The sequence below is a fragment of the Scyliorhinus torazame genome, chromosome 13 (assembly GCF_047496885.1).
Source record: "Scyliorhinus torazame isolate Kashiwa2021f chromosome 13, sScyTor2.1, whole genome shotgun sequence".
In the NCBI taxonomy this organism is placed as follows: domain Eukaryota; kingdom Metazoa; phylum Chordata; class Chondrichthyes; order Carcharhiniformes; family Scyliorhinidae; genus Scyliorhinus; species Scyliorhinus torazame.
This window is the reverse complement of record NC_092719.1, coordinates 154371272-154515450: the sequence shown is the minus strand read 5'-3', so window position 1 is coordinate 154515450 and position 144179 is coordinate 154371272. Positions and strand designations below refer to the sequence as shown.

The 144179-nt window shown below is 48.9% G+C and overlaps 1 long non-coding RNA gene across 1 annotated transcript; it reads right to left on the bottom strand.

The window, feature by feature from the left end:
- Positions 1-28104: 28104 nt before the first annotated feature.
- Positions 28105-142632, bottom strand: LOC140387739 (uncharacterized). Its single transcript, XR_011933990.1, has 3 exons — positions 142535-142632; positions 29406-29485; positions 28105-28216 (listed from the first exon to the last, which is right to left on the bottom strand). It is a non-coding gene; the product is annotated as an uncharacterized lncRNA (long non-coding RNA).
- Between the last annotated feature and the right edge of the window lie 1547 nt (positions 142633-144179).

Below are 144179 nucleotides of genomic sequence, written 5' to 3'. Positions count from 1 at the left end.
ATATTTTGTCCTTCAGAACTTGTGTTCGGTGTTCGATGTCTAGCAAGGAATCCACAAAACAGCTTGTGACTTGTCCAAACCAGGATTTTATTAATACACACATGGTAAGGTAACGATCAGATACAGAGAAAGTTGTCATGTAGTTTTTTTATACTCCCCTGGAACTACCCCTATGCACGACTGTCCTCACATACATCTTATAACCATCTCTGAGGATCCGGTACCGGATCTGCACTGACATATCTGAGTGTCTTGTTGCATGACCACTGTCTTGAGACCGCATGGTGGATCTGTACTGCTACCTGCTGGTTGGAGATCACACCACCAACCACCTACAATATTGTTTGCAGACATATCACCACAGAACTGACATCTTTCATTTTCATAAGTAGGACCCCCACCCACTTACACTAAAATATTGCTTAAGTTTTCATGGTGTCCCTGGATTGAAAGGATTCAGGATCTCTAGGTTTCTATCCGTCTGTCAATTCTACATTTGTCTACATCTACAGAATATTGTTGCTGCTGCAGTACACTAATCTGGAACAAAAGAATTTTCAGCAATCATTGGCACAATGATTCTTTGGGTACCCTAACCTCTACTTTGGAAGTTAGCACGAGAGATCGAGCAAGCGTGTGTAGTGGCATGCTGGTGCAAATACTTGCAGAGGGTTTATCGCGCACACATACTTAGACCACATTGATTTAGAGAACACAGGGCTTTAACTTGAACTTCAATGTCTGCTTTTCAGGACAACTAAGATACCTAGGGCCCGAACTAACCAAAAAAAAAATCAGAGTCTGTTCTTTAAAATTATTAAATGGCGTCCTGATCTCTCGATACCCTGACTCGAATCCCGGACCTCCCCCCCAACACCCCACCTCACCTATAAGGGGGTCCTTGCAACCCCCCCTCCCCCGGTCCCCCATTCCCCGCCCACACCCCACCTCACAGGGGCAGGGCATTCTTGGGTCCAATCCCTGGCTCGGGCAAAATGCCACCCTGACACCATGCCAGCTTGGCACCCTGGCTGTGCCCCTGTCAGCCTGACAGTGCAACCTGGGCACCCTTGCAGTGCCAGGCTGGAACCCAGGTGGCACTTAACTCTGCGAGAGCTCACGAGGCGTAGCGACTGTCGGGAGTCCCAGGAGAGGCCTCTGCCAGGATATACCGGCCGTGTCTTGCCTCAATTCCGGCAGGACATAGCCAGTAAATTACGCCCTTACTTCTTCATTTCATTTCCTGCCTGCTTGAAACATTTCATCTGAATTAATTAATCATTTTGAACTATAATTTTGCCACATGCCAGCAGAATATCAACTTTATGCTTTCCTTTATTTTGTCATTTGATGTTTTTGCCAAACAGGGATTCAAAAAGTAACTCGTGGGTTGGAGTTCTTCCTGCCCATCTGCAATGCAGAGCACAAATTAACTCACTGCAACAAAGAGAATTACTACAAAGGGTGTCATTTTTAGTGGTGGGACATTTCAAGATCACAGCTGAGGCACCTAGCTTCAGAAATAGCATAGAAAATGCATTCTACTGCATTAACAGAAAAGAAACGTGCTAACAGTTATAGAGCTAGGGAGCAAAGGCCACTTATCTGATGTTTGCCTATAGGAAGGTCTTCCTTTCTGTGATAGGAAATGTAAGCTCTTGATCCTTAGAGAGTGAAGTAGAGAAGAGACTGTACCTGTATGTACTTAATCATTTAATCAGAATCTGCCCTCAAGGCAATTGACGAGGGCCATTCAATTTTCCTCACAGCCGGAGTATTCATTCACAGCAGTCTAGCTATTTCTGACTGTGCAACACTGTGAAAGTTAGAAGGTACAATGAATTGAAGACAGAACACTTTCCAGAGCATGATGAATACTAGCAAACCTGTAAAGGAATAGAGGACATGAAGCTTGGAAATGTTGTGAGCTCTTTATATGGGTGAAGCCTCATATTAAGATTAAACCGTCATCAGTTCATATTTGGTGGCTATGACCCTTCCTTGATAGTTTCATTTGTTACTGGCTGGATTCTGCCTGCAGTGAACAATTAAGGTCACCACATCCCAAGCTGCTGGATGTTGAAGGCTAAGTTCCTATGAATCATAGAATTTACAGTGCAGAAGGAGGCCATTCGGCCGGCTCTTAGAAAAAGCACCCTACTTAAGCCCAGGCTTCCACCCTATCCCCATAACCCAGTAATCCAACCTAACTACAGGATAATTTCGCATGGCCAATCCACCTAACCTGCACATATTTGGAGTGTGGAAGGAAACCGGAGCACCCAAAGGAAACCCACGCCGACACGGGGAGAAAGTGCAAACTCCACACAGACAGTCACCCGAGGCCGGAATTGAACTTGGGATCTTGCAGCTCTGATTAATGGTCCTACTATTATTGCTGTGAAATATCTTGTGGGACCATTAAAAAAAGCTTGTAACAAGTCTGAAAGTTAACGTCAACAGAAGATGTTAGTTACAGACAAACTTCACAATGACAGGCCTCCCCAGAGAAACACCGGAACATTTCCCATGGTCTTGACATTAACTCAAACCACAAAAATGTAACTCACACGCTCACACGCTATCAGAGACCTTCCTTCTAATGGGAAAGCTTTAAATTTTTAATCAAAGTGAAGTTCTATTATAAGCCTTTACATTAATAACATCTGACTACACACTTTTGTCTGCACTCTGAAATCTTCCCTACAGTAAAATATGCGGCCTGGATCTGCGACTTGACAATTCCACTGACAGATGGATGCGGGCAGAGGACATCCACCATCGGGATGCTACCCCACAACACCCACCCCCACGACAGATTCTCCAGTCTGGAACTCAGTGACTAATTTTAGCCAGGAGGAGTCCGCAGTGGTGGTGGTTGGGGGAGGGTGGAGGGATATTTACAGATGCCCATTATTCACAAACCACAGGAAATCCATAAATGGAAGGAAGAACAGACAGCAATGACTTGCATTCAGTGACTCCTTAAATGAATTAGAATGTCTCAAGGTTCTTCACAACAGCTTCGCCAAACAAAATTAGAGACCCAGTCACATTAGGCAGTATCAGGGCCTAAAGCTTAGGAAAGTTACAGGTTTTAAGGAGGAGAGAAGGAGGCGGAGAGGCCTAAGGGGGAAGTTTAAGACCTTAGGACTCAGGTAGCTGAACCCACAGCATTAAGATAGGACATGCAAAGGAGGTTAGAATTTGAGGAACACAGACATAATGGAGGATTGTAGGTTAGAGATAATTGCAGAAGGTTATTTTGTCCAGATGGCCAACAATGGATAGCGAATGGGAGAATGGGACACCAGGGGCGCGATTCTCCGACCCCCCACCGGGTCGGAGAATCGCCGGGGGCCGGCGTGAATCCCGCCCCCGCCGTGTCGCGAATTCTCCTCCACTGGAGATTTGGCGGGGGCGGGAATCGTGCCGGTCAGCGGGAATCCCCCGGCGATTCTCCGGCCCGCGATGGGCCGAAGTCCCGCCGCTGTCAACCCACGGCAGCCGGCGTGGATTGAACCACCTTTGGGACGGTGGGTCACGGCGGCGCGGGCGGGCTCCGGGGTCCTGGGGGGGGGCGCGGGGCGATCTGGCCCCGGGGGGTGCCCCCACAGTGGCCTGGCCCGCGATTGGGCCCACCGATCTGCGGGCGGGCCTGTGCCATGGGGGCACTCTTTTCCTGCCGCCTTCACCATGGTCTTCACCATGGCAGAGGCAGAAAAGACCCCCTCCACTGCGCATGCGTGGGGATGCCGTGAGCAGCCGCTGACACTCCCGCGCATGCGCCGCCCGGCAAAGTCATTTCCGCGCCAGCTGGCGGGGCACCAAAGGCCTTTCCCGCCAGCCGGCGTGGCGGAAATCAGTCCGCGCGGGCCTAGCCCCTCAAGGTGAGGGCTCGGCCCCATAAGATGCGGAGACTTCCGCACCTTTGGGGCGGCGCGATGCCGGACTGATTCGCGCCGTTTTTGGCGCCGGTCGGCGGACAGCGCGCCGAAATCGGAGATTCCCGCCCCAGAAAACTCTCCCTCCTGCCATCATTTGCATGCAGAATAACAGGTAAGTGGCAAGCATTGCAGTCCAACACACCTCACCTCCTGACCCTGTATGGGCAGAGGAAAATTGACCCAACAGTTCATGAAGTGAAGATTCAATGATAAGCTTCTCCGTTCCATTTCTCTTAAATGGCCGCAACCTGCTCATAAATGGATTATTGACCTGAGGAAAGGCCAGACCTTAATGTGCTCACACATTAATTTCTTCGGGTTAAATTAGATAACATTTGAGGAACACTCAGAAGAATAACATTCAGCATCAGAATGCCAATTTTGCCAACTATCACTGAATATAATGCATAAAACAATATAATGCAGCTTTATCTTCCCATTTTCTGCCTTGAGGGGCCAATTTTATGTGAAGGGGAACAGACAGCTGATTTGAGTAACCATGCTTCATAGAATATATCTGGCAATTTAATCATGGGCGGAGCAGGGTGTGTATTGAGGGGGGGGGGGGGGCATCGCCACTGAGCTCGATCCTGTTCCCAGCTGACATCCACAAATATATTTTCCAGTAATAGGCATAAGAAACAAACCTGGTTGGTTATTCCACTCCATAGCCTGAAGCAAAATTCCAGCTGCCCCAGCTGAGATCAGCTAACTAATGGGGAGATGGTGGGTGGCATGGTGGTAATGTCGCTGGCCTAGCAAGCCCAAAGGTAGCTGGTGGAATTTAAATTTAATTAATTAGTCTGGAATGAAAAGCTATTCTCCTCATTGAAACTATCATTGCTTGTTGTATATCATGGGCGGGATTCTCCGCGAACCGGCAGGGTGGGCCACTCCGGCACCGAGGAATGGCGTGAACCACTCCGGCATCGGGCCGCCCCAAAGATGCGGAATCCTCCGCACCTTCAGGGGCTTGACTGGCGCTGGAGTGTTTGGCGCCGCGCCAGCCGGTGCGGAAGGGCTTGACACCACACCAACTGGCGCGGAAGGGCCTCCGTCGGCCAGCGTGAGTTGGCGCATGCGCGGGAGCACCAACGTGTGCTGCCGTCATCCCAACGCATGCGCAGGAGGGTTCTTATCCGCACCGGCCATGGCGGAGGTTGACAGCGGGCGGTGCGGAGGGAAAGAGTTCCCCCACGGCACAGGCCCGCCCGCAGATCGGTGGGCCCGATCGCAGGCCAGACCACCGTGGGGGCACCCCCCCGGGCCAGGTCCCCCTGCGCCCCCCCCGAGGACTCTGCAGGCCGCCCGTGGAGCCAGGTCCCGCTGCTAAGGACCTGTTGTGATTTATGCCGGCGGGACTTGACGAAAATGGGCGGCCACTTGGCCCATCACGGGCCGGAGAATCGACGGGGGGGGCCGCTGCCGGCAGCCACTGATCGACGCACCACGATTCCCGCCCCCGCCAAAACCCCGGCGCCGGAGAATTCGGCAGCTGGCGGGGGCGGGATCGACGCCGCCCCTGGCGATTCTCCGACCCAGCGGGGAGTCAGAGAATCCCGCCCCTCGTTCAAGAATTCCTTTGGGGAAGGAAATCTGCTGGCCTACATGTGACTTCAGACCCACAGCAATATGACTGATGCTTAACTGCTTTAAAAATAGCCGAGCAAGCCACTCAGTTTGAGGGCAATTAGGGATAGGCAACAAACCCTGGTCTTGCCAGCGATGCCCACATCTGAGGAATAAAGAACACTGAGCACAATCTCAAACTGAATCTGGTACCGCCAGACCTCTACAAACTAACACTGATGCTCCCACTTACCAAGACATCAAAGGATTGTAACTGAAATTAGACAAATGTTTATTCTTCACCCATGTTTGCTTTGAAAACATTCCTCCTATTTTTTGTTAGCAAAGAGGCTGCAATTCTAGTATAAATAGCATTTGCTGATGAACTTACTGAATTAGAATGGGCTGATATGAAATCATTCACACTGAAACAAGCATAAGGCAACAGTATTCAGAGTAATAATTCACTCTAGAGGTCACGGTCAATAGGTTTGTGAGCAATACAGATGGGGTGACCTGATTTATATTACCAGCTCCATGTTGCTCAAGGACATTGGAGCTGATAAATGTTTACATCATTAGTAAAGAGAGGCAGTTACATTTTATGGTTAACAGCAAAATGTTTAGCTCAATGGTTGCTGAAGCAATTCATACTAATCCAATGGTCTGTCAATTAACCTCTGAAAAGTGGGTTAAGCCCAGGTTCCTTGATGCCTGAAAAAGACCAATTTGTGGAGCCTACCTTTCAGATGTGGTCCTGGTTTGTCCATCTGCACTCAAGTCATTTCACACTTGGAATAAGCTACATGGAGCAGAATTTTATGTTCAGGTAACTAATGGGGAGCGGTCTGGTGGAAAGGTTCGCATAAAATTCAATGTGATGTCATGGGCACCATTTCAGATACACATCCACCCACTCTGAACCCAATTTTGGAGTCATTGGGTGGCTCACCTGCCCTTGGGCCAATTGAAGCCATTCAGTTGCTAATTAATGATCACTGAAGTGACACTTTCCATCCAATGCAATTTTTCACACAGTAGGGTGGGGGAAGGAGTCAGCTTTTAAGCCCCCCAGGTCTCAGTCCTTGAGCTATTGGTGGAAAATGTAGGGTACCTCTTTTTAAGCACTCTGGAAACCACTGAATGTTCCCTCCCAGATTTAGATTCCCACTGCCCCATCATGGTCCCACTCTCTAGGGCCTTCTATCCTGACCTTTCTGAAAACACCCCCAACTTACCTCTCCACCTGGATGCAACAGCAATCTTCGCTGAGGTCTGGATGCAATCACAGAGTGGCCACCGTCCACAGTGGCACTTCCGGGACCAGAGGGCTGATTGGGATCTAATTGTCCAGCGGCTCTCGTAGACGACATTTCCTTTCCTGATTTTGGGAGGGGGGGAGGGTGTCAGAAGTCTCACCCTGAGCTAGTTAAAATGCTCCTCCAAGGGCAGCACGGTGGCACAGTGGTTAGCATTGCTGCCTCACGGCGTCGAGGCCCCAGGTTCGAATCCCAGCCCTGGGTCACTGTCCGCGTGGAGTTTGCACATTCTCCCCGTGTTGGCGTGAGTTTTGCCCCCACAACCCAAAGATGTGCACGGTAGGTGGATTGGCCACGCTAAATTGCCCCTTAATAGGAAAAAATGAATTGGGTGCTCTAAATTTATAAATTTTAAAAAATGCTCCGCGAGGCTTTAAATGGCAGTCGGGCAGCTCGCCGTCGACATTTTCATGGGGTTGTGGGGTAGGAAATGGTCAGGAACCATGAAGACAAGAAGATCCTGTCTAAAGTTTCTTGTTGGGAGCTGAAGTCAGATTTTCATTTAAACTCTGCTGTACAACTGACATATTCAATCTTCCTTCGAACTTCCTAAAAAGGGACTTTCTTATGGCACTATCCACTTTAATTCCCTTTGTTACTCCCAACTGTAGCCCTCTCCCCATGAAGGCAAAATGTTTTTGAACAGTCTTCTTTAGCCACATGATAGGACAAACCTAGGAATATACTTCACTTGTCAATTGCACCTTAAGTCAGTCAACCGAAAGCTAGTGGTAATAGAGAGTGATAGATGGCCATCCGTGTCTTTTATCGCTCGTATGTTGTGCGTCTGGGTGATCGTTCTGTTGTGCGACGAAACAGACGGGAACTGCGCAAAGTTGCCTGCCCGCAACCACATTCTTCTCCGTTTCCTTCTGTTGTTTTGCCACCTCCTGATACCTCGACTCACGAGGCCACCAGTCAGGCTTCAATACCATCCATCAAGGCGCTGTCGTCCCCATCACCTCCTCTCTGGCGGTCCACCAGGATCAGATGCAAGCCACAGAGACTGGACTTATGAACATTTGTTCAGTTGGTTATGTTCTGTGTTCTCGCATTAGACAGCTGTTTTCACATGTACATATGTTCACATCCACTGCCTGTATATATGTTAATATTGGCCTATTCTTGTAAATAACCACACATATGTCATCCAAACATAAAAAAAGGGGAGATGTCATGATATGCAGGCACACACACATAATGATATACAGACAAGCAGCTAATGGACACAGGGAGCAGGACATGACCAACAGGACACTCAGGGGTGGGATCTGACTATAAAAGACACGAGGCACTCACACTCCGCCTCTTTCCACGGATGAACATCGAGAGAGTCAGTCAAGGGTGTTGTTACGATCTCACACCCCCACCACGTGGCTAAGAGCTAGTTTGGTTCAGTCAGACAGAGTAACCATACTTAAGTTAGCAGAGAGTCGAACACACAGAGAACTGTGCTAGCTGTGCTATTAGTTCAATAAACTTGATTGAACTAACTTCAAGGTCTGGAGTATCTTTCTGATCTAAACTGCATCCAGTTGCAGCCAGTGTACCTAACACGACACTCCCAAGGGTGCAAACCTGCTGCAGGCAGAAGGTTGTGTTGAGTCTGACACTATATTTTCGATGTGCCTTGTTGATATCTGGGGCGAAATTCTCCGGTATCGGCGCGATGTCCGCCGACTGGCCCCTAAAACGGCACAAATCAGTCGGGCATCGCGTCGCCCCAAAGGTGCGGAATGCTCTGCATCATTGGGGGCCGAGCCCCAACCTTCAGGGGCTAGGCCCGCGTGGAAAAGGCCTTTGGTGCCCCGCCAGCTGGTGCGGAAATGACATCTTCAGGCGGTGCATGCGCGGGAGCGTTAGCGGCCGCTGACGGCATGCGCAGTGGAGGGAGTCTCTTCCGCCTCCGCCATGGTGGAGACCGTGGCGAAGGCGGAAGGGAAAGAGTGCACCGACGGCACATGCCCGCCCGCGGATTGGTGGGCCCCGATCGCGGGCCAGGCCACCGTGGGGGCACCTCCCGGGGCTAGATCGCCCCACGAGCCCCCCAGGACCCCGGAGCCCGCTCGCACCGCCTTGTCCCGCCGGTAAGGTAGGAAGGTAGGTGGTTTAATCTACGCCGGCGGGACAGGCATTTTAGCGACGGGACTTCAGCCCATCCGGGCCAGAGAATCGCGGGGGGGTGGGGGGGTGCCGCCAACCGGCGCGATTCCCGTCCCCGCCAAATCTCCGATGCCGGCGAATTCGGAAACCGGCGGGGGCGGGATTCACGCCTGCCCCCGGCGATTCTCCGACCCGGCCGGGGGGGGCGGAGAATCTCGCCCCTGGTCACCAAACGTAACTTCGGCCAGCATCGTCATGTTTTACTGATGAGGATGGCGACTATGTAATTCTTGGAGAAGAGGCTGCTGCCCTGGGGATGGCACCTTGCAACCTAACAGAATGACCCCGTCCTCACAAGTGATCATGTCCCTATGTGGCAAATAGGGACGAATCTATTCTGACGTCTCAAAATGCCAGTCCGTGAGCACCATTTCTTAACTCTTGACCACATAGAGGGCGGGATTCTCCGACCCCGCGCCGGGTCAGAGAATCGCCGGGGGGCCGCGCAAATCGAGCCACGCCGCCGCGGTGCCGGCACGCGATTCTCCGCAGAGCAGACAATCGGCGCCATTGGGGCCAGCGTGGTTGGCGCACCGCCGGTAGGGGCCGTTCTGCGCGGCCCCCCTGCGATTATCCGGCCCGGATGGGCCAAGCGGCCGTAAAGAAATAAAACAATCCCGCCGGGGCCGTTCTAACCTGCTCTGAGCCGGCGGGACCTCGGCGTTGAAGGGTCTGGGGGCGGCCTGTGGGGCGGGAGGGGGTTCCGACCCTGAGGGGGCCTCCGATGTGGCCTGGCCCGCGATCGGAACCCACCAATCGGCGGGCCGGCCTCGCTGTCTCCCGGCCTCCTCTCTTCCACGCCGGTGCCTGTACTCCTGCGCCATGCTGGGTCGGGGCCGGCGCGGACAAGGGAGACACCGCACATGCGCGGAAATCGTGCCAGTGGGACTGGGCATGCGCAGGTTCGCGCCGGACCCCCTGCGCATGCGCACATCCCCTGCCACCCATTCCACGGCTGGATCAGCAGCTGGAGCGGCGTGAACTGCTCCAGCGCCCTCCTGGCCCTCTGTAGGGACCAGAATTGCTGATCCTGGGGCTGTGTTGATGCCGTCGGGAAAGACGATGGCGTTTCCGTCGGCATCAACACAGCCCCAGAATCACAGAATCCCACCCAGGGTCTCTGTTGGTCCATGTCTTAATGTGGTTGGATGAAATAGGTCGAGTGTTTAGAACATTTCGAGCCAGGATGATCTCTTGCGGATTGGGAGACCCAGAAATTGTTTGTGGCAGTAGAAACCTGCTCAAAGCATCCGCATTTGATATCTGGGTACCTGGCCTAAGCTGAAAGATTTATAGATATGCAGCCAAGGGCAGTGCCCATATTTTCATTTGAGCTGAAGCTACAGGTAAGACGGACATGGGCGGCACTTTAGCACAGTGGTTAGCACTGTTACTTCACAGCACCAGGGACCCGGGTTCGATTCCTGGCTTGGGTCACTATCTGTGTGGAGTCTGTACGTTCTCCCCGTGCATGCGTGGGTTTCCTCCGGGTATCTGGTTTCCTCCCACAAGTCCCAAAGAAGACGTGCTCGTTAGACATTCGGAATTCTCCTCAGTGTACCCGAACAGGCGACAGAGTGTGGCGACTAGGGGATTTTCACAGTAACTTCATTGCAGTGTTAATGGAAGCCTACTTATGACAATAATAAAGATTATTATTATTAGTAGTAGTATTGGTATGGATGCCGTCCCCAATATCTTCGATGCTTTGACAAAGAGTCATCCAGACTCGAAACGTAAACATTTGCTCACCCACCATTTTGGGAACCATCCCTGTATCGACCTCCATTTTAAACAGACAGTCTTTGACCTCAAGGACAATCTCAATCGGGGGTGTTTTACTTCACCTCAGCATGTTAAGCTCGTATACTTCAGATTTTTCTTCAGTGTCTTCCTCACCCTTGTCCATTGGAGTCGCCGGAGTTTATTTTGGCAACTTGTAGTCGACTACCTGACACTGCATCTGGCTTGTGGATGGTCTTTCTTATTATATCTGAAACAGATGAATTCCTTACACAGTGTCTGTCTTGAGAATGCTCTACTCCACAACGTTAACAAGTCTCTAACTCTTGACTACCTGCCTCTTTTCTTGTTCTCTGGCTCTGCTGCTCCCTCACTTCGGGAACCTCGAATGGCCGCCTCTTCCCACCGTAATTAGTTTGCCTCACCTTGCACACATTGTAATTCAAAAGTGCTTTGTTCAGTGCTTACAGTGGCTTGAGCCAACTCAACCACTTTGTTCAAGGCTTTCTTAGTTTCTGACAGTTATTGATCCCACAGACCAACCGGCCCTACAGCAGGTCACTGAGAGAAGTACTAAATTCACAATGTTCCGGCATTTGTTAAAGACTGACTACAAAAGCCGATAGCATTTCTCCAGGACCTCAAATGACTGTATGAAATTTATAGCACTGCATAATTATGGAAGGGCAGGGATTGTAATTGTCCCTCACTAGTTGCACCAATTGATCAAAGGACCTGTGTGTCCGGCACCTCCGGAGATGTTAAGCTTCAGACGAGGTTATACGTTTGTGGGCCGCAAACTGTAAGTAATATCACTTTCTGTTTTTCTTCAGCTGTGATTTCATTGGCATCGAAGCCTTTCAACATATTGGTGCCAACTTTCAACCTCCGGATCAAACGGATCAATTTTCCTGAATAGTGGCATCACTTTTCAACTACTTTATTTTTCTACTCCTCTGACAGACTCTTCACCTTTTCCAATTTTCAATGAGTCTCCTTCGGCTGAATTGAATGATTCTCATTGCCAGTGTTGTATTGCGAGGCAAGCGACGAGGCAGTGTTAAATCACAACAATGATTTATTCAACTAAGAAAAACTTTATATACACAGAACTGTAGAACCACTACATAGGTCTGGTCCACTTGACTCCCAAGCTAACTCTGACCAAACCCCAACAGCCAAGTCTACGCCTAAACACCTGTAAGGCTAACATTCGTACGCTCCATCCCATTGGCTCCAGGCCAGTCACTCCTTAAAGCGGTCACGCTACCTCAAGTACACACTGGAACCCATGACTAGGGAAGAATTGAGGATGGTGTTCAAATGAGTTTGGTGCTTGATTATAAATTACACTTACCCCTATTAGCTGTGATTTTCTTGGTGACTGACTATGAAGCTGCATTGATGGTAAATTCAGGAGTAATCCTGATATCACATGAGATACAAATTAGGCTGGGTGTGCACATCTGTCCCAAGGCAGATTACCCCCAGTGCAGTGATGTCCTGGAGTCCCAGCAGTGGTGTAACATCATGGTCGACTACGTGGAACTGGAACTTGTCCTGCGCGCAGTACAGGATGACAATGCCTTCTGTGCATGTGGTTTGTCCACCATATGCAACAGGTTTACTTTGTTGGTGGGATCTAGAACAGCACAGCACTCGATTTCCCACAGAAGAGGCTTTGACAATACATTGCATTTTGCCCTGGTGTCTATTTTGACTTTAAATTTGCCATTGCTTTGAGCAAGAATTAACATTGTGAATATTTCATCTTTACCCATGGTAGAGTCGACACTTTTGCTGTAGAATGGTTCAAGGAGTTTGATGCTCTGGTTGTTTTGATTTACTTCCAGCTCATTCACTTTGTTCATGTTCCGAACCTTGGAGAGGTAGTCAGCTGCAGTGTGATTTGTGTTAGTGGTGGGTTGCTGTGGCTTTGGCCTGCAACACTTGACAAAGTGACTCCATTTGCCACAGTTTTGTGGGTGCTGGCCGTTGCATTTTGGACAGGCTTTATTCCACACTGAGAAAACTTCCACTTCTCTCCTTAATTCCTTCTTGCTCCTCTCAGTCTGTTCATTTAGCATGCAGATACTGATGGATTCCATCACAACTATCTGTTCACACTGCCTTCTCAGAGTTTGTCTGGAGGAACTCCTGACCTCATTTGGACAGAGGACCTCACTCCTTTGCCAATTTCTTGAGCATCAGCGAATATTGGAGCCCCTCCTGTGCCATGTTATACCAGGAGAAGGGGTGGCACAGTGGCACAGTGGTTAGCCTCACAGCACCAAGGACCCGGGTTCAATCCTGGTCACTGTCCATGTGGAGTTTGTACATTCTCCCTGTGTCTGCGTGGGTCTCACCCCCACAGCACAAAGATGTGCAGGGTAGGTGGATTGGCCACGCTAAATTGTCCCTTAATTGGGGAAAAAAAAGAATTTGGATACTCTAAATTCATTTTTTTTAATCTTTCCCAGGGGAAAGCCACTCATGCAATGAATTCCAGTATGTCTTCCAATCAAAATGCAGTTCCCCTTTTAAGTGTATTGTGTAGACTAGTCCATTTGAACTTATGAACATTTGACTGATTGATTCATAACTAATGCACAATGTGCGGTGCGGCCATCTAAAATGGCCACCTGCAAAGGATAAAGGGAATTGTGTTCAAGCCAGGACACAGACAGTACACAGCCCCTGTGTATTGAGCAAAGGAAAACCAGACTGAATTGAAACTTGCACCTGTTAAAGGTCAATCACCAATTTTGCCAGGACAATAGACTCAAATTAAGAAATAGCAACAGTAGCAGACCCCCGGCGCCACCTCCCCTTATTTGGAAAGGCCTATGCACTTGGAACAATAACAACTAGGACTCGCCCAGCCATCAAGGTACCTGCTCCTAAATGACAAGTATCGATCAGAGCAATCGAGATCCTTTCGATCCATTGGAACCTGAGTTAACTCCGCCCAAAAGGGCATGAAAGAGGAGAAGGATAAGAAGCCCTGCGCACTAGGGATTGGTCTCTTTTGAACCGGCCTGTGCCCACTCCAATTGCAGCATAACGACCAGCCAAGTTCAAGACCCGCAATCGCTACCTGAGAGAGACGAGCCGCAGCCGAGGCGAACCTGATGACTTCCAGCCGAAACACGTGGGGACTCAGATAAAGGCCTTTTCTACCCGCACAGAGCCGGTCATCCAGAAGTTAAGTAAAGGTCATCTTAGTTGATAGGTGTAGTTTAATACATAGCCGCATGTATCATTGCACAGAGAGATAAGTCTTGTGTTTAATAACAAACTGTCTTTTGAACTAACATACTGGTTGTGTGGTCATTTGGTCAATACAAGAAATGTTCTCGCTGCTTGTGGTTCGATAGTAAAGTGGCAACAAATGCATGACAGAATACTTCATTTCTTATGTACAATTTTTAAAATCATATATATAGAAAAATGTAACACAAAAAAGAGGATGTAGTGACCTCTGTATATGTTAATACATGATTAGTTAATGTGCAGTCAGTACAGTCAGATGATCACTAGATGTCAACACTAACAGGAGCTATATAAAGAGTTTCTCGCTCTTTCTTAGTGTTAATGTGTGTTTATTACATCTACAGTATAAAAGTGATCAGCTCAGAGTGTAGTGCATTATATTAATTGTGAGTTTAATCTAATCTCAGTTAATTCTATTACTAGTCAAAGTATTAAAGTAAAAGAACTCAAAAGTATATTATTTTGTTGGTCAGTAAATAATTTGCCATCAACTGCAAGACTTTGACTGTTTATCATCACGTTAAATACAACTCGGCAAGCCAAATGAGTAATATATATTCATCTCTGTAATATAACAGTGAGGACAAGGACAAAAGGAAAATGAGCACTATGGTGGAAGATAGGAGAGATTGAAAGAAAAGAAGAGTAAGTCTAACGGGCCAAAGGGAAGGCGATGGGGCAAAAAATGAGAGGCCTGATCTGACTGGCAAAAATTAACCCCCATCCCGGAAGAGAGTTTGGAGGTGGGGGAGACATTTAATTGGGTGGGAAGGTGACAGGTAGGTTCCTCACCACCTTACATTTGATTAAGCCTGGGGCAGAAAGCTTGTGGATGACCTTCCCGCCCAGATGGCAGTTGAAGCTAAGGACCTCATATGCTGAAACTGGTATTCAATCAGGAGTGGGGTGGGATGGGGGGGGGGGGGGGGGCTGCAGAATCACCACTCAGGTAGCCAAAAAAGCAAATCCGACTGGCTCCTGTTGGAATCCCTCATTCAAAAACACCCAGTGTCTTGATTCAGAGACCCAACATTGGCAAGGGAGGCAGCTGAAAGCCAGTGCCCTTGCCTCTTCTCCTGTGATCCTCCATCCCACGAACCCCACCCTGCCATTATTCACTTTTGGCCTGGAGTTGCTCGTTGATCCTGGGCCCCTTGGAGCTGGCAGCAATGGAGATCAGCCAGCCTATAACTGGTTGGCAGGCAGATCTCAATTGGGATTTCTGCCCCAGGGTCCACTAACCATTTAATTCTGACAGGCCTTCACCAAATAGGCGATGCAGGGGTCCCATCAGCTTTCCAGCCGGTGGGCAAGATCCCCATTGCAAACATTAAATTCCATTCGGAGATTGTAATTTAAAAAAATAAATTTGGGTAGAGCAGATTTACTCCAATTTTATCCTGACACATCACCTGACAGGAATATTCTTGAACGTTTGTCATTCACTTACATAGCTATGCTTTGCAATATAAATGACAAGCTCACGTAAGTTTCCTAACTTGATGTGTAAATACGCTGGCATAGATTTACAGCCCAAAATTTAGGTCATGCACTGAGATTTTACAAGCTTGCTAGTAATTTATGTTCGCTGTTCTGGCCTTGTCCCAGGCTCTATTCAGCCAAAACACTGCCAATCTCATTGCAGCCAAATATTTTGAACCTTCCCCCCTGCCCCAATACACCCTCCATCCATTACCACTCCTTCCCCCGACCACCCCATTATGCAGCAAGACTAACGGCGCAATCTACTAGCCTTCCCGACGGCTGTTCGCCTCGCGAGATCTAACATCAATGGGCAGGATCCAGTCTCGCAGGGTGAAGTCAGATTATACATTAATTTAAGGCACTTACATGAGCTTATCATTTATATTGCAAAGCATAGCTATGTAAGTGAATGACAAACATTCAAGAATATTCCTGTCAGGTGATGTGTCAGGATAAAATTGGAGTAAATTAGCTCTGCCTTCGCCAGATCGAACAGCAACCTGGCATCTACTGGCCTCACCAAAGAGATCCCAGTCAGGCGTCGTTTAGTACTGGTCCCCACAAACTGGGACCAGGCGGAACAGTACCTGGGGTGTCTCCCAGAAAATCGAAGACCCCCGGGTGGTCGGCCTGTGGACAGGGTGGCACCTGGCACTCCTGGTTCTACCCAGGCACCTTGGTACGGCCAACTGGGTACCCTGACAGGGCCACCTGGGCACCTTGGCAGTGCCACCTGTGTGCCAGCCTGGCACTGCCAGGGTGGCCAGGTGGCACTGCCAGGATGCCAGACAGTGCAGGGATCGGGTCCAGGGTTGCCCTTCCCCTATGTGGTAGGGTGGGGGGTGGGGGTGCAGAGTACCCCCCGATCGGTGCATTGGGATGTGGCGAGATCTGTGGGTTGTATCAGGGGGGGGGGTCGTGAGATTGGGGCACCATCCCGAACCCTTCCTACACTGAGGAGCTCCACTCGCTGGATCGCCCAGTGTAGGAAATGTGGCCTTGGCACACGCAAACAAGACAGAGTGTCATTAGATAGTAGGGTCATTCCAGTGCTACAAGCACTGGGAACGACCCCGCTAATCCCACCCAGAACGGCACTGTTTTATTTTGGTTAGATATTAGCTGGAATAGTCTTGCAAATGGACAGATCTAAGAAATTAGAAACAAAGAAATGGAACATTTACACCACAAAAGGAGACCATTCATCCCATCTTGCTTAGGTGGCTGAAAAAGCAATCTAATCTGCTCCCAATTTCTTGTCTTATGGTTCATTTCCCTCTAGGGAACACGTAAGTGAAAATCCAAGTATGTTTTACACATAATGAAGGTTTCTGCCTCTACCACCCTTTCAGGCAGTGAATTTCAGAACTCCATCACGCTCTGGGTGGAAAAAAACGATCCTCAACTTATCTCCTATCATTCTACCAATTATTTTAAATCTGTTTCCTGGTTTTCGACCTCTATATAGGCATATGTCATGTACAGTGATAGAAGAGGAAGAAAAGCAGCAAAGCTTCTAAGAGTGAGGCACTATGGCAGAGGAGAGCAGGTCACTTGTTCTAACAGGAGAATTCAGGTGGAACATCTTTTCCCAGAGTGGTCAGAATCTGGAATTTGTTTTTGCAAATGGCCTAGGTGCATCTAAAGGAAAGCTTGATAAACACATGAGGGAATAAGGGATTGAGGATTAAGGGGCTAGCTGAAGAGGAGTGAGAGGAGGTTCACTTGGAGTATAAACACAAACATGGACTTGGGCCGGTTGAGCTCACTTGGCTAGACAGCTGGTTTGTGATGCAGAGCAAGGCCAGCAGTGTGGGTTTAGTTCCTTTACCAGCTGAGGTTATTTATGAAGACCCTGCTTTCTCAACCTTACCCCTTGCCTCAGGTTAAATCAGCACCAGTCAGCTCTCCCCCTCAAAGGGAGAAGCAGCATCTGAGACTATGACGACTTTACTTTGCCTTTATTGGATCTATTGCATTGAGTGGCCTGTTTCTGTAATTCTTTGCATGATTATGTAGTGGCGACAAAGGATGTATTTGCTTTCTGTTGCGTTTTACAATGTGAAGTCGCAAAATGAGCTGTGCAGGAAATTTGGGTGCATGTTTGCATTGGTAAAATTGGCACAGAAACCAGTACAGGTGCAGTCCAGGGGACTCCAACCTACCATCCTGTAATCTCCTGGGACAGGTGGAAAATCACATTAAAAAAAGCCCTTTGCCAAATCAGAAAATAAAAGTCGAAGAAACTAATCTCTGCTCCCTGTGGGCAATCAAACCAAGTTCCAAAAGGCCACCGTGACAGTGAAGTAGCATGTGCAACATTCCATTTATCTTTTGAAATTTGGTGATATGAACCAGAGCAACAGAACTGAACTAACACCTTTTTGAACTGCTGCAGTTCATGTGCACAATCCACCGTTTCCCCTAACCTGTCTTCTACGTGTAAAGCTAGATTGTGTCATATTTTATTTTGCCTACACTACAGTGAAATCCAACAAGAAAACATATATTTTTTTAAAAACTAATTTGTTTTAACAGAATCAGTTGAACAGTTAGAAACCATTCACAGCCTCCTTTCCTTCCCCTTGAAATGTCCCATAAGTAATTGGGGCCATGGTTTTAAAGTGGCAATTAATTAATGCCACTTAAATCTTTTCTTTGCAATCTTGTCAGTAGGCTTTCTTTCTTTCCTATCTTCCATTGCATCTTAAATGGACCAATATAGTAGCTATTATTCATGAAGCCATTGCATCAGTATTGTAATATTCAAACCGTATTATTAGTTTGCTGCTGGAAGCAGTTTTCTTACCTTTTGCTACTTAGCTTAAACATAGTAAACTTCAGTTTAAGATGATACTGTCCAAAGGAGCAGCCACTAAAATTGTCTGCTTGTCTGTCTTGATGCTATTGGTTCATTTATTCCCTGTCCTGCCCAGTAACAATCTATTCCAGTCAGCATAAGCATCAGCATTTGTACAGGAGCCTAGGATACGTTATATTCTCCTTGCTACCAGGTGGTTACAGAGCTTAAGGAGTGGTGTGAGGGGAATAAAATGGAAAATAAAGAAATAACATTTGAGGTGCGATGGGTATAAGGGAAGGGGAGAACCTCTCACAGTCGGATTCACTGCACTCTTCGGAGTGGATCATGCGATATTGCTCCTCACCTTCACTCTGGCTTCTAGTAGCTGTTAACATGTGACAGCAGTCACACCTTTGTAAATCATTTTAACTGGCATCTCACACCAAGTAGCCATTGGGTCTCCTATCCTCAGTGACTTGGGTGTTTGTTTACCCTGGCATATGAAGACTGCTGCAATATAATAAAGCTGAAGCATCTTAGACATATTGTACAGCAACCATCCTCTGCACTCAGTGATGCTCTGAGTTGCTATCTAAGTTTAGATATACTTTACAATGGTTTTACAATTAAAGTGTGACACCAGACACCGTCACAGGCACACTTTCCAGGAAGAATCACTGGCTAGATTTCTGTGCTCCACAGTTAAGAAACATTGGAGCCAAGTCCCTACTGATGTCAGCTGAGACCTAAGTAACTCATTACAGCCTAGTGTGCTGGTTTGTATGGCTGAGTGCCACCTGGGGAGTGCAGTTACCCATCCAGGTACTGATTAGCTCAATTTATTTCTTCAAATCTAAGTTTGAATCTATTGGCCATAAGTTTCTTAATTTCTCACAAAATATTCACCTCCAGACAATGCAGCACTCAATAAAACCTTAGAAATATTTGGCTGAAATCACTGGCTTCTTAACGTTTTCAAGAAACTACCCACTCTGCCCTCAATTGTTCCATTTAAAACACATAATTGTGAAGTACGTTAGATAAGCTGTAGAAGAATGATGCCATCTTGCCAGAATAGATGGGCAGAATTTTAATATAGACAATTAGTGCAAATTAGCTCTATTTTTCTATATTGTCACATACTCTGGTGATTAATAGTTTTAATTTGTTTAAACTGTCTGGGTAGAATCTTTTGGAGGCAGACACTGCTAAAATTCCTTTAATTAGAGTTAATAATGCCAAATTTGCATGTACTAACTAGGGTCCAATTTTAATTATATTTTTCATGCAGAACAGTACAAAGGGCATTGCTGTAAGTTTGAGGACTTTTGACACTTCCTCAGGGACTTATTATGTTGACAAATAGCACATGATAAACACAAAAATGCAAACAAGTTTTCCTATCCATTTATATATGCAGCAAACCCATGACAACAGGGCAGAGTCAGGCTAGTACATCATTAATAGTAGCAGAATTGTGCATTATAATAGCAAATTATTTGCTATACAGCACTGGCGTACTTTGACTCTGTTATTCACATTGAAATGATTTCTGTCATTATTTTAGTCCAGCTCTGTGTGCCTGTCTCTGTCAATCATATCTAAATCCACAAGGACTAAAAGCTTTGGAAACACTTGCACTGTGAAATTGTTATTTAAACTGCACCAATTATTAGTTTCTAAAGCAGTGGCCTATAAATAAATGAAGCAATTTGTAGTTGTATTAGGTAAAGTTACATTCTAAATGAACTTAATTTATACTGATATGTAGGATTAAACTTCAAAATCTCCAGAGTTTCTATAAATATTCTAAATGTAATAATTTGTAGGCTTTGGGTCATATGTGAAATTGGGTTAAAATAAATGCTGAGAAATAAACCTACTCGTGTCATTTTCAGTTCACCCTCTTGTATCTTTTTCACGATTGTTTCAATGATAAAAAAACTATATTGGTGGTAAAAATTAACAACAATAGCCAGAAATAGTTACACCATTTTCATGCACCTAAAGTCTCCAATACCATAATCACCTTTGCAAGAATTTATTTGAAGTGAAATGATTTAGAAACTTCAATCATTTTTAACTCCCACAACAATCCAAGCAGCTCTTATCAGAAATGGCTCTTCCAACACTTCTCTTACACTCCAGGACAGGATTTTCCCTTTGATCGTCAAGTCACATCTTGATTTTAAAATTCTCGCGCATTTTCAAATCCCTCCATAGCCTCGCCTCTTCCTATCTCTGTAATCTCCTCCAAAGGTTCAAACCCACAGCCCTCCAAGATATCTGTGCTCCCCTAACTCTGGTCTCTTTTGTATTCCCAATTATAATTGCTCCACCCATGGTGGTTGTGCCTTCAGGCACTTAGGTCCCAAGCTCTGGACTCCCTTCCCTACAGTTCTCTACCTCCCAATCTTGCTTTCCACATTTAGGACTCTTCTTAAAACCTACCCGTTTGTCTAGGCCTTTGGTTATCTGACTTAATATCTCCTTATGTGACATACTTTGTTACAAAATACGCCTGCACAGCACTTAGGCCAGTTCATTAAGTTAAAGACACTATATAAGTTGTAGATTCTCCGACGCCCCGCCGGGTCGGAGAATCGCCGGGGGCTGGCGTGAATCCCGCCCCCGCTGGTTGCCGAATTCTCCACCACCGGAGATTCGGCGGGGGCGGGAATCGCGCCGCGCCGGTTGGCAGGCCCCCCCCCGCGATTCTCCGGCCCGGATGGGCCGAAGTCCCGCCGCTAAAATGCCTGTCCCGCCGGTGCAGATTAAACCACCTACCTTACCGGCGGGACAAGGCGGCGCGGCCGTCTCCGGGGTCCTGGGGCGATCTGGCCCCGGGGGGTGTCATTTCTGCGCCAGCTGGCGGGGCACCAAAGGCCTTTTCCGCCAGCTGGCGGGGCGGAAATTCGTCCAGCGCGGGCCTAGCCCCTTAAGGTTGGGGCTCGGCCCCCAAAGATGCGGAGCATTCTGCACCTTTGGGGCGGCGCGATGCCCGACTGATTTGCGCCGTTTTGGGCGCCAGTCGGCAGACATAGCGCCGTTTCCGGAGAATTTCACTGACTACAGATATTGCATCTCTGACATGCTCTCATTAATTCCTCCCAAGCTGCAAACACACCATCCTGCCCAATTTTCGCTCTCTCCACATTCATCCCTCATTGATATTCAAAGTTCATCGAGCCGTCTCGGACTCTAATTCATTGTTTCTCAGGATCGCAACATTATGGAGCTCCTTATACTCTTCAAACATTATTTAGGCTTTTCAAGATTGGTGTCAGAGTATCGTTACTTCCAGATTTACTTTGAAGTTTCCTTCATTTCTTTCACGATTGGTGGTCTGCAATGTGCATGGGACCAGTCTGATGTGATTCACACATTTTCTTACAGGAATGGGAGAGTAACTTTGATAGGGAGCTGGAAATGGGCTTGTCCATGCTTTTGGGGCTGAATGGTCTATTGAGGTGACTCAAGGAATATTTTAATTTATATTTTCATTACAAAATACTTGCATTTTACATCATTGGAGGCAAATGACATAAACAAGAAAAATATATTCTAAAATACATCTCAGGCCAGGTCCTGACAATAACTTCAAAAAGTATGTTTGGAAGAATTACAAAAAGTGAAATGCATGTAACAGATATTAATAGGAATCATTTGAAAAAGGACTTAATATAACATAAAATCTGAAAGAAATATCACCACCGTCCTTGTAAAGAATGCCCAGAAATCAGGTAGAAAATATGAAATTAAGCCAAAACTAAAAATATTGACAAAACCTATAATAATAAAACCTTGAAATTAATTTCCTTAAGATTGCCAAAATGCATTGTATAATCACGAACAATATCCATCTCCAAATACAAGAGCTGTGTTCACCAGACTAAGTTATACTTCTGGCGTTGCTATGCAACAGCACGAATTGCACTGTTCTACAAATAGGATTCTTTGAAAAATGAACAGTTGTACCTTGGGGTATTTGTCTGAAAATGGAAATACTGGTGCAGGGAACAGCACCAACATGCTTTCCGGAGTATTTTAATGTTTGACAGTACACCTAGATTGGCCATGCTCAGGCAAAAAAATTATTTTATCTTCGAACACTAGGGCTTTGAATACATTTTTAAAAAATGAAATAGTTTACTTGCATGCATTTTCAATGACTTTGACTTCACAATATTCAATGCCCTGAAACACATCCCACTGACTTACTAATGAACTATTTGTCACTGGCTTCATAGTCTTCTGAAAGTCATTTAAATTGGTTTGTTTCCCATCACTTACAAATATGGAAAATAGTGACCATTTTAGGGGAGATATATATGAGATAAGATGGGTGAGATTAAAAAAAACTGCAAATACTGAAAATCTGAAGCCAAGTCCTTCTGAAAGAGTTGAGTTGGATTGTTTCCTTTCTTTCTCAGAATGGGATTATTCAGGTTGCAGATTAAATCTTTGGTGCCGTTCAGGAAGTGTTCCATCAATTGGGACTCCAACATCTCATTCTGATGGAGACGGAATGTGAAAGGTAGCTTTAACTTTTATATACTAACTGGCCTATGTGGCTCCAGTATTTCTGTTTTAATTATAGGATGGTGCATAAAGGTGCCACGTCACCACGTTTCTCTAATATCTTTCATATCTGCTGTGGTGATTCCTGTCCTCAAAAACAAACCTTGACCCTTTGTTCTTACAGACTATCCTATCTCCAAATTCCCTGTCCTCTCCGAAGTTCTTGAACCTGTCATCATCTCCAAAATTTGTTTTATCTTTCCTAGGACTCCAATATTTCAATCCCTCCAATCAGGTTTCTATCCCTGCCACAGTACCAAAATGTCAAATTAAAAATGGTATAGGTGAATGCAGCGGTGGACTTACAATGAAGCACATCAAGTCTGGGTTCAGAGCCCCTGCCAATGGAAGCCCCATGATGGTGAATGGCTTTGGGGGCCGCCAGTCAGAGACTGAAAGCTCTGAATATCCTGATAGGTTCAAGAAATGCAAATGAGCAGGCAATGTAAAGCAACATCGGGCTCTGATTGGCGAGTCCCCTCAGAGTGGGTAAACACTGTCCAAGATCTTTTACAGGTGATGATTTTTTAAAAATATAAATTTAGTTGACCCAATTCATTTTTTTCCAATTAAGGGGCAATTTAACAGGGCCAATCCACCTACCCTGCACATCTTTGGGTTGTGGAGGCGAAACCCTTGCAAACACGGGGAGAATGTGCAAACTCCACATGGATAGTGACCCAAAGCCAGGATCGAACCTGGGACCTCGGCGCCGTGAGGCAGCAGTGCTATTCACTGTGCCACCGTGCTGCCCTTTTACAGGTAATGATGACTTGGAGGGAGAGAGAGCAGCAATGAGGATCTAAGAAAAACATATTTTTTAAAAGCAGCAGCCAGGGCTGAGGAGACCAGATAGCCAGGCAGGCAGCCTGAACTAACAGCAAAGTAATCGAGCTTGCCTCGGTGGTGCGGGCCTGCGAGGGCCAAGCTAGGAGGCAGGTGCTGGCCGGCACTCACTGAGAGGAGCAGCGGGAGACTCTTGACCTCAGGCCAGGGCTGAGGAGGGTGGTTGGGCAATCTAAAAGTACAACAAAAGCAGCAGCAATTTTCCACCAAAGGCCAGGGGGCTGAGGAGGCCAAAAAGCCGGGCAGGCAGCTGGTGAGCCAGCACAACTCAGTCCAAAGATGTGTGGGTTAGGTAGATTGGTCACGATAAATTGCCCCTTAGTGTCCAGAGATGTGCAGGTTAGGTTGTGGGTTTATAATAATAATCTTTATTAGTGTCACAGGTAGGCTTACATTAACACTGCAGTGAAGTTACTGTGAAAATCCCCGAGTCGCCACACTCTGGCGTCTGTTCAGGTACACCGAGGGAGAATTCAGAATGTCCAATTTACCTAACAAGCACGTCTTTCGGGACTTGTGGGAGGAAACTGGAGCACCCGGAGGAAACCCATGCAGACATGGGGAGAATGAGCAGACTCCGCACAGACAGTGACCTAAGCCGGGAATCGAACCCAGGTCCTTGACGGTGTGGGGATAAGGCAGAGTAGACATGGGTAACCCTTTTGATAGGTCAATGCCGACTCGATGGGCCGAATAGCTTCCTTCTGCTCTATAGGGATTATTTGATGGTATAGTTCTATGAACTCCCAAGGTCATTGTCAAGCAGAGCTCAAGGTGAGGTGCAAGGGCTGAAGAGGCTCCACTGGCCATCGAAGTCAGCAGCACAGCAGGGCGACTTGACCTGGCCTGCAGGGCTAAAGAGCGCTGAGCAATACACCAAAGGAAAAGTGAGGAGGCTAGATAGCCAGATAGGCAGCCTGAACCAGCAGTAATTCGAGCCAAGGTCGTCATAGTCGAGGAGAGCAGCAGCAGGGGTGACTTAATTCTGCACTATCTGCTCATTTTGAAAAGGAGAGTTCCTACTGGAGGAAACGCTGAGGTTTGTTACCACAGTCAATCTGCTGTCTTCTTCACGACTATCTCTAGGAGGATATGATGAGACATCATTGTCAACTCAAAGAGGTAATTTGTTAACCTACATTGAATATTTCAGTGAATTTGATTAGCTTCTCAAAGAACATTTGAAAAGTTATCATTATTGTGGCTCAGGGAAGAGCAACGTTTTAATGCACAGAACCTACTATAATAGCAGAGTGACTACTGAAGTCAAAGATGTCAAATACTATTCCATAATAGTTGATTCAACACCAGATGTGAGTCATGTGGACCGATTAACATTAATTTCAAGGTACGTGACCAGTGATGGTGAAGTTGTAGAGTGATTTCTCTCTTTTGTCCAGCTACAATCACAAATTTATGAGTGACTGGAGACAATGGTTTTGGAAATTATTGCAAATTTAGGTTTGGACATCAAAAAGTGTCGCAGGCAGAGCTGCGATAATGCCGCAAATACGGCAGGAAAATATTCAGGTCTATAAGCAAGGCTGAACAATGTAAACCCCTGTGCATTATGCATCCCATGTTCCAGTCACTTCTTGAATTTAATCTGCAATGCTGCAGCTGAATCCTGTGAGGCAGCTGTACATTTTTTGACTTTGTTCAAAACTTGTGTGTCTTTTTCCATGTTTTCACTCACTGGTGGAATATGTTGCAATCATCCTTGGAGAAGGAAAACATTTGATGGTCAAAAGAATTTATGACACCAGGTGGTCCACTTGTGCAAATGCGGTTTTGGCTTTGAAATTGCACTTTGTTGATATAAAGGCAACCTTATCAGACATAACCGTATAAACTTTAAAAAACTATATGTGAAAGCTAAAGCAAAATCCTTAGCAGAGAAGTTTGAAAAATATTATGGGCTCGATTCTGACGATAGCGTGGGAAAGGTGACATTTTACGACTGAAGAAACGGCATAAAGCAGCTACTGATCCTCGGTCTGGTGGGGGGCTAGCAGGCACGCAGCACAGACCACCCAGCTCTAGCTCCGGATACGGCCAGAGAATTGCCGGGTCGATGGCCGCGCATACGCATGGCAGCGGCATCCCCGCAGATCGGCTCCCCCCCCCGGCTGCGGCGCCGCTGAACTTAATCCGCAGCCGCCACGCCGAGTTCCCCCCCCCCAAAAAAATCTCATGCGACCGACGCCACCTGGAACTCGGCCCATCCAGAATGGAGCACTGGGGGCAGGACCCTAGGTAACGTCCTGAGGCCATCCTGACGGCATGCAGAGTACCCTGTTTTTGAGGGGGCGGAGCATCGCAAAAGCAGCACCACTCCTGATATCGGCGCCAACAGAGATTCTCTGGCCGATCACCAAACGCGATTTCGGCGTCCGAGACTGGAGAATCCCGCCCAAGATCATTGTTTTTAGAGTTTGTGGAACCGTTTACTGCAAAGAATTAATGCCATCAGCAAATCGTTGCAAAATGTTGATACAAATTTATTGCACACTGCGCAATTGTTAGCAAAATTTAAAAGTTTTGTTGTGGAAGTTCAGAAATGACTCTAGCTTCATAGGATCATGGAACTTACAGTGCAGAATGAGGACATTCGGCCCATCAAGTCTGCACCAGCCTTTGGAAAGAGCACCCTACTTAAGCCCAAGCGTCCACTCTATCCCCGTAACCCAGTAACCCCATTTAACCTTTTTGGATAGTAAGGGCAATTTAGCATGGCCAATCCACCTAACCTGCACATCTTTGGACTGTGGGAGGAAGTCGGAGCACCCGGAGGAAACTCACGCAGACACGGGGAGAAAGTGCAAACTCCACACAAGCAGTCACTGAGGTTGGAATTGAACCCAGGTCCCTGGAGCTGTGAGGCAGCAGTGCTAACCACTGAGCCACCGTGCCACCTCCTTCTGCACTGGTGGAAGCAGGGGCATGAACAAAAAACATAGGTCCTGTAAATGATGAGAAGCAGGGAGAGAGGGAGGAACTGAGATGAGGAGGAAGGGAAGGTTCAGACATATCAGTTTTGAATCAGCTGGGAAGACAGGCGTACTAGCATTAGTGTCCTTCAAGGAGTCAATAGCACCAATATCGAGGCCATGATCAGATAAAACAAACTCTGCTGGGTCACCCATATGGTTTGGATGTCAGAGTCCTGACTGACAAAGCAAATCTTCTTCACCCAGCTCAGGGAAGGATCCCAAAGAAGAGGAGGACAAAGGAAGCTCTTTAAAGACACTCTGAAGGCTTACCTCAAGAAGTGGAATGTAGAAGTCAATGCCTGGGAGACCCTTGTTCAGACGAGACCTACTTGGAAGCAGCTCTTAATTGAAGGGACACAATTCTTCAAGCAGACAACAAGAGGAGGCCGAGGAAAAGAGCTTGAGAAAGGAATACCAGTGGCCTGGAGTCCAAGGATCGATCCCACCTTTTGGAAACTCCTGCCAAGTGAGTGATTGAAAATGCGACTCTATGATCGAGCTCATCAGCCACGCAAAGACCCAAAGAACCCATAACCAGTATTAGAGTACCATAGGTGGACAATCATAATCCTTAGCGAGTGATCGCCGAAGATTACATACACTCCAAACCCAATCTATCCATTATAGTTTCTTTAATGGAATAACATCCTCATTACAAATCAAAGATTTTAAAAAATCTTTCTTTAATTTTGTGATTACAAAATTCACTTTGCACAGTAAAGTTTCATTTTAGTGAAATTAACAGCCTCAAAAACAGTTTCAAAAAAAGAAAATCTTCCTTTCACTTTATTTGCATTTTAAACACATTTATAAATGCTAAACACTAATATTATAAAACATTAACCTACCAAACAAATGGCTCCCGATGTCTCCTGCCTCCGCTTGATGATGCTGGACCCAGAACTAAAAGTGCAAATAAAAAGGTGTAAAAACTTACCTAATATCAGAGCAAGTCAACCAAGTTCGCCCTGTCCTTTTAATTTGCATTCAACAGGCCTAGTGCAACATTTCACCTAATCTGTCGAAAGAATGTGAGCTAGGGGTTTTAATGCCACATGCTTCAAGAGTGCATGTCCATGCGTCCACACTTTTGGGTTGTTGCGCTGCGCATGCGGCTCAGTGACTTAAGTCAGGGTTCCGAAAGGAAGTTGCGGGCCATTATGTTGGCTGGAAATGCCTTTGGGAAGTCCTGCTTCCATCTTTCTCAAATAAATCCTTACAAGCATAATTTGGAATATGTTTTACAAAAAGCCAGGTGATCACAAGAAACTGATGCGCAGATCTTATTAATTCATTCCAAAGCTCATGCCTTGTAATAATCAAGTCTCTAATATGATACTCCGTTCAAAACTCTTCTTGATTTGTTCCTACCTGTTTGGGATATTAAAATGTATGCAAACGTCAATGGGAGGTTTTGGATGGTTGGAAGATGCAGGATAAGAAGGTGGCTTGGATGGATTTCCAGTTTCAGGTTTCAAGACTGGTGTAAAGATTCTAATGAAAAATAAATGGAAAATTAATTACTTCACATTCAGTAATTAGAAACAAAATAATATGAATGTTTCCAAGATATAGTGATGTTATGGCAATCAACAACAAGCATTTAATGTAAGAAAATGCCTCAGGGCACTTCATAGGAGTGTTATCAAACAAGATTTGACACTGAACCAGGAAAGGAACACAGAGGACAGGTGAGCAAAGGTTTGGTAGAAATGTTAGGTTTTGAGGAACATCTTATTGGAGGAGAGTGAAATAGTAAAGCAGAGGGTTAGTGAGAGAATATCACACCAAACATCCCAGGCAGCTGAAGGTATGGTTGTTAGTAGAGGAACTCAAAGTTATTCGGCAGGAGGTGGTTACAGGGAGGGGAAGGGGTGAGGATATGGAGGGGTTTGAAAAGAAGATGAGCATTTAAAAATGGAGACATTGCCAGGCTGGAAGCCAAATATCAGCAAGAACAGGGGTGATGGATCTTCACTCTCTGCACTTCTAGCTCAAGCAACCAATAAGAGGCTGCGTGCACAACCAATGTGGAGACAAAGACACCAGGAAAACAAATGAAATACTAGCTGTGGAAGTGAAACATGTTTGGGCAGTAACATAAATGACCTAGGGCAAATTGGCAGCTAGTCCATTTTACATTTTGACTTGTAATCTTTTCCATGCTCTGTTCACTTCGTCTTTGCTGTCCTCCCAGTGGCAATTCTCTTAAGGAGCACATATTTGACACGGAGTAAAATGCACAATTTTCAGGCAATGTAGCTGCAGAATTCTGCACTGGCTTGTCAATAAGCATATTTAACAGGATGGTAACAGGCTCAAAAAAAACACTTATTGTGGATGTCTATTCATCTACTTTTAGAAGATTACAATCTGAGCAACAGTAACCATAGAAAAGTCAATCCTTTAGAACTACTCCTGATGTTACACTCATGCTTAATTTTTCATAAATTATCAAATAAGAAAATTTGTAAGTTATGTTTACAGTGTTTAAAGCACGCATGAAAATGTCTTAACTCACAATATAGGCTTCATAGATATCAATTTGGGGTTAAGTATTGCCTGAGCTGCACTAAAAATTATTGTACGTAATATGGAAGAAAGGCATCATTTGTTCAGTGAGTCACATACAATTCTATAGTCATTCATCTAAAACCCTTTCGGATTCATCCATACGACTAACCGGGATTACGATTTCCATTGTGAAGTATTTCAAATGGCAGCATCATTTTCCCCAGGGAGTTCACAGATCCGTAGTTCAATCTATAAAAGGTTTAAATTATTTTAGCTCCATCCAACATCAAGTAATTATTCCATGCCAATAATTTTCTTTTCCTATTCAAAGTTATTTGAATTTTACCTCAGCAAGCCACATACTGAGGGTCTTACATGCAGCGTGTATCGGCCTGGATAAATAGAAATCATTGGGCGTTGATCTTAAATTCACAGAGGTGATGAGACAGTGACAGCTAGGTGATTGGAAAACAGATACGGCAGCTTTCAAGTTGTTTGAAGTTTAATTTGGAAAGATATAGCACCTGCCAACTTTGTTGACATTTCATTTTGATTCGAACAGCCAAGGTTCGACAGCCCCAATAGCTCAGTGGATGAGTACATTGCCCAGTGTGGCGCGGAACGAAATCAAGCAAGCCTAAAATTTGATTCTGGCCTATGCTTAGTTAGTTTGTCTCACCCAAGGTGGGAATATGACTGCGACTATCAGTCTCCAAACCTTTAGATCGATGAGGCAAACGTGTTCAGGGTCCTATCCTTAACTGTTACGCTGCAACTGTTGTTTGAATATGGTGTGATGTTGAGGAAAAGTCCGATCCCACTAAGCTGTAATGTTGTCCTTGGTCAAAGATTCTACCAGCAGGTTAATAGCATAACCCAACATGAGTCACCACGGTTGGGGGAAAAACACAAAGAAAATTGGAGGGTTGGGGTGGGGGGGATGTGGGAATATGAGATTGCAAGGACTTTAAAAACAAATCAAAACCAAAAAGGTTAAACAAAGAGATATCTGAATAGCTAATGATATTTGGAATGGTCACATTTCTCTCCTCGTGCACCTTGAGCTGGGGTGTGCTCAGTCTCAAAGAACCGATCATGCGTATTAACAGATATTTCTCAATTGAGCAGACAAGCAACAATTGAGCAGACAAGCTTTGAGACACAGACTCCGGCAACAGTGGCCCAACAGAAAATTGTTTCATAGGTGGAGTACGTTTTTAATTGGTGTTGATTATATTTATGCTCTGTCATTTCAAAATAACAACTTATAAAAATCGAACAAAGGTGCTGGTGTCGCTCCTTCATGGAATGACCTCTAAATGGCACCTATAAATTCCAAACATTTCTGTGCTCATGCGTCCACAGCCAGACAAAAACATTCCCCACACCAACATTTTTCTCAAGTTAGCATTCAACTCCAAAAGAGTTCAGCTGAAAGTGTGCTTCTTTTGTGATTAAGCTTCCAAAGCATTAACTGAGTTTTGTCCAGCAACACCAGATCTACACGACACTGCTGCACTCTGGCAGGACTGGCTGAACAACTGGCACAGTAATTAGTGGAAAAAAGTTCAGATTTGAATGGAATTATCAACTTAAGGTGAAAAAGTAGTTCCATTCTCACATCTACAGTGAACCTTCGAGTTTAGCCATTGATTGCTACTATATTGGTTCGGGGATTCAAACAATCAGAAAGTCTAATTTTAAAAAAAATAAATAAAACATTTTTTAATAAATGTTTTTTATTCAGTTTTTGAACAAAGTATATTTACCGTTATGTACACAGGATAAGAAACATATATAGAAGAGAAGGGCACACCCAAACATACCGACGAAAAGAAAATAATAAATAATAAAAAAATACAATAACAAATAAAATAGAATAACTGGTAGGGTATTGTGCATCAGCTCAACAGCAGCAACTCTGTACACCTGGCAAAATTATTTACAACACATAAGTAGGCGACTGTTTGTGGGTGGGAGGGAGGGGGTGGGGGGCTGGAGACTGGGGAGGTAAATGTACATTTGGGTGCCGGAGAAACAATTACAGTGGGCAATACTCAAATGGGTTTGGTGTTGGCGTTGTTGCTTGCTTCTCCCGGACGGATCTCGCAATGAAGACAAATTTTGAAATAATATAAAACAGGAGCGAAGTTGGAAACATAATTATATGCATTGTTTGAACTTTTCAATTTCTGTTCTTATCCCTTCTTTGCATTGTTACATTTGATTTTCTCCAAGTAGAATCCTGGAGTAATCTAGCAATCAGATTTGGGTATTTGATATTTGTTGCTCTTAACCCATAGAAACTTTCAAAACAATATTCAAAAGTATCTTGATTTATTAGTACTAGGTATTGTGTTTCTGTAGTGTTGAATCACCACTCCTCTAAATTTCTTTAAAATGCAAGAATATTAAAGACTGCCCAACCTACCAATCATGATCGATATTCCATTACAGCTCTGAATCAGGGCAGATCAATTCTTTACGGACACCGGTTTAGCTCAGTTGGCTGGACAACTGGTTTGTAATGTTGAGCAAAGCCTACAATGCAGGTTCGCTTCCCATGCCGGTTGACGTTATTCATAAAGGCCCTGCCTTCTCAACCTTTCCCCTTGCCTGAGGTGTGGTGATTCTCAGGTTAAATCATCACCAGTCAGCCTATAGTCATCTGGGGCTATCGTGACTTTACTTTATTATGCAGAATACCTGACAAGCTAATATAGAGCTGGAATAGCAGACATTAATGATTGTAACCAGGATTCGATACAGAGGAAAGTGCCATACTCTTGAGTGCGATTTAACGGATTAGTGGGGTGTTCTTCAACAGTCATATCAGTGGGATTGCGGCCCGGATTTAACGGCACTTAATGCCAAAAATGAGCCCCCATGAGCTTCTCACCATTAATGGCTGTCTCGCTGTCTGATTTGCCAGACTTGTGCTTTGACACCTCAATACTAACAAGAGGGAGCTGCTTTTAAATGCTCCCTCACTACTCACACCCAATCAATGCAGAAGTATGGCAGCGCACAGACCTGTCCTTGCTTTGGGGATGCTAACCTGGCCAAGCTTTTCAACATCGTCGATGCACGACAGGGCATCCTGTTCCCCCAAGGGGGTTGGAGGACCAGCAGCAGGGTCAGCAATGCTGCCTGGTAGGCAGTGGCAGCAGCTGTAAATTCAGGCAACATGACAAGAAGGACTATTGTCCAATGTCGGAAGAAGACCAATGACCTCCACCGAGCATCCATTCTGCAATGACTTCCATCTTGGCATCCGTTCTGCCTGCCACCCCTCAAATTCCCACACCACAAATCACTGGCTGACACGTCGCCCCTTCCCCACATCCGATCCTCCCGTTTGTTCCTCAGCACTCCTGGCACCCACCTGCACAACCACTTCATGTTCAGGTGTGGTGCCCACACATCCCACCTGCTATAGACCACCTCCCCCACCCCCCCGACACATCAAGTGTGTGGCTCACTGCACCCTCTCTTTGTCCCGCATAAGAAGATAGCCCATAATAAGTGGGAAAAGGCCAAGACGGGGGCAGAGTCCCAGGAATCCAAGTCCACACCCCTTATGAGGAACGGGCCCTGGAAATCACAGGATTGACTGAGGAGAGAGCAGTCACTGACAGCGAGGTTGGCCTGTGCCAAAGGAATGAGGATCCACTGCCCCTTCACCTGCCTCAAGTGGGTAATTCATTTCAGACAAAATGATCCTTCCCTCTCACATGTCCATTGTCTCGCAGGATCTTCATCTGATAAGGCCGGCCCATCCAGAGTTGTTTCTTCCCCTGCCATTTAACAGAACACCTCTGAGGAGAGCACCGAGGAAAACACCATCGAGGCGGCCCAGCTGTCACCCCCATCTTCCACCAGTGCAGACACACACCTCGGTGGGAGGTATTAGTGGGCAGGCTTCTGGGGAACAATCTGGTGAGCACCAAACAGTTGCTGATTCACATCAGGTGGAGGCAGGAATATCCAGGGCAGACAACAGCCAGAGGTCTGCTGGATCCCAGGACACAGCTATATCACAGTCAGATTCTAAGCAATGGACAAGGTTATCCCAGAGCTGATGCAGGTGATAGGTCACAGCAATGACATTCAGGAGGGGATGGCAGCAACATTCTAGCAATTGCATAGTCGATTGAAGGAGTCCCAAAGGCTATGGGCACAGGAGATGATGCCAACAGTGCATGGCACTGTTACCAGGGTGGCGACCGCAGTGGAAAGCCTGGAGCACGACATCCGTGTCTTGAGTGGTGGTGCCCTAGGCATTGCTCAGTCTGTGATGACTATGGCTGAGGGCCTCAACATTATCTTCCAATTGCTGAGGGACATGTCACAGATGCAGGTGGACATTACCGAAGTACTCCAAAGCATGGCCCAGTCACTGAGAACCATCTCTGAGGGTGTCAACGGTATGGTACAGCCAATGGAGAGCTGCCAGGGTTGGCAGCACCAGATGACTTAGAAGCTTCTGGAGCTCACTCAAAGAACAAAGAACAAAGAACAAAGAAACGTACAACACAGGAACAGGCCCTTCGGCCCTCCAAGCCCGTGCCGACCATGCTGCCCGACTAAACTACAATCTTCTACACTTCCTGGGTCCGTATCCCTCTATTCCCATCCTATTCATGTATTTGTCAAGATGCCCCTTAAATGTCACTATCGTCCCTGCTTCCACCACCTCCTCCGGTAGCGAGTTCCAGGCACCCACTACCCTCTGCGTAAAAAACTTGCCTCGTACATCTACTCTAAACCTTGCCCCTCTCACCTTAAACCTATGCCCCCTAGTAATTGACCCCTCTACCCTGGGGAAAAGCTTCTGACTTTCCACTCTGTCTATGCCCCTCATAATTTTGTATACCTCTATCAGGTCTCCCCTCAACCTCCTTCGTTCCAGTGAGAACAAACCGAGTTTATTCAACCGCTCCTCATAGCTAATGCCCTCCATACCAGGCAACATTCTGGTAAATCCTTCTGGTAGTGTGGTGACCAGAATTGAACACTATACTCCAAGTGTGGCCTAACTAAGATTCTATACAGCTGCAACATGACTTGCCAATTCTTATACTCAATGCCCCGGCCAATGAAGGCAAGCATGCCGTATGCCTTCTTGACTACCTTCTCCACCTGTGTTGCCCCTTTCAATGACCTGTGGACCTGTACTCCTAGATCTCTTTGGCTTTCAATATTCTTGAGGGTTCTACCATTCACTGTATATTCCCTACCTGCATTAGACCTTCCAAAATGCATTACCTCACATTTGTCCGGATTAAACTCCATCTGCCATCTCTCCGCCCAAGTCTCCAAACAATCTAAATCCTGCTGTATCCTCTGACAGTCCTCATCGCTATCCACAATTCCACCAACCTTTGTGTCGTCTGCAAACTTACTAATCAGACCAGTTACATTTTCCTCCAAATCATTTATATATACTACAAAGAGCAAAGGTCCCAGCACTGATTCCTGTGGAACACCACTGGTCACAGCCCTCCAATTAGAAAAGCATCCTTCCATTGCTACTCTCTGCCTTCTATGACCTAGCCAGTTCTGTATCCACCTTGCCAGCTCACCCTTGATCCCGTGTGACTTCACCTTTTGTAGTAGTTGTGACTTCACCTTTTGTACTAGTGTGACTTCACCTTTTGTACTAGTAGTACTCCAGCTGCCCCTCTGTCCCATGGAGACCCTCAGGGCCCCAAGGGCACCGTCAGGGAGGAGGAAGTACCGGAGGCCAAACCAGGGCCTACCCCAAGGAGATGACAGTCGTATCCAGTTCTTCCAAATTTCACCTCTTTTTTTTCATTTATATTTTTTCAAGTTTATTCTTCTCCAAATATATTTGGGTTTTGACATTTGTAAATAAATTTCAAAGTACATCATTTAAAAAAAACATATCAAGTTACAACAAGGGCATTGATATCCTACTAATGACCTTTAATAGCTACCTGCATGAATCGGTCATTTTTAAACATACAACAATCTTTCACTCTGATCTCTGCATGTAAAGTGAGAACAGAAACTTCTCCAACTTCAAGTCTATCGCAATATAAACAAACAGGAGAACTTTCTCCTCATGTGAAGCGAGAGGACTTCAGACCACAATGGAGGCTTTTGCAAGTGTGGATTTATCCTTTGAATTGAACATAGTACTGATACCAAACAGGAAAAAAAAGTGCATGTTAGCTGATACACCCATTACTGTTAAATCACCAGTGACAGATTTGTACCTTGTTGCTCTGGTCTATCAGCAGGATTGTCAAATTTGAACAAGTTGATCTGTGAGATGTTGTCCAGTCAAGTTATAACTGGACTGAATTCCCAAATCATTTCGCCCTGTACGGCTTTCAGTCTGCTGAGGCGTAGCAATTCTGCCACACACGGCTTAAACCTCCCCAGAAACAAACCATTCCAGTATAATTTACAACATGCACTTTTGTAGCTGCCTTCAACATAAAACGTACAAGAAATTCTTCAGAAAACAAAGGGAGACTGGATGTGAAACACAATGGAGGGGAAAAGGTTTGGGGTAAGCGGTAGGCCACACGGAAGCCAGGGAGTTGTCGATGCAGAGAGCTTCAGGGAGAACATTGCAAAGTAGGGCAGAGCAGCTGAAGCATCTGTTGGTGAGGGTGGAAAGGAGGGAGAGGGTGATGAAAAGGAAGCATCTCAGAAGAAAATGGAGCATTATCGAGTTGAAGTGGCAGGAAGGAGTAAAGCCATTTTGAGATTCAAATGAAGATAAAAGGATTTTGAAATTACATTGAGGGAAGCAATGAAGATGTGAAGGACAGGGGTTAGGAGATATAGGGTGAGGGTGGTAGAACTTTGGACAAGTTGTGACAGGCCAAACTTGTGCACCAACTACTGATTCCTTCCAGTGTTTTGAAAGGAAACAAGTTCATCGTGACTCACTAGAGACACAAAAAGAAAACAATAGGAAATCTGAAGTAAATGAAGCAACATGTTTTGGACTTTCACAACAGCTCAACAGCTTTCCAAATGCGCCCTCTCCCGACATCGACATATCTCAAGGGCAGTAGGCAGAACAGTTTGGCACTGTCATGTGAGAGTACGTTTAAGAAATGGGTGCTTAAGAAATGTACCTTTAAGAAATGGGTATTATCAGTGATGTCAGAGAGGGTGGAGCTGGGCTGTCTGTCAGCTTTTTACTTTCGTTTATGAGCAGGCTGCAGAGGGTGTTTTAGTTTTGTTTTCAGTGTTGGAGCTGAAGCCAGACCAAGCAGGTGTATTGCTGTTCTCTCTGCCATCAAAAGCCTATCTCTTGATCATTTGGTGAATTCAGAATTATAAATGTTTTTAATAGTGACTTCAACCCGATGTGCTTCTGTTAAAAGTTTTGTTTTTAAGTCGTACGGATGTTAAAAGGAAAGCTTAAAGGATTACTTAGTGTTGTAGTCTTTGGGGGTTGTATTTGAATTAATGGTTGCTAAGATGTTCACTGTATGTTTTAAAAAGGTTAACTTGAGTTCATAGAATATACATTGTTTTGCTTTAAAAAATTACTTTTCCATTTCTGCTGTACCACACCTGTAGAATGGGCCGTCTGCTCCCGATACCACAATCTATTAAAAGTTGTGGCTCAGGGGAACTCCATGATACACTTTGGGGTTCTCTAAACCCTGGTCCATAACAAATTGGGGGCTCATCCGGGGTAAAAGTCTATCTATTGCATTGGCTTAGTGAACTTAAAGACAGTGAGGGGTGAGCATATTGTGGTTGTTTTTCAGGTGTGGTGTTTTAGTTTTAGTGGGGAGTGGGTTGTGGACAATGGCTCTTTCAGAGGCTCAGAGGTTTTTGGGGATGGTGACGGTCACATGCAGTACCTTACGGACAGAGACTAAAAGCAGACTGTTAGATTTGGCAAGAACATTTCAGTTAACATTACCTGACAAAATGCGAAAAGATGAGGTAATTATGGCGGTGGTTAAACATTCAAAGTTGCCTGAGATAGAGTTTGACTCATTGGAAATAGCAAAAATTCCAGTTGCAAATTAAACAAATGGAACATGAGAAAGAATTAAAGCGGCTGGCATACGAGAGTGAGAGAGAGGAAAAAGAAAGAGAGAGAGAGGAAAAAGAAAGAGAAAGAGAGAGAGAGGAAAATGAAAAGGAGGGAGAAGAAAGGAGAAAAGAAAGAATAGCCCTAGCAGAACAAAAAGAAAAAGAAAGGGAGATACAGATCAGGGAAAAAGATAAAGAGAGAGAGTTTGAACTTCAGAAAATGGCCATGAAACATGACAATTAGTTAAAATTGGCAGACGTAAAGGGACACGTACAGTTGGAGGAGATGGATGAGGATAATGAGACAGACCGTCATAGTCGACGACGTGGTGAGGATCTATTTAAATATGTCCAAGCATTGCCAAGGTTTGACGAGAAGGCAGTGGAAGACTTTTTCATTTCATTTGAGAAGGTAGCTAAACAAATGAAATGGCCACAGGACATGTGGGTGTTACTGATTCAAACACAGCTGGTAGGTAGAGCTAGTGAAGTGTTTGTATCACTACCGGAGGAGGTATCTGGAACGTATGAGAAGATGAAGAAATCCATCTTAAGTGCATGTGAGCTAGTGCCTGAAGCTTACAGACAAAGGTTTAGAAATTGAAGGAAATAATTTGGTCAAACATACATGGAGTTTGAAAGGCTCAAACAGAGTAATTTTGACAGGTGGATAAGGGCTTTGAAAATAGACCAAACGTAGGAAGCTCTCAGAGAAATTATACTTTTGGAAGTGTTTAAAAATTCAATCCCTGATGTAGTGAGAACTCATGTGGAAGAACAGAGGGTTAAAACTGCGAGATTAGCAGCGGAAATGGCAGATGATTATGAATTAGATCATAAATCAAAGATTGGTTTCCAACATCAGTTTCAGCTGGTGACGCATAGAAACTGGGGACATGAAAAATACTCAAGTGGTAAAGGTAAAGGTGATCTGATGGGAGACAATAAAGAGAGTGTACCTCAGATTAAAAAAGAAATCCAGGAGGGTGGAAAAGCAATGAAAAGTTTCAAATGTTTTCACTGTAATAAACGAGGCCATGTAAAGTCACAGTGTTGGTGGTTGAAGAAAAGCACTGGGAAGGCTGATGTGATAAAACAGGATAAGACAGTGGGGTTTGTTAAAGTGGTGAAGGAAAGCCCAAGTGAAGCGAAGGAGGTGCAAAAGATTGTACAGCCTGATCAAGAGGTGATTGATAAGAAGGTGACAGATCTCTTTAAAGAATTTACTTGTGTGGGTAAAGTTTACTCATGTGTATCAGGAGGAGCAGGAAAAGAAGTAACAATTTTAAGAGATACGGCAGCTAGTCAATCTTTAATGGTAAGAGATGAGGAGTTATGTAGTCTGGGAAGAATGTTGCCAGAAAAGGTGGTGATATGTGGAATTCAGGGTGAGAGGAGTAATGTTCAATTATATAAGGTAAGGTAGGAAAGTCCAGTGAAGAGTGGTGAAGTGGTAGTAGGAGTAATAGAGAAACGACCTTGTCCAGGAATACAGTTCATCTTGGGTAATGATATAGTTGGATCGCAGGTGGGAGTGATGCCTCCAGTGATTGATAAGCCAGTGGAGAATCAGACAACTGGGGCGTCATTCTCCGACCCCCCCGCCGGGTCGGAGAATGGCCGTTGGCCGCCGTGAATCACGCCCCCGCCGAAGTCTCCGGTACCGGAGATTGGGCGGGGGCGGGAATCGGGCCGCGCCGGTTGGCGGGATCCCCCGCTCAATTCTCCAGCCCGGATGGGCCGAAGTCCCGCCCAGAAATTGCCTGTCCCGCCGGCGTAAATCAAAGCTGGTATTTACCGGCGGGACCAGGCGGCGTGGGCGGGCTCCGTGGTCCTGGGGGGGGGGGGGCACGGGGGCGATCTGACCTGGGGGGTGCCCCCACGGTGGCCTGGCCTGCGATCGGGGCCCTCCGATCCGCGGGCGGGCCTGTGCCGTGGGGGCACTCTTTCCCTTCCGCCTCCGCCACGGCCTCCACCATGGCGGAGGCGGAAGAGACTCTCCCCACTGCGCATGCGCGGGAAACTGTCGGCGGCCTCTGACGCTCCCGCGCATGCGCCGCATTTCCGCGCCAGCTGGCGGGGCAACAAACGCCATTTCCGCCAGCTGGCGGAGCGGAAATCCCTCCGGCGCTGGCCTAGCCCCTCAATGTTGGGGCTCGGCCCCCAAAGATCCGGAGCATTCCGCACCTTTGGGCCGGCGCGATGCCCGTCTGATTGGCGCCGTTTTTGGCGCCAGTCAGCGGACATCGCGCCGTTGGGGGAGAATTTCGCCCCTGAAGTGTTGAAGGACGAATATCTTGGGATATTCCCGGATTGTGTAGTAACAAGGTCGCAAAGTCACAGGTTAAGACAAGAGGAGAAATCAAAGAGTGAAGATGAAGTTGAAGTGCAATTATCAGAAACGACTTTTGATCAGATGGTTGAAAAAGAACAAGAACAGGCGGAGGATGAGGCAGATATTTTTGTTCAGGAAAATTGGCGGATTTACAACAGAAAGATGTAGAATTAAAATGGATGTATCAGAAAGCATATACGGAAGGGGAATCTGAGTGTATACCAGAGTGTTATTACCGTCAATGTAATGTCTTGATGAGAAAATGGAGACCTTTACATATGCAGGCGGATGAAAAGTGGGCAGAAGTTCATCAAGCAGTATTGCCAGTAGGGTATAGAAAGGAGGTGTTGTGAGTTGCACATGAGGTACCAGTGGGCGGTCATTTGGGAATAAGAAAAACTCAAGCTAAAATCCAAAAACATTTTTATTGACCTGGACTACATAAAGATGTAGTTAAATATTGTCAATCATGTCACACATGTTAAGTGATAGGGAAACCTCAAGCGGTGATAAAACCAGCGCGCTAAATACCCATTCCAGCATTTGAGGAACCTTTTACAAGGGTCCTAATTGATTGCGTAGGACCGCTTCCTAAAACAAAAAGTGGGAATCAATATCTTTTGACTATAATGGATGTGTCTACTAGGTTTACAGAGGCCATTCCAGTATGTAATATTACAGCTAAAAAGATTGTGGAGGAGTTACTTAAATTCTTTACTATATATGGATCACCCACAGAAATACAATCGGATCAAGGATCGAATTTTACCTCAAGGTTATTCAAGGAAGTTATGGATAGCTGAGGAATAAAACAATTTAAATCAACTGCGTACCATCCAGAATCGCAGGGAGCGTTAGAAAGGTGGCATCAGACATTAAAGACAATGTTGAGGGCTTATTGTCAAGATTATCCCGAGGATTGGGATAAAGGAATTCCATTCGTACTGTTTGCAATTGGGGATGCACCTAATGAGTCAACCAAATTCAGTCCTTTTGAACTAATTTTTGGTCATGAGGTAAGAGGACCACTTAAATTGATTAAGGAAAAATTGTTGAGTGAGAAATCGGAAATTACATTATTGGATTACGTGTCAAATTTTAGGGAATTATTAAATAGAGCAGGTGAATTGGCTAGACAACATTTAAAGGTTGCACAAAATGTGATAAAACGGGTAGCGGACAAGAAATCCAAAGTTTGTCGTTTTGCCTGTGGAGATTATGGGCGTCATTCTCCGACCCCCCCCCCCCCCCCCGCCGGGTTGGAGAATCGCCGGGGGCTGCCATGAATCCCGCCCCCGCCGGTTGCCAAAGTCTCCGGTACCGGATATTCGGCGGGGGCGGGAATCGGGCCGCGCCGGTTGGCGGGCCCCCCCGCTGGATTCTCCGGCCTGGATGGGCCGAAGTCCCGCCGATAAATTGCCTGTCCCGCCGGCGTGGATTAAACCACCTTTTGAACGACGGGACAAGGCGGCGCGGGCGGGCTCCGGGGTCCTGGGGGGGCGCGGGGCGATCTGGCCCCGGGGGGTGCCCCCACGGCGGCCTGGCCCGCGATCGGGGCCCACCGATCCGCGGGCGGGCCTGTGCCGTGGGGGCACTCTTTCCCTTCCGCCTCCGCCACGGTCTCCACCATGGCGGAGGTGGAAGAGACTCCCTCCACTGCGCATGCGTGGGAAACTGTCAGCGGCCGCTGACGCTCCCGCGCATGCGCTGCCCGGAGATGTCATTTCCGCGCCAGCTGGCGGGGCAACAAAGGCCGTTTCCGCCAGCTGGCGGGGCGGAAATTCCTCCGGCGTCGGCCTAGCCCCTCAATGTTGGGGCTCGGCCCCCAAAGATGCAGAGCATTCCGCACCTTTGGGGAGGCGCGATGACCGTCTGATTGGCGCCGTTTTGGGCGCCAGTCGGAGGACATCGCACCGTTTCGGGAGAATTTCGCCCAAAGTCTTAGTATTGTTACCAGTGGTAGGTGAACCTTTAAAAGCTAGGTTTTGTGGACCTTATCAGATTGAAAGGAAATTAAGTGAGGTGAATCATGTGGTAAAAACACCAGATAGAAGGAAGACTCACCGAGTGTGTCATGTGAATATGCTTAAAAGATACTTTAAAAGGGAAGGAGACAAAGAGGAGGAGGTTTTAATGTTTCTACCTCAAAGTGACGAACCAAATCCAGGTGGCTGTGAATTTGACATACGTCAAATTAAATTGGAAAATGAGGATTTTCTTAAAAATTGGGATAAATTGTTGAGTTATCTTCTAGAGGAAAAACGGGCTGACCTGAAAGAGTTATTGATATCACGTGCGCAAGTTTGTGGAGATAAATTGTGAAGTACTAAAATGGCTATACATGATGTAGATGTGAGAAATGCTGTTCCAATCAAACAACGTCCATCTTGACTTAACCCTTTAAAATTCGCACAGGTTAACAAAGAGATTGAGAGTATGCTTAAAAATGGCATAATTGAAGTGGGTTGCAGCCAATGGAGCTCACCCAAAGTGATGGTACCAAAACCAGATGGTACCCAACGGTTGTGTGTGGACTATCGAAAGGTGAATGCAGTTACAAGAACGGATTCTTATCCTATCCCACGTTTGGAGGATTGCATTGGGAAAGTGGGACAATCAGCTTTTATTTCCAAATTGGATTTACTTAAAGGTTACTGGCAGGTACCTTTACCTGAAAGGGCGAAGGAGATTTCAGCTTTTGTGACTCCAGATGGTATATACCAATTCAAGGTTATGCCATTTGCAATGAAAAACGCACCAGCCACATTTCATCGGTTAACTAACAAAGTTGTTTCAGGATTACCCAATTGTGCAGTATATATTGACGATCTGGTAATTTTTAGCCAGACATGGACAGAACATTTAAAACATCTGATCGAGTTATTCAACTTCAGGAGGCGGGTCTGGTGATAAATCTAGCCAAAAGTGAATTTGGAAAAGCCCAAGTCACTTTCCTTGAGGAGTTTCTGATACCCTCAAGACGAAGGGAAATAATGCGATTTCTTGGCATGAGTGGATTTGATCGAACATTTGTGGAAAAGCTTTGTAGCGTGATTGCTCCACTGATGGACTTGCTGAAGAAACATTGAATATTTCAATGAATAGCGGAGTTTCAACAGGCATTTGACTGCCTGAAACTGTGATAACCAATACTCCTGTGTTGGAGATTTACAAGGGGCTATGTGATCAGATTGAACAAAAGTATCTGACTTTAAAGAGAAATGTCGAGGCATAGAGCAATGAACGGATCGTGCAGAGACCTTCTTGTTCAAAGAGACTGTCAATCAGGATGGATTTCAGTTGGAGGAAGAAGAACAACAATGGACTATATTATTGTACCTGTTTGAGTGTGTTGTTTTTTTTTAAACAAAAAAGTATATTTACTGTGTACATTTCTTAAGAATGGTGATAAGGTGAAAAATGAAACCATCTTGAAGTTGATGGTTTATTTTTTTTCTTGGGGGCTGTGTCATGTGAGAGTGCCTTTAACAAATGGGTGTTTAAGAAATGTACCTTTAAGAAATGGGTATTTTCAGTGATGTCAGAGAGTGGGTGGAGCTGGGCTGTCTGTCAGCTTTTTATTTTCGCTTTTGAGCAGGCTGAAGGGTGTGTTTTAGTTTCATTTTCAGTGTTGGAGCTGAAGCCAGACCAAGCAGGTGTACTGCTGTTCTCTCTGCCATCAAAAGACTATCTCTTGATCCTTTGGTGAATTCAGAATTATAAATGTTTTCAATAGTGACTTTAACCTGATGTGTTTCTGTTAAAGGTTTTGTTTTTCAGTCGTATGGATGTTAAAAGGAAAGCTTAAAGGATTACTTAGTGTTGTAGTCTTTGGGGGTTGTATTTGAATTAATGGTTGCTAAGATGTTCACTGTATGTTTTAAAACGGTTAACTTAAGTTTATAGAATAAACATTGTTTTGCTTTAAAAAATACTTTTCCATTTCTGCTGTACCACACCTGTAGAGTGGGCCATGAGCTCCCCATACCACAATCTATTAAAAGTTGTGGGTCAGGGGAACTCCATGATACACTTTGGGGTTCACTAAACCCTGGCCCATAACAGGCACGGCGGCGCCTGAGACACCGGTAAGCCTGCTGGAGCCCTACGACTCCAGGCCCTCCAGACACATCTGCCAAGGGCATCAAAGGCCACATGACATGGAAAGCAGCAGGCTGCCACCACCCCTTGTCGCTCAAGAGCCAACTCATCATCTTGGTGCCACCCTCCCCCCCAGCTGCTGTTCATGAGCAGGTCCCAGGATGTAGCTGACATGCATGCTCCCTTGGTAGCGGGCACACACATGCATGATACACAGGTGGTTGTCACACACAACCTTAATATTCAGGGAGTTGAACCCCTCCCTGTTAATAAAGGGCATGCCCTGGTGCCTGGTGCATGCAAGGCGACATGCAAACCATCGATTGCCCCCTGGACCGGGGGCATCCCCGCCATGGCGGGAATCGTTTTTTAAAAAAGTATTTTTATTGAAGAGTTTCATTGATAACAGACAAACAAAATGCACAATAGCAACATGTTAAAAATGATATTTACATAGTACAGTAATAGAGGAGAAATAAAATCCAGATTCAACAGGTTTCAGGGCAACATCACAGTAACACAACGTGTAAGCAACTGTGCTATGGGTGTCGTGCAAACAATTTGGCATTTTTTCGTAGTAGTGCAGATACACCCCCCCCCCCCCCCCGCCCCCTCCGCTCTCCCTGCTGCCCCATGCTCCGCGTGGGTTTCCTCCGGGTGCTCCGGTTTACTCCTGTGGTGAGGTGCAACAATGTAAATACATGTAGGCTAGCTAGACACTAGAGAGAGCACCAGAAACATCACACACACACACTCCACCAATAGATCAGTTAGATAGGATGCGACCAATGGACATTCACGATGCACACGGAGGTCACACGACCACAGGGGGGCATTACACCAACCCATATATAAAGGACACCACACACATGATCTGCCTCTTTCCAGTGGAGACAGTCAGTGAGTACAGACACACGGTTGATTCAATATTACACCCACCACCTGGATTGCAGCAGCTGGTTAGTCAGTCTGGGTAGCTATAGTAGGATTAGCAGTAGTGTTGAACCCGAGTAATAGAAGTGTAAATAGTTTAATAAACGTGTTGAAGTTATCTCCACGTCTGAACCTTCCTTTGTCAAGTGCACAACAAGGAAGCCGTTTATGTTACACCTACAACATAACAAATCATGATACCAGGAGTAAACTGTTTCAATCCAGACAGCCATACCGCAGCGTACAGTGACAACCAGCAACGATACCCAGGCAAGATGTTCGAGATCCGGGTTCCGCAGCAGCTCCAGTGCCATGGCGATCTCTGCGAAAACTGGCAGGCATTCTGGAAAAAGTTTGAAATCTTTCTGGTGGCAGCCGAACTAGAAGAAGTGGCTGATCCTGAAAAACAGAGCTTCTCCTCACCATCGCCGGTGCCAGAGCAGAAGAAATCTTTTAAAAATTCAAGTTCTCCAAGGAGCAAAACAGGAGCGACTTCCAGGCAGTCCTGGACAAATTCGGCAAATTCGGCTCATGCGCAATCCCGAAAAAGGCCCAATGTAAAGGAACAGCAAATCACTTCCTACGCGCTATGTCACATGCGTCATGACGTCAGAGGCCCTGGACCACGCTCATTTAAAGGGGAAACGTCCCAAATCAAAGAAAACATTTTTTAAAGCTGTAAAACAACCTTCCTTCACCTGTAATGACAGCACAATGCCTCAAATTGAACCAGGAAATGAAATCAACCTCCGAAGAACCCTGCAACAAGCAGTTACCTACGCCCAAACCGATGATTCCGACCTTGAATACTTCGATACCGACCTTTACATTTTCTCTGGACCTCGCAAGCCCAATGCCAGCTCCGGCACAAACAGTGATGACATGGTCCAAGAAGACTACGACTCGGACAAAGGTTTTTTCATTAGAAATGGCGACCCCCGTACTGAATCCGACGCAGACTCGTTCTTCGGATTTGAGGATCTTCAGCCCAGCAGATGTGACATCCCGACTCGTGAGTGCAGGATGATGCTGCAGCCTGAAACCAAGAGACAGAGAGCGGTACAGGCCCACAGAGAGCGGCCTGCTGTCGCACAGAGCATGGTCCATGCACCGCTCAGTGTTCCCGACTGTACGAATGAAGACACGCAAGACTCCACACCGCAGTCCTTGCATGAACAAGAAGTGACTCCAGTGTCACAAGACTCCACAGCGAGCTCGTGGACAGACACCATGATAGAAGAAACGCAAGACTCCAGAGCACAGTCCTTGCACACACAAGATGTGACTCCAGTGTCACAAGCCTCCACAGCGAGCTCGTGGACAGCCTCCACGATAGAAGCAATGCAAGACTCCGACGCGCAGTCCTTGCAGGAACAAGACCATGAGGGTCTAGCAACCTCCTCTGACCAACTAGCGGCAGATGATGCAAGTCTGCCATGCTCAAGTAAACAGCAAGAAGACTATGACAGTCTACCATGCTCCAGTGCACAGCAGGACGACCATGACGGTCTATCATGCTACAGTGAAGAACAAAGCGACAATGACAGTCCAAGCCCAAATGAAGCACAGCAGCAAGACAATGACAGTCCACCCACATTGTTTGCGCCACCGGATGAAGATTCTGTCAATTTACCCAACCCAAGTGAACAACAAGCAGCTACTGAGGCTCTACCCACGGTATGTGAGATGAGTGACGACAGCATCCCACTTCCCATGCAAGGTGTGCAAAGTGACAGACCTCAGCTAGTGTGTACAGAGGCACTTGATGGTCACTGTGAGACCACTGGTGACTCTGGTGACACCATGATACTTCCACCCTCATTTGCTCGAACCTCTCCACAAGTCAATGCATTCCTGTATGTTCCGACTCCAGACGTGTAGCTTCAAGAAATCTCAGCTGACTCCAGTGAACCTGCTAAGACTCCGGACGGGGAGCATCAACAAACCAACACTGACTCAGTTAAAACAGACCAGACTCCAGATGGGGAGCAACCAAACGCCAACTCTGATTCACGTAAGCCGGGATTACCCCAGACAGGGAGTGCCGCAACCTCAGTGATGGCACGCTCAGGGTGACAGCAGATGCCACAACAACAGGAGATGGATCACTTAACAATTACACTGGATCAGTAATAACAAGCAGCGGCTACAGTCCAAGAGGAATACACCAATATTCACCACAGCTATATCCACACATTTTTTTCCACACCAGCAGTGCAGCCAATGACAGCTCATGCTGGACAAACCCAGTATTCAGGCATGCAGCAGCCAGCAGTCTATGCAGCATTTTCTCGAACAGGCCAGCACTACGGATTGCCCACTAATGGAATCAAGACCGAAGGAGGACTACCGCAAGCGCAATCTGCACTACAGACTGGATGCCTTAGTTACAGCCCAGGATTTGCTGCACCCCAGCCTGGCCAGACAGCATATTCCTATCAGATGCAAGGTTCTAGTTTCACACCATCACCAGGTATTTATGCAAGCAGCAATTCTGTTTCCAATTCGACAAGCTTCAACAGTTCTCACAGGATCACCCTTCCTGCACAGCATGTGGCCAGAACCAGTATGTACAGTCTTATCCAACTTCAACATATGGCACATCCATGACCTCGAATGATACTATTATTGGTACCTCTTCAACGTCAACACCTTATCAGCTACAAGATGCCATCCGACAGCACCATCACAAACATTGACAAAGAAAGGGACTCCAAATCAGACAGCGAAGTGATTTGACCACTTCTTGGTTCCTGGGGCACAGGGACGTTGATGGCGTTCATAACCAAGAGAGACATTTGACCATGATGATTGATGGTTTTTCGACTCACACGAATGATTTGGACTTATTGTTTAATCACTGTTCCCATGACTTGTATATACCTTACCTTATCTACCTGTTCCTTGTTCAATTTTCTCAAAGTGTACAGAAATTATGTAACACATATAAAAGGGGGCATATGGTGATGCGCATCAATGTAAATGCATGTAGGCTAGCTAGACACTAGAGGGAGCACCAGATACATCACACACACACACTCAACCAATAGATCAGTTAGATAGGACACAACCAATGGACATTCACAATACACACAGAGGTGACACACCCACAGGGGGGCATTACATCAACCCATATATAAAGGACACCACACATATGATCTACCTCTTTCCAGTGGAGACAGTCAGTGAGTACAGACACAGGGTTGATTCAATATTACACCCACCACCTGGATTGCAGCAACTGGTTAGTCAGTCTGAGTAGCTATAGTAGGATTAGCAGTAGTGTCGAACCCGAGTAATAGAAGTGTAAAGAGTTTAATAAACGTGTTGAAGTTATCTCCACGTCTGATCCTTCCTTGTCAAGTGCACCACAAGGAAGCCATTTATGTTACACCTACAACATAACAAATCACCTCCCACAGTCCAAAGATGCACAGGTTAGGTGGATTGGCCATGCTAAATTGCTCTGCAGTGTCCAAAAGGTTAGGTGGGGCTACTGGATTATGGGGATAGGATGGAGGGGTGGGTTTAAGTGGAGTGCTCTTTCCCAGGATTGCCGCAGACCTGATAGGCAGAATGGCCTCCTTCTGCACTGTAGGGAGTCTTTGATTCTGTGATTCTATGAAGTCAGCCCACCCCCCTTCTTGAGGAAAAGTAAGGATGGGCAATAAATGCTGGCCATCATGTGACGCCCACATCCCGTAAATGAATAAAACAAAAACTTTCATTGGACATCCTCTTCCCACCTGGCATGAGGTATATTGCCAATTTATTTTGGGATTCTGTGTTTTGTCACCCTCCTGGTGTATCATTATGTGGGCAGTCACATTAGGCGCCTCCCAATTCATTTCTATGTCTATTTTTCTTGCACATGCTCTAGTTACAGACATCCCACCCATTCCTTAGGAAACCTCAGTAATCTCCATGCAATACAGGAGAGTGTGGAGACCCAGCATTCTCATTCTTACTTCTGTTTCCTCCCATTTTTGCCCAGGTTTGGAGCTTTCCCCAAGTAAACCGTGAAGTGTTGGGTACTCTGCCACACAGATGAACCAACACGGTTGCGAATGGTACAACGCAGTTTTATTTCAAACATCTATTTACACTGGTAAACTGTTTACTGAGGTTCGATCATGACCCTTGATTCTGTGGACCTATTCCTAATTCTATCTTGTAGTGGCACTCAGCACATGGTGGATGTCTGAGTGGCCTGCAATGAGCTCTGTGCCCTGAGCCGTCTCCTGCTCGAGTGCCCAGGAAGTGTCGTGTTCCCTGTTTTGTACTGTGTATGCTCTTGCCTGTGATTGGCTGCCATGTTGTGTGTGTTGATTGGTCTGTTGATCTGTCCATCAGTATGTATGTATGTATGTGCTATGATGTTTACCTGAATATCATGACAAACCGGACAGGAAAATTATGCCTCTAATCTTTACTTTTATGGTAACATATTATGTTGGAATTACAAATGCAGTCCACATTTCTGGTTTAAAGTTCAGCCCCTCAGATTTTCCATCCCAGCATATTATTCCACTTAATACTAAACTGACTGTTCATCTTCTGATGAATTGCGTCCCTGTTCATAGTTTCATTAAAATAGAATCCTCAAAATTGATATAGAATATATGAGACCCAACTCCTACCCTCTTGATCCTAATCCTACCAAAATATGGACCAACCAGCTTTCTTTCCTCGTCAACAAACAGTTTTCTAAGCTTGTCTATTAAAGCCCTCACTTTCAAATCTGCCCTATTCATAGAAAACCCACTCTTGGACCCTTGTATTGCAAACTATCACCATCTCGTTAATGTTCTTTTCCATGGCCTTTGAAACAGGTCCTCCTCATATATAATCTATCAATTTGCTCTACTACAGCAGTATTAAAGTATTATTTTCAATTGGATTATTAACTAGTACCATAGAAGCTTGCTTAGATCAGACTTAATTAAACTAATGTTCTCCTATGTTGAGAAAAAATTTGCAACAATCAAGTTAAATTGCAATTTGCTTGATAATACGTCAGATCGCAGGGTTAGCAACCGTCAGGCCTATCACCCATTGCGCTTAAGGACTTGATACTTTTACTTGTGACTCGTGAGAATCTTCACTCATTTAATTATTACAGTTGCAGCAACTGTGGACGAGCCTTACATGAAATTTCTTATAGACCACACTCAGAGGTTATGATTCCTAATATTAAACACGAGTCATCAAAGCTGAACAAGCCAGATTCCTAAACTTTTTGATTCATAACTATTGATGTCTATTGTTGCTTCCTGAAATGTCTGTCGAAAGACTGACATAATAGATGACACACCTCTAATCTGTACTCCTCTTTGCTGGTATATTGATTGAATTAACAGCAGCTCTCAGTCAAATCAATGTGGCATTTTCAGACTTGGTGGAGACATGTAAACGAGGAAATGAAACATTAAAGCAATGATAAATGACTTATTTCCTGCCAAACTCGAGCACAAGCTTTTGAGATGGGAATGGTTTGATGTTCTGAGATGGCACCCTTCAGAAAGTTTCCAAGTAGTAGCTAAAAAGACCTACTCAAGCAATAAATTCCTGATAGTGAGCTTCTCCTCTAAGCTTTCGACCTTAGCTTAAAAAATCAATGGTAAGCCACTGGAGACTTTAGCTGACATGATAAATAATTGACTGTTTGATTATGAACAAACTTTACAATTTTTAATTGTTAATTTGTATCATATTTGTGTTAGCTACAATAAAATAGTATACTAAGGCTAAGACCAAAAGACAATAAGACATAGGAGCAGAATTAGGCCATTTGGCCCATCGAGTCTGCTGTGCCATTCAATCATGGCTGATATTTTTATCATCCCCATTCTCCTGACCTCTCCCCATAACCCCTGATCCCCTTAGTAATCAAGAACCTATCTATCTCTGTCCTAAAAATACTCAGTGATTTGGCCTCCACAGCCTCCTGCGGCAAAGAGTTCTACAGATTCACTACCCTCTGGCTGAAGAAATTCCTCCTTATCTCTGTTTTAAAGGATAGTCCCTTTAGTCTGTGGCTGCGCCCTCAGGTTCTAGTTTTTCCTACTGGTGGAAACATTCCCTCCACGTCCACTGTATCTAGACCTCTCAGTATCCTGTAAGTTTCAATACAATCCCCCCCTCATCCTTCCAAACTCCATTGAGTACAGACCCAGAGTCCTCAACCACTCCTCAACTGCTCTGCTAAGGCCTATTCTGATGAAGGCTATACATGAGCGGCACGGTAGCACAGTGGGTAACACTGTTGCTTCACAGCGCCAGGGTCCCAGGTTCGATTCCGGCTTGGGTCACTGTCTGTGCGGAGTCTGCACGTTCTCCCCATGTCTGTGTGAGTTTCCTCCTGGTGCTCCGGTTTCCTCCCACAGTCAAAAGATATGCAGGTTAGGTGGATCGGCCAAGCTTAGTGCTAGAAAATGTTAGGTGGGGTTACTGGGTTACGGGGATAGGGTGGAGGTATGGGCTTAGTTAGGGTGCACTTTCCAAGGGTTGTTGCAGACTCGATGGGCCGAATGGCCCCCTTCTGCACTATAAATTCTATGTCAGATAAATCCAACCCTCTGAAAAGGAAATAAATGATCTTTCAACAGAGTACGATTATTATAAGAACAAAGGCAATGCATTTGCACTAATTGGTCATTGATGACTGTTCCAAAGCAGTGTATAAGCATGTTAGAAGCATTGATATTGAATATGATTATGGTAACAATAACTGAAAACTGTTCATAAGCATTAGTCTGAAGACTAATGGTTTTTGGTCCCCGTTGCAAACTCTTTTCCCTAGTTACCAACTCCATCACTTTCCCTGGATTCCCCCCGCTACCTAACTACCCTCCTGAATTCCCGAGAAAACACCTAATCCCCAACCACTGCCACCCTCCTCACAGCACGACTATCCCCAGCACACAACTACCCTCACTCCCTGACTGCACCCATTCTCCAACTATCCTCCTAACCATTCCTGACCATCTGACTACACCTCACCCAGCTACCCTTCCCACCACCTGATTGCGCTCCACTTCCCCAACATCCCAACATACCCCCAACTACCCCAAACCGTTGATTACCCCCCACACCCCCCAACTACCCGTCAGACACCTCCTGACCACAAGGCTTACCCCCTACTTGGCTCCGCCAACCTTTAAATCACTCTCCCCAACTTCCAACTAACACCTTAACCCCTGACCTCATGTCTGAGACTCTCAGGCCACCTAACTACTTCCCTACCTACCTTGGCTACCCCCCCTGACCTCCCCATCTGCCCCCACCCCCAACAATTCTCCACACCCCCAACTATCCTCCCCACAACCTGCCTACCCCCCACCACCTGACAACCTTCTGACCACCCACTCCGAAAGCCTATTTGCACCCTCCCCCTCAATCACTGACCTTAAACACTTACCTTCTTGTCTAGCTCATCACAGTGGCTGGGGAACTTTCTAAAAAGTTAACAAAAGGGGAAGGTGGTGTCCCAGTGGTAGTTTCTGGGGTAACATCCTGGAAGTCCCTCCCTACTGTGGGTGTACCTACATCTCAAGGACTGCAGCGGTTCAAGAAGGCAACTCACCACCACCTGAAGGGCAACTAGGGATGGGCAAAAAATGCTGGCCTAACAAGTGAAATGCTGGCCTAACATCCTGTAAATGAATAATAAAAAAATACTAGTAGTCCAGAGGCCCAGGCTAATTCTCTGGGGGCACGGGTTCAAATCCATGGCAGCTGCTAGAACTTCAATTTAATGAATTTAAAAAGTCTGGAATTCAAACATTTTCATGGGGCAGGATTGATGGCAGGTGCAGAAACGCGATGCATGCTGGCGAGATTTCCCACTGCAATCGTCCCCGCCCCTTGTCAATTGCGCAACAGGAATCCCTTTTTGAATATATTTAAATACCATTATCAGGCCTTCATGCCTGTGGGTGGGTTTTCATCAGACTCTATGGAGTCATCAGGCTCCTTGCTTGAAGAGTGGACTGCACCTACAATTGTATCATCATCAGTTCTGTCGTTCAGCATACTGTATCGTCTACCTCCGTACAGCTTTCCATGTTTGTCTCTGCTGGAATTTCCATGCTGACCTCCTGCAGGTGAATGAAATGTGCCTCAGGCTGGTTGCCCTCAGCCTGCTGCTCCTCGTTTTTGAGACTTGTTCAGTGGTAATCTCTTTGACCCAGTGTGGTGGAAGCTGCATCATGCCGTCTTCATCATGAACTAGGCCTCTGGAACAGATGGATTGCACTCCTGCTTCTTATCAATAGTCCCATTAACCCGTGAGACCAACTGCCATTGGTGGTGGATTTTCAGGTTCCTAATCACCCCCTGAGCCATTGGCAGGAGCTCAGCCATGATATTGGAGCCAAGAGCATCACTGTTGAGACCAGTGGTATCAGGGTGTGCAGGGCAGTTGTGTGAACTCCTTGTGCCCTGGTTTCTCTGATAGGGCAACTTCCCTTTCCTGCAGGATTGGACCAAAATGGGAATGTTCTCTGCTCGGGCTGCCTTGAGAGATGCCTACTTGTTGAAATTCTGCAAGATGTTGCCTTGTGTTGCATAACGGTAGACAAACCCGATGGTGAATCTCCCACTCCTGCACCAGTCTGGTTTCAGCTTCACACCATGGTCTCCCACTTTCTTCATCAAATTCACCGGCTCTCTGATCTACAATACTTTTAATTTTCTCACAGGTTTAGCCATACTCGTGCAGGCAGATCTTGATGTCAAATGATGGCTTGCCCATGTCACAGTCAAGTTGTTAAATAAAATAAACATACATACATTTGTCAACTGGACTACGTTCTAAAATCTTTTTTTATATACTTTTTAAAATGGACAATCGCTGTGCTGACAAGATGCCTCCAGCTGGTCATATGCTGGCATCCAACAGTTTCAAAGGTAACACTTCAAACATCTGAAATGTAACACTCCAGGTCGAGCATGACCATTCCAACACAGCTAACATACTGGCCCCACAGCTCGAGCCAACTTTGAACCATTCCATTCTCCCACCAACTCCTCATATCCTTTAATTTCCTGAGAAACCAAAACTCTGTCGATCCCAGCCTCAAAAATATTCAGTGATGGAGCTTCAACAACCCTCTGGGGTAGAGAATTCCAAAGAATAAAACTCTTTGAATTATAACATTTCTCCTCAACCCAGTCATAAATGATCGGCCCCTTATCCTGAAACACCTTGGGTGAGATTCTCCAACCCCCCGCCGGGTTGGAGAATCGCCAGGGGGGGGCGGCGTGAATCCCGCCCCGCCAATCCGACGCCGGCTGCCGAATTCTCCGGCGCCGATTTTTTGGCGGGGGCGGGGATCACGTCACGCCGGTCGGGGGCCGTTGGCAGTGGCCCCCCCGGCGATTCGCCGGGCCCCGATGGGCCGAGCGGCCGCCTGGTTTCGGCCAGTCCCGCCTGCGTGAAATAGACAAGGTCCATACCGGCGGGGCCTGGCTCTGAGGACGGCCTGCGGAGTCCTCGGGGGGAGGGGGAGGGGGGGGTGCAGGGGGATTCGGCTCCAGGGGGAACACCACGGTGGCCTGGCCTGCGATCGGGGCCCACCGATCTGCGGGCGTGCCTGTGCCGTGGGGGCACTCTTTCCCTCCGCCCCAGCCTCTGTAAAGCTCTGCCATGGCCGGTGCGGAGAAGAAACCCCCTGCGCATGCGCAGGGATCACGGCAGCGGTTCTGTGCATGTGCCAGAACACGCTGGCGCTCCCGCGCATGCACCAACTCGTGCCGGACGGCGGAGGCCGTTCGGCGCCAACCACTCCAGCGCCGGCCTAGCCCCCGGAAGTGCAGAGGATTCCTCAACTTCCGGGTGGCCCAACGCCAGAGTGATTCACGCCGCTCTTTGACACCGGTACGGCTCGCCCGCCGGTTGGGGGAGAATTCCAGCCCGTGTTCTAGTTTCCCCAACGAGAGCAAACAATCTCTCAGTTCTGTGACAACCCTAGCAAGCCCCTTCACCAATGTATGTATTTCAAGGACATCATCTCTCAGTCATCGAAACTCCAGTGGATGCAGACCAAATTTATTCCCTCTCATCAGGGCTAACAAAGCATGCAGTGTATGGAATGAGAAGCAGCAGCTTCAATGCAAATCAGTGTCAGCACAGTAGGAGGTGATGTGTTGGGTTTTCTGGATCACATACAGGTCACCAACACACAAAATGGCCGCCCTCATCCAGGCTGAGGCCCTGGAGGTGCTCAATCACTTGGACCCGTTCCGCCTCATGGGGTCCTTGCCGCGCCATTTCAGCCGCTTGTATATGGTGGCATTTTAATGTAGGACACAGGTCTAGATGGCGGTCGCTAGGGTGAGTTGCTTTACTTTGAGGAGCTGCTGACGTAGGAGGTCCGACTGAACACCAAAAACAATCTGGTCGCGTATCCTGGAGTCGGAGGTGGGCCCGTAGCTGCAAGATTGCGCAAGGATGTGGAGGTGCGTTAGAAAGGATTGGAAAGGTTCGTCCTTACCCTGCAAACACTGCTGGAACATGTAGCGTTCAAAACTTTCATTCACCTCTACACTACAGTGAGTGTCAAATTTGAGGAGAACCGTCTTGAACTTCGTCTTGGCTTCGTCATCGGCAAAGGTGAGAGAGTTGAAAATGTGGATGGCATGGTTCCCAGCCGTGGAGAAGAGAAGATCAATCTTTCTGGTGTCCGAGGTGCCCTCCCTGTCCGTGGCTTCAAGGAAGAGCTGGTAGCGCTGTTTGCAAATCTTCCAGTTGGTCCCGAGGTTGCCGGCGATGCGGAGCGGCGGCGGTGGGCTGATGTTGTCCATGTTGCAGGCTGACGGAATGCTGGATGAAGAGGCAGATCACTTGCAGGTAGGTCTAAGAAGTGCTAGTAAGCAACCACACCTGGTATCATGATGTGTTGGGTGTTCTGGATCACATACAGGTCACCAACACTTGAAGTAGTGCAACACTATTTTATTAAAAGGTTAACTATTTAAACATACTTGAACTGTGGGTTAATACGATACCAGCTTTAACTAAAGACCTTTGCCTTGTCCTAACCAGTTGATGCACTCAGCACATGGTGAATGTCTGTGTTGCAGGCTGTGAGCTCTGTGCTCCTAGCTAGCTGCTACTCGAATGAGTGGGAAATCTGATGCCCCCTGTCTTTATAGTGCGTGTGCTCTCACTGGTGATTGGCTGCGGTGTTGTGTATGTTGATTGGTCCCACTGTGTGTCCATCAGTGTGTGTCTGCACCATGATATACTGGTGTATATTATGACAGGAGGTATTATGAGCTAAAGAGGGTTCAGGATGATGGGACTCTCTAATCTACTCCAGTCATGTTTCAAAGAGCACAGAAAGTAGGGTGAGGCAATAAAGGAAAGCTTATTATAGAATCCCCCAGTGCAGTAGGAGGCTATTCCGCCCATCTAGTCTGCATCAAGCCTCCGAAAGAGCATCCTCCCGAGGCCCACTCCTCCGCCCTATCCCTGTAACCCAGTAACCCCACCAAACCTGCACATATTTAGCACACTAAGGGACAGTTAGCATGGCCAATCCACTTAACTTGCACATCTTTGCACTGTAAGAGGAAACCGGAGCACCCAGATGAAGCCCACGCAGACACATGGGTAACGTGCAAACTCCACACAGTCACCCGAGGCCGCAATGTTAGATTCCAAAGCACAAGGTTTGCATGTTTTGAACACATGAGCAACTAGCAAGTTCAGCAAAGGTTTACACATTGTTCTGAAAATATTCAAATGAAGACCATAGACTTGTTTTTCCATTTATTTTTCTACTGTTTGCCAGCAAAATGGTTGGAACACAAGTTGCAATACTGAAGGACCCATATAATGAGTTCAATGTGATGCTATCTTTGCATTTTTAAAACTAAATACCTTGTGAGAGGAATGGTGAGGATAGATTCTTAATATGCATCAGATTGTGTAGCATCATAGATAGCATATAATCATTATTTGTTTGGATATCATTTGTTTAGATGGCAGCCACTTTGAAATGCATTCTTTAGCCTAAACCATTGTTAAATGTATTTATTTTTCATAGAGTCCTAACAATGCAGAAGGAGGCCTTTTGGCCCATTGTGTCTGAACTGACCCTCTGAAAGAGCACCCTACCTATCCCCTACCTGCATCACTGCCCTGCCCTATCCCCTAAGCCCGTGCGTTGATCATGGCCAATCAACCTACCCTGCACTTCCTTGGGCACTAAGGGGCAATTTAGCTTGGCCAATTCACATAACCTGCACATCCTTGGACTGTGGAAGGAAACGGAGGAAACCCACGCAGACACAGGGAGAACGTACAAACTCCACACAGACAGTCACTCAAGGCTGGAATTGAACTCGAATTCCTGGCACTGTGGGGCAGCTGTGCTAACCACTGTGCTGCCATGACCAACTCTGCTTCATAAATATTATCGGGCTTGTGGAAATCTTTGATATGCTGGCTAAGAATTATTTTGTGTTCAGTTGCAGTTGAATTGGTTGATGGGAGGAGATGTTACCTACAATCATTTTGACAAACAACAAGCAGTTAGCCTTTCCTCAAGGATTCATTATTTTCCTGGAAAGATGCTCAATAATATTCTAAACTCTACAATACAAAACGAGTAACCATAGATTGTGTGAGATGAAAGGTTAACGGTTTCTTTATCTCATCAAACTGATGCGAGGCTGAGACAAGCATGAAGTAATCTTGTTTGTATTTTGAGAAATTTCCTCCTGACATCAGGAAAACTGATTGTGATCTAAGCCCCTTGTTGGGTGGTTAATATTCAGTTACACATTTAATTTAAACCAAGGTTGAGTTTCTTACAATTCATTCTTTAAGGATGTTCCATTAATTTGAGATCATACTTATTCTGTTGTTTATAGACTCTCCCCTCCACTATGCTAAATGTGCTGTGTTAATGGCCGTTTTCTTTATTCAGATTCTCAAGTTATGTCACTTTTTTACATGCAGGGATTCTGTTGGAAGTATAAGATTTGGTAACCAAATGCAATATTTTCCGTACTGTATTTATAAGCTAATTTCTTTTTACCTGGCAGTGTCCGACTAAAAATTGGATGGGAGCCAATTTCGAAAATCAAAGTCAGGATTATGTACCAACTAATACTCATAAGAATTTGACACTGGGGCATCACCTGTGATTGGCATGTGTTGTAAATCACCTGTGTCGTATTTATATACTGAGGCATATTTTCAGGTCAGAAGATGTGGGGTAACAAAAGATTTGAAATATGTTGCCATTTGGGACAGGTATGCACAAAATCCCATTATATTTAATCCTCCTATGGCTTCACAAAAAACAATTTGTGAGCAATCCCATATGACAGGTTCACCTGTCATATGGAATTGTTACATGTGGCCATCACAGGTTGCTTTCAAATTGCTTGCCTAAGCCACCTTAACTGTCATCTACGAGGACTTGCAGAGTGCTCCAGTCACACTTTCAAGGATCAAGATGAATTTTCTCAATTTTAACTTGTTTCCAGTGAAGGTGTTGCAATTGGGATCAGACCCTCTTGCGTCCCTTTTTGTTGACTTGGCATCCATGAAATTTACAACAGGACTTGGCTGTTTGAAGATCATGAAAAATTCCAGCCTTACAAAACAAATACCCCTCCTCAGTGCTGGAGAGTATGAGATTGTTGGGATAGTAGCCCATATTGCAAAATCATGTTCATATTTTTCTTTTGTTTTTAAAAAGTAGCCTGACTTTCCTGCACTACAACAACAAAATGTGTGACAGATTTTTTTAAAATTTCATTTACAGGAGGTGGGCGTCCCTGGCTAGATCGGCATTTATTGCCCATCCCTAATTGCCCTTGTTCAAAGGGTGTTTAAGAGTCAACATTGTTGTGGGTCTGGAGTCACGTGTAGGCCAGGCCAGGTGAGGACAGCAGGTTTCCCTTCCTGAAGAACACTAATGAACCAGATGGGTTTTTACGACAATGGACTCACAGTCACCATTAGACTTTTAATTCCAGATTTCTTTTTATTCAATTCAATTAATCTGCTGTGTTGGAATTTGAACTGGATTCGCCAGTGCATTTCTCTGGATTACCAATCCAGTGTCAAATCCACAACACCACTGCCTCCTCTAATTTAATGTTTGAATGTTCATTGCAGTGTTAATGTAAGCCTACTTGTGACACTTATAAAGATTATTATTAGGATTACGATTCGTGAACTGCCCTTGCCTTGTCCCAATGCAAACATTGAGTTGCTTCCTAATCTCCATTCTTGTAGTATTCAGCTAAGCTTTACCTGTGCTTGTGGCTGGTTGAATAGAGGGCCTAGTAGTATGTGAGGTGAGCATGTCTTCCCAATAGCCCATCTGTCTCAAAGGGAGTTCATTAGATAGAACCTCTGTCAACTTCAAATGAATGGAGAAGCAGCCCCAAGAGAGGGCTCTGAAGTTCAGCAATGAGGAGTAGACCAGCCATCATTTCGGTGGTGGGGAGGGGGGGAAAGGGGGGGGGGGGGTGGTGGTGCTGGATGCAGGAGGCCTGCATGGAGTACACTGAAAATGGAATAAGAGCAAGTTGCCAGGAAATGTGACAAGAAGTTCAATGACCTTACATGGATAATGAAGGTCAGTGAATATTCTTCAAAGGACATCTCTGAGTTACTGTGCCACCAACATTTCACACTTCTCCGTGCACTGCAGCCTCACTCATCATCAACCTCTAGAAGTCAGAACTCAGGCCTAACGTCCACCTCACCCTCTCAATTTCCAACTATGTGCAACTATTCAGCTATAGCAGGCACATCCACAAGCAGTGCAACAAATTGTGACATTTTTCCCTCTCACTTATAGGACAGCGTTGTGCAGAGTAGCTAGGAGCAGAGCTGAATCTGCATGGGTCAAGGACATTTGCACCTCCTGAGCCCTGTGAAGTCTATGGTTCTTTGCCTTATGAAACCAGATGAAAGAGAGCCTGTTGCATTCATTATTATTGAGAACATGGCGAATGTTGGTATGTTTCTGCCTTGTATCCCTCCCCAACTCCCATCTTATGCTTATCCTGCGATCTGGCACGATTTGGAGACGGCTGATGGTGTGACCATAAACCTCTTATTTTCCATCCTATACCCCTTCCCTAGCTCCAATCCTTCCCTTCTGATGTTTTTGTTTTCAGGTGTGGAGGAGCTGCATAGTCCAGTCACAGCAGCCTCAGGAGGAGGAGAGAGAGCATCCAAACACCACAGATGAAGAAGTACCATCACATGCTCTGAACAGTGTCGCCATCAACTCAATTTTGGTGCAGTGCAAACTTCAGTGGGTAGTATAAAGTCTGATCTGCAGATATTGAGTCACTGGCCACGAGTGGGCTGCAGCCAGGCCAGCAAGAAAGGATAGGTCAGGTACCAGCTCTCACTGGGCAAGGTCGCAAACTTGTTTTGTTACAGCAATCTCAGATGGGGATTTTGAGGAGGAAGCCTTCAGAAGGACACTGATGAGCATGCACAGCAAGTATTCAGGACATTGCTCGGCTTTCCACAGAACCTGCTGTTATTGTCAAGGAGCATGGAGGAGTCCAGCTCTAACATGGTACATGGCACTGTGTGGAACATAGAGCCCATGGTTTCCAGTGTGGAAGTGGTGACAAACATCACGACAACACTTGTGGACCCAGCATAATGAAGTGCCTGGTGGCTGCAGTCTCAGCTTCCACTGCAGTACTGGTGGAAGATATTCAAATTTTCAGCGCTGCACTGGAAGCTCATACAGAGGCCATGATATCAGTGCTTAATGCTATGCAAGCTCAGACTGTGCCTTCATGGCTGTGAATCTCAGTGCTTAGCGGGATATGCAGGCTCCATTAAAGTTCAGCAAATGAAACTTCAACAGATCACTATGATTGCTGGGGTTGCATCCTGTCAGAGTGTCAAGCAGAGATCTACTGCCTTCGCTTGGGATGGTAACATTTGTGTTCCCATCACTGCCACTCAACCAGTGCTCATGCTGATGTCTGCCAGGCAAACAGTCCAGATGCCTGCCACCCATGCTGAGGTGGAACAGACCAAAGTTGAGGCTCAGAGCTGCTTGAGGATATCCTGAAAGGCCGTGAGCAGTGCCCCACCCCTCCCCAGTGGATGTCAGCAGCTCTCCACCAGCTCCAATTAAGTTTGTATAATTGGAGGTGATTTTGGATGAAGATGTGATGAGAATGTGGAGTTGTCTGCCTTGAAGGCCAAGGAAATACTTTGACAGGATATCACATATGGAGAGCAGAGTAAGGCAATGAGTAACAGCAGCATAGTAACATTCAGTGCTTAATTATTAAAGTATGCATATTCAGGACAAACTTGTAACACAAATCCATTTAAAAGGAAAGGTTTTCAAAGTACTTTGTAAAAATGTTATTATTTTATGTACTCACTGGGCCTAATATCCAGCAGTGCGCTTGATACTGCAAAACTGCCGATCTCCGATGGGACATCCAGGGTTGATTGATGCTGAGATTTGATGCAGGCAAATGTGCTAAATCTACCTTCGTACAAATACATGCTGACCAAAGGAACCATTACTTCCAGTGTGCATAGTGCAATGCTAGGATAGTTAGTCTTCACACTGAACCAAGATTTTGACAGAGAAACTCTGGAAAAGTTTTCCAAAAAATCGATTGCATGAAATTTCAGTAAAGTGTTCAATTTCAACTGCAGGCAAATCCATGTTGTCAGATTGACATTGAAAGGGGGTTTGGACCCAATCAAACTTTCTCACATCTGCAACTCTCCAGACAGCTGAGTTAGCCATCACATGAGTGCAACACTTTGATTTTGCTTCTGGACAGAAACCTGGAAAGTTGTAGGAGGAGTTCAACATATTACTCTTTTAAAAGACAAACCTCTTGACGATTGCTGTGATCAATCACTGAGTTGAAGAATGTTTGTGTTCTTTCTTTGGATATTTGTCTGCATTTTGTTCAGCTTCCCAAATACACCTGTGACATAGCAAGGTGGCAAATCTTGTTTTAGGCACAGAGAAAATCAACAAATTCTATTTTTTGGCAGTCCATTGCAATTGCAAGCAGCTGACCCTTCAGTTCAAATATCTTCCTCCTGATAGCAAGGGACCTTAGTATGAAACAAAAATAGATCATGATCAGATCCTTGGTCTTCACGCAGTTTTGCAAACAAGCATATACAAAGTGGATGAGGTTTAAGGTCCTTTACAATTGGTGTAGCCACTGCAATACATCATCTAGCTCATGCTGGTTGTTTCCTATGAATCATACAGTGAGTCCAAGCAGCAGACAGAGCAACTCTCTTCAAGGCGTGCAGGCCTGACTTTTAGCCTGCCACCCACCATGTAATCCCAGGGAATCCTTTTGTCCTCCATTACCCCTGTAACACATGGAATATTCTCTGCACTATTTCATGGTCAGACAGAATGTCTTCAAGAATACTACTCTTCCACGTGCAGTCCACGAATACAGTACGTGTGCATCAGGCTGCCTAATGTGTGGATCAATTTGAAGAGCAAGCAGGTGTGCATTCAGGTGTTCCAGCAGTGTGTGTAGTCTGCCATTGCCTCAATTCTTTGCTTCACATGTTGTTTGAGAGAGGTACAGCTGTAGGCTTATTTGCCTCCATGTCCCCACATATTGAGCAGCATTTTCTGGCCTCCGCTCCCACCCCGTGACATGTTTTCTGGTCGCGGAGGCGGCTTCACATCAGCCACCAGCGGATCTTCCTGTCTTGTCGAAGTCTATGGCATTTTGCGTGGCTTGTTTGCCCTGCTGTGGGACCGGAAGATACCACTGGTGGGAAGATCCACCAATTACAATTTCCCACTTCCCTGCCATTCGATTTGAGTGATGCACGTTGCCCGTGTCACCCATGCCTAAGCGCCGCCCCTAATGATGATGTTTCCCGAAAGCCCTGAGCATGCTGTGTAACAATGCAGCACACCGCTGCACAGGGATAGTCACCAATCTCAGGCTTCAGAGCTTTTACAGCCTGCTCATCCTAGCACGATCGGTCTTTCTGTGAACCCAGGTTTGTGACCTGCAGTTTGGGAACCTCTGCCCTAAGGAGACTGGAGGTTGAGTAGTTGCTCATGGATTGCCCATGCAGAGTGAACGGGTGTCCTGGTTGTTTCTGCACTGTCTCCTCCTCCTGAGGAAGCTTTATATGCCTGGTAGAAATGGCTGCCAGCTCAATTGCATGTTAATGAGTGGAACACTTCATGGTTCCTTACCTCTCCCATTGGCCTGTGGAGCCTGCAAAGCCATGTACGGGCAACTGATGGCTCCCTGCACCATTGGGAACCACCCGGTAAAGCTCTGCTCATCCACCTTCTACCAGATTAAAGAGAAAACAATGAACCATCCTCACCTATGTCACCTCGCAGATGCAGCATAGACAGTGAACTGGAATGTGTTTGTAATATTGACTACTCGTGCCTAGAGCCCTTCCTTGGTGGTCAGGACATTCTGCAGTGAGCCCTTCTCCTCCTCTCTCTCCACAGTTTCAGCTCCAATCTCCTGCCAAGGTGCAGACACAAATGCAGCTACAACCTCTATACCTGTTGCAGCCTTTGTGCGGACAAGTTACAAGACTCCTCTATCCTCCCTGTATGGATGCAGTAACACTCCCTGTTAAATCCAGCATCTCATCACAAAACCTCAAAAACATTTCACAACTTCCAATACACCGCCATGAGCAGAAGTCAAATGCACTTTGAAGTTAGATGATGGGCCCTTTAAATGGCACCAGTGAAGGTTCCCTTGTGCAGCTGAACACTCGTGGTGATTGCAAAGTGTTCATTGGGCCTGTCTGGTACAAGGTTCCAGAGCATGTCCCAAATCGGCTCAAGAATCTGTTTGATGTCATGGGCCTGGATTCTCCAATCCCGCGGCCAAGTTCCGACGTTGGCGGGAGAAGCGGCACCAATCACTCCGACGTCAACGGTACCCGATAATAAGGAATGCTCCCCTTCCTAGGGGGTCCAGCCGGCGCGCGTTCGCGCATGCGCGCTGCGGCCAGCATGATTCCACGCATACGCAGAATGACCGTCGTGATTCTGCGCATGCGCGGACGGCAGGCGTGATTCAGCGCATGTGCGTGGGTTCCCGTTTCAGCGCCGGCCCACGGGCAATATGGCGGAGCCCTACACAGGTCCGGCGTGGAGGAGCATAGGCCCCCACATAACCAGTCCGCCCGCCGATCGGAAGGTCCCGATCACGGGCCAGGCCACCGTGGAGGCCCCCCCACCGAGGTCTGATCCCCCCGCCCCCCCCCCTCCAGGATGGCTCCCGCAGACACACCTTCCAGGTCCTGCCGTGTGGAACCTGAGTAACCCATGCTGGCGGGACTTGGCTGAACCCGGCGGCCACTCGGCCCGTCAGGGCCTGGAGAATCGTCGCTTTCAACGGCCCCCGACAGGCGCGGCGGCGATCCCGCGGGTGCCTGAGAATCACTGCCGGAGAATAGGTAAGCGGTGTCGGGGCGGTGGGGCGCGATTCTCGCGTCCCCCCAGGGATTCTCCGACCTGGCACAGGGTCGGAGAATCCCAGCCATGATGTTCTGACTATGAAAGCTTCCTACCGGTAAACAGCCCATTCCCAATAGTGCCCTTCCCAGCATGGGACATCATACAGAAGCAATCAGAAATGTGTACGCACCATTTGTTCACATCAGGACTTCCATAGCTCCCACCAGCCACCTACGGAACAAGACTTTTTTCCAAGTATTTTAAGGTTTTAGTTTTTAAGTTCTCAAAATGCGGTCTTTGGTATTGAGAATTCAAGGTTGAATACACTGTTTTGGGAATTCAGCATATTTCCACTTGGCATATGTACGGGTTGGTGAACTCAGCTGGCTAGAAGGCGAGAGTATGATGCAGAATGACACCAATGGCACAGGTTCAATCCCTCTTGTGGTTCACTGAGACTTGCCTCCTCGTATTGTACCACATTTGCGAATGGTGCCCACAAGCACATTACCAGTTGTCTCTCTCTGCAATGGCGAGAGGTGCTCACTATGTGGACTATGGCTAAGTGCCTGATAGTATGCGGAATTCACAACATAGTGACAAGCCATTCAATCCAATTAGTGAATGCTCTACAACTACCTATTCCCACTCTAACATTCTATTTATTTTCTGCTTTCTGATGCGAACAAGAGGAAGTGAAACCACCGAGCTCCTTTTGATGTGGTGAGGAGCTGTCAATCATAGCAAGTATTTCTAAGCATTGTGGTTTGCATCAAAGCAGGCTAATCGAGATGTATTAAAGCGTGAAAGGAAACATAAATAAACAATCCACTAAGCACTTGCCTTTGGACTAATAAAACTGTCAATCATTGGCGAGTGAAATGTATTGTTCTGTGAAATTGAATGGGAGTTTTGCATTTTAAAGACTGCCAAGGGGTTAGAATCTCATTCAAGTGTGCTTGGCTTTTGAGGAAGAATCTGACACTTGTAACAGCTGCTGCATTAAACACTTGTGTCTGAGGCAGCAAATATTCGGGAAAGGTAAGTGAAAATGCAGCGACCTTTCAGTGTACTGCCTGGCCTGCTCTTCAGCTTTCAGTGTCTATGATGGGGGGGGGGGGGGGGGTCTCTGATGTGGGTGACTGATGGAGGGTTTTATGGAAGGGTCTGATTGTGGAGTATGATGGGAGTGTCTGATGGGGAGGTTTGATGGGAGTCTGATGATGGGGTCTGATGGGGGTAACTGATGGGAGTCTGAAGGGGGGGGGTCTGATGGGGGTGACTGATGGGGGAATCTGATGATGGGGTCTGATGAGGGTGACTGATGTAGGGCTGGGGGGGTTGGTGGGGAGGTGGTTGGGCCAGCTTCATGTGTGCCGCTGCGGGGTGCTGACCCATTATTCCCGTAGTGTGGGGGAGAAGATGCCCCTACTTGGTAACGGGGTACGGGAGTGCAGGATTTTCATTGTTGGAGCAAAGGGGGCCCGCTGCTAGACCTCGGGATCGAGTCGCCCGATCAAATTGTTGACTCGCTACCAGGATTCCGATGGAATCTGGCGAGCTTTCCCCCATGCATGAGTTTGTATGGTATGGGAGAGGCTTGCTCCCTACTCCTAGCAGCAGCGGAGTCTAGTTACGGTTCTCCGCTGGCGGGAGCACTTCGGCTTCCGAACAGAGAATCCCAGCCATTAACTTATCAGCTAATGCCTCTGTGTATATTTTTCAAACTTTGCATAATTTTCAACTTTAATGACGTGCTGTTTTATCAGCCTTGCCCCTACACTTTAGTTTCTCAATTAAATGATCGGTACACGTTGATATGGCCTGAACATACATGGGAGACAAGTCTGATTCTTTGACAGCGAGCACCATAATGATGAATACTTGTGTATAAAATGCCCTTTTTCTCTCTTTTAGTAGCAACAAATGTAAAATAATGGACAAAGGAATTTAATTCACGGGGCAGCATGGTGGTGCAGTGGTTAGCTCTGCTGCTTCACGGCGCCAAGGTCCCAGGTTCGATCCTGGCTCTGGGTCACTGTTCGTGTGGAGTCTGCACATTCTCCCCGTGTTTGCGTGGGTTTCGCCTCATAACCCCAAAATGTGCAGAGTAGGTGGATTGGCCATGCTAAAATTGCCCCTTAATTAGAAAAAATGAATTGGGTACTCTAAATTTATAAAAAAAGGCATTTAATTCAAAATATCAAAATATCCTAAGAACAAAAGAGCTGAATGTCAAAATAAGTGTCTTAGCTTAAATGGGGCAGAAGTGAAATGTTGCTGCATAATGCATTTCTGGGGCGAGATTCTCCGACCCCCCCGCCGGGTCGGAGAATCGCCGGGGGCTGGCGTGAATCCCGCCCCCTGCCGGTTGCCGAAGTCTCCGGCACCAGAGATTCGGCGGTGGCAGGAATCGCGTTGCGCCGGTTGGCGGGCCCCCCCGCGCGATTCTCCAGCCCGGATGGGCTGAAGTCCCGCCACTAAAATGCCTTTCCCGCCGGCGTAGATTAAACCACCTACCTTACCGGCGGGACAAGGCGGCGCGGGCGGGCTCTGGGGTCCTGGGGGGGCGCGGGGTGATCTGGCCCCGGGGGCTGCCCCCACGGTGGCCTGGCCCGCGATCGGGGCCCACCGATCCGCGGGCGGGCCTCTGCCATGGGGGCACTCTTTCCCTTCCGCCTCCGCCACGGTCTCCACCATGGCGGAGGCAGAAGAGACTCCCTCCACTGCGCATGCGCGGGAATGCCGTCAGCGGCCGCTGACGCTCCCGCGCATGCGCCGCCCGGAGATGTCATTTCCGCGCCAGCTGGCAGGGCACCAAAGGCCTTTTCCGCCAGCTGGCGGGGCGGAAATTCGTCCGGCGCCGACCTAGCCCCTTAAGGTTGGGGCTCGGCCCCCAAAGATGCGGAGCATTCTGCATCTTTGGGGCGGCGCGATGCCCGACTGATTTGCGCCGGTTTGGGCGCCAGTCGGCGGACATCGCGCCGTTTCCGGTGAATTTCGCCCCTGGTCTCTATCTTTATTTCTGTCTCTGTTTTTGAAAATCAATTGTGGATTAGAAACTGTGACTGCGACTTCCGGTTGCGGCGATGACCAGCTAAGCCGCACGTTTCGGCGGCTCCAGCTCGAACGAACCTTCGGGCTCTTTTAAGAAACCCGGTGTGGGGTGAGACAACAGGGAGTCCCCCCCAACGAAAAAGAAAAATATCGGCGGCGGCGGCCAGATCGCGAAGAATCCTCGAGGATAGGGGCAGAAGGAAATAGGAGCAAGATGGTGGCGGAGGGAGCCCAGGCGACATGGGGGCCGGACCAAGACGAATTTTTGAGATGGTGTGTGGAGCTGCTTAAGAAGGAGGTGCTGGCCCCGATGCTACAAGAAATTGAGGGGCTTAAGGAGACACAAAAGACCCAGGAGATGGAGCTCCGCGTGGTGGAGCAGAAGGTGACGGACAATGAGGACCTGGTCCTGGGCCTGACGGTCAAAATGCAGACGCACGAGGCGCTCCACAAAAAGTGCATTGAAAGGATTGAAGTCCTAGAAAACAGATCACGGAGAAAGAACCTTCGGATCCTGGGTCTCCCCGAGGGAGTGGAAGGAGCGGACGGCGGGGCTTACGTGAGCACGATGCTACGCTCGCTAATGGGAGCTGAGGCCCCCTCGGGCCCCTTGGAAGTGGAAGGGGCCCATCGGGTCCCTGCGAGGAGACCAAATGCGGGAGAACCACCTGGGGCGACGATCGTGCGATTTCATCGCTTCAATGACAGAGAGGTGGTTCTGAGATGGGCCAAAAAGGTACGAAGTAGATGGGAGAATGCGGTGGTACGGGTGTACCAGGATTGGAGTGCGGAGGTGGCGAGAAGGAGGGCGAGTTTTAATCGAGCCAAGCAGGTGCTACACAAGAAGAAGGTGAAGTTCGGGATGTTGCAGCCGGCGCGACTGTGGGGCACGCACCAGGAGAGGCATCACTACTTCGAAACGGCGGAAGAAGCATGGACCTTCATTAAAAACAAGAAACTGGATCAGAACTGAGGGACTGATGTTGGAGGGGAAACGACAATGCTGATGTATATAGAGATGTAAATTGGGGAGGGGGGGATACTGAGAAATGTGGGCGCCGGTGGGGGGGAAGAAGAGACATAGGCGGGGGATGGGGAATGGGAGTGGGGCGGCAGAGGGAGCTGCGCCACGAGGGGCGGGACGGCTCTAGAGAACACGGGGCTTATTGTTCTTGTTCCCGCGCCAGAAAGATGATGGCGGGAAGATAGGCTCAAGGTAGATGGGAGTTCCCCACACGGGGGGGTCAAGGAGAGAGCGGGAGAAGCCGGGGTCAGTTGAAGTCAGCTGACTTTCGGAAGCAAAATGGGGGGAGTAATCATGCTAGATGGGGATCTAGCGGGGGGAGGGGACGATAACTGGGTTGCTGCTGCAGAGATCGAAGAGGAACTGGTAAAAGAAAAGGTGGTCGGGGCGGGAATGCGCCGCCTGGGGAACGGGTGGGTGCGCGAAACCGGGATGTGGGACTGGCCCAGAGAGGGTGATGGCTAATCGACAGGGGAGGGGGGCAGGCAGCCCCCCAGTTCGGCTGATCACGTGCATCGTGAGAGGCCTAAATGGGCCGATTAAGAGGGCCCGTGTGTTCGCGCACTTGAAAGGACTGAGGGCAGACGTGGCCATGCTTCAGGAGACGCACCTGAAGGTGGCGGACCAAGTTAGGTTAAGGAAAGGATGGGTGGGACAGGTGTTCCACTCAGGGCTGGATGCAAAGAACAGAGGGGTGGCCATACTGGTGGGGAAACGGGTGTCATTCGAAGCTAGGAACATTGTAGCAGACAGCGGAGGCAGATATGTGATGGTGAGTGGCAGACTGTAGGGAATGGAGGTCGTGTTGGTCAACGTATATGCCCCGAATTGGGATGATGCGGGATTTATGAAGCGGATGCTGGGACGTATCCCGGACCTGGAGGTAGGAAACCTGATAATGGGGGGGGACTTCAACACCGTGTTGGACCCAGGGTTAGACAGATCTAGATCTAGGACCGGAAGAAGGCCGGCAGCGGCCAAGGTGCTTAGGGGGTTTATGGACCAAATGGGGGGAGTGTATCCATGGCGATTTGTTAGGCCGATGGCCAAAGAGTTCTCGTTCTTCTCCCATGTTCACAAGGTGTACTCCCGGATAGATTTCTTTGTTTTGGGAAGGTCACTGATCTCGAGGGTGGAAGGAACTGAGTACTCAGCTATAGCTGTTTCAGATCATGCCCCACACTGGGTGGACCTGGAATAAGGAGAGGAGAGGGAGCAGCGTTCACTCTGGCGACTGGATGTGGGATTACTGGTGGATAAGAGCGTCTGCGGAAGGGTGCGGGGATGTATCGAAAGGTACCTGGAGGCCAATGACGACGGGGAGGTCCGAGTGGGAGTAGTATGGGAAGCACTAAAGGCGGTGGTCAGAGGAGAGCTGATCTCCATCAGGGCCCACAAGGGGAAAATAGAGGCCAAGGAAAGGGAAAGACTACTGGGGGAGATCTTGAGGGTAGATAAAAAAATAGGCCCCGGATGAAGGGCTATACAGGGAGAGGCGACGACTCCAGACGGAGTTCGACCTGTTGACCACAAGGAGGGCGGAGGCACAGTGGAGGAAGGCACAGGGGATGAGATATGAATATGGGGAAAAGGCGAGTCGCCTGTTGGCCCATCAGCTGCGAAAGAGGACAGCGGCGAGGGAGGTAGGGGGAATTAGGAATGAAATGAGAGCCACGGTGCGGAGAGCAGGGAAGATACACAAGGTGTTTAAGACCTTCTACGAGAGACTGTATAGGTTCCAACCCCCGGAGGGAAAAGAGGGGATGCGGCAGTTTTTGGACCAATTAAGATTCCCGAGGGTGGAGGAGCAGGAGGTGGAAAGCCTGGGGGCGCCGATTGGGGTGGACGAGGTTACCAAGGGGCTGGGGAACATGCAGGCAGGGAAGGCCCCGGGACCAGATGGGTTCCCGGTGGAATTCTATAGAAAATATGTGGACTTGTTGGCCCCGCTGCTGGTAAGGACCTTTAACGAGGCCAGAGAAGGGGGGACCCTACCCCCGACAATGTCGGAGGCGACGATATCGCTAATCTTGAAGCGGGATAAAGATCCGCTGCAGTGCGGGTCCTATAAGCCTATCTCACTGCTAAATGTGGACGCCAAGTTGCTAGCAAAGGTTCTGGCAACGAGGATAGAGGATTGTGTCCCGGGGGTGGTGCACGAAGACCAGACAGGGTTCGTAAAGGGGAGACAACTAAATGTCAACGTGCGACGGCTATTAGGGGTGATAATGATGCCCCCAGCAGAGGGGGAGGCAGAGATAGTGGCGGCAATGGATGCAGAGAAAGCATTTGGTAGGGTGGAGTGGGAGTATCTATGGGAGGTGCTGAGGAGGTTCGGGTTCGGGGACGGGTTTGTCAGCTGGGTTAAACTCCTCTATGGGGCCCCAATGGCAAGTGTGGTCACAGGTCGGCAAAGGTCGGAGTATTTTCGACGACACAGGGGAATAAGACAGGGATGCCCATTGTCCCCATTACTGTTCGCGCTGGCAATTGAACCACTGGCCATAGCGCTGAGAGACTCCAGAAAATGGAGAGGGGTGATTAGAGGGGAGAGGAACACCGAGTGTCACTCTACGCGGATGACCTACTGCTGTATGTGACGGACCCAGTGGGGGGGATGACAGAGGTCATGCAGATATTGAGGGAGTTTGGAGATTTCTCGGGATATAGGCTTAACATGGGAAAGAGTGAGCTTTTTGTGATACACCCTGGGGACCAGAGTAGAGGGATAGATGACCTACCGCTAAGGAGAGTGGAAAGAAACTTCCGATACCTGGGGATTCAGATAGCCAGGAGCTGGGGAACCTTACACAGACTCAATCTGACATGGCTGGTGGAACAAATGGAAGAGGATTTTAAAAGGTGGGTCATGCAGCCGCTGTCACTGGCGGACAGAGTGCAGGCAATTAAGATGATGGTCCTCCCGAGGTTCCTATTTGTGTTCCAATGTCTCCCTATACTGATCACTAAGGCCTTCTTAAAAAAAATAGATAGGAGCATCACGAGCTTCGTGTGGGCAGGGAAGGCCGCGAGGGTAAGGAGGGGGTTCCTACAATGTAGCAGAGACAGAGGGGGACTGGCGTTGCCGAATTTGGGCGACTACTACTGGGCCGCCAACGTGGCGATGATTCGTAAATGGATGATAGAGGGAGAGGGAGCGGCGTGGAAAAGGTTGGAGATGAAGTCCTGCAAAGGGACGAGTTTAAAAGCGCTGGTGACGGCGCCACTACCGCTCTCCCCCCAAAAATTTACCACAAACCCAGTGGTGGCGGCAACATTAAGTATCTGGGGCCAATGGAGGCGACAGAGGGGTGTGCTGGGAGCCTCGGTGTGGTCCCCGATCAGGAACAACCATAGGTTTGCCCCAGGGAGGCTGGATGGAGGATTCCAGAGCTGGCACCGGGTAGGAATCAGGAGAGTGGGAGATTTATTTATAGACGGGACGTTTGCGAGCTTGGGAGCGCTTGAGGAAAAGTATGAGCTGCCCCGGGGAAATTTCTTTCGATATATGCAGGTGAGAGCGTTCACGAAACAACTGGTGAGGGAATTTCCGCTGCTCCCGACACAAGGGATCCAGGACAGGGTGCTTTCGGGGGTGTGGGTCGGGGAGGGCAAAGTGTCAGAGATATACCTGGAGATGAGAGAAGAGGGGGAGGAGCTGGTGGGCGAACTGAAGGGAAAATGGGAAGAAGAGCTCGGGGAGGAGATTGAGGAGGGTTTGTGGGCTGATGCCCTAAGCAAGGTAAATTCCTCTTCCTTGTGTGCCAGGCTTAGCCTGATCCAATTTAAGGTGCTGCATAGAGCACACATAACGGGAGCAAGGTTGAGCAGGTTCTTCGGAGTGGAGGACAAGTGTGGGAGGTGCGGGGGAAGCCCGGCGAACCACACACATATGTTTTGGTTGTGTCCGGCACTGGAGGGGTATTGGAGGGGAGAGACGGGAGTGATCTCGAAGGTGGTGAAGGTCCGGGTCAAGCCAGGCTGGGGGTTAGCTATATTTGGAGTAGCGGATGAGCCGGGAGTGCAGGAGGCGAAAGAGGCCGATGTCGTGGCCTTTGCGTCCCTAGTAGCCCGGCGTAGAATTTTACTCATGTGGAAGGAAACGAAACCCCCCGGACTGGAGGCCTGGATAAACGATATGGCGGGGTTCATAAAACTAGAGCAGATGAAGTTTGCGCTGAGAGGATCGGCTCAAGGGTTCACCAGACGGTGGCAACCGTTCCTCGACTACCTAGCGGAACGTTAGGGGGAAGATAGATGGCCAGCAGCAGCAACCCAGGGGGGGGAGGGGGGGGGGCAAATTGTTTGGGTTTTTGGAGGGGGAAAGGTGGCAGGGGGGAGTATTACTTTGTGTTATTTGGTTAGTTTACCATGTTAGTTAAACAATGTTATTTTGCAGTTATCATGTTACCTTTTTTTTTGATTTGTAAGGGAGAAAATTGTGTTTGAAAACTTTAATAAAATATATTTTTTTAAAAAAAAGAAACTGTGACTGCGATGAAAATCTAGCAAATGCTTTGCTGAGTGAGTTTGCCTCCAAACACTTTTGAGAGACGGTTGGTATCCATCTTGACAATCCCATTTGTGTGGAGTACATTAAAATTTAAAAGTCAAATCCTTGAACATTATTTAGATATTAAAATTAGCTGAAGTTTTTAATTCAGTAACCTACTTCTTTAAATCTTATTTTTATTTTCTAATCACTAAAGATTATGGGATCAAAAACTGGAATTTCACATCCCCCGAGAGCAGTGGGGAGGGGGCAGGGGGGTTTCGCAAAATCAGATGAGATGGTAGGGGTCACTTACCTGCCTCGTCTGTTATTTTACCAGAGGTGAGATGGTGGCAACATCGTCACCCTTAGGCCAATGAAGTCCCTTAAATGGACAATTAGGTGCCAATTAATCTCCTCCAGGGAATTCTTCAACGCCCCTTTCTGAATCAGAATGAAACTACGCCCAGATTGAGGTGGGCTTAGCAGTTATATTTGGTGTGAAGACATTCGACCAGTACGGTCATCGGTTTGACACAAGCCATTACTGGGCCTGTTAAGTGAAGATACGCCCATATGGCTCATCGCCTCAGTAGGGTGCAGCATTGGACACAGCTGTTGGCGGCCTACAACTATGCTTTCCAGCAGCGGCCTGGGACGCAAATTGCTGATACGCTGCATAAGATAGCTTGCCCCTACCCAAGAGCATTCCGCCACCACCATTACCCCAATAGATCATTCCAGCCCTAAATTTCCTCGACACCCTGCCAGTGTCCATGGGGCACATCCACAACTGGACCAAAAGAGACCTTATTCTTTCAAGTCAAACGAATGACACAGTCTGGCTGGCATTACGAAAAGTCTGACAGCTGTGGCCCTACTTCACTCTTCAGGATGAGTTGACATGTGACGAACATAAGAACTAGGAGCAGGAGTAGGCCACCTGGCCCCTCGAGCCTGCTCCACCATTCAATAAGATAATGGCTGATCTTTTTATGGACTCAGCTCCACTTAATCGCCCGCTCACCATAACGCTTAATCCTTTTACTGTTCAAAAGTCTATTTATCTTTGCCTTAAAACAAATTCAACGAGGTAGTCTCAACTGCTTCACTGGGCAGGGAATCCCACAGATTCACAACCCTTTGGGTGAAGAAACTCCTCCTCAACTCACTCCTAAATCTGCTCCCCCTTATTTTGAGGCTATGCCCCCTAGTTCTATTTTTACCCACCAGTGGAAACAACCTACCTGCTTCTACCTTATCTATTCCCTTCATAATTTAATATTTTCGGTAAGATCCCCCCTCATTCTTCTAAATTCCAATGAGTATAGTCCAGTCTACACAGTCTCTTCTCATAAGCCAATGAAGACGGCATGATTTTGATTGCTGACTGGATCACGAGAGGTTGTCCCGCCTAAGACAAGGGGGCCCCTCCTTCAATAGTTACACAACACCCACTCGGGGTGACAAAGATGAAAACGTTGGTACGCAGTATTGTCTGGTTGCCAGGCATAGACAAAGCCATTGAAAGTCTATACAACAGTGCCAACCTTACCAAATGCAGCAATCTTTGCCACATTCTGCCACGCTTTACCCCTGGGAATGGACAGGTTCACCGTAGACAGAGTCCACATTGATTATGTGGGCCCGTTACTGGGCAAGATGTTTTTGGTGCTGGTGCTGGTAGATGCAGTTCACGAAATGGGGACTACTACTTCGCCGGCAACAGTCGATGATTTTCGCTGAGTGTTTACCATTCACGGGATTCCCGAGCCTATTGTTTAGGGCAATGGTACCTCATTCACCGGCGATGATACCCAGTTTTTTCTGAGAGCAAATGGCATACGGCACAGGAGGATAGCGCCCTACCACCCAGCGTTGAACGGTCCAGCTGAGAGGGCCACTCAAACTTTCAAGAATGCCATGAAAAAGCAATCCAGTAAACCCCTTTGCCAGAGGTTGGCTAATTTTTTGTTGATGTGCAACTCACCCCTCATTCAACCATTGGGGTCACACCAGCTGAGCTGCTCATCTTTGAGAACCTGACTGGATGTTGTGTTTCCAAATCTGGCGGGGAGGGTGGAGGCACATTAGACCTCCCCAAAGTGTCAGCAGTCAGAACAGAGAGGGAGGTGACAGGTCATTCCGGGTGGGAGACCGAATTTTGGTCCAAGATTTCATTGTCTGTTTGCCTTGGTTAGAAGGATGGGTTGTGGTCCAATCTTATGTGGTCAATGTGAACGGGACGACCGTCAAAAAGCACGTCAACCACCTGAGGAGGCGAGGGATGGAAACCCCTGAAGTGGAGTCGGCAAGTCCAGTGAATATTGTGAGTACTCCTGTAACTCAGTCTAGCCAAGGAGAGCCAGAGATTCCTGTTTCTGTTCAACCTGCTGTGTCTGTCGAGGCGAGCCTGTCATCGAAGTGGGCCCTCCTGTGCTGGCATTGACTGTGGATCACTCAGTCACCCAAAAGAGTACTGATTGTGGCGGGGCTATGGAGGTCTGAGAGGACATGGAGATCTCTGAACCATTTGGCTTATTGATAGACTCTCTTTTCTTGGTTGTCCCTATTAACCATTGTAACGTTTGTACATAGTTTTGCGGTAGTGTGTTAAGGGATTTAAGGGAGGAAAGATGTAGTAGCATGGCCTCTTTAAGGAGGGGTGGCACTGTAACACAGTGGTTAGCATTGTTGCTTCATTGCGCCAGGGACCAAGGTTCAATTCCCGGCTTGGGTCACTGTCTGTGCGGAGTCTGCACGTTCTCCCCATATCTGCGTGGGTTTCCTCCGGGTCCTCTGGTTTCCTCCCACAAGTTCTGAAAGATGTGCTGGTTAGGTGAATTGTACATTCTGAATTCTCCTTCAGTGTAGCCGAACAGGTGCCGTAGTGTGGCGACTAGAGGATTTTCGCAGTAACGTAATTGTCATGTCAATGTCAGCCTACTTGTGACACTAATAAAGATTATTATATTATTATTATCAGGAGGACGCAAACCCCAATCAATGTTTATGCAGGGCCCTGGGAGTAGGACCCCAGACAGTGTGGACCAGGGATCTGAAGTGTAAAGACCTGTGTATAGTCTTCTGTGTCTGTTATATAACTGCCTTTGTCTTTCATCAATAAACCCCTTTTGTTTATTACTGGAAGCGTCCACCAGTGTCTGTCTTGAGTCACCACACTCGGTATCTAAATTTGAAAAAAAAACAAATGAACTGATAGCGTAAATAGAAAGTAATAAGTACGATCTGATAGCTGTTACACAGACATGGCTACAGGATGAGATAGATTGGGACTTGAATATTGAGGGGTATGTGACATTTAAGAAGGGCAGGAAGTGACAAAAAGGTGGAGGGGTGGCTCTGCTAATTATTGATGGTATTAGCACATTGGAGAGGGAAACCAGGATGTAGAAGCAGTTTGAGTTGAGATGAGGAATGATAAAGACAAGTGGCCGGATTCGCCGTTCCTGAGACTAAGTGTTGATGCCAGAGCAGGATTCATGGGTTTCTATGACAGCAAATCTGGCGCCGCACCTGGACCGATTTAGCGACCGTTGAGGGACTAGCACCGGTGCCACGTGGAACATGACCGATTCCAATGAAAAACTGATTCGCCAGGTCTGTGATTGACACTCAGGAGGCTGAAAAGCTGCAGCCGAATATACACACCATACCCCACACATGCTCATCCCAGCCAACAAGATGGCATTGGTTCCACTGGAGTCTGCCCATCACATTGATGGGTCGGCTGGGGCCAGCGTGCACCTAGGTGGGTAGCCTGGGGGGGACTACGTTTCACAGTGAGCAGTCAGTGGCATCGGCATGTGCAGCCACATGGCTGCCTTGCAGGCTGCGGCAATGGTGTTCCGTGTCCATCCACCCCGACCCCACAGCCCACCTCCTGGCTACTCGCCCCGGTCCTGGCAGAATCCCCCCAGCCAGCGGCACAACTGTCAACAGACTATGGTGATGTTGGACATTTTCCGTACCCCCTCTCTCCCTTTCAGCAGCCTTTCACAATTTGTGAAAGCACAAGTGAACTTCACCATCGGGAATTCCCCCCGGTGGAGGCGAAGAATCGCGAAGGCCCCGGGGAATACCGGGTCAGGCCTGCTAATGATATAGAAACGGTGTTTACTGTACGTGCGGAGTGGAATGCATTGACGCTGCTGTCGAGGCACCGAGGCATTGCGATTTGGCGTGAACCTGGCGCCCGCCACTTTTTCGGCGTCAAAATCGATCGCCTTTCCCGATTTTGGCGTCAGCAGATGGAAAATCCCACCCAAGAAGTTACTTGTGGGAATGGTGTACAGGCCCCCTAATTGTAACTACATGATTGGACAGATTATAAAAGAGGAGATAATGGATGCTTGTCAGAAAGGTACGGCAATAATCATGGGGATTTTAATCCATTTTAATTGGAAAAATCAGATGGACAAAGGTAGTGTAGATAGGGAGTTTTGAGATAGTTTCTTAGAACAGTATGCTCTGGAGACACCCAGCTGGCTATACTAGACCTGGTATTGTGAAATAAGATAGGCGGCGCGATTCAGCGGACTTGAATTAGAGTCCGCTGAATGATGTGTTTCTTGGTGACGGCAGTACCAAGAATCGCCCCACTATTCAACGGGAAAGCCGAGGCCACACTTAAGGGGAGGTTGTGGCATAATTGCATTGTCGCTGGACTAGTAATCCAGAAACCCAGGATTATGCTCTGAGGTCCTGGGTTTGAATCCCATCATGACAGATGGTGAAATTTGAATTCAATAAAAATTTGGTTTTAAAAGTTTAACGATGACCATGAAACCATTGCCGATTGTCGTAAAAACCCATCTGGTTCACTAATGTCCCCCAGGGAAGGAAATTTTTGTCCTTGCCAAGTCTGGCCTACATGCGACTCCAGACCCCACAGGGAGATGCGGTTGACTCTTAACTGCACCCCCCCACCCCCACCCCCAAAAGGCCTAGCAAGCCACTCAGTTCAAGGAAAATTAGGGATGGGCAACAAATACTGGCCCAGCCAGCTATACTCACATCCCAAAAACAAATTTTTTAAAATGCAGATCGGGAAGTAGTTTTGGGATATTTACCCCCTGCCCTTACAGGCCGACCCCTGACACCCAGGAATCCTGGCAGTGCCAGTCTGGCACCCTGGTCATGTCACCCAGGCACCATAGTGCTACAAGGGTGCCAGGCTGATAGTGGCAAGATGTCCAGATGCCTGAGGGAGAATGCCAGGGTGCCACCCTGCCCTGTCCATGACCACCCGGGTGTCTCCAATGGCTTGGAAGGCCTCCCCAAGCACTGTTACATTGATCCACACTTGTGTGGAACTGTACTCAACGGCACCCTGCGAGGTCTTCGAGGTGCAGCCGGTAAGTCCTGGGCGCCTAGTGAATCCGGCATCTGGGTATGACCTGGATCACACCCATCGAGGGTGAGATCCAGATCACGACGTTTCATTGAATCTCGCAAGACATTTTGAGTATCCAACGGCCTCATCTCGACACCAAGTTAGGTACAACGAGGCCCCTCAATCCCGCCCATGGTTAATTGATAACCTCATAGTGAAGCACCCCGAGGTAGCAGCTATCATAATATGATTGAATTTTACATGCAAGTTGATGGAGAAAAGATGTGTCCAAGACTAGTATTTTAAACTTAAATAAGGGCAATTAAGAGGGCATGAAAACAGAGCTAGTTAGAGTGAACTGGCAGATGTGCTTAAGGGATAGATCAAAAGAGGTTTAGTGGTGGATATTTAAAGGGATAATACAGAATACACAGAGTAGACATATTCCAATGAGAAAGAAAAATTCCAATGGGAGGGCCCATCATCCGTGGTTAAAGATAATATTAGACGTAAAATAAAAGCGGTATATGTTTGCACAAAGACAAGTAGTGGGTCAGAAGATTGGGAAGAATATAAATAACATCAAAGAAGGACAAAAAAATAATTGACAAGGAAAGAAAGACCAAAATACGAGAGAAAGCTAGAGTTTCTATAGTTATATAATGGGCAGCACGGTGGCACAGTGGGTTAGCCCTGCTGCCTCCCGGCGCCGAGGTCCTAGGTTCGATCCCGGCTCTGGGTCACTGTCCATGTGGAGTTTGCACATTCTCCCCATGTTTGTGTGGGTTCTATCTCCCTGCTCAAAATCTCTTGGTTTTGATGGCTGTTCATGGTGAGTAACTTGGTTTTGTTGTTGTCTCACTACAATGGTAGAAGTGTCAAGCGGTAAGAGCAAATTGAACTTGGTTCTCAACTTTCTTTCTAAAAATAATATTGCGGGCGAGCTTTGGGTTCTCGCATGGGCAGAGTTTCTATAGGAAATGAGGATCTTGTTTACTCTCTCAGTTAATGATCCTTTGTCCTTTGATGGCATTCTTCAATGACTTTACCAACCTTTCCGCCAATCCGTTTGTGTAAGGATGATAAGGCACAGTGTTTATATGTAATAGACCATTGTTTCTAAGGTTGTCCACAAATTCCTTTGACGTGAACTGAGTCCCGTTATCACTAACTAATTGTTCGGGTTTGCCAAACCGTGTAAATACTTCACCCAGTCAGTCGATTGTCTTTTCACTAGTTGTCGACTTCATTATCATTACTTTGGGTCATTTGGAATGTGCATCCACCAGAACAAGAAACATACATCCTTCAGTTGGTCCTGCGAAATCGATATGTACTCGCTGCCAAGGTTGCTTTGGACAATCTCAAAAGTGAAGTGATTGAAGAGGTGGAGTATTTCATATCCTAGCACAAGACTGACACTGATCTACTCTTTCTTCAATCTGAAAGCCTAGTCCCAGCCACAGGAAATAACTCCTTGCGAGCTCTTTCAAACATGCAACTCCTGAATGTCCTTTGTGGAGTTGATCCATACGACTCTGACTCCACAAGCATGGAGGAATGATCCCCCATTTAAGTACTCTGTTTAGTACCATTAATTCAAGTTTTCTTGTTTGGCACGGCTTGACTTCCAGATTCCTCCTCTTTTTACCTAGTGATATAACTTTCAAGATCATTTCCATGACCTTCCCCATTACCGGATCTGACCTTGTGTGTCTTTGCTGTAATGGATCTATTCTCAACTTGTGAAAAGTACACATAGTTGCTCACAACTTCTGCGCTGAATCTCATAATTATGCCCCGATAAGATGAGGGACCACCTCTGCAAACAACTTGCAGCTAGAAACAGTTCCATTTGTCTGGAGCAAAAATCATTGTCAAAGACCTATGCTCTGTCAACAAGGTAAAATGTCTTCCATTCATGTAATAATGAAACTGTTTGACTCCAAATGTTATACTCAAGGCTTCTTTTTTCAATTGAGCATAATTCTGTTCAGCGCTGGTCACGTTCTCGAAAGTAAAGTATTAGTCTTGCATCTCCATTTGGCATCATATGAGAGACAACTGTACCCACCCCATAGGGCAATGCATCACAAGCAAGTTGTAATTTTAACCTAGACTCAAACTGAACTAAGTTTTCCGATTGCTTCAGCACATTTTTGACTTCAATATATCCTTCTTTGCAGTCTTTTGTCCAAGCCCATTGTTGATTCACAAACAATAATGTATGAAGTGACTTTAATATGTTAGTGAGATTTGGAATAAATTTTCCATAGTAATTGATCAGTCCTAAAAAAGATCTCTGTTGTGATATATTCTGCGGTCTTGGCGCATATAAAATCATAGTCATTTTCTTAGATTTCTCGTGGAGTCCATCCTAATCAATTACATGGCCAAGATAGCTTATTGTTGATTATAAAAATTTGGATTTCTTTCTCTTGGCGTTCAGATTGTGTCTTTAAAGACATTCCAATGTGTCCTTTAAATTCTTTAGTGCTCCTGTTCAGTCCTGCCAGTAATTAAAATATCGTCCAAATACCATTGAACACTACTGAGGCCACTAAGGATTTGGTTCATGGACTTTTGGAAGAGGGCAGGTGCTGACATTATTCTGAATGGTAGGTGCTTGTACCTGAAAAGTCCTTTGTGTGTTACAGTTGTTAGAAGAGGTTGCGCCTCAGCTGTTATCTTCATCTGGAGGTACGCTTGGGACAAATCTATCTCACTGAACTGTTGTCCACCAGAAAATCCAGCAAATCGATCCTCTATTAATGGTAAGCGATACTGGTTGGCACACAACACTGGGTTGATCATCATTTCAAAGTCCTCACAGATTCTTACGAAGCCATCTGGCTTGATTACTGGAACAATTGGGGTTGCCCAATCGTTTGTTATCACGCTCTCAATCGCTCACATTTGATCAATTTTCCGACTTTTGGTTTGCGAGAATATGGCACAGTTCTTGCTTTTAAGCATTTTGGGATGCTATTGGGTTTTATCTTAAGTCAAGCCTCAACTCTGGTCATTTCCCCTAAAGTATTTTCATATATTTTCTTGTACTTTTCTCAGAGATGTATAATGTGTTCTTTCCATCAACCAATTAGTTTACAGCTTGCCAATAAGTTTGATATTGTTCAACCACACTCTTCCGACAAGTGCAAAATGTCCTTTTACCACAGAGAGTCATAGAAGTCTACAGCACAGAAAATGCCCTTCGGCCTTTCACATCTGCCCGGTCAAAAACAACCAACTAACTATTCTAATTCCATTTTCCAGAACTTGCTCCATAGCCTGTATACCATTGCCTCATGGTACCATGAAGTTGGGTGCCACTGCTTTCCCCTACACAGTCATCTCCCCCAACAGTATCCAAATCATATATCTGTTAGAAAGGAGGATGGCCACAAGGGACTTCCTCTATTCTGCCTGGTGGTCACCCACGCCCTTTCTGCCTGTTCAATCCTCACCTGCGGTGTGACCACCTCACCTGAACGTGTTATCCATTGGGGGTGCTCCACAGTGAACCAATTCTCAGCTGCAACTCCGAAATGTGGTTAGCCAGTAGCTTCAGTTGGACAAACGTCCTGCACACGTGGCCATCAGGGACAACTGAAGCTTCAATTATTTGCCACATAGCAGAGGAAGAACACATCACGGGTTCACGCTCTCCTGCCCTGACTACCCTTAAGTCCCTTATTTACTCCCTTTTTAACAAAAGATTAAGCTACATAAGAATATTATTTACTTACCTCTCTTGCACTAATTTTACTTCCCTTAACCTACTTTGTTTACTTATATAACTTTATTATAATGATACTGACTTTCACTTATTTGTGCTGTTTCTCAGTTAATCCCTTCCTCAATCGGATCCTCAGTGTGTGAGGTGGGGCCCTGCACATGGGCCTCCGCCTCGAGCCTCTGTTGTCGCCCCCTTCTCGGGTGCCTGGCCGCCCGGCCTGCCAGCAGCACCACGAGGGCAGCCTCCACGGGGGCCAAGATATCATCCATCCAGTTTAATATCCATAAGAAATTGGAGAGGGTGAGAGACTGACAACCAGCGGTGTCTTCTGATGTGTTGGGTAGGCTGGGTCGATGTGGACTGCACTTGATGCAGTGTAGCGAGAGACAGACCTCCAACACTTGATAAGATGCAACACGATTTTATTTAACATCTAAACTATTATACATGTTCAACTGTGGGTTGACACTATGCTGACTTGACTGGAGACCTGATACTAGCCTAACCAGACTTACTAGCTACCACATGGTGTTTGCATTGGCCAGCTCACTAACTCTGACTGTCTCAGAGGTTGGGTCCCAAGAGAGCAGGGAAACTGGTGCCCTCTGGCTTTATCGTGGTCGTGTCCTGTCTGGTGATTGGCTGCTCTGTTCTGTGTGCTTACTGGTCATCCTATGTGTCAATCACTGCCTGTCTGCACTCCATTGTATACATAGATGTATATTATGACATCTCCCCCCCCTTTTATTTATTTATTTTGTTCTGTATTGTGTGTGTTGAGATAATAAATATTAAGGTGCATGTGCGTGTGGATGTGTATATGTGCGTGACTATATACAGAATGTGCTAAAATGACCTTATGTACATAGGAAGGTGTCTCTAGTGCAGATATAGGGCAGACAAAATGGTAACAATGATATTTACAGAGGTCAAAACGATAAGGTAACACAGTTGTGCAAAAGTTCAGTGTATAAGTTTAGTCTCTGCGGCAGGCGACGAATTCTGGTTGATCGCCTCAAGGGTGGATCAGGGGCCGCCTGCACTTGGATAGGCGGGACCGCCGCCAATGCGGTGGTCGCAGAGGTCGGCAGGATTGCTGGTAGATCGGTGGCCTCGTGATAGGGCACGTCCAGAGGAAGCATTGTGTGAGGCGGGACATCATGGTTAGGTGGTGGGCATGGAACTCTGCGCAGCGCCCGTCTGTTGTGTCGTAGGAAGGAGCGATCAGCCATGTGGACGAGGAACGATCTTGGGGCCACTTGCTTGACCACCACAGCTGTGGCAGACCAGCCGCCGTCAGGCAACTGCACACGAACACGATCAGTTGGGACCAGCTCGGGGAGATCCGTGGCATGAGCGTCGTATGCTGATTTCTGTTGGGCCCGAGACTGCTGCATCTTTTGTATGACCATAAGGCGTTCAAGGTCTGGAACATGGATGGCTGGAACCGTGATTCGCAGAGTGCAATTCATGAGCATCTGCGCGGGAGACAACCCAGTGGACAGCGGGGATGCTCTGTATGCCAGCAGCGCCATGTTGAAGTCGGAGCCTGAGTCTGCAGCCTTGCATAGTAATCACTTGACGATATGGACCCCTTTTTCAGCCTTCCCGTTTGACTGCGGGTAGTGGTGGCTGGAGGTTACGTGACGAAAGTTGTATAGGCGGGCAAAATCAGACCATTCCTGGCTGTAAAAACAGAGACCATTGTCACTCATCACCGTGAGCGGTATCCCATGCCTGGCAAACGTTTCTTTGCAAGCTTTAATCACCGCCTTCGACGTGAGGTCGGCAGTTTCACCACTTCAGGGTAATTGGAGAAGTAGTCGAACATGAGGACATAGTCACGCCCCTTGGCGTGGAAAAGGTCAACACCGACTTTCGACCATGGGGAGATCACTATCTCATTTTGCTGCAGAGTTTCTTTGGGTTGAGCTGGATTTTGTATCGGATTGGGAGTGTGCCCATTCCGTCGAACAAGCTGTGGTACTGCGTGATGATGTCACCAATTTCAGCCTGGGTGAGGCCGTCGCCTGTGAGGGTGACATGGTGTGGACTCGCTGAACCAAGTTCAGGAGTTTGATGGCCCGAGCACCGAGCAGGGATGCTCTGTCAGGTCCCACGATCTCAAATCGCAGTGTCACTTTAAATGACTTATTGGAAACTCTGAGTTGGCATGAGCCACTGGCAGCTATGGCACTGCCATTGTAATCAAGGAGCTGGCAGGCCAGTGGAAGAATGCTTGGTCTGACGTGGATGGTGTCGAGATTGGATTTGGAGATGAGGTTCGCCAATGCACCGGTGTCCAGTTTGAACCGGATGCGAGCCTTGTTGACTGTGAGGACAGCACACCACTCGTCGTCGGGATCCACGCTGAGGATCGGGAGGTGCTTCGCTGTCTTGGAGAAAGGCAGTGCATGCTTCGTAATGATGCCCACCCGGTATGGAGATTTGAGGCACGCAGCATCAGGATCTGTTGGGCTGTCGGGGTCGGAGTCTGGCATGGCCTGCTGTATTGAGCGGACACTTCTGCGCTGTGGCTGGGATCGCTGGATGCTGGGCAATGGAGCAGATCTGCAAAGGGCTGCGTAGTGGCCAAGCTTGCCACACTGTCGACACCGTCGTGATTTTGCCGGACATTGCCGCTTTAAATGGGCGGAGCCACAATTCGGACACGTCATGATGCCAACGTCAGCGCGTTCCGTACACCATCGCGCATGCGCAGTGCGGTCGAACGATGAACGTACCTGTGCAGTCTGGTCGTCGGTCTCGCTGTCCCCTCGGTCGTGGCGCGCATGCGCAGGGGCCCGGGAAAAGCACGCGGAATGGCCACTCTCGTCGATACTTAGGCCCTGCATTTGTGCGATGGCCTGCACCCGTTCTGCCTCGTGGGAGGTTAGCTTTGCCGTTTCTGCCGCCCTGATGTGGGAGTACCGATTGTTAGCATGTTCGTGGAGAACGCACGTTTCGATGGCGTTGGTGAGGGTGAGCTGTTTGACTTTCAGGGTCTCCTGGTGAAGGGAATCGGAGTGGACCCCGAAAACGATCTGATCCCGGATCATGGAATCAGTGGTCGAGTCATAGTTACATGACTGCGTGAGGATGCGGAGATGGGTCAGAAAGGATTGAAAAGGTTCATCCTTACCCTGAAGCCTCTGCTGGAAAAAGTACCGTTCAAAGCTCTCATTCACCTCAATGTCGCAGTGGCTGTCGAACTTCAGTAGGACTGTTTTAAATTTCGTCTAGTCTTCGCCTTCAGCGAATGTAAGGGAGTTGTAGATGTGGATGGCGTGGTCCCCGGCTGAGGAGAGAAATAGTACAATCTTCCTGATGTCCGATGCGACCTCAAGGTCGGTGGCTTCTAGATAGAGTTGGAACTTTTGTTTGAAGATCTTCCAATTTGCACCGAGGTTGCCGGCGATGCGGAGCTGCGGAGGAGGGCGGACGTTTTCCATGTCGCCGGATGGCAATTTGCTGGTCAACGCTGATTCACTCAAGGTAGGTCCGTCTGTTTGCTGGTCAACGCTGATTCACTCAAGGTAGGCCCGTCAATGTTCAGCATCACTCACTGGTACTATGATGTGTTGGGTAGGCTGGGTCGATGTGGACTGCACTTGATGCAGTGTAGCGAGAGACAGACCCCCAACACTTGATAAGATGCAACACGATTTTATTTAACATCTAAACTATTATACATGTACAACTGTGGGTTGACACTATGCTGACTTGACTGGAGACCTGATACTAGCCTAACCAGACTTACTAGCTACCACATGGTGTTTGCACTGACCAGCTCACTAACTCTGACTGTCTCAGAGGTTGGGTCCCGAGAGAGAGCAGGAAAACTGGTGCCCTCTGGCTTTATAGTGGTCGTGTCCTGTCTGGTGATTGGCTGCTCTGTTCTGTGTGCTTACTGGTCATCCTGTGTGTCAATCGCTGCCTGTCTACACTCCATTATATACACAGATGTATATTATGACATCTTCCACCCCGGGACCCTCCATTTCCCCTCTGCTGCTCCCTCCATCTCCCGCACATCCCCTGCAATCCAACACACCCTCACCTGCACCGCTGGCCTCAGCGTGGCCCCCTGCTCACTGGACCCAAGGCCATGTACCCAAGACCTCTCACATTCCCTGGACCGGGCGCTGGGTCCCTCCTCGGTGCACACCCACCCTCTGGCCACGGTAATGTACCCGAGATGCTGGGGCCCAGCCCCTGGTTGGACGGATGTTGGCCGCTGCATCCGTGTTGTTTCCTGCAATGTTCAGGCATCACAGTCTGATTGGGATGCTAGGCAATAACTCCCACATGCTACCTGGCCCGCCTACGCCTGGGCATCCACTTTGGAGATGTGAAGGGCCCACTTCACTACGATTTGCAATTACTTGCTAGCAATAGCCTTCAGCTGCGTGTCCAGAGGCCTTCAAGATCAGTGGGAGTTATGGGTGGTCAGTGGACAGACAGGCGGGGGCTGGGCTTACCCCTGTTATGGGTAAACACGATGCAGGGGGTGGCATGGCAGACCTGCAGATGCTGAGATACCCACCCACCCCACACAGCCCAGGGGCAACCCCCACTGATGGTGCCCCCCCCCCCAACCAAGGCTGCTCACCTCCTCGGATCCCCACAGCAGCCATTCTGCCAGCTTCACGTTTTTAAAAAGGAATGCTAATCAACGCCTGCATGACTACTTGCTGGGGAGGCTGGTAGATCATGGGAGGCTGGTAGATAAGGGGTTGTTCCCGTTTATTGTACGGAGGTTGGCTTTTAGTGGCGATTGTTGGTTTCTGGCCACACCTCTGCGTCACCCTGGTTTCGCCAATGGGAACCGGCTGATTACATTGCAAACCGATCGACGCCTCGTGTGGTTCCCGATTTTGGCCTCTCCCGCAATTTAACGGCCGTGTCGTGCACCATACTCGCATGTCTGCCTTTCACCCCTGCAGACAAAGACTTTGGGATCCAACCAGGAACCTTCATCTCAGTCGCTGCAGCCCTGGGGAGTGCACTGTGGCTGTACGAGCTGGAGCTGCTCAGGGAGGACCGTGCAGCAGTGGAGCCTGCCTCAGAGCAACAGGAGGCAGCCGGTGAGGATGAGGAGCCGGCCGCCCAACAGGCTGAGGGAGGAGGTGGGAAGGAGGCACCGCATCAGGCCTCGGGTGGACCGGCAGCGCCTATCATTCGAGGACCTGCCGGAACGGGCATGACGTCAAAGATTCTGTCTAAGCAGGGGGACAGTGCAACATATCTGCCAGACCATGGTGCACCTGGCACAACAGGGGTATGGGGAAGGACTCCAGCTCCTGGTGACCGTCAAGGTGACAGTTGTCCTGAAGGTTTATGCCACGGGCTCTTCCAGGTGTCAAGTGGGGACCTAACTGGAACCTCTCAGACCTTGGTGCATCCGTGCTGTCACGGAGGCCCTATTTGCCATGAAGGCACAATATATCAATTTAAATACGGACCGGGGTCACCAGGATGCCCGAGCAGCTGGGTTCTCAGTCATCGCCGAAATGCCCGGGTCCAGGGGGCGATCAACGGGATACATGTCGCCCTACACGCACCTGTAGATGACAGGCCGATTTTCACAAAGTGAAAGGGGTTCCACTCGATGAATGTGCAGCTGGTGTGTGACGATTATGCACATCTGCACCCGACACCTGAGCAGTGTGCATGACGCCTTATTCCTGGCACACCCCCGGGTGAGGGATTGGCTCCTGGGCGACAGGAGTTTTCCATTGTGGTTGTGGCTGGTGACGCCTATCCGGAGGCCACAGATTGACGCAGAAACCCAGGGTGTTGTCGAGCAGTGCTTCAGCATCCTCAAGATGCGGTTCAGGTGCCTGAACAGCTTTGGAGGGGCCCTCCAGTGTAGCACTAGGGAAGTCACCCACATCGTGGTGGCCTGCTGCGTCTTCCACAACATCGCGCAGAGCAGAGAAGCCACCTGGGTGATCCCTGCATACGAGCTGGCGATTACACCACACGGTCCCCTCAAACCCATAGGGTGGAGGAGGTGGGGATGGGGGGCACAGAGTGCCCCAAGCCTTGGACACCATGAACTATGGCTGATACCTTTGCCCCCATGGCCTCTACCGCGGGCACCACCCGTGCGGTAATGGCCAGGGTGGCAAGCATGTTCAGCACTGCCTCCTGCCCCTCCAGGTGGTTGGATTCCTCCAACTGCACCTGCAGGTGATGGATGGTTACCGACAGCCCGTCATGCAGTCCCTGGCTCTGTGACTGCATCAATGGGACCTCTCTTTCCAGAAGCCTGAAGCCCACCTGGACAACAGTGATTCCCTGGGGTGGGGCCTCCCTCCAACAGTCTGTCCTCTCGGAGGTTCCTACCTCCACCTGATGTACCACAACACATGTGTGGTGTGCACCAGATAGTGCCCCAGGGACCTCTTCATAAAAGTGCCCAACTGAGGTGGGTATCTCTGGGACAGTGGAGGGTGTTGTAGACAGCTGTGTCGGGAGGTCAGTGTCGTCCCCGGGCTGGTGCTCCGGGGTGTCTCGGGCTGTCGTTTGATGGCTCCCCTCACTGTACATTTCGTCTTCCTCCCCACTATCTGTGACAATATGTGTATTGTAAGAATAAGGGTTAACAATTTGCTGTAACTACATCCAGCCACTAGATGGCAAACAAGGATCACGTGATACTCTTGATTCAGGGAGTAGGTTGTTGGAGAGATAGGGAATAGTCGTGTTATCAGCAGCTCTGCAGTTGGAATCATATTTTTAGTTAATCGGTAATCTTTTACATCTTAGCAAGCAAGTCGAATCTATTTAAGTGTAGATAAATAAATTAGCTTTGTTCAAAACATAGCTTGATATTCATTGTGAGACACTACACTTCGAAGCCATCCTCATTCAGAAAGCAAAGAACATCACACTATCCGCTTGGGGTTGGAGTTGGGATTGGGGGGGGGGGGGGGGGGGTAAACCAGAAAGGCCCTCCTCATCGCCAGGAGATCCTGCAAGACACAAGACATGAAGCATGATTGGATCATGGATTGGGGTGGTGCAAGAGGGGTGGTATGGTTGGCGGTGGTGGTGTGGGTGCTACTGGTGATGGGGACATGGCGAACTGCCCATCAACCAGGTCCAGTGACCGCTGCTCTGCTGCGTGAGGGGCTACAGTCCAGTCTTTTCTCGGCAGTTGTGGGCCTCCATCCTGAGGTGGGGAGGGGGGGGGGGGGGGGGGGGCGCAGGGGCTGCAGTGCAGGCCAGAGCTAACGCGTAGCCATTGGACCTGGGTGGGCATGGGAGTACTCAGCATGCTAACATGTCTGCCCTTAACCCCCTGCAGACAATGGATTTTGGAGTCAGGCCAGGACTGGTTGACATCTGCCTGGCCGCGATGGCTCTTGTGAAAGCACCGAGGCTGCACAAACAGGAGCTGCTTGCGGAGAACACTGCAGAACAGGAGCCTGCCCCAGAGGAACAGGGGCCAGCCGTTAACATCGGGGAGCCGGCCATCCAACAGGCCGGGGAAGAGTGCGAAGGAGGCGCCACATCAGGAATCGTGTATATCAGCACCACCTCTCATTCGAGGACTTGCCGGATAGAACCTGTTGCCGAGGACTACGGCTGAGCAAGGAGACCGTGCGACACCTCTGCTGGATGTTGGCGCACCTGGAACCGCAGGGGTTGTGGGGGAGGAAACCCGCTCCCAGTGGCCATTAAGGTGGCTGTCATATTGAACGTCTATGCCATGGTGTCCTTCCCGGCGATGAGTGGGGACCTGTCAGTGATATCGCAGACGTCCGTACACAGGTGCATCCCACGCCAACACGGATGGCTTATATGCCCAGGCGGCAAACTATATCAACTTCAATGTGGACCGAGCCCACCAGATTGCTGGCACAATGGGATTTGCTGCCATTGCAGGAATGGCCCAAGTCCAGAGGGTGGTCAATGGGACACATGTCCCCTACGAGCACCAGCGCATGAGGGAGTGCCAGTCATCAACCAGAAGGGCTTCCTCTCAATGAAAGTGCAGTTTTTGTGGTGACTACAGGCCACATATCATGCACGTCTAAGCCCTGCATCCAGGCAGCATGCATGACACATTCGTCCTGCTGCACTCATCAGTGCCCAACACCTTTGAGGTGCTCCCTCGGGTCAGCGGTTGGCTCCTGAGTGACAGGGGTTATACGCTGTGGTCATGGCTGATGATGCCTCACCGCCATCCCCAGTCTGATGCAGAGAACCACGCTAACGATGCACATGCAACAACTAGGGGATCATTGATCGGTGCATTGGCATCCTGAAGATGTGATTTCAGGTGCCCGGACTGCTCTGGTGGGGCCCTCCAGTATAGTCCTAGGAGAGTCTCCCACATAGTGTTGGGCATGCTGCGCCCTCCACAATATTGTGGAGCAGAGGAGCAACATTCTGTAGGAGGAGGATGAATGCCTGGCCTTATCCGATGAGGAAAATTCGGGGGAGGGCCAGGATGGACAGGGCATGGGGCCTGGGCATGCACAGGAGGCCACACGATGTTGGCATCTGGGCTGCCACACACGGGACAACCTCAAGGTTTGCCGACTAGGTGGCCTGGCCACTGGCAGACCAGCCATCAAGGGCATGCCACCCATCCCTGTCCTGTACCCCTCCACCCCCTTTGAGCTTCACCACAGGGTGTTGGCACTGGGTTGGCAGTATCAGCGGGTCTGGTCCATAGGATGGAGGATGATGACAGCCCTTGTGTGATAGTTTTGGTGCTCCATATCGTTTGACAGAGTCTGTCTTCTGCCCCGGTGCCATGTTCCACTGTCCGCCCTGGTGGTCCCTGCATGTGTGCTGGCCAGTCCATCACAGGCCCACAGGCCTTCAAGGGAGACGGGCATAGGGTTGGGACGGGGACAGGTGGTAGGTCCTATGGAGCGGTGATGGATCACCCACCAGGTAGGCCAGACCACATGGTGCCCCCACATCTTTGGCCCAGTCCCCTGTCGCTTCCGAAGGCGGCCCTGGGGGGTACCCCCCGACTGTCTTGGGGCACTGGCCCGTGCTATCATCCCAGCCCATTCCTCACACCATTCGGATAGAGGATCAAAGCAGTTTGGAACATTGGTGAACAGGTATTTATTGGTGACAGTGCTATGTACACTGAATGTTCCCTCGACCTAGTACTATCCTCTGTGTTGCACCTGTGCCAACTTAACTGGTCTCTACCTTTCTGGCCTGAGTATCCCACCCTGTGACCTGGGTTCCCTTGGCAGCCGTCCTCTGGAGTGACGGGCCTAGTATTCTTCCGGGTATTACCGATGGCGTGGTCCCACCCTGTTCTGCCTGTTGCCCATCGGATGTACCAGGGACAGGTGGGGGGGGGATTCAGAGGCGCTGCAGTATTCCAGCACCTCCCCTGCAGGAGTTACCGGCACAGGCCCCATCACTTCCTCCTCCCTCGGGGTACTCCTTGGAATGGGGACATGGCCGGAGCGATCTCTGTGGCCTCTGCCGTCACCTGGCACTGCCTGTCCTGGAGGCAGGTGTGCATCTTGCGCAGGGCCTGAATGCTCGCGGCCACATCCCTCTGGGACTGGCTCAGATCAGCCATCGCCAGGCCAATGCTCTTGACGCTTGCAGCAATGGCCCGTTGTGACTGGACCAGGCTGTGGAGTGCCGCAGCAATGTCTATGTGGCCCTTACATGGCTGCCTGTGATATGGCTGCCCCATCCTGTGCCTCGGCCATTGCCCGGTGTTGGCCTGGGTGGCACGAATGGCCGGCACCACCTCCTGGTGCTGCAGGCGGTTGGATGGTTGCTGACAACCCGTCATGGATTCCCCAGCTCTGTGCCTGCAACTTAAACATTGATGAGACCACTCTTCCAGAAGCGCAAGACACATCTGGACGGCAGCTAGTCTCTCAGTCAGGCTGTCCTCTGACTGTCCAACCACTCTGGGGATCCTACCTCCACCTGATGCACCTCAACATGTGTGTCGTGCACTCCATATAGTGCCCCCGGAGCCCTGAAGTGCCCAACTGAGATGAGACACTCTGGGATGGTGGAGGGTGTTGGTGCCAGCAGTGATGAGAAGTCGGTGTCATCCCCAGAGTGGTGCTCCGGGGTGTTTCAGCATTGCGGCTGGGGGCGAGGAACTCTTATCAATTTGGCCTCCTCGCCTGGTGAGTTGCTGTGGGTGGGCCCCGTCTGGTCTTCTCTCGCTCCTAGCGGTTGGAGGCTGCCTTCTCCTGGGAGGACAGATAATGCACATTGTGAGACACTCTGAAGCGGGCGGCACAGGGCGCCCTTGGCTAGCGGCCTGTGTGTGCAGGGCACCCAGCCATGGTGGGCAGTATGGGTGTTGGTATGTGATGCAGGATGGGGGTGTGTACGGACTGCCAACGGGTGGGGTTCGGCTGCCATCTAGGAGGGGCATGGATTGCGGGAGTATGGGACTGGGCGGTGCAGGGGTATGGTAGTAGTGCCTCACCCTGGCTGAGCTGGAGGGTTTCCCATCCTCACCCTGCACTGCCTACTGACCTGTCTGGTTAGGGGTGGGGGGGGGGGGGGGGGCGTAATGCTGGGTGTGGGGTTGGATTGTGTAGGTCGTGGGTGATGCCTGGGGCACCGACCTGGCGATTCACCAAGGCCGCCCTGCGGAGATCTTGCAGCTTCTTATGACATTGCTATCCAGTCCTTGTAGTGGAGCTCATGGCCTCTACCACCTTTGTCCAGGCCCGATTGACGATGGCAGTCTTTTTCCCACACCGGGGAGCAGGGTACTGCCTCACCTCCATGGCATCCAGAAATATCTGGAGCTCTGCATCTGTGAACCTTGAGCCGATCTCCGGGGTGCCATATTCTGGCTGGAATAACAGTGTTTGGGGAGAGGAGTGCTTATAGGCAGCTGCAGCTTGTTGGGCTCTCACGTGTCATTTCCTTCCCCAGCGAATCACATGCCGGCATGTTTTGGAATTGTATTGGATCCACAGGTGCGTGTGCTGGCCCATTAGCATGTCCTGAATGGCTCCGCCAGTTGCCACCCCCCGCCCCCCCCCCCCCCCCCCCCCCAGCCCCCCGCACCATCGGAACACCCCCATTCAGTCCCGGTGTCACCACTTAGTCTCTCAGACAGAGAATCCAGCCCACTGTGTCTAATTATCTGCTCCCCAAAAATCATCATAACCCATTAGGACTCTCTTTGTGAACATATACAGGTTGGAAAGCAGGATGATCTCATTCTATGATATGTTAATTGCACATTTTGCAGCCACAGTGTCGTTCAAACCAGGATTAAAACATATTACTGCAGCAGATACATATGTGCGCTAACCCAGGTTTTTAAAACCGTTACTGCACCAGATACATACAATACAAAGATATATTCCAATTTCTTACATTCGTCACACCATGCATTTGTCCACTCATTCATCTTGCCCAAATCGCACTGAAGCATCTCTGCATCCTTCACTGAGCTCGCCCTCCCACCCAGCTTTGTGCCATCTGCATATTTAGACATTACATTTAATTCCATCATCAAAATCATTAATATACATTGTGAATATCTGGGGTCCTAGCACCGATCCATGCGGTACCCACTAGTCACTGCCTGCATTTATTTCTACTCCTTTGTTTCCTGTCTGCCAACCATTGTTCTATCCATCTCAATACAGTGCCCCCAATCCCAAGCGCTTGAATCTTTTTTTCTTTTTATAAATTTAATAATCTTTATTGTCACAAGTAGGCATACATTAACACTGCAGTGAAGTTACTGTGAAAAGCCCCTCGTCGCCACATCCCGGTGCCTGTTCGGGTACACAGAGAGAGAATTCAGAATGTCCAGTTCACCTAACAGCATGTCTTTCAGGACTTGTGGGAGGAAACCGGAGCACCCGGAAGAAACCCACGCAGACACTGGGAGAACGTGCTGACCCAGCTGGGAATCGAATCTGGGACCCTGAAGCTGTGAAGCAACGGTGCAACCATTGTGCTACCATGTAGAGTACCCAATTCATTTTTTCCAATTAAGGGGCAATTTAGCGTGGCCAATCCACCTACCCTGCACATCTTTGGGTTGAAACCCAAGCAAACACAGGGAAAAAGTGCAAACTCCACATGGACAGTGACCCAGAGCCGGGATCAAACCTGAGACGTCGGCGTCGTGGGGAAACAGTGTGAACCACTGCGCCACCTTGCTGCCTCGCATGTGCTTTAATTTTTCACGCTAATCTCTTATGTGGGATTTTGTCGAAAGTCCCAATAACCCACATCCACTGGTTTCCACCCCACCTCCACTCATCAATTCTACTAGTTACACCCTCAAAGAATTCCAGTCGATTTGTAAATCCATGCTGACTTTGTCCGATCCTTCCACTGTTTTCCAAATGCTCTGCTATTAAATCTTTTATAATGGACTCCAGCATTTTCCTCATTACCGGCGTCAGGCTGACTGTTCTATAATTCCCTGTTTTCTCTCTATCTCCCTCTTTAAATAGTGGGGTTACATTAGCTACCCTCCGATCCAGGAACTGTTACAGAGTCGATAGAATCTTGGAGGATGACCACGAATACATCCACAACTTCAGTGTGTCTAAAGTGTGTCTAAAGGCTATCCTTCATGTACATATTACACCTTAAAGAAATACCAATAAATTGGATGTAGATGATCAGGCCCTGGGAATTTATCGACCTTCAAACCTATCAATTTCCCCAACACTATTTTCCTACTAAAACTGATTTCTTTCAGTTGATCCCTCTCACTAAACCCTTTGATCTCCAACATTTCTGTTTTCTTATTTGTGTCCTCCTTTGTAAAATGTAAATATAAATAAAAATGTAAATAATCTTTATTGTCACAAGTAGGCATACACTAACACTGCAGTGAAGTTACTGTGAAAAGCCCCCAGTCGCCATATTCCGGCGCCTGTTTGTGTACACAGAGGGAGAATTCAGAATTCTCAGCTGGTATGGGAATTGAACCCGTGCTGCTGACCTTGTTCTGCATCACAAATCAGCTATCTAGCCCACTGAGCTAAGCCAGCTCATGCGAAGACAGAACCAAAGTATGTATTTAGTATGCACTGTACTTAGACTTCCAGAGGGCGTTTATAAGGTGCCACATCAAAGGTTATTGCGAAAAATGAAAGCTCACATGTAAGGGGTAACATAGCGGCATGGATGCAATATTGGCTAGCTGACAGGAAACAGAGGGTAGGCATAAATGGCTCTTTTCCTGGTTGGCGAGATGTGGTGCCACAGGTATCAGTGCTGGGGCCTCAACTTTTTCAATTTATACAAATGATTTTGATGAAGGGATAATACAAACAATCAAACTACGAGGAGTAGGTTATTTAGCCCCTCACGCCTGCTCTGTCATTCAATAAGATCACAACTGCTGAATTTGTGTTTCTAATTCCACAGACCCATCTACCCCCAATAACCTTTGATTCCCTTGCCTATCTATCTCTCCATTTAAGTAATACTCGGCTTTTTTTATTCCTTCTGCCAAGTGAACAACTTCATATTTTCCCACATTATACTCCATTTGGCAGATCTTTGCCCACTCACTCAACCTATCTGCAACCTTCTTATGTCCTCTTCACCACATACTTTCCTACATATCTTTGTATCATCTGATAATTTAGATACCAAGCCTCCACTCCTTTCATTTAAGTCACTGATATAAATTGTAAAATGCAGAGATCCCTGCGGGGCTCCATTTGTCACATCCTGCCAATCAGACAAAGACCCATTTATACATACTCTGTTTTTTGTCAACCAGCGAATCTTCTATCCACACTGATATATTACTCCCTGCACCATGAAGTTTTATTTTCTGCAATACTACCTTAGCAGATGCCTCTTGGAAATCCAACTTCAGTGTGTCTAAAGGCTATCCTTCATGTACATATTACACCTTAAAGAAATTCCAATAAATTGGTTAAGCATAGGTTTCCTTTCACAAAACCATGCTGACTCTTCCCAATTACATGAATTTTCAAAGTGCCCAGCTATATACTCCTTAATGATCAATTCTAACAACTTCCCCACAACAGATGTCAAGTTAACTGGCCTATTTTCTGCCTCCCTGTTTCTTGAATAGAGGGTTTATATTTGCTAGTTTCCAGTCTGATGGAACATTTCCAGAATCTAATGCATTTTGGAAAATTACCACCAGTGCATCTATTCCCCCATTAGCAACCTGTTTTAGGACCCTAACATAAAGTCCACCTGGACCCACAGACTTGTCAGCCCACAGCTCCATCGGTTTGCTCAGCAGCACTTCCCCAGTGATTGCAATTTTACCAAATATCTCTCTCCTTCCACCTCCTGATTTACAACTATTATTGTATTATTGATCAAAATTATGGTTGCTGATGAACACAGAAAGGTAGAATAGTAAGATGTAAAGGGGGACACAAGGAGGCTACAAAGGGATAGAGATAGGTTAACGAGTGGGCAAATACCTGTCAAATGGAGTATAATGTGGGAAAGGGTGAAATTGTCCATTATAGCAGGAAGAATAAAAAGGGAACAAATTATCTAAATGGTGACAGATTGTAATAATAATAATAATCTTTATTGTCACAAGTAGGCTTACATTGCAATGAAGTTACTGTGAAAAGCCCCTAGTTGCCACATTCTGGCACCTGTTCGGGTACACAGAGGGAGAATTCAGAATGTCCAATTCACCTAACAAGCATATCTTTGGACTTGTGGGAGACACTGGAGGAAACCCACGCAGACACGGGGAGAACGTGCAGACTCCACACAGACAGTGACCCAGCTGGGAATCGAACCTGGGACCCTGGCACTGTGAGCTCTGAAACACAAAAGGCTATACAGGTACAGCAAGTAATTAGGAAAGCTAATAGAATATTATCATTGATTGAAAGGGAAATTGAATACAAGAATAGAGAGGTTATGCTCCAGTTGTACAGGGCATTGGCGAGACCACATCTGGAGCATTGTGTTCAGTACTGGTCTCCATATTTAAGGAACCATGTACATATGTTGAAAGCTGCCCACAGAAAGTTTGCTAATCTAACACCTGAATCGGGCGAGTTGTCTTATTAGAAAGGTTGGAAAGGCTAGGCTTGCGTAGGCTGGAGTTTAGAAGAGCAATAAGTGACTTGATTGTAACATATAAGATCCTGATGGGTCTTGACAGGGTAGACGTGGAGACCATGCTTTCTCTTGTGGGAGATCTTACCATGGCCCACTTTTCAAAAATAAGGGGCCACGTTTTAGGACAGAGATGAGGAGAATTTATTTTCTCTCAGAGGTTTCTAAGTCTTTGGAACTCTTCCTCAAAAGGCAATGTAAGCAGAGTCTTTGAATATCTTCAAGGCAAAGTTAGATAGTTTCTTAATAAGCATACATGATGAAAAGTTTCCAGGGGTTGACAAGAATGTGGAGTTGAGGTTACAATCAGATCAGCCATGATCTCATTAAATGGGAAGAAGTTCAAAGGGCTGAGGGACCTGCACCTGCTCCTAATACGTATGTTTATATGGCCATATTTTGTTTAAATTGCACTGATTTCTTTCAGTCTCTTTTTTATCAAAAAGGTCAGGAAGAGCGTCTTAATGCTGAATGTCTTGAATAACACATTTAATGTGTCAGTCTATGAAGTGGTGACAGGCCGTGTAGGTGTCATTTAATAATAGAAACTTGAAAATTAATCGATGGTGTGATCGAACGAATGATCAATATGTTTATACCAAATTCATCTCTGCGCTATTGTAAATCATTGAAACATGTTTCTACAATATCTTGAAAATCTGATACAATTTGGTGTTTTTTACAGTCCTCAATTCCTTTGTGCACATATGGGGCGGTACGGTAGTGCAGAAGTTAGCACTGTTGCTTCACAGCACCAGGGTCCCATGTTCCATTCCCGGCTTGGGGCACTGTCTGTGTGGAGTCTGCGCATTCTCCCTGTGTCTGCGTGGGTTTCCTCCGGGTGCTCTGGTTTCCTCCCACAAGTCCCGATAGACACGCTGTTAGGTGAATTGGAGATTCTGAATTCTCCCACCGTGTATCCGAATAGGCGTTGGAGTGTGGCAACTAGGGGATTTTCACAGTAACTTAATTGCAGTGTTAATGTAAGCCTACTTGTGACAATAATAAAGATTATTATTATTATTATTATTATTAATGGATAGCCTATGTAAACTTGACACACTGTAATTACACCCTCCTGGCAGTAGAGGCATTGCTACATCATTAATTTTCATGCTATCTGAAGTACAGTTGCTTCCTATTTTAGCAGAATAAATTAACACTCTTTAGAACAGGGAATAGAAACCTACACGAGATTAAATGGATTGGTAGTCCTTTTGGGTGATTTATTTTTGGATTATAGTCATCTGCAGAGATTACATTTTAAGATTAAACATTATGGGTGCAATTCTCCCGTTCAGTATCTAAGTGCGCAGTGGGAAGACCAGAGTGGTTCCCATTGGCATGAGGAGCAACCACGATGTACCATTCAATGGCACTTATCATAGAATTTACAGTGCAGAAGGAGGCCATTCGGCCCATCGAGACTGCACCGGCTCTTGGAAAGAGCACCCTACCCAAGGTCAACACCTCCACCCTATCCCCATAACCCAGTAACCCCACCCAACACTAAGGGCAGTTTTGGACACTAAGGGCAATTTATCACAGCCAATCCACCTAACCTGCACATCTTTGGACTGTGGGAGGAAACCGGAGCACCTGGAGGAAACCCGCGCACACATGGAGAGGATGTGCAGACTCCGCACAGACAGTGACCCAAGCCGGGAATCGAACCTGGGACCCTGGAGCTGTGAAGCAATTGTGCTATCCACAATGCTACCGTGTCTTATCCTCAATTGGGTTTTCAATTCCATTCAATGGCGCACCAGGGTTTCGCTGGAACTGAGAGGGGCGATACCTAATCTTGCTGACAGGTCCCACTTCTCAGAGACTGGGCCGCCATTTTTAAAGGGTGTCCCATCTCAATGTGATGCAACTTCCACAGGGATCACTGGCAATGAATTCCGCCCCCCCCACACTCTGATCGCTGGCAAGGCCCTACTTCATCTATCCCCTTAACCCCAGCCATTCACTAATTTCCTCCCCTCCATCCCCCTTCAGGTCCCCTTGGCAGTGCCAACCTGGCATCTTGCAGTCTGAGGGGTGGCAAGGTGGTAAGCACTCTTCTTAGAAATACTTCCAGGGTGCCAAGGGGGTCCTTCATGGGAGGTGGGGGGTCAAGCGGCCTTGTGCTGGGCTGGTTGGGGGTCTTTCCTGTGATGGGGTCGTTTCACTGCTCTTCCCACTTCCAGCCTTTAAACACTTTAAACAGCCAGTATCTAAAAATTAAAAGTTCTCTCATTTATTTTAATTTTTCAATTGAGGGCAATTTAGCGTGGCCAATCCACCCAACCTGCGCATCTTTGGGTTGTGTGGGTGAGACCCATGTAGACACGGAGAGAAGATGCAAACTCCACATGGAGAGTGACCCGGGGCAGGGATCGAACCTGGGTCCTTAGCGCCGTGAAGCAGCACTGCTAAACACTTGGCCACCATGCCACCCAAACTTCTCTCATAATAAAGTGAAAATGTTCCCACCTGCCTCTCGAACCCTTTAAACAGTCTGTCAATATGCGAAGTTCAAAGATCTGTGAGATGAATGTGAAAGTATTCCATTTAATGTGGTGGAAACCTTTGAAGTGGTTGTAATTTTTTCACAGTCAATTTCATTGTCCTTTAAAGTATCGAAGTCTGTTTGTATGCCTAGAAGACGAAAAGCTTTGAACTGCATTAATTACATTCAATTTCACACCATTGCTTCTTAAAATCTTTTTGATTTACACGTTGAGGCAGTTTCGAAGGGAGGATTAAGATTGTTTATTTATATAACTCTGAAGAGAACCATTAATTCAGAGGAGCGGCTGGTTTTCTAGCCATATTTCTTTAAAGAGGCTGTTTCTTTATTCTCAAGTGCTTCCGAGAAAGAGCATGTGCTTCTCAGGGATGTTGGGAAGCTTGTTGGAGCTGCCGGGGTGGGATGGGAGACTTGGAACAAGTTACACAATTGGCGTGAAACCCGATTTTGGCCTGACGCCTGATTCCATGGGCCATCGGGATGCCCTTTGCGGTGGGCAGCCCTGGGGAATCCCAACCTATAGATATACAACACTAAATATCTCGAAGACACATGCCCCTGGATGGCATCAAGACACATGGTTAATTTACAGTTGTCGAGTTGGCAGTTCTTTGTTTTCAGCTGCCTACCCTCTCTCTTTCATAATATTTATTTTAATGATACCACTATCATAAATTGTTCTGCTGAAAATTACCCCTTTGCTTGTTACTCGGCCCTGACAAATTCCTTCTCCTCCCCATATCCTTATCATGCTCAAATCAAGAGTATACAGTTTATTCAAACTCATTCTTTGCATGGATGCAGAAATGTTGAACTCTTTGCTTCCTTCCAATATCCTTTCTGCTACAATGCAGAATGCTACACCCAATCTCGACATTGCCTCTCATGACTCTATTGAACTAACTTTCTCTCCCCCCTATCTGTGTACATTTTTATAGTGTTCTGCTTTAAGGGAATTGAACTTGAATCAATGTTTCTCATTCCAAAACACTGTTAACAAAAGGAATCTGCTTCATCAATAATCTAGCTTTCATGTGCCTCTGTAAGCTGTACTATCATTAATTCTGAACCATAGGCAGCTACTTTATTTCATTATGTTCATTTATATTTCATATGGATTTTTCTATAGATTTTTCTATACCAATAGATTTTTAATAAGAACAAGTTTTAATCCATAGACCTTTAGTCGCAGAGCATCTGGAGAAAATAATCTTGTATCCTTTTCCTTATGTTACTCACAGCTCTCTAATGAAAGGCTAATCTTCCAAACTTAATAAAAAAGAAAACCTTCATTGTCCTCCAAGCTATTCTTCCATGAAATTAATTAAATAAGAGTATTTATTATGATGCGCATTTTGGATCAATGTGGAATTGGTAATGTAACATTCAGAACCATTAGTGCTAGTGCACAGCCCAGTTGGCTGGGCAGTTGATTTTTGATGCAGAGCAATACCAACAATGCGGGTTCAATTCCTGTACCAGTATGGGGTTATCCATGAAGGCCTCACATTCTCAACCTTGCCCCGATCTTGAGGTGTGGTGATCCACGGTTAAATCACCACCTGTCATCTCTCTCTCTCTCTCTCTCTCAAAGGGTCCTCTGGGACTACGGTGACTTTTATTTCACATTCAACACACATTACCTGTATTATTGAGCACTGAAGTTCACTGAGGTTCAAGTAGCATAAGTTAATGCCCTGTGACACTGAGGGTTTACACTAAGACTCAATAAGTTCAGTAAAATGTTAGTGACCTCTTTCCCTATAATTTAGTCACAGTACATGTCTCACACTGCTTGGGCTCAATATAAGACACATGGCAGAGTGGTGGCTGATTAACATTTTGGTTGTTGTTGCTTAAAACCAATTCTGTTTCGTAGTTGCATCAATTTCCAACATGGTATTGCGGTATTGCGGCAATTTTTATTGCTTACTTGCTGCCTATGTACTGTATATTACTGCTGCTGTTGTCACAACTTCTTAAAGTTGCAATCCATTTGACACCTGTGGGTATTAGTTGGGTGAACTATAAATGCACTCTGCATAAATAGGATCCATGTTTATTCTACTGGTCATCCCTATGAGTCTAGAAGCATAGATGAAGAACTCAAGCTATGTATTGTTATGACCAACTGAGAAGGGGTGAGCTGGCTCTCCTCTATGCAATCTGTTGGTTAAAGTTTATTTTTCATGAGGGTATGCCTCTTCCAAATAGGAATGTATTTAACCATTTAAACTGTGAGCAGTAAGGAACCTATCATACAAGGTTTTCTTGAGTCGAAGAAAAAGCTTTCTTTATCACCAAACTGGAGAAAATCACAAACACACACACATGTCCTTTGACTGTCCTCGAGGCATAGATTTTAAACATTGTGGCTGATTTAGGTTAACTGTTCTTTTGCTTCTTGGAAGTGGTCAGATGTAGGAGATGTTGCAATTATTAAGGGATCTCGGTTCACTGGTGAGTTTCTGGTGGAGTTTGCTTCGCCAAACAGGGGACACTCTTCTGACAAAAGAGAGAATGGGAGAGAGCAGCCCTCAGCTGCTTTCCTCTGTTTAAAACTTTCTTGACACTGCCTGTGTCACTCACAGTCCCTCCCTAGTGACTGGCAGCCTTGACTTGAAATACATCACACATGCACGATCGGGCCGGGGGTGCCCTGTGTGGTTGTTGGGAGGGTGCGGAGAGGGGCCCGGGGCCCTCCCATAGTGTGTTTGGGCTGTGGGGGAGGTCAGGGATCGCTTCAGGGGTCTCAAAGATCGGGAAACCATTTACAAATGGCGTCCTAATCTCTCGCTACACTGGGGAGTTCCAGCAAACGGAGCACCTCACTGTACAAAAGGAGGATATGCGCGGCCTCGGCCACGCGTTCCCCATTGAGGCCCCTTATACAACATGAGTCACGTTGAATAGCCATGTGTTTCTCGGCACTGGGGTGCCGGGAAATATGCAGGTAAACGCGCTCACTATGGGACTTTGTTCCCATTTGGTTGAATCATGCCAGTGGCTCATTTATGTATATGTTCGCCATATTCACTGGCACCCAGGACTCACCGGCTGTACCTGGGAGGCCGTGCCAGGGTGCCGTTTAGTACTGGTCCACACAAAATGGCGCTCCAATTGACGAGGAACTAGCTCACCAGCAGGAAATCACTCTCTAGTGCGGCGTCAGTGGAGAGAATCTCCCCAAGGCCCAAAAATAGGCAAAGTGCCATTAAATAGCCGGGTTTCTCGGTGCTGTGAGCCAAACCCGCCATCCAGATGACTTTAACTCACATCTGCTGAGTTGCGCCCAGGATTTCTTTTTCTACCGTGTAATACCACTTCTGATGTTTGTTCAGTTTTTCGGAGAAGTACCAAATTGGTCTCTCTATTTCTGTTTTGTCTTTCTGGAGGGGAGGTAACCCCTTCCCTGGGTCGCTATTATCGATGGCCACTTTTAAATGCTTGGTTAAAGACTTGTGCAACTGGTTTGTTCACTAAAATGGTTTCTAGCTTTTCAACAGCTGTCTGGATTTTCTTGATCCATATTACTTTTGCTTTTTTCTGTAGTACATCTGCCAGCAGGGAAGCTACAGTGCTGAAGTTTGGAACAATTTTGTGGTAGAACCAAAACATCACAAAACATCTCATGATTTCCCATTTTGTTGTGGGAATGGGAACTGCTTGTATTTCTGCACCTCGAGACAGTACTTGTCCTTGACCACCTCCCCCCCCCCCCACCCTCCACCCCCCCCCCCCCACCCTCCACCCCCCCCCCCCCCCCACCCTCCACCCCCCCCACCCCCCCCCCCGCTGCCGCTGCTCCCCCAGTAGTCCTAAGTAGTGTAATGATATGTATATTGACTGGGATGTAAAAGAGTTACGTACAAGTTAATGATAATGTTTCTTACCACTAGAGGGAACCACAGAACAGTCATATATTTATATCATGTGACTTCCGGGATTCTGGGAGTCACGAATTAGGAGAGAGCTGGATGAGATAATGAGGCATGAGAGAGAGAGAACAGTTGTACTTGAGAAAGTCTGCTCGTTAGAGATAGCGTAGTTCAATAGGGAAACCTTCGACTTTAGGAATGTGATCGAATCTTAGTGTAATAAATTTATACTTTTGTTTGTTAACAAAGCTTTGTGTTCTTTATTCAACACTACACAATTGGACAAGCCCGCCACTATCTGGTTCATCAGCCTTTGAAAGGTGGCTGGGACATTGCTAAGCCCAATGGGAGTAATCCGATACTGGTGTAACACATCCGGAGTCACAAAGGCAGAGACATAACCTGCCAGTATCCCTTAAGTAAATCTGCCTTTGTAATGTGGGCTGTGTTAACTTCCCTATCTAGGTAGTCTAGGTGGCTCGAGCACAATAGGGGAACTCCAGCTACTGTTGCTCGACTCTGTTCGTAGCTGCTCCAGCATGTAGCTCATCTCCCAAACCTGGGCCAACTGTCCTTTTAAACAGAGTCCCTTCACTCAACCTTTGAAGCATAATCTAATGGACTTTGTTATGATCCTGCTGGAGACAAGTGACATTTATTTACTTTTTTGAATCTATAAACCCAGGTATTTACCATAAGAATGAAGCCATAATGTTCACTGTTTAAATCAAAGGAATTGTACTCCACAAAAATCAAAGAACATGAATACTAAAGCTTATACTTAAACCAACCTTCTTAACACAAATTTACTTCCACATCTATTTTGCACCCCCTCCCCACATAAACTCAAGTCAGAAACTTCAGAGAGTGGTGAACACAGCCCAGTACATCACCCGCCCATCCATTGACTCTATCTGCACCTTCCGCTGCCTGGGGAAAGCGGGCAGCATAATCAAAGACCCAACCCACCCAGCTTACTCACTCTTCCAACTTCTTCCATCGGGAGGGAGATACAAACGTCTGAGAACACGCACAAACAGATTCAAAAAACAGCTTCTTCCCTGTTGTAACAGACTCCTAAATGACCCTCTTATGGACTGACCTGATTAATACTACACTCCTGTATGCCTCACCCGATGCCGGTGTCTATTTATTTACATTGTGTACCTTGTGTTGCCCTACTATGTATTTTCTTTTTATTTTATTTTATGTCCATGTACTAAATGATCTGTTTGAGCTGCTCACAGATAAATACTTTTCACTGTACCTCGGTACACGTGACAATATACAAATCCAATCCAATTCAAGAAGCTTATCAGAAATTGGAAGACTAACTATTTTCTCTGTCTCCCTCTCTCTCTCTCCCTCTGTGTTTCTCTCCCTATCTGTTTCTCTCTCTCTCTCCGTCTGTTTGTCTGTGGTGGGTGTGTGACTCTCTCTCTCTCTTCACAGCTTGACTATCCCAAAATCCAACTCAGTGTTCAGGAGTACTTCATAGAATCATAGAATTTACAGTGCAGAAGGAGGCCATTTGGCTCATCAAGGCTGCACCGGCCCTTGGAAAGAGTACCCCACCCAAGTCAACACCTCCACCCCATCCCCATAACCCCACCCAACCTTTTCTTGGACACTAAGGACAATTTAGCATGGCCAATCCACCTAACCTGCACATCTTTGGACTGTGGGAGGAAACCGGAGCACCCGGAGGAAACCCACGCAGAGACGGGGAGAATGTGCAGACTCCGCACAGACAGTGAGCCAAGCCGGGAATCGAACCTGGGACCCTGGAGCTGTGAAGCAACGGTGCTAACCACTGTGCTACCGTGCTGCTGGTAAGAGATATCAAGGTTTAAAAAAATGCTTTTAACCAGAGAATACAGAATTTCAATTGAATCCTGCTGAATGAAATGTTTTTAGCAAGCTTGTGCTAAACCAAAGCACAAAAAAACGGCATGAGTACAGAGCCACACCCACTCCTCACCCCTATAATTAAACTACTGTCAACCCTTTTTCTATTCTTTATCCTCCAGGTAACTTGTTCACAGGATCAGTTACTGAAAGCCAGGTGCATGCTGAAATCATCACTTCGGGAAACCTACTTCTTAAAGGGACCATCACTCCAATGAAAATCGTAGGTTTCCCCAAAAGCACATTCGCCATCACAAAGTTCTAACAGCCAGGCATCTTCTTGGTCTTTAATCCTCCACAACCATTGTTACTTCAAACAGAGGGAGTTAATCAACATGAACTCTGCTTGGTGATTAACCCAAAAGTCTTCTTTACTTCTGCTCCACAAATAGCATCTTTTACGGGACTCCTGCCCCAAATTTCTTTGTTTGACTGACTCTGACAGGTCTTTGAGCCTGTGCACTATATAACCAGCGGCCTTCCCCTTTGTGCCCAGGTGTTAAAACTTGCATCTTACTTTCACATTTTTTTTGGCTGGGCCCCTGTTCCCATGGCAATTGGGTCACATGGGCTTATCTTCAGGCAGATTTTGTAGGAAGTCATACACCCCTCTCCAAACTACTCCATTTTACCTTGAACTAAAGGAGACAGTATAATATATGACCATCTGATAAAGTCCAACCTTCGTAACAATAATCTCAAGTACTATAAGGAACCTAACCTTGCAACACACCAGTATGATGAAATGGGCAGAGAAGTTAAAAACATGAAATGAAATGAAAATCGCTTATTGTCACAAGTAGGCTTCAAATGAAGTTACTGTGAAAAGCCCCTAGTCACCACATTCCGGTGCCTGTTCAGGGGGGCTGGTACGGGAATCAAACCGGGCTGCTGGCCTGCCTTGGTCTGCTTTAGAAGCCAGCGATTTAGCCCAGTGTGCTAAACCAGCCCCTACGGGGTTGCCTCAACTAGTGGTGGAAGCAACCCTTGGCCACCTTATGTGCACCCATGAAACTGTAGCATGCAAGTTACTTTTGTAGGTTGCATGTTTGGTGTTTGTTCCTTGCCAAATATCCTATTCTATGGATGGCAGTGCTAAACAGAGTAATGCCTCTGCATTTGAAAAATAGATGAACCTTTTCCAGGTGTTACTCCTTCCCCTTTGGTGGTGCTCCATCAAATAAACAATGAGATATTGTTCAATGTATTGGGAAGCAACATTGTAAAATCCAACCAAGTGTGAGCACATGTACCGTAGCAATCTTTCAGAGATCAGAACATTCCAGCCCTCACTACCCCCAGGATTTGGTCACAAGTGAGACAGCACCAACCCCTATGGGCTGGCCCAGGGATGGCACCATTAGATGTGTTTCCAGAGTAACCATCAATATCACAACTCATGAAGTCTCTGGCTCACTGCCAGCAATATTGTTTGAGAAATCATTTGCAAATATAAGCTATTAACATTTAGTGGATAAATGAAGAAGGGTCAAATCAATGTACAGTACAGCTTTTATAGCCTTCAATATTGCAACAATAATTTATATTTATACAGCACCTTTAACATAATGAAATGTCTCATGGTTCTTCCCACAACTGAATCCAGGAAAAATAAATAAGAATTATTATTTTTTATATTTAATATTGCAAAATTGCATTATTTTTTCCAAAATCTTCTTGGGTTGTGTTAATCTATGAAAGCTCTGCCCCTAATCTCATGATCCTGTCAGAAGTTTTAAAATGATTAAATATATTGTTTTGTGACTTTCATTCCATGTCTTGCTATCCTGTCTTCATGACATTTGAAGAAAAACTTTTGTTCATTAGTCTGAACAAACCAATGAAAATCATTGACAGAATCTGTACGGAGAGAACATGTGTGATTTCTGAACTATTTCCATTACTAATGTTTGGAAACAAAATTTAACAATGGTTTATTATCTCTTGAATTAGTAAAGGCAAATGTGTCATGATAAAGTTCTGGAACCTTCCCACAGTATAGCTTTTCCTTGTTTTATTTTTGTCTTGCCTGCTGAGTGAGCTATTGTTCCTAAAGCGTTTCTCAGCTTTTTCGGATCTTTTCTCAATAATATTATAAAGCACCTCTAAAAAGAATTCACAACATTAAAACACCTTGTTCAACCCAACAATCTCAGCTGAAATAGGCAATATGGTGGCACAGTGGCTGGCACTGCTGCCTCACAGCACCAGGGACCAAGGTTCAATCCCAGTCACTTGTGGAGTTTGCAAGTTCACCCCATTACTGCGTGGGTTCACTCCAGTGCTCCAGTTTCTTCCCACAGTCTAAAGATGTGCAGGTTAGGTGGATTGGCCACGCTAAATTGGCCCCTAGTGCTCAAAAAAGGTTAGGTAGGGTTACCGGTTTACAGGATAGGGTGGGAGCATTAGCCTAGGTAGGGTGCTCTTTCAGAGGGATGGGGTAGACTCAATGGGCCAAATGGCCTCCTTCTGCACTGTAATGATTCTATTCTATTAATCTAGTACATGAGCAGTTACCCCTAATCTCAAGTGGACACCCTAAGTCAATAATGATGCTTCAAAGATCTGGGCTGATGGACAAATTAGCATGATTCCATATTTGCTGTCTTTATATTAAAAAAGAGGAATGACTGAATATGCTTGTTTATGCAATAATTATGCATCCTCTGCTGCCTCTGCGCTGAGGACACAGGTTCGATCCCGGCATCAGGTCAATCCGTGTGGAGTTTGCACATTCTCCCTGTGTCTGCGTGGGTCTCCCCCCACAACCCAAAGATGTGCAGGCTAGGTGGATTGGCCACGCTAAATTGCCCCTTAATTGGGAAAAAAAGAATTGGGTACTCTAAATTTAAAAATAAATAAATAATTATGTATCCTGGTCTGCCAACAAGGAATTCATCATGCAGTGGTTTCTTTCAAAGTTTTAAAAAAATTATATTTTTTAATAAATTTCTGGAGCCAGATGTTTCATTTGAAGCATCTTTAATGCTGATGGTGATCTCGTACTGCTGTGCTGCATTTGTGAACGAGAGAAAGAGTGACAGTGACAGACATTTTAAGCTCATGCTCATTATTCCCTAAGGGAAAAAAGAAACAATAAAGCCTGCTACATTGTATTCAGTGATATACTGATACTGGGACAGAGTGACAGAAGTAAAATAAGGTTGCTTATGAATGAATCCTTTATGTTTTAGTAAACGTTGGAATTTAAACTTATGGGGCGGGATCTCCATCGGTTGATGCCGGAATTGGAAAACGCGATTAGGCAGAGAACCGGTTCCAACGCCAAAATTGTGGCGGTCGCCGATTTATTTTTAAAAAAAATATTTTTAATCTCCTCCTTTTTCACATTTTCTCCCAGATTTACACCCACCAACAATAAACGATAATCAGTAACAAATACGTCAATCCCCAAATCAATAACGATCCCATCCTCCCACCAAACGCCAAACATGTTCACATAAACAAATGACAAAAAGGAATCAGGAATCACCCATAGTCATCGCTAATACACACAGTCCCCCTCCCCCCAACCCTCCCAACCACTCCCCCCCCCCCCCCCAACTAATGTTCGATGTTATCCAGTTCTTGAAAGTGCATAATGAATAATGCCCATGAATTGTAGAACCCCTCCATCCTTCCCCTCATTCAAAGTTAACCTTCTCAAGAGTCAAGAATTCCAACAGTTCCCCCCGCCATGTCAGGGCACAGGGTGGAGAGGTTGCCCTCCAACCCATGGCGGTCACCGACTTAACACCAAATCGCAATACTCCGTTGCCTCGACAGTGCCGTCAATGTGTTCCAATGCGTACAATAAACATCGTTGGCATATCATTAGTGGGCCTGACCCGGTATTCTCTGGGGCCTCCATGATTCTCCGCCTCCAATTGACCGAATTCTCAATGGCAAGGTTCACTTCTGCTTCTAAAAATTGTGAAACAGGCGCCTGATGGGGCTGGGGTAGTGTCCAGGCACAGACCGCCGTTGCCATGGCCCGTGAGGCAATCATCTTGCTGCGCAAACCACTGACAATCCACCTTGGCCTTGGTTTTGCAGAGTGCCATTGGCCATATGGGTGCTCCCCACACCGCAACCCACCCTCCGCCATAACCACCCCCCCACCCAGCCGCCACCCGCCGGCGGGGCATCAGGCAGCCCACTCAAGGAAAATGCCCACTCTAGCCCCTATGGGGGCACAGGACATGGGCCGCGGAGTGAACCACTAGTTAGGGCAGCAGCAGATGGTATTATTGACAGCAGGGCTAGGGTCAGTGGCCTCCACGGGGCCGGGCACCAATGGAGTCAGGGATGAGGGGATGGGGGAACATGCGGGGGGCAGAGTCCGCACTGCCAACCAGAGGCACCATGTAGCCCGTTAGGCCTTGTTGGGCATGTCGATAGGCATGATGCTAACATGTCGACCTTTCACCCCTGCAGAAAATGAATATTGGAATTCAGCGAGCAATGGTGGCCTTCCTGCTAGTCACCACCGCTCTGGGGGATGCATTGCGGGTGTATGACCCAGAACTGCTCGAGGAGGAAGAAGATGCAGCAGCAGAGCATGTAGTAATCGAGTGTGCAGCAGACAGGAGGCATCCACTGAGGATGCAGAGCCTGGCACCCTACAGACCGAGGAAGAGAAAGAGGTGCAAAGGAGGCGCTGCTTGAGGCTACAGGTGCATCAGCAGCACCTGTCATTCGAGGGCCTTCCGGACCGGGCATGCCATCGACGACACCGGCTGAGCAGGGGAACAGTGCGACATATCTGCTACATTATTGCACGGCTGCCATCCTGAGGGATTGGGGGGGACACCAACTCCTGATGGTCATCGAGGTGATGGTCACCCTGAACTTTTACGCCTTCCAGGGTCCTTCCAGGCATCGAGTGCGGACCTGTCCAGGATCTCACAGAGCTCAGTGCATCTGTGCCATCATGGAAGCCCTGTATGCCCAGTCGGCACAATACATCCATTTCAAAGTGGACCGAGCCTTTCTGGATTTGGTTCGGTGCCATCGCCAACATGCCCCGTGTACTGGATACATGTCGCCTTATCAGCAGATGATAGGCTGCTCTACACAAACCGCAAGGGGTTCAACTTGATGAATGTGCAGCTGACACGTGACCATTAGCTGCACTTCAAGCACGTTTGCGCCCGATACCCGGGCAGTGTGCACGACGCCTTCAGCATGGCACACTCTATGCCCCACCGATTGGGAGGTTGGATTATGCGCGACAGGGCTTATCCACTGTGGTTGTGGCTGATGACGCCTATCCGAAGGCCACAGACGGGCACGGAGACCTGCTACAATGATGCCCATGCAGTGACTAGGGGCGAGTATGAGCAGGACATGGGGCCAACATGCACGGGATGCTCTAATTGCCTCCAGGTTCACTGATTGGAGGAAAATGGCCAGGGGCACGGACACAGCATTCCCCCCCCCCCCCCTCCCCCCCCCCCCCCCCACCCTGCCTGCAACCTCCTCCGTGAAACATACCTGCCGCACTACAGGGTTCTGGGCTCTGGTTTGGCACTAACAGCGGGTTTGGACCATGGGATGTAGGGTGATGACAATCAACTCTGTGATGAGCTCTGGTGCTCCGCATCGTTTGACAATGTCTGACTCCTGCCCATGGTAGCACGTTCCACCATCTACCTAGGTGATCCCTGCATGTGAGCTGGCCATTCCATCACACGGTGCCATCGAATCCCTGGGGTGGTGGTGGTGGGGACGGTCGGGGGAAGAGGGTGGGAAGGAATTCCCACAAACAGCAGTGTAAAAGTATCCAGATAATCCAAGAGAGAGTTAAATATTGGCCAGGACATTGGGGATAAATCCCCTGCTCTTTTTTTAAAAGTAGTGCCATAGAATTTGTACACTGCCTGAATAACCAGATGGGACCTCGGTTTGAGGGCTCATCCAAACTATGGCACCGCTGACACTGCAACACGCCCTCAGTACAGCAGCAGAGTGACAGCTAGATTCTCGTGCTCATCTGGAGCGGGATTTGAACCCAAAGTTTTCTGACAGAGGGGGAAGAATATTAACCGCTGAACCACCGTAGACGTACTTAATGGCCATGATCTCCCTCTTTGCTGCTGCTTGTACTGTTGTAATTTCCTCTTTTTTCCCTTCCATAAAAAACTGAAGTGAAATATCCGTTCAGTAACCTTGCCATTTCTGATCACCTCCAGGGAGTTTGCCTCACTCATCCCTTTCAAAGCCACACTGTTAACATACATTTACAGATGTCTCTAATGTCCGTGATCTTGCTGACTTTTACTTTACATTTTTCACAGCGCGAAGACCTGAAGCGCATTTAATTATTGGCAAGTCAGCAGAATCTTCCCATTTCAACAGAATTAAATTTTAATTGCTATTTATTTTTAATGCTTGAAAAGGCTTGTGTAATGGAGGACGTGAAGGTTATAAGGCAATTTCTGGGTTCATATTATGTAAGAATAGCTGAACCATTGCTGAACCAGGTCTATGAAATTAGCAGAATTGCTTTTTCATTTCTGTAGTCCTACTTCTATAGGCAGAAATTTCCCAGCCAAATTGGGGTGGAGTTTGGGTGGGGGGGGGGGAGTTAATTCCCTTGAACTTCACGTTGCTTCAGGATCCTGATAACATCTCTCTCTTCCAGCTTTATGCAAAGCAGATTTCAAGTCCAGCAGTGAACCCCCTTGCGCCTGGCAGGGAACCAGTTGAGCTAATTAAAAAGGCAATTCGGAACATTTTTAATCCTGGAGTCCTTATTTCCCAACAGTGCAACATTTACACCTTGCTAGCATGATCAAGGCAAGTGGACAGCAGGAAGAGCTTCTTCAATGAAACTGATAAACTATGAATGCCTTGAGCACTGACAATGAAGAGCCCTAGTCTTGGTCAGATGAGAGGCTGCGGTTCAAAGTACTTCTTCGCGAAGAGATTGCAATCACACCTTGACAGGTGACGGCAAACTTCAGCTGCATTTCCCTACTCTGTGCCCTCTACTTTCATATCAGCCACATGCCCTCACATTGGGAAGATGGGATGGCCACCAAGGTCCAGCTGGAAGGAGCTTTATTCCCCAACACAGGATCTACAGGTCTCTCTCGTAAGTCATTGTGCGCTACAATTTATTAAGCGAGCTTAAAAGACTATGGAGCTCCGGATCGCCCCGGAATGCCTGCGGATCAGCCCCCACGCAGCGAACTCGGCAGCAGTATTTAAACACTGGCAAGCATGTTTTGAAGGCTATCTCCGAACGGCCCCCGGCCAGATCACAGAAGACCAGAAAATGCAGGTCCTGCATTCGAGGGTAAGCCCGGAAATTTACCCTCTCATAGAAGACGCAGAGGATTTCCCGACGGCGCTCGCATTACTGAAGGGCATCTACGTTCGGCCCGTGAACCAGGTCTACACGCGCCACCAACTCGCAACGAGACGGCAAAGTCCCGGAGAATCGCTAGAAGAATTCTACGCCGCGCTGCTAATTTTGGGACGGGGCTGCAGCTGCCCGCCGGTGAACGCGATCGAACACACGGACATGCTAATTCGCAATGCTTTTGTGACAGGTATGAACTCTCCCCAAATCCGCCAAAGACTTTTAGAAAGAGAGTCGCTAGGACTCTCAGAGGCACGGGCCCTTGCAGCTTCCCTAGATGTGGCCTCGCAAAACGCCCGCGCCTACGGCCCCGACCGCGCAGCAGCCCCTTGGGCTCCGTGGACCACCGTCGCGACAAACCCCCCCCCACCCCCCTCGCAGACTTGCGCGGTTAAAGCGCCAGACCATTGGATAGTCAGAGGCTTTTCCCCAGGGTGGAGGGGTCAATTACTAGGGGGCATAGGTTTAAGGTGAGAGGGGCAAGGTTTAGAGTAGATGTACGAGGCAAGTTTTTTACGCAGAGGGTAGTGGGTGCCTGGAACTCGCTACCGGAGGAGGTAGTGGAAGCAGGGACGATAGGGACATTTAAGGGGCATCTTGACAAATATATGAATAGGATGGGAATAGAAGGATATGGACCCAGGAAGTGTAGAAGATTGTAGTTTAGTCGGGCAGTATGGTCGGCGCGGGCTTGGAGGGCCGAAGGGCCTGTTCCTGTGCTGTACATTTCTTTGTTCTTTGTTCTTTGTTCATCCCGGGGGGGCCCGCTGCTATTTCTGCGGGCAAGCGAAACACCCCCGGCAGCGCTGCCCGGCCCGCGCAGCTACTTGTAAAAGCTGCGGCAAGAAGGGCCATTACGCGGCTGTGTGCCGGTCCCGGGGGGTCGCCGCAATCCCCGGAGAAGAACGAGCCCAGCATAGCCCAAACGCTCCCCAACCCCCCCAGCGCCCCATGTGCGACCCGCGGGTGCCGCCATTTTGGGTCCCGGGCACCACAAGGGGAGGATGGGTGCCGCCACCTTGTGACCCCCAGCCACGTGCGATTCATGGGGGCGGCCATTTTGTCCACCCCCGACCATGTGCGATCCATGGGGCGGCCATTTTGTCCACCCCCGGCCGCGTGCGATTCATGTACGCCACCATCTTGGTTGACAACAAAGGACCCCAGCATCGACGGCTCCACGGGGTCCGAAGAAGACGCCGCGACACTACTACCACGACTGGCTTCGGTGACTCAGGATCAATCACGGCCCCGGACGCTCCCGACGACGACAACAACGGTGCTGATCAATGGACACGAGACATCATGCTTGATCGACTCCGGGAGCACTGAAAGTTTTATTCACCCAGACACGGTAAGACGCTGTTTTCTGACCATCCATCCATGTACGCAAAATATTTCCCTAGCTGCAGGATCCCACTCCGTAGTGATCAAAGGGTTCTGCATCGCGAACCTAACGGTGCAAGGGAGGGAGTTTAAGAACTACAGGCTCTACGTCCTTCCCCAACTCTGCGCGCCCACATTACTGGGATTAGATTTCCAGTGTAACCGGCAGAGCCTAACATTTCAATTCGGCGGCCCAATACCCCCACTCACTATCTGCGGCCTCGCAACTCTCAAGGTTGAACCGCCGTCCTTGTTTGCAAACCTCACCCCGGATTGCAAACCCGTCGCCACTAGGAGCAGACGGTACAGCGCCCAGGACCGGATATTTATTCGGTCTGAAGTCCAGCGGTTGCTGAAGGAAGGCATAATCCAGGCCAGCAATAGTCCCTGGAGAGCCCAGGTGGTAGTAGTAAAGACCGGGGAGAAGCAAAGGATGGTCATTGACTATAGCCAGACCATCAACAGGTACACACAGCTAGATGCGTACCCTCTCCCCCGCATATCCGACATGGTAAATCGGATTGCCCAATATAAAGTCTTCTCCACCGTGGACCTCAAGTCCGCCTACCACCAGCTCCCCATCCGCCCAGGTGACCGCAAGTACACAGCCTTCGAGGCAGACGGGCATCTATACCACTTCCTAAGGGTCCCATTTGGTGTCATGAACGGGGTCTCGGTCTTCCAACGGGAGATGGACCGAATGGTTGACCAGCACGGGTTGCAGGCCACGTTCCCGTATCTCGACAACGTAACCATCTGCGGCCACGATCAGCAGGACCATGACGCCAACCTCCAAAAATTCCTCCAGACCGCTAACGCCCTGAACCTCACATACAACGAGGAAAAGTGCGTTTTTAGCACAAACCGGTTGGCCATCCTGGGATACGTAGTGCGCAATGGGATAATAGGCCCCGACCCCGAACGCATGCACCCCCTTATGGAATTTCCCCTCCCCCACTGCTCCAAAGCCCTGAAAAGTTGCCTGGGTTTCTTTTCATATTACGCCCAGTGGGTCCCCCAGTATGCAGACAAGGCCCGCCCGCTAATACAGACCACTACCTTCCCCCTGTCGACAGAGGCTCGCCAGGCCTTCAGCCGCATCAAAGCGGATATCGCAAAGGCCACGATGTGCGCCATCGATGAGTCCCTCCCCTTCCAGGTCGCGAGCGACGCATCCGACGTAGCTCTGGCGGCCACCCTTAACCAAGCAGGCAGACCCGTGGCCTTTTTCTCCCGGACCCTCCACGCCTGAGAAATCCGCCACTCCTCAGTGGAAAAGGAAGCCCAAGCCATAGTGGAAGCTGTGCGACATTGGAGGCATTACCTGGCCGGCAGGAGATTCACTCTCCTCACCGACCAACGGTCGGTAGCCTTCATGTTCGATAATGCACAGCGGGGCAAAATTAAAAATGACAAGATCTTAAGGTGGAGGATCAAGCTCTCCACCTTCAACTATGAGATCTTGTACCGTCCCGGAAAGCTGAACGAGCCGTCCGATGCCCTATCCCGCGGCACATGTGCCAACGCACAAATATACCGTCTCCAAGCCCTCCACGAGGACCTCTGCCACCCGGGGGTCACTCGATTCTACCATTTCATAAAGTCCCGCAACCTCCCCTACTCTGTGGAGGAGGTCCGTACAGTCACCAGGAACTGCCACATCTGCGCAGAGTGCAAACTGCACTTTTTCAGGCCGGATAGAGCGCACCTGATCAAGGCTTCCCGCCCCTTTGAACGCCTCAGTTTGGATTTCAAAGGGCCCCTCCCCTCCACTGACCGCAACACATACTTCCTGAACGTGATGGACGAGTACTCTCGTTTCCCCTTTGCCATCCCCTGCCCCAACATGACAGCGGCCACAGTCATTAAAGCCCTTGGCACCATATTCACACTGTTCGGTTGCCCCGCGTATATCCATAGCGACAGGGGGTCCTCCTTCATGAGTGACGAGCTGCACCAGTTCCTGCTCAGCAAGGGCATAGCATCGAGCAGGACGACCAGCTACAACCCCCGGGGGAACGGGCAAGTAGAGAGGGAGAATGGCACGGTCTGGAAGACCGTCCTGCTGGCCCTACGGTCCAGGGATCTCCCAGTTTCCCGGTGGCAGGAGGTACTCCCGGATGCTCTCCACTCCATCCGGTTGCTGCTGTGTACCACCACTAGCCAAACGCCCCATGAGCGCCTCCTTGTCTTCCCCAGGAAGTCCTCCTCCGGAACTTCGCTGCCGACCTGGCTGGCGGCCCCAGGACCCATCTTGCTCCGGAAACCTTTGCGGGCGCACAAATCGGACCCGTTGGTCGAGAGGGTTCACCTTCTCCACGCGAACCCGCAGTACGCCGTACCCCGACGGCCGACAGGACACGGCCTCCCTGCGGGACCTGGCGCCCGCCGGCAACACACACACCTCCCCGGACACCGATCATCCCCTCCCTACCACCGGCGCACCCCGCGACCGCCCCCTTCCCGGGAGGATCGGTCCTCCTCCGTGCCCGCCCAGGAGTGAAACAGGAACAAACACCGAAACGCTCCCGGAGACGACAACGCCTGAACACGCACCTGCACCACCACCGGGGCTGAGGCGATCGACGAGGAAGACCAGACCGCCCGCTTGACTCGTGGCATCCGCGTAACACCAAGAATGTTGTTGTATTGTAACAAAAAACATTTTTTTCTCTTGCTAATATTGTAAATAGTTTCACAAACTTTGTACATAGCCCAGTGTAGGGCTAAAACTGTAGTAACATGTCCGAAATTTTCCTTCCAGGGCCAGCCTTGTAAACCCCTACCACCATGCGAACCACCACCCCGCCGGGTTCCTTTTTAACAAGGGGTGAATGTGGTGGTATGTATTAGGGGTCATGTGGGACTGTGAAGCCGTGATGCTATTGGCTGACAGATCCCGGGTCCTGGTTGGCTGCTGACTCCTGGCTCCGCCCTGAAGGCGGAGTATAAGAACCCGAGCTTCTCCCCGCCGCTTCATTCTGTTGCTGAACTGCTGGGGACAAGTCTCGCTTAATAAAGCCTGAATCGACTTCATCACTTCTCGTCTCTCTCGTAAGTCATTGTGCGCTACAATTTATTAAGCGAGACTTGTCCCCAGCAGTTCACCTGAACTGCTGGGGACAAGTCTCGCTTAATAAAGCCTGAATCGACTTAATCACTTCTCGTCTCTCTCGTAAGTCATTGTGCGCTACAATTTATTAAGCGAGACTTGTCCCCAGCAGCCCGTGCTGGTCAACCATTCGGTCCATCTCCCGTTGGAAGACCGAGACCCCGTTTGTGACACCAAATGGGACCCTTAGGAAGTGGTATAGACGCCCGTCTGCCTCGAAGGCTGTGTACTTGCGGTCACCTGGGCGGATGGGGAGCTGGTGGAAGGCGGACTTGAGGTCCACGGTGGAGAAAACCTTATACTGGGAAATCCGATTTACCATGTCGGATATGCGGGGGAGATCCCTGGACCGTAGGGCCAGCAGGACGGTCTTCCAGACCGTGCCGTTCTCCCTCTCTACTTGCCCGTTCCCCCGGGGGTTGTAGCTGGTCGTCCTGCTCGAGGCTATGCCCTTGCTGAGCAGGAACTGGCGCAGCTCGTCACTCATGAAGGAGGACCCCCTGTCGCTATGGATATACACGGGGCAACCGATCAGCTCACTCAACATGTCTGAGCACCAGTGCCTCCGGTGGCTTAGGCACTTATTGCAGGATGTTGCTGGTATCGTCAGATACCTTGAACAAGACCTGTTTCCAGGTGGAGTAGGTGGACATGCAGTTATGCATTGCCTGCAGCCATAAACCGTTCCTGCAACACCCCGTATGACCCCTCCCAGCACCCAAACCCCTGGACCTTCTCTGCTTCTTGTCAAGTTATGTGCACGCTCCTCCTGCTCGAAAAGAAAGCAGAGCGGTGAGGAGAAGAAGAAAGGACACTATTTGGAGGGGAGGCTAACAATAAGGCATGATTCTGAGAGGGCTATAGGCTAATCTTGAGTGTGAGTGTTGGCTGCTCAGATGAGGATGTGAGGTTCCTGGAGAGGGGGGAAAGAGTGCAGCTTCAAGGTGTGCAGGAGAATTCTGAGCCAGAGTGAAAGTGTTATGCCACTCATTGTTCTTGCCCTTATGATGTCCTGGATGCTCTAAATACACGGTGTCCAGTTTGGAGTGAGCACTGCTGACTTCATTAGTCCGCTCAGTCCATGTCTAATTTCTTGCAGAGGTTGCCCTTTTCCCCCATCTTTGGGGGAGTTCACCTCACAGCACCTCAGGAGTCACAGAATGACCTCCAGGTGAAAGGCCCAGGGGTGTGAGGAACCTTCGCAGATTTCCACTCTGTTCATGGGGTTGCTGTAGCCAACTAAATCCAGGTGCTGGTGAGCCCTTGTAAACCATGCCGTGGTCCCTTTAAGAAATCCTTCCTGTGACTGAATGCACATGGGCCTGGGTTCTCCGCCACTCTCCACCGATAACGGGGTTGCTGAAGTAGTGAAAAATCGGGACCAGTGCCAGATGTCAACATGTGCCAATCCGACTGCGATGCTCCGGCTCCCTTGGTGGCAGGATCGGGTTTGCGCCCGCGCGCCGGCAGGAGGATGTAAATGGATGCAAATGGGTCACTCCCGGCACCCTATCCTCCGTCCTCCATGATTCTCCAGTCCTCTGGGTAAGGGAATCACGTGGGTGGGGATTACTACTGGTCACACCAAATGTGAGCCTGATATGAGTGCCTTCACAGTGGGCCAACAGGATAACTCCCTACCCCCACAACGCACAACCTGCCCGCCCCTACACTACCAGATCTATCCCCATGGCGCCACCTCCCAGAGACCCCCTAAAATTGGAGACCACCCCCAAGAAACCATAAATAGGGGAACCCCCAGGGACCCCCTAACAAAGGAACCCCCCACTAGGAACCCCTAACTAAAGGAACCCCTCAGAGAGACCCCCTAACTAAAGGAACCCCCAACAGGGAGCCACTAACTAAAGAAACCCCCCACAGAGACTGCCTAACTAAAAGAATCCCCAACAAAGAAACCGTAACTATAGGGATCCCCAAAGAGACCCCTAACTAGAGGGACGCCCACAGGGATCCCTAATGAAAAGAACCCCACAGAGACCCCCTAATTAGAGGGAACCCCTACAGGGAACCCCCCTCCCCTACAGGGACCCCCCCCCCCACCCCCCCCCCCCACCCCCCCCACAGAACCCCAGATAAAAAACTGGAAGCTAGAGTGGCCGGCCTTGGGACTTCGATATTGGGCTGCCCACGTAAAATGGCGGCCCATTAGCAGGATTCCTTTGAGAATCCCACCTATTCGTCGCCTTGCATAAATTTGCATGCTGAGGAATATTGAATTGCTTCATGATTTGCACTCCCCGGGAGAGCATAAACCGGTAGCGAGAGAACTCTGGCGAGAGAACATAATCCCCCGAAAGGAGAATCTTGCCCATCATCCCATCCTCCCCTGTTAATTGGCCTGTAAGTTGGAGGCCTGGTTATTGTTGTTAGAGCCTTGACATAATCATGAGTCAATTGGATTCCTCTCCTGAAAATGTTCCTCCCTTTCTGGTCACTACTAAATTCATAGGATTACACCTTGTGCGCGATTCAGCCGACTGAAGTTAGACTGCTGAATGGTGCGTTTAGCGGAGTATTTCTCGGCGGGTACATCACCGAGAAATATTCCGCCTGCCAACGGCAGTTTGCCATTTCCTCCCCATATCCCCTTCCCCCATATCCCCCTTCCCCCATATCCCCCTTATCCGCCATATCCCCCTTCCCCCATATCCCCCTCCCCATATCCCTTCCCCCATATCCCCCTTCCCCCATATCCCCGAATCCCCCTTCCCCTATATCCCCCATATCCCCTTCCCCCATATCCCCTTCCCCCATATCCCCCAAATGCCCCTTCCCCCATATCCCTCATATCTCCCTTCCCCCATATCCCCCATATCCCCTTCCCCCATATCCCCCATAACCCCCTTCCCCATATCCCCCTTCCCCCATATCCCCCTTCCCCCATATCCCCCATAACCCCCTTCCCCATATCCCCCTTCCCCCATATCCCTATATCCCCCTTCCCCCATATCCCCCTTCCCCCATATCCCCCATATCCCTCTTCCACCATATCCCCCATATCCCCCTTCCCCCATATCCCCCTTCCCCCATATCCACCTTCCTCCTTATCCCTCTTCCCCCATATCCCCCCTGTCCCCTATCCCCGTCTGCGTGTCTAACCATGCATGTTGTATTGTGTATTGCAGGACCAAACGTCGACCCACCCGTCCCCGCGGATGGCGACCGCCCCCAGGACGATCCAGGGCGGCCACGAGCCAGGGACAGACCCGGAGCACCAGGGAGACGACGCCCCCATCTAGTGCGAGTGCGGTGATGCCGGTGGGCCAGACCCAGCGACGAGGGGGGCAGCCACAGGGACAGGCCCCGTCGCAGCCTACCCAGGACACACCTACCCAGAACACTCCTACCCAGGACACTGATGCCCAGGACACTGACGCCTAGGACACTGACGCACGGGACACTGACACACAGGACACTGACGCACACGACACTGACGCACTGGACACCGACGCACAGGACACCGACACACAGGACACTGACGCACACAACACCCCCTCACAGGGGACGGATGGACAAGAATCACCACTCCAGGGGACCCTGGACTTCGGGTCGGATGAGGAGCACGACACAACGCCACTGCTATCTTCCACACCCTCCATCATTGCAGAGACACTCACCTCGGTTGGGCACTTTAGCGATGCAGCATCTGGGACACTAACTGGTGCGCACAACACAGCCGTCCCGGTACAGCAGGTGGAGGCAGGAGCAGCTGAGGGGCCGGGCCTTCGGAGGGCAGCCCGGTGCAGGCAACCATCTGCTGCCCAGACGGGTCCCGGGTTCCTGGAGTTACCACACCCACCCATAGACCCGATGCAGTCACGGACCAAGGGATGATTGAAGGGGGTGACGGCCAGCTTGCGGCAGCTGCAGACGCAGGTGGAGGAGTCCACCCGCGTGCAGGGGCAGGGAGTGGTGCCGGTCATGCGTGCCACCCAGGCCGAAACCGCACGGGTGGCGTCCGCGGTGGAGGCAATGGGTGCGACGGTGTCAGACATGGGTCGCCGTATGCAAAGCCTGGAGCGTTCCGTGCAGGCGGCACCCGTGGCCCAGGCCATGGCTGCCCTCTCACAGGCAGCCATGAGCCAGAGCCAGCAGCAGATCACAGAGGCGCTCAACGCCGTGGCCCAGTCTCTGCAGGCCATGACTGAGGGCATCGGTGCCATTGCCCAGGTGCTGGCCGACGTCGCCCAGACACTGATAGGGATGGCCAACTCCCTGAGCTCCATGGCTGCAAACCTGCAGACCCTTTTTGATACCAGGGCGGGCCTCCAGGACTAACAGCGGCAGGTGTCGGGGGGCATCGGATGCTCGGTCCGTTTGCATCTCCGACCCATGTAAAGGCCCGGGGTCCATGGGGCACCCCGAGGGAGGAGGAGGTGCTGGGGCCCGTTCCGGGTCCCCCTGTGTGGTGAACCACTGTAATAGGAGATGTAAGGTAGGACCTGCACTACAGGTTCGCCTGTAGCTCCTGCCGGCTGGCTCCGCCCACGGAGAACTGTAGAAATGTGCATAACCTCCAGTGCCCTGCCATTTCGCCAGCTGCAGCAGGAGGCCACGCATCTAACTATAATAAAGCCACAGTTGTACCCAACTTTAGTCTTTGTGCAATTGATCGTGCATCAATTCATTTGTCAGATTTTCCACAGAATGGATATCAGAATTAAGCCCGATCGTCTGCAGCTGGATCCACACTCGTCCGACGCCTGATATGACTTTACTCACTGGCTAGCATGTTTTGAGGCCTACTTCAAGGCTGCAGCCCCCGCGCCAACGGAGGCTTCGAAGATAAATGCCCTGTACTCCAGACTGAGCTCCAGCGTGTTCCCGTTGATCCAAGATGCCACAATTTACACAAAAGCAATGGAACTCCTTAAGGAACACTACGCGCAGAAGACGAACACGCTCTTCGCCAGGCATGTACTCGCTACGCGCTCGCAACTACCTGGTGAGTCCATCGAAGACTTCTGGCGGCCCCTAATTCCACTAGTCCGGGACTGTGACTGTCAGGTCGATACGGCCGCCGAACACCCGAATCTCCTCATGCGCGATGCCTTCGTGACAGGGATTGCGTCAAACCGCATCCGAGAACGATTACTGGAAGGGGCCACGCTCGAACTGGTGGAGATGAAAACCTTGGCACTCTCCATGACGGTCGCATCCCGTAACGTAGAATCGTACCCCTCCCGCCGCGCTGCCCACCCTTCTACTCCTTCCTACCCCTCCTGGACCCTGCCGACGACCTCCTCAGCCGGGGCCCTGCCTTGCCAATACGCCTGTGCCTCATGCCGATCCGCGCACCCCGGGGGTCCCCGCTGCTACTTCTGCGGTCAGCAGAAGCACCCCTGCCAACACTGCCCGGCCCGCACTGCAGTCTGTAAAGCCTGCAGTAAAAAGGGCCACTTCGCGGCGGTGTGCCAGGCCTGGCAGTCGCTGCGATCGCGCCCGCTATCGCCCCTCCCCCACGGCAGACGTACAATGGGAGCCGCCATCTTCTCCTCCCGGGTCCATGTGCGACCAATGGGCGCAGCCATCTTGTCCCCCTTCGGCCACGTGCGCCCCATGGGCGCCGCCATCTTGTCCCGACCCCGCAATGTGCACACCATGGGCACCGCCATCTTGTCCGGCACAGGATCTCCGGCCATCCAGACATCGGAACCGCACACGCTCGCCACTCGAAGCATCCGATGGCTACCCGCAGCTCGCTTTGATGCCCGCACAACCTGGCCACCGCATCGACGACGGTTAAAATCAACGGCCACGCGACCTTGTGCCAGCTGGACTCCGGGAGCAACAAAATCTTCGGTCACCCAGATACGGTAAGGCGCTGCTCCCTCGCGGTCCACCCTGCCAATCAAAGGATCTCCCTAGCCTCCGGATCCCACTCCGTCCCGATCCGAGGCTTTTGTACAGTCACCCTCACGGTCCAGGGCGTAGAATTTAGTAACTTCCTCCTCTATGTCCTTCCTAATCTCTGCGCTGCACTCCTGTTGGGCATGGACTTCCAGTGCAACCTCCAGAGCCTCACCCTCACATTCGGCGGGCCCTTACCCCCACTTACCGTTTGCGGCCTCACGACCCTCAAGATCGATCCCCCTTCCCTTTTTGCCAATCTAACTGCGGATTGCAAGCCTGTTGCCACTAGGAGCAGACGGTACAGCACCCAGGACAAGACCTTCATCAGGTCCGAAGTCCAGCCGCTGCTTAAGGAGGGTAATATCGAGGCCAGCAACAGTCCCTGGAGAGCCCAAGTGGTAGTGGCTAAAACTGGGGAGAAACACAGGATGGTCGTGGACTACAGCCAGACCATCAATCGGTACACGCAGCTCTGCTCAACAATTGACCTGAAATTCGCCTACCACCAGCTCCCCATCCGGAAGTCGGACCGGCCATACACGGCCTTCGAGGCGGACGGTCGCCTCTACCACTTCCTTAGGGTCCCTTTCGGTATCACAAATGGGGTCTCGGTCTTCCAAAGAGAGATGGACCGAATAGTCGACCAGTACGGTTTGCGGGCCACCTTTCTGCACTTAGATAATGTCACCATCTGCGGCCATGACCAGCAGGACCATGATGCCAACCTCGATAAATTCCTCCGCACTGCCACTCTTCTCAACCTGACCTACAACAAAGAGAAGTGTGTGTTCAGCGCGACCCGGCTAGCCATTCTCGGCTATATAGTCCAAAACGGACTTCTCGGGCCCGAGCCCGACCGCATGTGCCCCCTCATGGAACTTCCCCTCCCCCACTGCCCCAAGGCCCTCAAACGCTGCCTGGGGTTCTTTTCCTACTACGCTCAGTGGGTACCAAACTATGCGGACAAGGCCCGCCTACTCATTCAGTCCACCCAATTCCCCCTTGCGGCCGAGGTACAACATGCTTTCGACCGCATCAGAGCAGACATCGCCAAGGCCGGGATGCGCGCAGTGGACGAGTCACTGCCTTTCCAAGTAGAAAACGACGCTTCAGACGTGGCCCCTGCCGCCACTCTAAACCAGGCAGGCAGACCTGTGGCATTCTTTTCCCGCACCCTTCATGCCTCGGAAATTCAACACTTATCCGTCGAAAAGGAGGCCCAAGGTATCGTTGAAGATGTGCGGCATTGGAGGCATTAGCTGGCCGGTAAGAGATTCACTCTCCTAACGGACCAACGGTCGGTAGCCTTCATGTTCAATAACACACAGCGGGGCAAGATCAAAAATGATAAAATCTTGCGGTGGAGAATCGAGCTCTCCACCTATAATTACAAGATCTTGTATCGCCCCGGTAAACTCAACGAGCCCCCAGATGCCCTCTCCCGAGGTACATGTGCCAGCGCACAAGTGGACCAACTCCGGGCCCTACACGACAGCCTTTGTCACCCGGGGGTCACTCGATTGTACCATCTGGTCAAAGCTCGCAATCTGCCCTACTCCGTCGAGGAAGTAAGGACAGTCACCAGGGACTGCCAGGTCTGTGCGGAGTGCAAGCCGCACTTCTACCGGCCGGACCGTGCGCGCCTGGTGAAGGCTTCCCACCCCTTTGAACGCCTCAGCGTGGATTTCGAAGGGCCCCTCCCCTCCATCAACCGTAACACGTACATTCTTAGTGTGGTCGATGAGTACTCCAGATTCCCCTTCGCCATCCCATGCTCCGATATGATGTCTGCCACCGTCATCAAGGCTCTCAGCACCATCTTCGCTCTGTTCGGTTTCCCCGCCTACATCGACAGTCACAGGGGATCCTCATTCATGAGCGATGAGCTGCGTCAGTTCCTGCTCAGCAGAGGTATAGCCTCCAGCAGGACGACCAGCTACAACCCCCAGGGAAACGGGTAAGTAGAACGGGAGAATGGGACGGTTTGGAGGGCCGTCCAGCTGGCCCTGCAGCCTCTCGCTGGCAGGAGGTCCACCCTGACGCTCTACACTCCATCTGGTCACTATTGTGCGCCGCCACTAATAACACATCCCATGAACGTGTTTTTACCTTCCCCAGGAAGTCCACATCCGGGGTGTCGCTCCCGACTTGGCTCGCGGCTCCAGGACCGGTCCTTCTCCGTAGGCACGTCTGACTCCACAAGGCGGACCCCTTGGTGGACAAGGTTCACCTGCTCCACGCCAACCCTCAATATGCCTATGTTGAGTTCCCCGACGGCTGCCAAGATACTGTCTCACTGAGGGACCTAGCACCGTCAGGTTCCACCCCAACACACACCCCCACCAATGCGCCCCCCCTCTCACCTCCCACCGCGCCGCCAATATTGACCCCACCAGTCCAACCCCCCTCCCCTTTTCCGCACAAGAGGACGAAGAAGACTTCTGCACGCTCCCGGAGTTCCCCGATGACTGGCCAGCCTCAGCACCGTCACTACCGCCATCGGTGCCACCTCCACCACCGCCGGCACCGACTTCACCGTCACCGTTACGCCACTCCCAACGAAGCACAAAAGCACCGGACCGGCTGAACCTTTGACGGACTCCGGACCGCCAACATGGACTTTTCTTTCCCTACCGCTGTACATAATTGCACTAATTGTATATAGTTTCACGTCACCCCCACCGGACTCATTTTTAACAAGGGGTGAATGTGGTGAACCACTGTAATAGGAGACGTAAGGTAGGACCTGCACTACAGATTCGCCGGTAGCGCCTGCCGGCTGGCTCCGCCCACTGAGAACTGTATAAATATGCATGAACTCCAGTGCCCTGCCATTTCGCCAGCTGCAGCAGGAGGCCACGCACCTGACTGTATTAAAGCCACAGTTGTACCCAACTTTAGTCTTTGTGCAATTGATCGTGCATCACCCTGTATGGGAGGTCCCGGAACACCGCAACACCTCTGACTCCCCCCCCCCCTTCCGTCCCAGGCGGCTAGGGCACGTGTATGAACTGTTTGTTATTAAAATTACTTTCACACCTACAGAAGCTGCCTATGTGCTCTGTCTGATGCGTGCGGGGTGTGGTGTGAGGTGAGTGGATGATAGAACGTCGGCCTCAGGTGAGTGTGCCCCCCCCTCCCCCCGGGTCGTGCTCGCCATCCCCCCTGGGCAGATGACTGGACCGTGCGCTGCAGTGTCACGGCTGCATGCAAGGATGGTCCGGGTGGAGGGTGGTACTGTGGCCATGGGTCAGACATTGTCCAGCGATGTGGTGCCCAGAGCTCATCGCAGGGTGGGTTGTCATCATCCTCCATGGCCTGCAATAGACACGCATCCACCGGCGCCCGTGTGAGCCCGGCCCATTGTGCCGCAGGTGGATGTGCAATGGAGGGGTGGTGTGCATGCGAGTGGGGTGCGGGTGGTTGGTGTTGGGTGGGCGGGGTGAGGGTGGTTGGTGATGGATTGGTGGAGTGAGGGTGGTAGGCTGGTGGGTGGGTGGGGTGAGGATGGTAGGCTGGTGGGTGGGTGGGGTGAGGATGGTAGGCTGGTAGTGTGCAGTCTGTGCCCACAGTCGGCCATTCCCACGCTCCCCCTAGTCCATGAACCGGGCGGCTATTAGCCTGTCCCATGCCCGCTGGCCTAGTCGGTAGATGGGCAGCCTCCCGTCCATGTCCAGCCCGTCTGTCCTGACCATTGCCCCCATCCTCCTCATCTGGGGAGGTCTGCGCCTCGTCTTGCTGTTCCTCCGCTTCCCTCTCCTCTGCCTCCAGCACATCGCCCCTCTGCTGGGCTATGTTGTGCAGGAAGCAGCAGACCACAACGATGAGGCTGACCCTATCTAACGGGTACTGCAGGGCCCCTCCAGAGCAGTCCAGGCACCTGAAGCGCATCTTTAGCAGCCCAAAGCACCTCTCTGTCACACCCCTGGTCGCTGCATGGGCATCGTTGTAGCTATTCTCCGCGTCAGTCTGTGGCCTCCGTATAGGCGTCATCAGCCATGACCGCAACGGGTAACCCCTGTCGCCAAGCAACCAGCCCCTCAGCCGGGAGGGGCGTACTTCGACATGGTGGGGTGAAAGATTGCACCAATATGAATGAGTCATGTACACTGCCTGGGTACCGGGCGCAGACGTGCAGGATCCTCATGCGGCGGTCGCAGACCACCTGAATGTTCATGGAATGGGTCCCCTTCCTATTCATGAACACGGCCCTGTTATCTGCAGATGGCCTGACGGCGACGTGCATCCCATTGATCGCCCCCTGGACCATGGGAATCCTGGCCGCCGCAGCGAAGCCTGTTGCCCGGGCATCCTGGCTGGCCCAATGCATAGGGGACTGGATGTAATGGTCTGCAATGCCATATAGGGCATCTGTCACTGCACGGATGCACCAGTCTCCGTTGCCGTGGCACCACCACCACCTCCTCCTCCTCCTCGTCCTGTCGTGTAGGCGGCCCGCCAGCCTGGGCAGCTGCCACCGGCCTCCCTGCGGCACACTCCTCTGTGGCAGTCTCCGCCGCCTCCCTGGCACGCTCCTCTGGGGCAGTCTCCGCCGCCTCCCTGGCACACTCCTCTGGGGCAGTCTCCGCCGCCTCCCTGGCACGCTCCTGCTCCAGCTCCAGGGCAACATGTAGAAGCGCGGCTTCCCCCACGGCGGCCAACATCGCTGGGTGATGACTAAACATAATGGCCTGCAGGGGGTGGGGGGGGATAGACGACACGTCACCACTGCCCCCCCCCCCCCCCCCCCCCCCGCAGCCAGGTGCCATGGGCTGCATCGTCGCGACTGTTGCCAGCTGTCACATGGCCAGGGGGACACCCCCCCTCCCCGGCATGCACCCTCCCCAGCCCACCCCCCCCCTCCTCCCCGGCACGCACCCTCCCCAACCCCCCCCTCCCTTCTCCCCGGCACGCACCCTCTCCATCACTCGCCCTCCCCGCCCCCCCCCCTCTCCTCCCCGGCACGCACCCTCCCCAACCCCCCCCCCCCCTCCCCCGCAGCCAGGTGCCATGGGCTGCATGGTCGCGACTGTTGCCAGCTGTCACATGGCCAGGGGGACACCCCCCTCCCCGGCATGCACCCTCCCCAGCCCACCCCCCCCCCCTCCTCCCCGGCACGCACCCTCCCCAACCCCCCCCTCCCTTCTCCCCGGCACGCACCCTCTCCATCACTCGCCCTCCCCGCCCCCCCCTCTCCTCCCCGGCACGCACCCTCCCCAACCCCCCCCCCCCCCCCACCCTCCCCCACCCCGGCACGCACCCTCCCCAACCCTCCCGGCACACACCCTCCCCAACATCCCCCCCTCTCCTCCCCGGCACAAACCCTCCCCAACGCCCCCCCCCCCTCCTCTCCTCCCCGGCACACACCCTACCCAACCCCACCCCCTCCTCCCCGGCATGCACCCTCCCCACACCCCAACCCCCTTTCCTCCCCGGCACGCTCCATCCCCAAACCTCCCCCTCCCCCCAGTCCCTCCCTCACCCCAGCCCCTCCCTCCCCCCAGTCCCTCCCTGTGGTAGTCACCACTGTTGTGTTATATTGTACATATGGGTATTACGGTAAGGCCCCTGTACTACAGGTACGGGGGTAGATCCCTGCCTGCTGGCTCCGCCCAGGAAACGGAGTATAAATGTGTGGGCTCTCCGAACTGCAGCCATTTCGTAAGCTGCTATAGGAGGCCACACATCTCTGTGTAATAAAGCCTCGATTACATTCTACTCTCATCTCGTCGTAATTGATGGCGCATCAATTTATTACACAGAGATTTTTCAAAGATGGATCTCCGCATCAAGCCGGATCGCCTGAAGCTGCATCCTCAAGCAGACAACGCCAAAAAGGACTTCCAACATTGGCTAGCTTGCTTTGAAGCTTACATCGGGTCTGCACCAGACCCAATCTCAGAAGCACGGAAGCTACAGGTTATGTACACGCGGCTGAGCTCCAATGTTTTTCCCCTCGTCCAGGACGCGCCTACCTATGCAGAGGCCATGGCGCTACTGAAGGAGAATTACGCTCAGCAGACCAACAAGATCTACGCCAGGCACCTCCCTATCCACGCGGCACCAACTTCCTTGTGAGTCTGTGGAAAACCTCTGTCATGGCCTGCTCACCCTGGTGAGAGACTGTGACTGCCAGGCCGTTTCGGCCACCGAACATTCGAACCTGCTAATGAGAGACGCGTTCACTACGGGCATAGGGTCTGACTACATCTGCCTGCGCCTCTTAGAAGGGGCCACGCTTGACCTCGCGGCGACGAAGAAACTACCGCTCTCGCTCATGGTCGCCACAGGCAACCTACAGGCTTATGCCCCCGACCGCACGGCCCACCCCCCTTGTGCATCGTGGACCCCCCAGCAGCTACCCCATCATGGACCCCATCAGCAACTGCCCTCAGCCAACCCCACGCCTGCGCCACGCGGCAGCCAACCAACCCCGGGGAACCCAAGTGCTACTTCTGCGGACAGTCAAAACACCCCGGCAGCGCTGCCCGGCGCAGAGCGCGTCTGTAAGGCCTGTGGCAAGAAGGGACATTTTGCTGCAGTGTGCAAGGCCCGCTCAATTGCCGCTATTGTCCCGGCACCCCCCCACTTGCGGCCAGTGGGTGCCACCATCTTCCTCTCCTCAGACCACGTGCGGCCCGTGGGCGCCGCCTCAGAACCAATGGACACCGCCATCTTGCCTGCCCCAGGACACGTGCGGCCCGTGGGCGCCGTCATCTTACCCGCCTCAGGACCACTGCCTGTCGGGCACCTCATTGGGCCGCTCATCGCCTGCAACCGCCGACGACCAGCCGCATCTCGCCTTGGTCACGATCGACCAGTCTCGACCGCAAAACCTCGCGACCGTTTCGACAAAGGTGAAGGTCGACGGGCACGAGATATCCTGCCTTCTGGACTCCGGGAGCACTGAGAGCTTCATCCACCCCGATATAGTAAGGTGCTGCTCTCTCGCGGTACACCCCGCTAACCAAAGAATCTCCCTGGCCTCCGGATCCCACTCCGTGCCGATCCGGGGGTACTGCATCGCCACCCTCACCGTCCAGGGCGTAGAGTTCAGCGGCTTCCGGCTCTACATCCTCCCAAACCTCTGCACTGCCTTGCTACTCGGCCTGGAATTCCAGTGCAATCTCCAGAGCGTAACCCTGAAATTTGGCGGGCCCCTACCACCCCTTACTGTTTGCGGCCTCACGACCCTTAAGGCCAACCTGCCTTCTCTGTTTGCAAACCTCATCCCAGATTGCAAACCCGTCGCCACCAGGAGCAGACGGTACAACGCCCAGGACAGGACCTTCATCAGTTCTGAGGTCCAGCGGCTGCTGCGGGAAGGCATCATCGAGGCCAGCAACAGCCCCTGGAGAGCCCAAGTGGTAGTGGTGAAAACCGGGGAGAAAAACAGGATGGTCGTTGACTCTCACCCCCCCAGCCCCTCCCATCCCCCAGCCCCTCCCTCTCCCCAGCCCCTCCCTTTCCCCAGCCCCTCCCTCCCCAGCCCCTCCCTTCCCCCTCGGCCCCTCCCTCCCCCCCAACCCTCTCCCCCCCCCCCCCCCTCCCCGGCACGCACACTCCAACGGCTCCTGCAGTCCCCCCCCACTGTGGTGTTGGGTGCTCTGGTGCATAGATGAGCCAACACAGTTGTATGTGGTACAACTCTATTTTATTTTAACTCTTATAATACAGTTCGTTCTGGATACTCTGCAAGTGCTGTCTCCCTGAGTGTGTTTGGTAACAGATCTGTCCTGGTCCTCCTCTGCAGCTAATACTGACCACCGGGGGTCGTGTCTGTGCTTTTATATCTTTCTGTCATTGGTTGTGGTGTTGTGTGTTCTGATTTGTCTGTTGGTGTGTCTATCATGATGTGTGTGTTTGAATATCATGACATCCCCCCTTTTTACAAAGATATGTGCCTACGTGGTTATAAATATAATTGTGTCATGAGTGCACCTAAGAGTGTGTGTGTGTGTTGTGTACAGCGTGTGTATATGACGTAACTATTTACATGGGGCGATGTCGGGTGCGTCACACTAACAAGGTTGTACCATAACAAAACTTGGATGCGAGAGAAAAAAAAAACTTGAACATTGGTCTGGTCAGACGATATCTGGAACAATAAACAACAACAGGTTATAATACAGAAGTGTTTGACTTTTTGAACGTATGAACAGCGTTATAAGTCCAGTCTAATGGGTGACCGCCTCAAAAATGGGCTGGTCCTCAAGCCGGTTCAGCTGTGGAGATTTGGGGTCACACTGGTTCACCTTGGACTGTTGGAGGTGATGCTGTTGCCGAAGTCTCTACTTTACCATTTGTTGTACTTCGTGCAGTGCTTGGTTTTTTCATTCGTGCAAATATAACATTCAACATCTTTGTTAGTGGTGCCTTGGCTGTGGTTTGGTTCTGGTGGCGATGGAAGGGGCATGATCCGTGGCATCTCCACGAAGTCATCCTTGGGAACCAGTGGAGGATCCGGCGTGTGCGTACGGTTCAGTTGCGAGCATGGAAGGCGGCGCAAAGCTCGCTGATTGCGCCTACGCACCAATCCATCCGCCCTGCATGCCAGGAACAAGGTGGAGTCTTTTTCTTTTTATGTTTGTGGTGGACGGCATCTTGTAGCCGATGGGTCGTTGCCATCGAAGTAGCACCATCACTAATATCATGCAAGGCGATGACTGTGCCAGATGTGGAAGTTGGCCGAGACTGTGCACGCTGGTTCCGGCCACCTGCTGTGCCAGAAGGGCGACTCCGCAGAGAAACGTCGAAGCATGTCGCCTTGGAGAGAGAATTGTTGCTCGCATCAACGTCTGGCGATGGCGCGAATTGGTGTGTCCATCTTGGACCGCCGGTGCTGGTTGCCACTGCCGACCCAGTGGGACTGCCACGCGATCCATTCCCTGTCGCCGTGGCATCCGCCGTCACCCTGAGCGTGCCATCACCGAGGCCGCGACACCGCCCGTCCGGAGCAAGGTCTGGCGTGCGCAAATCAGAGTCGGCGCTTGGCTGCTCCCCATCTGGAGTCCGGTCTGCCTTCCGTCGATGCCCCCCGTCCGGAGTCCCAACAGGTTCACTGGAGGCAGCCGAGATTCCCTGAAGCTGCACTTCTGGAGTCGGAACATGCAGGAATGCACCAACCAGTGGAGAGGGTCGAGCCATCGAGGGTGGAAGCGGTGCGCCGCCACCGCAGTCGTCAGTGGTCCCACCGTGATCGTCGAGTGCCTCGGTACGCACTAGGCGAGGTCTGTCACCTTGCACCTTTTGCATGGGAAGTGGGATGCTGTCGTCACTCGTCTCACATCCCGTGGATAGATCCTCATTAGCAGCTTGCTGTTCACTAGGGTTGGGTAAATTGTCAGAGTTTTCATCTGGTGGTGCACACCATGTCGGTGGACTGTCATTGTCTTGCCGTTGTCCTTCATTTGGGCTTTTCTTCTTCGGAATTTTAAATCTTCCCCCAGACATTGCAGAACCTTGTTTATTACCCCCAAATTCTCCCATATGTATGGTCTCGAATATAGGATCCAATGTTTCTATCGACATTGTACTATTTTCCAAAGAACATTCCGTTTCACTTTTCTTCTCAGGTACCTCATATGTATCTTTTTCTAATGTACATGCCTTCATGGTCTCTGGGTCTGATTTTGCTGGGACTGGCATGGTCACAGTCTCTCTTTTACTGTTCTCAATTGCCCACATTATACTCCCCATACATAACTGCTTAATCACTGGGGTTAGTGTGGTACAATGGATAATCGGGTCGACCTTATCTGCATCTTCACCATTTGTGGAAAGCACACTTGGTTCACTTGAAACTGCTGTGGGTTTTAAATTCGTTATCTGGCTACTCGATGTCGATGTCCTCAGGATTCTTGCTCCAATGTTCTGCTCAATAATCAGTGGAGTGTGTATAGGTTCAATGCAATTAATGTTCCCCTCAAGGTTTGAAGAGTCATTACTGACTAACTGCTGGTCTCCGAAGTTGGGATTTTGCGGCGTTGTGTTGAAGGGAGACATTTGTCCCTGCTGTAGATATGATTCAGGTTGTGTTATTTCCATTACCTGAGGATCAATGTCTTGTCCATTTTTTCGATCCGTACTAAAACACTGGCAATTCTCAGTCTGCTCCTTGCAAGTTAAACATTCAATTAATTTCGTTAGCAAATCCTCAGCATCCTTCTGTGGCCGTGCAGCATTATTAATCTCTGTTCGGCTATAATGATCCTGAAGGTCAGCGCATAAACCTTTTTTCTTCGGGCTTGGACGAGGCGATTCCTTTGGCTTGTCTTCAGTTGGGCTTGAATAGTCTTCAGCGCTGTGCCCTTCATTGTAGCATGAGAGACCGTCATGGTCATGCTGCTGTGTAGTGGAGCATGGTAGGCTGTTATAGCCTTCTTGCTGTTCACGTGAGCATGGCAGACTTGCATCGTCTGCCGCTGGTTGGTCAGGAGAGGTTGCTAGACCCTCATGGTCTTGTTCCTGCAAGGACTGCACATTGGAGTCTTGCATTGCTTCTATCGTGGAGGCTGTCCACGAGCTCTCTGTGGAGGCTTGTGACACTGGAGTCACTTCTTGTTCGTGCAAGGACTGCGCTCTGGAGTCTTGCGTTGCTTCTATCGTGGAGGCTGTCCACGAGCTCTCTGTGGAGGCTTGTGACACTGGAGTCACTTCTTGTTCGTGCAAGGACTGCGCTCTGGAGTCTTGCATTGCTTCTATCGTGGAGGCTGTCCACGAGCTCTCTGTGGAGGCTTGTGACACTGGAGTCACTTCTTGTCCGTGCAAGGACTGCGCTCTGGAGTCTTGCATTTCTGCAATTGTGGAGTCTGTCCACGAGCTTGCTGTGGAAGCTTGTGACACTGGAGTCACTTCTGGTTCATGCGAGGACTGCACTCTGGAGTCTTGCATGTCTTCTTTCATAGAGTCGGGAACGTTGAGCGGGACGTGGACCACGCTCTGTGTGGCAGCAGGGCCCTCTCCGTGTGCTTGCACCACTCCCTGTCTGTTAATGTCAGGCTGCAGCATCATCCGGTACTGATAAGTTGGAACGTCATATCTGCTGGATTGAAGATCCTCAAATCCGAAAAATGAATCCGCATCTGCGTCGGATTCAATGTGGGGGCCGCCAATGTGCAACACGAAAGGTTCGTCTGAGTCATAGTCATATAGGACCACGGAGCTATCATTGGGCTCGCGAGGTCCGGAAACACTGTAAAGATCGTCATCGAAGTATTCGAGGTCGGAATCATCGGCTTGTGCGTAGGTAACTGCTTGTCGGAGGGTTCTTCGGAGGTCAAATTCATCTCCTGGGTCAATTTGCGGCAATGTGCTGTCATTCCAGGTGAGGGAAGGTTGTTTTACAGCTTTAACAGATTTTTGTTTTTTTGATTTGGGACGTTTCCCTTTTAAATTGGATTTGGGACGTTTCCCCTTTAAATTGGTGCAGTCTGGGGCCTCTGACATCCTGACGCTCGGTATGTAGCACGTAGGAAGCGACTGCGCATGCTCAGATCGCTGTTCCTTTACCGATGGCCATTTTCTTGACTGCGCATGCGCAGCATCTCGCGCATGCGCAAACGAAACTTCCGGTTCTGCGCACTGCTCGCGCAACTGTGCTAGCGTGATACCTTTAGCAAGATGGCCGCCAACCTCGACCCAGCCCTCTCTCAGGCCCGGGATTTCGGCCTCTGGGAATTCGGGCTCCGGGATCCCAGCCACGAGGTGAGTACTGCAGCTTTTCTTACCTTTACTTGCCGATTGGATTGCGTTTTCTTCACAGTACTTGGAGAATTTGTCCAGGACTGCCTGGTAATCGTACCTTTGCTGCCTCCTGAAGAACCTGAACCTTGTGAATATTTCTCTTGCCCTTGCACCGGCGATGGTGAGGAGAAATTCAATTTTTTCGCTATCATCCAGGTCTTGGAGTTCAGCTGCCACCAGGAACAATTCGAACCATTGCCGGAATCGCCGCCAGTTTTCGCGGAGATCGCCGTAGCACTGGAGCGGCTGCGGAACCGGGAGCTCTATCATTTTGCCTGGGCACTGCTGGTTGTCTGTGTACACTGAGGTATGCCGGCAGGTATCGATCCACTCCTGTACCATGTGGTGTTGGATTCTCTGGTGCACAGATGAGCCAACACAGTTGTATGTGGTACAACTCTATTTTATTTTAACTCTTATAATACAGTTCGTTCTGGATACTCTGCACGTGCTGTCTCCCTGAGTGTGTTTGGTAACAGATGTGTCCTGGTTCTCCTCTGCAGCTAATACTGACCACCGGGGGTCGTGTCTGTGCTTTTATATCTTTCTGTCATTGGTTGTGGTGTTGTGTGTTCTGATTTGTCTGTTGGTGTGTCTATAATGATGTGTGTGTTTGAATATCATGACACCCACCACTTGCGGACGTGCCGTCACTTCTCCGGCGGCCGCCCCATGCCGACCCACACCTCCGCGCTAGCTGGCGTCAACCATCACGACTGGTTGCCGCCGTTAAATAGGTGGTTTGATCTACGCCGGCGGGACTACGGCCCATCCGGCCCGGAGAATTGGGGCGGCCCCGGGGCCCGTCGCGTCGCGAGGTCCAAGACATTCTCCGAGGCACGTGTTGTGTTTTGGCATACGCCTTGAGCATGGGATTGTGCAATTTGGCTGGGCTGTAGATGTTCTCAGGCTGGTGTCCTCAGTGTGGACGACCTAGGGCTTTCCTTTGATGTTCCCAGTGGATGCAAGGCTTGCCTCATAGGCCTCTGTGAAAGCCTCCGTTTGCATAGGGGGCCTGTGTTGTAAGCTGGGTGCTGGGGTACTGTGGCATTTTCTGGTGCTGTAGTTGGTGAGGTGGTTTTGTACTTGCTGGACGTCGTCCGAGGCTACCATGTAATTGTTCAGCTGTGGGGCAAGTCGTGAGCATTGTAATCATAGTGCAGTTTCATTCTTAATCAGCATTCACGAGGGTATCACTGACATTGGTTTCGAGTTTGGGCTGCAACAGGCCCTTGGCAGTAGGAATTATAATCCTACTGCGCCAAGAGATTAGTCATTGTGCTGATGAGGGTAGACTCTGTTTTGGCGTGTTTCACAAGTTGAAGGGTGCAACGTAGTAATCTGTGATCTTGGGCACATTTCTCTAGGAGATGCTTAGCTGAGCGTACCTCCTGTTCCGCCAGGCCATTGGACTGCTCGTGATATGCTCAAAGTCCCACGCATGTGCAAAGTTTCTACATTTAGTGGAAATGAATTGGTGAATGTTGTTTGGCATGGGTCTCTGAGGGATGCAGTATTGTGGCAAAGTGTTTCAAGCTTGATTATGACTGTGTTACTGGTCATGTTCGGCAGATATTCGGGTTCCAATTACCTGGAAAAACAGGCCGACTAAGATCAAATGTTTACCATTGCATTCAAATATGTCAGCCTTCGTGAAGGATCATGGAAGGCCTGGGACGTCATGCAGGTACAGCAGTCCTTTGGTTTGATGTGGCTTGAGTACATTGCATGGAGACCTCCCTAACCATGTTGGCTGACATAGGAGTGTCAGTATAGTGATTCCGTGGCCCTGTATCTGGTTGCTTCCAACCCTGGGTGCCCTTGGTGAAGTTGCTGAGTGTAGTACTTCTGAAAAAAAGTAGGGATGATGAATTGCTGGCCATGCAGTATCAGTCCATCCTGTGCAGTTAGATCATCTCCGATGGTGAAGAATGCGCAGAGCTCGTGGCGAGGTTCCCATCATGATTCAGACCAGCCTCTAATGGTGATGTTGTGCTGTTACCTGCTTGTGATGATCACCTATGGGGCATCTTCAAAGTTACAGGATTTAGGAGAGGACAGCACATCTGTGGTCATGATGTCACTGTCTTCCTCACGATCTGCTTGGTCTATAGTGGATAAGATGGCTCTGCAAAAGCATCAGCCAAGAACATCTCTTTACCACATTTGTAGACGATGCTGAGGTTGTAGCATTCTAGCTTGTGGTCCTCGGATAGGGGGGTGGCGGCCTGGGGCACGAAGGGAAGGTTGCCGCGGCGGTCCGGAGTCATTGGAGGCCGCGGCCACGGCTCGTGCCTGGCAGACCCCCACAAAATGGCCCTTCTTGCCGCACCCTTTGCAGGTGGAGGTGCGGGCTGGGCAGCGCTGGCGGGGGTGCTTTGCCTGCCCACAGAAGCAACAGGGCCCAAAGGAGCTAGCGGGCCATCTTACAGCGCAGGCCTGCGGGGACACGGGGAAGGTCAGTGGGGCTGCCGCTGCGGGATGCCACGCAGCCCAGGGGGCCGCCGCGCGTTCAGGCGCATAGGACTTTCTGTAGGCAACATCCATGGACCCTGCCAGGGCCCGTGCTTCTCTCAGTCCCAGGGTGTCCTTTTCTAAAAGTCTTTGTCGGATCGCTGAAGAGCTCATACCTGCTACAAATGCAACCCGGATTAGAAGTTCCGTGTGCTCGCTGCCCGAAACTTGCGAGCAGCCACAGTTTCTGCCCAGCACTCCAGTAGCGCACGGTAGAAGTCCTCCAGCGATTCCCGGGGCTTTGCCGTCCAGTTGCAAGCAGGTGATGTGCGTAGACCTGGTTTGCAGGGCGTATATAATGTCCCTTTAGCAGTTCGATTGCATCATCATAGTCCTCCGCCTCCTCGATGAGGGAGAAAATTCCAGGGCTTACTCTCGAGTGCAGGAGATGCAGTTTCTGTTCTCCTGAGGGGGTGCCTCCAGCCGTCTCGAGGTATCCTTTAAAGCACGCCAGCCAGTGCTTAAAAATCGCAGCTAAGTTCTCCGCGTGGGGGCTGAGTTGCAGACACTCCGGCTTGATTCGGAGATCCATTCTTTCAGCTCAAGAGTAGTCTATTAAATTGATGCACGATCAATTAGACTCGAAGACGAGGTTGTATCATAACTGAAGGCTTTAATAGACTAGATCTGTTCCCCAGCAGCTTCGGTACAGAATGAGGGCTGCTGGGACGGCACCTGTTCTTATACTCTGCCTGTCAGGGCGGAGCCACGTACCAAACAGCCAATGGTGAGCTGCTAAGCTTACCCAATGGTCTGATAATCAGTTTCAACACTTGCAGGACAACTATATATGAAGTCATTAAATTTCTGACAGGCGAAGACTAGAGCGAGAAGTTCCATTTCAATCTGAGCATACCGCATCCCTGTATCAGTGAGGACCCTTGGCTTGGATACAGACTGCGCCAAGTCCATGCTGGGAGGCATCTGCTAACATGAATATGGGTGCTCGAACATCAAAGTATTGAGGCACAGTGGGGCTGAGAGTACCTGTTTGTGTCAGTTGGAGACAGCAGAGTGGTGCTCCTGCCATCACCATTCGACATCCTGGTGAAGGAGTTGGTGAAGAGGTCCAGTGGCATCTCTGTTATAAGGCGCAAACTTTGTAAAGATCATTTGTCATACCAAAGAAGCACTATGAAACAAACTTGTCCATGGGGATGGCCATCTTTCATATAGCCATTTTCTTGTCTGGATCAAGCTTCATACCATCGGCAGTGAGTATGTGACGCACATAGGGAACCTGGTTGATCCTGAATTTGAATTTAGTAGGGTTAAGCTTTAGCTTTATTATTTAGATTCTGTCGAGGATGAGACAAAGTCTTGCATCATATTTTTGCGCAGTACAACTCCAGACGGGGATGTCTGGTTTTTCACGGTGTCCTGCAAAGAGTGGCTTCATACACCATTGGAAGACCTCATTGCCAGTTGCGATCCAAAGGTTGTACAAAAAAAAAACAATTTCTGCCCACAGGAGACATGAATATAATGAGTTTCAAGGATTCTTCATTGAGCGAGAGTTGCCAGAACTTAAATTTTTCAGATCCAGGATGCTGGAAACATTAGCATTTGGCATGTCTGCTATCAGCTGTTCCACTGTCTTCATAGGGTGATGAGGTCGGAGTAGTGCTTTGTTTAAGTGTGCTGGGTCAATGTAAATCTCGATCATGCCATCTGTCTTTACTGCAGCCACCATTGCTGAAAAACATTCTGTGGCCTTGCCTACGAGAAGTATGACATCCAGCTTGTTGATTATTTTCTGCTTCATGGCTATTGGCACCTCTTCGGAGCACAAGTTGTTGGTGATGCCGAATTATCTAGTCCCATGTGGGATATTACTGGTAGCTTAGCAATGACTTTGCAATTGAAGAGGTCTTTGTACTTTATCATTTCTGGGGCCTGGTACCTCTGAACCAGGTTGGATGAGCCCCAGAGCGATGCTGTATCAAAAACCAGCAGTGGCCCTACATTCTTGTTGACTATATGAAACTTGAAGTTGCACTATGTGCAATGGAGAGTGACCACACCGTCTGTGCAGATGCTTGTACAGCAGAGGCCACAAGGTCCACGTGGGTATTGGGGCCCAGTGCTGCATATGGGTCTAGCCTCCATAGCATTCACCTGGCAATACATTTCACTTTTCTCCAGTGTTAATCTTTAACTTAGGTTTGGTGTTGCTGCAAATCACGTTCAGGGGGTGAAAATCTCACCCTTCTCTGTGACAGCGTCAACACTCTCACAGTAGAGTGCTATTGGAGACTCAGTGGTTTAGTTGCTGTGGCTGAGCTCCAGTTCACTCGCTTTGCTGACGCTCCTAACTTTGGCAGACATGTTTGGCCGTAATGTGGCTGGTGGCAAAGGAAAGCCACAGTGCTCTCAATCTGCAGCATTTTCCAAAATAATCCCACTTGCCACATTTATTACAGTGTTTGCCATACACCAAACATGCTGTACTGAGGATGATGGTCACCGCAATTCAGACAGGGCATGCCCTGTGCCGCAAAAACTTCTGTTACCCACCTAAACTTCTTGCGGCTCTTTTTCCGACTGTTCATTTTGCATGTAAAAAAAGCAATACATACGTTCCCCTACTGGAAACCATGGCTCAATCACGGGATTGACTCCCTACTGAAGGACAGATCTGAAGCGTTCAAGTCAGACGACCCTGACCTATACAAGAAATCCAGGTACGACCTCCGCAAAGCCATCCGAGATGCCAAGAGAGAATATCAAACCAAGCTAGAGTCACAGACAGACTCTCGGCTATTGTGGCAAGGACTAAACAACATAACGGGCTATAAAGCGAAGCCGAGCAGTATCTCTGGCAGCAGCGCACCCCCCCCCGATGAACTCAATGCATTCTATGCTCGGTTCGAGCAGGTAACCAACAATCCGCTGTCGAGTGCCCCAGCAGCCCATAACTCACCCATACCCAGCTTCCGAGGTCAGATCGGCCTTCCTGAAAGTGAACCCTCGGAAGGCGACGGGCCCAGACAGGATCCCTGGTCGTGCACTCAGAGTCTGCGTGGACCAGCTGGCAGAGGTTTTCGCGGACATCTTTAACCTGTCCGTACTCCACTCCGAGGTCCGCACCTGCTTCAAGAAGACCACCATTATACCGGTGCCAAAGAAGAACCAGGCAAGTACCTCAATGACTACCGTCCGGTGGCCCTGACTTCAGTCGTAATGAAGTGCTTCAAGAGGTTGATCATGAAGCGCATCACCTCCATATTCCCAGAACGCCTTGATCCACTGCAATTCGCATACCGTCGCAAACGGTCAACAGCAGACGCCATTTCCCTGGTCCTACACTCATCCCTAGAGCATCTCGACAACAAGGACTCCTACATCAGACTCCTATTTATTGACTACAGCTCCGCCTTCAACACCATAATCCCAGCCAAGCTCATATCAAAGCTCCAAAACCTAGGACTTGGCTCCCCACTCTGCAACTGGATCCTCGGTTTTCTGACCAACAGACCACAATCAGTAAAAATGAACAACAACACCTCCTCCACAATAGCCCTCAATACCGGGGCCCCGCAAGGCTGCGTACGTAGCCCCCTACTCTACTCCCTGTACACACACGACTGCGTGGCAAAACTTGGTTCCAACTCCATCTACAAGTTTGCTGACGATATGACCATAGTGGGCCGGATCTCGAATAACGACGAGTCAGAATACGGAGGGAGATAGAGAGCCTAGTGGAGTGGTGCAGTGACAAGAATCTCTTCCTCAATGCCAGCAAAACTAAAGAGCTGGTCATTGACTTCAGGAAGCAAAGTATTGTACACACCCCTGTCAGCATCAACGGGGCTGAGGTGGAGATGGTCAGCAGTTTCAAATTCCTAGGGGTGCACATCTCCAAAAATCTGTCCTGGTCCACCCATGTCGTCGCTACCACCAACAAAGCACAACAGCGTCTTCTATACTTCCTCAGGAAACTAAGGAAATTCGGCATGTCCACATTAACCCTTACCAACTTTTATAGATGCACCATAGAAATCATCCTATCTGGCTGCATCACAGCCTGGTATGGCAACTGCTCGGCCCAGGACCGCAATAAACTTCAGAGAGTTGTGAACACCGCCTAGTCCATCACACAAACTGCCTCCCACCTATTGACTCCATTTACACGTCCCGCTGCCTGGGGAAAGCGGGCTGCATAATCAAAGACCCCTCCCCCCCGGCTTACTCACTCTTCCAACTTCTTCCATCGGGCAGGAGATACAGAAGTCTGAGAACACGCACAAACAGACTCAAAAACAGCTTCTTCCCGGCTGTGACCAGACTCCTAAATGACCTTCTTATGGACTGACCTCATTAACACTACACCCTGTATGCTTCATCTGATGCCAGTGTTTATGTAGTTACATTGTATATGTTGTGTTGCCTATTATGTATTTTCTTTTCTTCCCTTTTCTTCCCATGTACTTAATGATCTGTTGAGCTGCTCGCAGAAAAATACTTTTCACTATACCTCGGTACACGTGACAATAAACAAATCCAATCCAATCCAAATACTAATGGCTGTTTGTAGTGCTAAATCTTTCTTTCGCAACATCTGCTTGTGGGCTAGATCGCTGTGGACACCAGATTATTTGATCCCTAACTAACTCATCGATAATGGTGCCAAATGTGCATTTCTTTGTTAAGATTCTCAAGGTTACCGTATATGAAATGAAATGAAATGAAAATCGCTTATTGTCACAAGTAGGCTTCAAATGAAGTTACTGTGAAAAGCCCCTAGTCGCCACATTCCGGCGCCTGTTCGGGGAGGCTGGTATGGGAATTGAACCGTGCTGCTGGCCTGCCTTGGTCTGCTTTCAAAGCCAGCGATTTAGCCCAGTGTACTAAACCTATCGATTCATCAAATCTTTACCCTGTGGTGTTAAATATGTGCCTGTCGAATATTATATTCTTCACTGGCAGACAAATGTTTTCAAACTTTTTAAAGATTATTTCTCGATGGCCTTAGGGCCCACTAGATTTAGTATGGTGTGCTTGTACCTTTTTTGATTTGCCTGATAATCCAGCACCACAATAAATATGCCACCCCTTTACAAACTTGGCCCGAACAACGTGCAGGTCGATGTGGCCAAGTCTTTGTACCACACAGCCACCTCCTGACACCATGTAGAAGTGCTGGGTTCTGATGGCTGACGACCAAGGACTTATAACAAACAATAGTTTATTCAGTACTCTGAGCAGTTTGCGTATGCTTCCATTCTGCTTGCTCTCCGGGGAGTACTCCCACACTTCCATCGCGTGACCATGTAGGTAGCCATGTCATCACAGCATCACGTGACCATTCGGTCTACAATTTCTAATCCATCAAGGTGTGAATTTGAACAAGACAGAAAAGTGAAGAAACTGCAAACTTACCTTAAATTAGTTCTTGGAGAAATTCACAATTATTAGAAATTTACCAAGGGAATACTCTGGATGGGTGGACTGGATCGACCAAAGGCTTTCTCTTGCTTGGAACTGTCACCATGTAACAAAGAACAAGAAAGTAAAATTACTTTTTAATTGTACACAGATGGATTACTTGAAAACAAAATAGGATTTATTAAAACTAAAAGTTAAAAAAATAATTGTCTAAATGTGTAATATTAAATAGCTTGCCTGCTGCTTTATTAACATTCAATAATTGTATTAATCACTTTAAAGAATATACAAATAATATTCAGCATTTTATGTAGGATTCTGATTCATGGCACACACACTTTGTTTTCCAATCCTCATTTTGCTTCATCGTGCAGATGGAGGACGATTTTCTCCATTCTTACAAGGGTAAAGCTTCACCTAATTTTTGATAAAGGAGCAGAAAATGAATATGTGTTACAATTTTGCACAGACCAATTGTAATTAATGCATGTAGACAGAAAATGGATTGGAGCAAAATATTAAGAAGTTAAATTAAAACTATAGATAAATTTAGACAAATATTGCGATACCATAAGTTTCAACACAATGCTGGGTTTGTGTGCTCAGTCCAAATCTATGCAAGAATGAAAATACATGCTTTGAGTTTAATTTTTCAAATTAATCTTCAGGTTCTTAATACTTCAGAAAAGGGCAAATTGAAATTGTCAAAGTGTTGACTGGCAAGGCACTTGGGTTGTAGTAATGAAAATAAAAACAAGCCTGACCTTGCTAAGATTTAACACCGTAAAAGACAGCTTTAATTCAAAAGCATGTGCCCTTCTAACCACCAACAAAGCTGTAAAATGGGCTCCCACTGGGATTAAAAGCCTCATTGGAACTGTAACAAGCAAATGAAGCGTTATGCACAGTGCGTGCGTATGCCGATGAAGCTCAGTGAGTGAGAGTGGGCAGACCACATTCTGCTGTTTTAAACCATTATTCAAGATCTGTGGTTGAGCTCTCCAGTGGTCTAGTTCTAGCTAAAAGGCTTACAGCTGAGTAGCTCCGATCATGTAAGTTTGTTTAAGATGCATAATTCATGAAGGGTACATATCACCACCCTTGAATAACTTTCCACGGACAACACGCTTGACAGGAAGAGACCGACAAAAAAATACAGCTGAGGAAATATGACATTATCACATCATGTGTCCCAAGGAAGGACATCAGAAAGCAATTAGTCCATGAGTACAGTAAGAAGTTTTACAACACCAGGTTAAAGTCCAACAGGTTTGTTTCAATGTCACTAGCTTTCGGAGCGCTGCTCCTTCCTCAGGTGAATGAAGAGGTATGTTCCAGAAACATATATATAGACAGATTCAAAGATGCCAGACAATGCTTGGAATGCGACCATTAGCAGGTGATTAAATCTTTACAGATCCAGAGATGGGGTAACCCCAGGTTAAAGAGGTGTGAATTGTGTCAAGCCAGGACAGTTGGTAGTAACTGTACTCCATGAGTACAGTTACTACTACAGATAGAGCTTTGATTCTGAATGGAAAAACTATTGCTTTGCAAAATCTGTGGTGATCTAATTCTCTCCGATGACAGTCTTAAAAGCAACCTCTCAAAGAAATTCAGTAAATATTATATTATGTAT